General features: G+C 40.5%; 2 protein-coding genes across 5 annotated transcripts; both read left to right on the top strand.

The window, feature by feature from the left end:
• The first annotated feature begins 8,060 nt into the window (after positions 1-8,060).
• Positions 8,061-15,110, top strand: Lgalsl (galectin like). Its single transcript, XM_090336817.1, has 5 exons — positions 8,061-8,169; positions 8,961-9,032; positions 9,169-9,257; positions 9,890-10,067; positions 12,040-15,110. The coding sequence occupies exons 1-5, from the start codon at positions 8,134-8,136 to the stop codon at positions 12,181-12,183; spliced, it is 519 nt and encodes a 172-aa protein (XP_090192943.1). The 5' UTR covers positions 8,061-8,133; the 3' UTR covers positions 12,184-15,110.
• A 47,196-nt stretch (positions 15,111-62,306) lies between these two features.
• On the top strand, positions 62,307-124,367 carry Aftph (aftiphilin). 4 transcript variants are annotated; one of them, XM_090336812.1, is made up of 10 exons: positions 62,307-62,518; positions 85,861-87,785; positions 98,396-98,547; positions 100,579-100,705; positions 101,388-101,444; positions 103,448-103,570; positions 109,677-109,737; positions 111,257-111,340; positions 115,650-115,773; positions 123,260-124,367. In XM_090336812.1, exons 2-10 carry the CDS (start codon positions 85,893-85,895, stop codon positions 123,402-123,404), a joined length of 2,766 nt encoding a protein of 921 aa, XP_090192938.1. In that variant the 5' UTR covers positions 62,307-62,518; positions 85,861-85,892; the 3' UTR covers positions 123,405-124,367. The 4 variants fall into 4 exon arrangements, with proteins under 4 accessions (XP_090192938.1, XP_090192939.1, XP_090192940.1 ...); XM_090336813.1 differs by lacking the exon at positions 111,257-111,340; XM_090336814.1 differs by lacking the exons at positions 109,677-109,737; positions 111,257-111,340; positions 115,650-115,773 and having other exon boundaries at positions 123,260-123,384.
• The last annotated feature ends 19,812 nt before the right edge of the window (positions 124,368-144,179 follow it).

The raw sequence follows: 144,179 nt of genomic DNA, 5'->3' as shown, positions 1-144,179 counted from the left end.
CAGGAAAGCCAAAGTTGGCTGGAGAGTGGTGGGCAGGGGAGAGCAAGGCATCGAGGTGAAGTTGGAGAGGCAAGACTAGATTCTGGTTTTAGGAAGAGTTGATATTACACAACTTATGATATTGTTGTTGTTGTTTTACTGACTAAACACAGGTTCAACACTGATAAAGAGAACTGAATTACAATAAACTAAAAGATGTGGGCACTTCCCATATCCCAGATTCCTGAATGATGCTCTAATTTAGCATTGCATCATAATTACAATAGGCTTTTGGGTGAGCATGTGGCTGTTTTATGGGCTTCTATTAGAAAATGAAAAACATCACAGATTGAAATCAGTACTAGATCTGAAAAAAAAAAAGAAGACACATCCTGTCCACACTCAGAAAGTAAGTCATCTTATCTCATACAGCTCATTCTTCATTTCTATTTATAATGTATCATCTGGCATTAGATAATCCATATAAGCCATCCAACATTGAGCCTTAAGTTCTCACTTCTCTAAAATAATTATTAGCTCTATGACCTTGGCTTACAGTGGTACACACACATTTTCCTACTTTGCCATCTAGAACATCATGGCCAACAGAAAAAAGGGGATCTACGGTGGCATCTGAACTGAGAAAGACCATATGCAAATGTATGAGGCCTATGTGATTGCAATTTTCTCTTCCAGGCAAGGTAAGAATCTGCCCACTAAATCTAACCTACTAAACACAAGCTGTGGAGCAAGAACCTGATCAGGAGCAAAGAAGAAACCCAGAGAAGCAGGGAGGAGTTCAGGAATGAAGGCTAGGAATGAAGTAGGCCAATCTGTCCATTAGAGAAGCTGAGATTCTGGGGAAACTAGCCGTTTTGTATTGTTGTTTTGAAGCATAGGGTGGGTAGACCTGGGTGAGAAGAACTACCATAGGAAGGTTATAGATTAGTGTCAAGGAGGATACATGTCAGCAGAGAAAGCGCTGAAGCGTAGAAATTGACTACTTACACCTGTACCTCAGGAACTAAAAAGAAAAATGATGGTTGGCTTTTACAAAACACCTACGATTCCACTCTGGCCTGATTGCATCCCATCTTTAGACAATCACATACCAGGCAATCTTGAAAGGCCAGGCCCAGCGCAGGTTTAAGAGTAACACTGAGCAACTCAAAGCCAACAGTGTGATGTGTGACTATGATAAGTTTAATCAAGGTAGACCTCCAATTTAAAATTCTATCTCAATTTAAATAATATGTGGGTCTAGGTGTGGTGGTGCACACCTGTAATCCCAGAAACCTGGGGATTGAAGAGAAGGGCTTCAAGTTTTCAGCTTGCCTGGTCTACATACTAAAATCCTGTCCCAATAACATCAATAAATAAAGTATTTTTAGACTTGGAGTAAGACTCAGAGTATATGTGTAGGCGCAAATATCCGGGATTTTATCCCAGTGCCACACAATGCATACATACAGACACACACACATATAACATTGCATATACATAATGTAGTGTTTTATCTACAGCATTTCTTTCAACTCTTCACTTAGTTTTTCTCTATGAAATAATCATTTGCACAATTCGGGCTTGAGAGCATCATGTACCAGATAAACTGGCCTTAGAGAGGAAACATATTATCCAATTGAAAAAGAGTTGGAAGCAGTCCCCGAATTCATTTTCATTTTTCTAGGCTATGTTGCCACATTGGCAAGGAAGTATTGAGATTCGTTTTGAATATTGCCACATGGAAGAAACTGTGCAGAGGAGGAATGCATGAGTGCAGGGGAGGGAAAAGTCTTCTCTCTACCCTCCTAGCTTCTTTGTCTGAGCTAAAATTGACCTCAGTCAAAGTAACAGGAGAAAAAAAATCCTATTTAATTATACACATACCTATGACAACTCCACAAAACGATGTCACAGACTCAAAGAAGCTTATATAGCATTCTGAGCTAGGAAAAGAGCAGGGGCTGGTGGCTTGTGTGGAGTGGGGTGTTGGCACAAGTTAAGGCAGGCGAGGTGATGAGTAAAAATGGTCTAGTTAGGCAGACACGTCCCTCAGGTGATAAAATCTGTCCATAGCATCGCTCTTCCTGATAAGGATATTTCACTCGTACAGGTTTCCATTATAGATGTAAACTTCATTTTAAAAAGGACAGTGTTTTTGGAGCTACTCCTGTCTGCAATGTCTCCAAATAACAAAATATGTTAGACATGTTCAAATTAGGTTCGAAAGAGATAGCGAGGATGGCATATTTTGTTTATCTTCAGACATCTTTTTTAGGAGGGTGTGTCCTCAGTCCCAATAATAGGATCCTAATGATACTCTTAGGGATGTATCTGGTTTTGTTGTTGTTGCTGTTTGTTTGTTTGTTTGTTTTCTTTTTGGCAGTCCTGGGCTTGAGCTCAGGGACTGGGCACTGTCCTCGGACTTTCTTAAGGCTAGAGCTCTACCACTTGAGCCTCAGCACCACTTCCAGCTTTTTTTTTCTACATATGTGGTACTGAGGAATCGAACCCCAGTCTTTGTGCATGCTAGGCAAGCACTCTACCACTAGGCCAAACTCCTGGCCTGGATATATCTGTTTTAAGTGAAAGTGTTATGTGATTTATTTTTTTTTGGGGGGGGGGGAGGATCATGGGGCTAGAACTAGTCCTGAGCATTGTCCCTGAACTCTTCAGCTCAAGGCACCACCCTAGGCTTGAGCCAAGTTCCACTTCCCCTTTTCTAGAGGTTAAATGGAGATAAGAATCTCAGGTCCTTTTGTACCCCAGCTGGTTTTGAAACTTGATCCTCAGATCTCAGCCTCCCTTGTAGCTAGGATTACAGGTGTGAGCCACCACACCCAGCTTATGTGATTTTTTTTAAAAGAAAATTGTCATGTTTAACAAACAAGTGTTCAAGAAGGGAATCTCTCTATATAATCACTGACACATAATTAAAATTAAGCTGAAACATAAAATTAAAACATAATTAAAATTAAGCTGAGGGTTTGTATGTCATGGATACAAATTAATATACATTAAACGTAACATTTAAAAATCAGTGCTAATAAATTCTTTAATAAAAAAAGAAAATTGAAAATCAAGACAAAAATCAGACCACAGCCTAGCTCAATGAATCTTTGTTGAATAAATACACAAAACATATCTTTTCTAAACCACTTGGAGTAGTCAAATTAGATGCAGAGTTTGAATTCCCAAGTCCCTTCTGGATTGTAGTTTGGGTTTTTTGTTGTTGTTTTGTTTTGTTTTGCAGGGGGGTGGGGCTGCTCTGTGCAGTTCACCCTTAAAAAGGTCATAATGTTGTGTCCCCATTGTTTCCTCTAAAACTCCTGACAGACCAACTGGTACATATAACCCCTAGTTCTTCATGTGCTCAGAGCTTCCATAGCCCCGGGACCCCAGCATCCTGGTCTCCTTCTAACCTATCACATCAAATAAGTTTCTATGCAATGACAAAACCAAAAAGCTCTCTATGTCACTTGACAAGAAAATAAAATCCCACAGGCAATGAAAGGGAGGACTATGTGCCAGCAAAAGAAAACAGAAGCAGTCAGCAATAATAAGAACAGAGTAATTGGAACAGGGCCATAGCCTAGCAGGCCTGTCGTATTCCTTGTGTGTAGAACACTGGCAGCTCTGCCTCTTGGAATTGCAGGACGGTGATGCTGGAGAGAAGAGCCAGGAGTGCCCCGGTGACTCAGTACACGCCTTTGCTAGAAAGTCTTCAAACAGCTTTCATTCATGCTGCCAGTCCTGAGTGCAGGAAGCAGGTTCGCTCTGTTTCCTTCAGCATATGCATCTCCTTTCCCCTTCAGCCAGGCATTAGGTAGGATCACAGTGAAAGGATACCATTTGGGAAGGACGAATGCACCCGGGAGGGCTCTTCAGACTTCCTCCATACCTGCCCTAGGCATGGAGCTGCCTCACTTTTTAAAGCCTAGAGCTTTAAAAACTTTGACCTAGGCTCATAATTATCTTCTTAAGCTGGAGGTTTTCTGAAATCAGCCTTTCCCGTGCTAATTAATACACATACACGAAGCTGTTTCGACTTCCCTCATAAATAAATTGAAAATAATGGAATGTTGGGAATTGGCATTGACTGCCAAGTTTTATAGCTGTCCCCTAATTACTTTGGTACACTACAAATCTGTGAATGTGTGCCTAAAATAATTATTTGTGAACCAGGAATATCATCCCTAATCTAATTAAGAATTGTAATCATGATTTGAAGTACAGAAGAATAACTTGATGTTTGTCTCCTACCTAAGCAGCTAAACAAAGGAATGCTGACTTGTATATTTTGTTGCCCACATCAACACTGATCGTAAGAGCAGAGACTGGCCTGACAAAAACAGTGATGGAAAAACTAAAAGCTTTAGTGGACCTGTAACAAGGTGTAGGGTCTTATTCTCAAAACCCAACTGCAATCACCCTTCCAGGCTGGGATCATGGAAGAATTTAGAATCCGGAAATCACATCTAGTAAACATTTGGGATGCTCCTGTTTCACAGAGGTTCAGGTATGAGGTATATGTCTGTGATATCAAAATTAACATGGCAATATTGTAGAACAGAATGCAGAAGGCATAGAAATTCCTCGCAGTTGGAAGGACATTCTGAGTTGGCAGCAGTGTTCCAGGCGTGCTAACAGTCACCCTTTCTAGCAGATGTTCTTAATGGAACCATTTGCAAACATGTCCTCCTGTCCATAGTACCACTGTGCAAATTGATGCCTAATTCTCCTGCAGTGTTTGGACTTCTACATGCATGCATGCTTTAGCTAAGGCTAAATAGAAGGAAAAAAGAAAATAATCTATGTTTGTTTGTTTGTTTTTTTAAATCTGGAAGGCCTCTCTTCAAAGCCCTGTTCACATTTTATAATGATAATCACGTTTGACTGCCCTCATCCCTTCCTTAGCCTTTTTAGGAGTTTCCAACAGTAGAAATGCAGTTTATCTTGAATTTCAGTTGCATTTCATAAATGGGTCACAGTTTTTTTAAGGAACAAATGCATCACACTGTAATCATAGCTACTCAGGAGGCTGAGACCTGAGGATCATGGTTCAAAGCCAGCCTGGGCACTAAAGTCTGTGAGACTTTTATCTCCAATTAACCACCAGAAAACTGCTGTGGCTCAAGCCCAGAGTTCAAGTCCCATGACAAAAAACAAAACAAAACAAAACAACCCCCCCCACACAAATGCCTATAATCAAAGCATATGGAAAGTTTGCCTATCCATCATTCTACAGACTCTAAAATCTAAAACTCTATAGTTCATTGATTTGTTAATAGCTTCCTGTATAAGACCCAGTTCAATCCTATGTGGCTTTTTGTCACCATAAAAATTTTTTTTAGGTTCTTTCTTTGTTTACCAGATGCAAAATTAACCATTTCGATTGATTGAGAAGGAATCAAACTTTTTTTTTTTAAGAACAAAAGGGAGTCTTCTGTGTTAAAGTATTCCAAGCCCCAATACCCCAAACTCCACTCACAAAACAAATCAGAGGTTATTCTTCCTCCTACAAAAACATTTACCACATATTCAACCCAAAATAATTTTCATTCAGCAACTTACACTTTCAAACCCACTAAAATTTTGTCAGTACATACATAAGCTTTTCAGGAACTAGAAGAACTTTCTAAGAGCTCAGGGGGAAATAAGAGTTCAAGTTCTTACATTTGCAGTTGAAGAAACTGGGACTGAAAGAGGACATGACCCATCAAAGCTTCATAATGGGAAGGAGTGAGTCTGAAAAGGTATGTTATACAGGGACAGGTCAAAAGGAAACTTCCTTGTACAGCTAATGCTAATGAAAAATATGAGGAAAGAAATGCTTTGTAATAGTGCTAACAAGAACTTATCAAAGGACACTAATACTTCTACCACATCTAAATGGCCACTGCCTCTTGCTTGGACTGATGTAGAAGCCTCCTCAGTCCTGTTTTTTTTTGTTTGTTTTGTTTTGTGTTTCATCTCTCCAAAGGCCATTCCAGAGGGTGCACCTACAACAAAAGACAACTGTCACTCCTTGACTTGCCAACTCCCTAAATCTTCCCATTGCTCTAGGGAAAAAGCCAGTCCTCCTCACCTCCAGCTCCAAGGCCTATGTGTGTGTATCAAGCAACTCACCTCTACTCTTGGCCTTTACTCTTGCAGTTACTCTGCCAGCATCTGCTTCCTCCAGAGATCCCATTGGCCCCTTCTCTTCCTCTCTGCCAGAGGTTTTCTCAAATGTCCCTTTACCAGAGGTGGCTTTTCTGACCACTCCACCTAAACAGCATCATCTTCCTTCCTGTCTTTTCTCCTTGTTTTCTCTAACATATTACCTATTTGCTAACTGCAAAAATATCCCAGTTAGATCCCCATTGTTCAGTTATGGCAAACACTTTTGTGGAATAAGTGCTAACTCTGGACTAGGAACTTTCTAAGGAAAGTACAAGAACCAATGTACTTAGTATCATAGTAGCCCAAGATAGGCATCATCATTATTGTCATCATCATCCCCATCATCATTTCTGGGAAAGAAACAAAGGCATAGGGAAGTAACTTCTTCAAGATCCCCAAGCTAAGACAATAGTAGGGACAGGATTTGAACTCAAGACATCAGCTCTTTAATCACCATGATATACTGTGTCGCTTTTAGCTTAGCTAGTAACAAAGAACTATTTTGTCTTTTTTTTTTCCTATGCTACACTCTAAGAAATGACATACATCAAAGAATGTTTTCAAAATGTGAGCAGTTTGTTAGGTGTCTTTATTTTTTATTTTTTTAAAAATCAGAATAAAACTGTAAGCCACAACTGTGTGGCAGCCTCTAATTAGGAGAACCACTTCCACAAAGAATATGACTGGATTTCAGGCACGTGCAGGTAAAGTGCCTTCGCTCTGGAAAAATGAAGAGACACGAACGCTGTGCAGATGTTCCATCAGTAACCGCGGCTGGCAGGGGCCTCAGGGACCCCTGAGATCGCAGGTCACACATCTTCCTGGCTTATGGGTGCAGAACACCCCGATGATTCACACAATGGAATGTGTAAGTCAAGGTTGTCACCAAATAGAGGGTATATCTACGGCGTTACATAATCATCCTAAGGTGGAAATGCCATAAAGGAATTTGTACTTTAGAACAAAGGGGGTGTAGTCCCTGGGAAAGACTACATTTACTATCCCGGACCGGGACTTGAATAAAAACAAAGGCCTGTCTACTCTGATAAAGAAGCGGGGTGTCTACTCAACAGGGCCTCCAGTGCCCCCACCCCACCCCTTTTTTTTTCCTTTTTACTTGTTTGCGTTTCCACCGAGAGAGGAAGGCTGGTTGGTATTTAGCCTCCTGGGCTAGCAAAGTCCCTACCTGAGACCTTTCCGCCTGCGCCTCTTTCTGTCAAGTGACATGTGTACTTCAGTTCGCCCTGAGACCTTCGATCCTCTTTCTACGCCAGAATCCTTCCCTGGGCTAGCCTGGAATTCCCGGAGAGAAATCGGGCCGAGCCTCCCCAGACCTCTCGGGAGACAGGTCCGCCTGCCCCGAGGCCGGGCGGGAGGGAAGGAGGGCAGTGCGGGTAGGGACCCCGGGGCCGCGCGCGCGGGGCGGGCTGGTCACCAGCACCTGTCCCGCCCCACCCACACCTTCCAGCAGACAGGACCCCGCCCTCCTCCCGCACGCCGGACCCTCCCCAGCTAGCGTCCAATGGCCGGAAGGCAGGGCACGCAGAACAAGCCGCGGCTGCCCGGCCGGGTCCCCGCCCTGTTCCCGGCTCCCGGTTCCCCAGCCGGGCCCGGCAGCCTTTAAATGCCGCCCTGGGCCAGCGTGGCGCGGCCCTCGCCACCTTTCTTTCTAGGACACGGGCAGCAGCCTCGGCGGCCGAGCGCTCCGGATTCCCGCGGCTGCGGCCACCTAGGGCCTCCGCTCCCCTCCCCGCTCCGCTGCGCTCTCCTCCCTTTCCCCTCCTCCTCTCCCGAGCCCGGCCTGCCCGGTCCGCGCCGGCCCCGGGCGTGCGCGCGCGCGCGTTTCCGCGCCAGTGTGCACGCGCGCCTCGGACCCGCGCCCCCGCTCCGCGCAGGACCGCCCCGGGTTCCCCGCGCGCGCGCGCGCCGCGTCCAGCGTCCCCCGCCGCCGGGCCGCCAACCGTGCGCCCCGGTGCACCGCGCAGGAACATGGCGGGATCCGTGGCCGACAGTGATGCCGTGGTGGTGAGTATGGCGAGGCGCACGCCCGGCGCCCCCTTCCCGCCGCCGGCTTCTGCGGGAGGGCTAGGGCGGGGAGGAGCCGCAGGCCCGGCCCGGAGCCCCTGCTCCGGGAGACGCCGGGTACCTGTTAGCGGGAGCCTGCGGTGCACACGGCCCGCCCGGGGGCCGGGCGCTCTTCGGACCCGGGGACGCTGGGCCGGGGAAGGGTATTTGCGGGCGACCGCGGCACCCCGGTGCTCCACCGCCCCCTCCGCGCCCGTGCAAGCGCCGGCCAGGTGTGCGCATGTTGCACGTGTGAGCGCGCGTGGGGGAGCGCGGGGCCCCGCCACCGCCCCCGACGTCCCGGGGATCCCCCCCCACCCCCGCCAGAAGAAATGGGTCCCTGCCCGGGGCTCCCGGGAGAAGTTGAGCTCCGCTGCTCCACTTCAGCCGCGTCCCCCGAGGACAGGCCTGGGCCACCGCGGTTCCCAGGCTGTGGGGGTTGGCGAGGGCCTGCAGTCCTGCCGGGGCTCTGGCTCCGCGGTGCGCAGCGACCTTGACTTGAATCTGGGTTGCAGGGTGTGGGGATCTTGGGAAGTATACCTACCGGATGGAAAGGATGGGTTTTGTTCTGGGGGGTTGTGCGGTTATTTAATAGACTATGAAAAGCCATCCTCTGCAGACACTGCCTGTGTGTTTGTGCAGGGCTGCTGGATTCTGCCAGACTAGGGTGGGTTGCCTCCCCTCCTTTTCTCCCTCCACCCCTTAAGAAAAAAGGGTCTGAGGAAAGCCAATCTGTGTGCTTCTATTTTTAGAAACTAGATGATGGGCACTTAAACAACTCTTTGGGCTCTCCAGTTCAAGCCGATGTGTACTTCCCACGACTGGTAAATGGTTTTGTCTGTGTTCTGTGTCTCTGCCTGTACCCTTTCTTTTCTAAGCTAATTTTTCCCCCTTGCATTTTCTAATAGAACTGGCTTTTCTCTTAACAGTTGGTGAACTCTCTCCTCTCTTCCATTGCAGATCGTTCCATTTTGTGGGCACATTAAAGGTGGCATGAGACCAGGCAAGAAAGTGTTAGTGATGGGCATCGTAGACCTCAACCCAGAGAGGTAAGTAAGGCAGGGCTTCTATCACTGTTTAGATACCAGGCAGCCGCCAGGCCCTACCCACTTCTGTTGTGGCTGAGACTTCTCTTCCTCCCCTTGTGGACAGCGTTGTCTTTGACAGTGCCAAGAAAGTACCATGTTCCCATGAAAAGAATGTGTGTGAATCCCAGCCATCATTTCTCCAGACAGCTATTTATATCAGCGATGATAAATATAGACCCATATTTTCTCTTTGACCCTTAGGAAGGCCACAGGGATTTTTTCTTTTTACATAGTTTTGAACCATACTGTTTGGAGCAAGAACTATCAGTGTCAATTAAGAACCACACTTTACAAGGTATCATTTCTTCTGATCAATTCCTAGGTCAGTTTTGGGAATTCTGAAGTGGATTAAGGTAACCATGTCTGGGTTTGGGTAGTTAAGATCTGAAATTTCAGTCACTTTTTTCAGTCTCACGAAAGCTTTCACCAAATCGGTTTCACCAAATCAATCAGTTGGTTGGAGTATAGTGTTACTTCTCTGTAGTCTTGTGAAGAGTAGGGTTCTGATCAAAGCAGACAGACTCACAGGAGGACTTGAGTCATGCTGATATGTTATTTCCAACTGTGAATAAATGCAACTATTTTCTTTTCAGCTTTGCCATCAGCTTGACCTGCGGAGACTCGGAAGACCCTCCTGCCGATGTGGCCATTGAACTCAAAGCTGTGTTCACAGACAGGCAGTTGCTCCGAAACTCTTGTATATCTGGAGAAAGGGGTGAAGAGCAATCAGCAATCCCTTACTTCCCATTCATCCCAGACCAGCCATTCAGGGTAAGCACCTCGAGTGCCCGCGCCCCAACTGTTGGCAGGACCGTGATGTTCTTCTTATCTAGTATGTGCCAAGAGCACTTTCTGAAGCCAGAATTCCTGCATGTCCAGGGAAATTTTCACCCAATAATAGAAAAAAAGAAAGCAGAAAAGCAATCAAAAGAGCTTGTTCACTGATGGAAATTATTACCCATCATGGTAGCTCTTGGCTCTTTTCAGCTCATATATTTAGTAACTATAGGTGTCTTTACATATTCAGAATGGTAAGAATTAGTACTTAACTGTACTTAGCTTCTATGACAAATATTATTATGTGTAATCCCCAGCATGGTATTAGGCCTGTAGTAAATACCTGCTCCCAAATATTTCATTTATTAATAAAGACTAATATCCAGAATTCTCTTCATTTTTCCCTCTGCCTTTAAGTGGCTTAAAATCTTATTAATTATTGCCTTTTAAGCAGTTTTGTGATTTTCAATTTATTTTCTCTCTTTCTCTTTGCTAATGAGTCCACATGTGTATCCTTCCTTATTCCCCCTGAGGATTAATTAAGCCAGCTTCTATTTCATGGTCACAGGCTGAGTGACTGACAGATTTCTTCCCATAGGCCTAGGTAAATGGTGACTTGCTTCTCACTATCTAGCTGGCAGGAAACACAACCCAAAATTTGCCATCTAGTCAAGTAGCATTAGCAAGGCCTTCCTCTATGCCAAATAGTGCCAAGTAGAAGATGCAAGTGAATAATGTATTTTAAAAGACTTGCTGAAATGTCAGACTGGTGATAAAGCTGTATCTGTCACATCCCATTACTATGCATCACAGTAATGGCAACCGGATTAAAAGTTCTATGTTACATAGAAGCCTGACCAAGCAGGCTCTACCCAATTACTCATTTATTCTGCATCTAGAAATTTTCAAAGGCCTGTGATTGTTTCTCTTCCTTTATAGTCTGGGGAGTCTGGAAAGAAGAATCCATGACTTTTATTATATCAGTGGTAGAGTTGAGATTGTTGCCTTTCTTAACACAGACTGGGGAAGATACCCCTGACCCATGATCGTACCCCATTCCATAACCATCTGTTACTATGTTGTGCATAGTAATGTTTCTTTAGGATGTTCTTGGCTGGAGCATCCTCTTAGTAATAATTGGAACAGAACAGCCAGAGCTACTGACTGCCAGGAGGATATAATGCTTCCCAGCAACAAAATCACCCTGCCTGGTGATATAATTTTAGCAATAATATGAATTAGATGTGACTAATATCACATATGGAGTCTCTCCTTGCATGGCAGATATCAGTGCTTTTAATAAATACATCATAGCACAGAAGTAGTAATTAAATTCTATGGTGAATTACTTAAGGAAAAGGAGAAGAAAAAGGTTTTACTATGTGAAATCAGTATTTGAGTTTGGCTTAACAAAGCCTTGTTAATAACACATTCTTAGTCCAGTGGTAATTACTGTGCAACCTTCTCTCTGTCTTAGTGTTGACCATGTTTCAGTGTCTAGACTATCATTACAAGCTGCCTAATGGGTACCAATTCTGCCTCTCAAGGGGCTCCCCTGGAGGGGCTCTCTTGGGGGTGGGATGGAATCATTTAGGAGATGGCAGTAAGGGCTGGAGTGCCACACACTTCCCAGAGTGCAGGGAAAGGTGTTAAAGCCTAAGCCGGTTTACAAAGGATATTGGATAATACTGAGCAGTGGTTCTCAAAGTGTGTTCCTTGTTCTGGCAACATCAGCATTGCCTTTAAATTTGGTGGGAACATACCATGTAGATTTTACCCTGCTACTGCACTGGGACACTGGAGAGTGAAGCCCCAGTATTCTAACCATGCTCTGTCCTCCCATTGTGTTCTCATCTTTGAGAGTCATTGATGGTACTGCCTTTTGCTAAAATGAAGTTTTGTCTTTTTTTCCTCCAGCTGGCTTTGTCTAAATTGTGAATTGAGATTATGATTTTGTTTCTTCCAGGTGGAAATTCTTTGTGAGCACCCACGTTTCAGGGTGTTTGTGGATGGACACCAACTCTTTGATTTTTATCATCGCATTCAAACATTATCTGCCATTGACACCATAAAGATAAATGGGGACCTCCAGATCACCAAACTTGGCTGATGCTGTTTGAAGCACTTTGGTTTCAAGTAGGATCAGGTGTCAAAACTACATGACTGTCGGTCTGGAAGATGTGTCCTAGAAAAATCTGGAGACTTATACAAACAAATGGCAAGCTTCACTGTCTCTTCTTTCTGTGCAGTTCAAGTCTAAAATGACAGCTTCCACTGGGGTATGCCCATAGGAAGAAAGCTGTTGGACAAAGACAACGAGCCATTACTCCAAAAACAAAGTAATACCTTGATGCTGGATTTCATTCAGACCACACTAAAATGGATTTGTGATTATTTGTGATTTGATAGCAAATTTTTCATCATTTCAAAGCAAGGTTACTTAGAAACAAAAGTGCTAAAGACATTAAAAACTATCACGGTACATGAAAACCAACGTATTTCTGCACTAACATGGAATTGTGTAGCACAAGCACTATTTTAGTCAGGGTATTTGCATAGAATGTAGTTTGTTCAACATTTGGGCTTTATTTTGTTTTGTTTCTGGAGGGTTTTTGGTTCTGTTTTGTTTTGCACAGCATAATGTTAACTTAGATTTTTTGAAGCTTTCTTGTAGTTATTTATTTACATTCAGTATATGTACTTGAGAATGAGCAATGTCTCAAGAACAGCAAAGTTATGAGCTTTGGAATGTACAAATATCTTAGGTCCAAAGGGGAAAATTACATATAATCATAGTACAGGTGAATTCATATCTGTTGGGTGATTATTCTCTATGTCCCTGGACCTCTCTTAACATAAATTGCTCTAAGTGCTTTTGGGAAAAATTTGCAACATTTTGGCAAAACTGCTTTTCAAGTTACTGTCAATTATATGAAATTATATTTACATTGCTTTTTCTCTTTACTGTGAATTAGCACAGTATTGACTTAAGATTAACTGTTCCCTAGATTTACATAATAGCTCATTTAGTTGTTATTAAATTAGTTGAAAACATGTACAAGGTGATTGCATAGACAATTTTTGAAATGAGTATTATATAAACTTTTAAAAGTATAATATGAAAGATTGTGGAATACAGTGTAAAGCAGAAGCAAATGGTCCCGAATAACTTACTTAGAAATAATTTATACCAACTTAAGCTGTTAGCTCATTGTATAACTTTTCTTATGTGACCCTCGCCAATATCCCTAAGCAATGCCTTTGGAGTTTCAGGTGAGAAGATGCTTCTGACCATATTGGCTTGGAAGATAGTAGGATGAGATGGGATCCAGGTTAGAAAAGGATCCCTCTAGTTTATCACAAAGGCTAATTTCATGTTAGAGCCCAGCCAATAGTGTGAATTCTTCCAGTGAACTCATGCAAGTTTCTCTGCACTTGAGGAACTAATCTGATGGTAGTCTCTGGTACTAGGCCCCAGAAGGAGGTTGATGTCCCGGGTATTGAATTTCACAAGCTGCACTGGCCCTGGAGAGAAGGACCTTGGGCATTGCTTTGTCAGGTAGAAACAAGGAAGAAGGGGTGCTGGGGTGAGGGTGTATTTATATATAATTTAGGTTTTGTTTGTACAGCTTACTGCGTCCTGTTATGACAAGTCCTTGTCCTGCTTTGCTTTTGAGTTTTTGTCTTTTTTTTTTTTTTTTACACAACATGCAGAGAGGCACAACCATGACTAGATCATGTTTATGTGTCTAGAATGTAGACAGTGTTTCAGTACCAAAGTCAAATATAAGAGAACACACTAAAATTGTGAATTTTTTGTAGGTGATATATTTGGATTTATCTCAACTTTGAAACTATTCTGCACAGGTCCATGATGTTTATATACAAAGATATTTTGTCCAATGAAACTGGCTGCACATGGCAAAGCTTTATGTACCAGCTGACTTAATCAGCTATAGTCAGCATGGGGGTTGTTCTATGGCTCCAGGTATTTTCAAGCTGATGATTAACTTCTCATGACTTGTGAAGCCACTTTTAAAGAGTATTTTTACAGACACCCTGAAATGTATTTGTAGGGGTTTTGATTCAATTCATTGTGGAAACCCCCTTGGGAGGGTTCTTTGGTGGCTAGCCATCCCTACCCACTGTGAGACCAAGCAGAACCCAGACGAGCAGAGAGTCAAATGTGGTCAGGAGTGACGGTTCTCTCCTATCTGCAAACTCATTAGCAGCCCTTAGAAAGCTTACTGTGAAAATACTGTGTCAACCCTTCAGTTGCCCTACTGCCCTATAAGTGGGTCGTGGGAATCTCTTGGATAAGCCTATTGGGATTAATCTAAATGATGTGATGGTTTGACTTAGGTGGAGCTAAATGAGTAGTGGGGGTAATCCCACTGTCCTTAGGTTGGCTGGAAACTGGAACATGTTCACACCTTTCCCCAGCTTGTGAGGTCTAAGGTGTGAATTTTAGGTTGGAAAGTGCAATTGAAACCTTCACAAGACAAGTATGTGCATATGTGAGGAGTTATTTCTAACCAGAGCCCTAGCTTTGCAATAACCAAAAACCGAGGAATAACAATCAGGCTCTGGGGAAATAAAAGGCAGGCTTTAGACAATCTGTTTCTGCAGCAAAATTGGGGGAAATGTGTATATCTACTTCAACGCTATTAAAAGTGACTTCTACTTTCTGGGATATGCCAGAATTGTCTTAAAATTATTTTTTTAAATTTTGAAATCCCATTTCAAATCTTGCTAACCTCAGTTTAAAACCTCCTAAGAGATCATTATGATGATTTGTTAAATGGCAATTCCTTCCACTTGTTTTAAAAGATATTCAAAAAGAGGGAGAAAGCCCTATTGCCTTGAGAAAAAGAAACCTTGGAATTTTCCAGCATTCACGTAGAAATAATGTTCCTATGATGACATATTTTCAAAGAAACACTTTCTTATTTACTGTATGGTGTAAAATGTTACTAAATGTGTTGTTACATTATGTCACTGCTGAAAGTTATTTGCACTATAATAAAGGAATTTTCTACAAAATGTCTCCTACTTTATTATATGCAATAGTTGGCCCCTGGCCTAATGTACTTTGCATAGACAGTGTTTGTGTATGGAGGGGGGGAGTGGCATGAGCCCCTCTCACTGTAATAAGTTGACAACATTGACAAAGAGAAGAAAAAAATGTTAGGAATTTCCAGAGACACTATGAACTTTATGTATATATTTAATTTGGGGGAGTTGGCTTCTTTTGATTTGTATGATGGCTTTGAACTTCTGTTTTTCTTTATATTCGTGAGTAATATTCCATTGTATGGGTGTACTACAGTTTATGCACCCACCCTATTGAAGGATACAGTGTGTATGTGTCCCCATGTCTTTCCCTTTTCTGAAGCAGGGTCTGTGTAGCCAGGCTACATACAGGACTTGAACTCACAATCCTCCTTTCAAATGCTAGGACAGAGGTTCTTACTAAATAGTTAAGCATGATTTTAGAATAGTGAATACATAACAGCAAGACTATATTGCCCTTGTCTTCTCTTTCCTGTGCTTTGAGTACTTAGGAAGGAAAGTTGATTCTTTGATCATTCAAAGGATAAATTAAATAGTTTATCAACGTTTACCCAGCTTTAGTTTACCCAGGGATAGCCAAGATTTCCCCACATGTTGGATCTAGGATCCCAGTCATACCTTAACTAGTCTTATTAATCCCTCTTTTTTAAGGGGGCAGAAATGGAGCTAAATTACAGGTTGCCTGGTCACAGATTTGGCAGTTCAGTCCAGGCAGGCAGGGGCCTGTTGAGGTGGGCATGATGGAGACTGTAGGCAGAGAACTTCCCCTGCCCCCACAGCCAAGCTTGGAAGGTACCTTGGGGGGTTGACATTGTACCTGTTTTATGGCAGCCTGTTAATGGGCTGGGCTAGCCTAGATGGGTAATTAGGATCTCTGAGGCCACATCCCCTTGGAGCCTTCATTCATTTTGCAGGTGTTTACTGAGTTGTGTCTATTGCTGTCCTAGGCACTTGGACCCATCCATGAATACAAAAGATAAAGGTCTCAAAGGGGGGAAAACAAGATGATTGGGAGGGTGTGAGGGAGGGAAATGGGGACAAAAACATGAGAAGGGGTATCAATGTGTGAGAAGTAATGCACCTACTACCTGGAGAATATAACTGTAACCCCTCTATGCATTGCAATAAAAAAGAATATTTTTTTAAAGACAAAAGTGGTTTCAACTTAAGCGTACTTAAAAAATCACCCAGGATCTACCTACTTAAGAAGCTCAGCTTCACCCTGGGATATTCAGGTTTGACAGATCTAGAGTAGGGCTTAGGAGTTTGTGTTTTTAAAAGAAAAGTCCTGGAAAGAAGTGGTTCTGCAGCCAAAATTAAGCAATTGTTTCTTTAGGAACTCCTAAACAGTCACTGATCCAACTGTTAGGTGTACAAGCCTTGGATCTCAGCTCTGGGGATACCGTTCTGAGAAAACGGCTTTCAACACAGAAAAGTACTGATCTGCCAAGATCCTGTCACTGTCATTAGAGTGTGTGCCATTGTCCTGGACAACATTCTCCCCCTACTCCCAACTCCTGCCTCTACTTCAAAAATACCCTGTAGTAAAAGGAAGTTCTTATTTCAAATGACTCTTGTTCAAGCCCTTTTGGGATTGGGCAAGGACTTAAGTAGCACTGTGACATCCATTTCAAACAGGGAGCACTCCTAGAAAGATCTTCTGGGGGAGGCTCATTTCCTTCTTGGTGAGCACTGTAATTATTCACCGGACAATTGCCAGGGCATGTCCAACTGGCGAATGAGGCAGATGGTGACTGACAGCCTGTAAAGAAGCTAAGGGCCAATGGCCAAAGTAAGCTTTCTTGCGACTTTGAAAAAAAGATTTTTTTTAATGCTCTTGAATGTATATGTGCTACATGCTTACCTCCAGCCACTTACTTTCTAATTATTATATTAATTTCATAATGATTTTAAAAAGTCTCCTGCACAAGGCAGAGAACTACCTTGTGAAATATGTACATCCTAATTAATTAAGATGGGTGTATCTAAGGTGCTGAAACACTACCTAAACTAGAGAGTAGGAGAAGAAATAGCTACGGACGCTTGCTCTCACTTTGATACACCCTTCCATCTCCTAGGAGAAAAAAGGGGTGACTAGGTGAGCAGACAGGGTAAGGAGGCACCATTGTTTCATAGGGCGACATAGACAATCCCTAAATAATAGGCCCTGGGAAGCAGCCAGCCATAGGAGGATGATGTGAGAGTTTAGGGCCTTCCAAGCTTTCGTGAGTCAGAATGATAACAAATAGTTGCTAATAACACAGCACCTCCCTTTTTATGACTATTCCACCATTGACTCTCTTTTCTAGTTGTTGGTTTTTGGGGTTTTTTTTGACTGGATCTTGCCATATTCCCCAAGCTGGTCTTAAACTCCTGGACTCTTTTTCATGGGTAACTGGTAATACAGGTGTATACAACCATGTTTATTTGTTACTCATTCGAAGGAACACGTACAGATCATCATAGATTACATAAAACAGTTATTCTGGGAAATAGAGGAGGTGATGGGTCAATTGGTGGTAAGGATGGAAAGATGGAAACAGGGTGCCTGTGCTCCAGGGAGCTACACAGTACACTTAGGTAAATTCTTCAGCCATTCATCCTTCTCTCCTTCCTGTGGGAATAACGATTGCAGTGGCTCTTGTGACAGCATGTTTGGGAAACAAGAGATGGCAACAGGTGGTCCATGAAAGATTTCTTAAAGCCAATAAAGCCAAAGCTTGAAATAACCATGACACCAGTTTCCATGACAATCCTTCACAGTTCTAGAAAGAAACAGTATAAAAAGTGCTTATTTCACGCCTGTATTTCCAGCAACTCAGCAAGCTGAGATCTGAAGATCATGGCTCAAAGACAGCCCTGGTAGAAAGTCCATGAGATTCTTATCTCCAATTAACTACCAAAAAGCTTGAAGGAGTGCATTCATAAACTGCTTTGTTAAATAGTATCTTCTTTGTATAACTACTTAAAGATACTTTTGTAAGTTTGTTTCTGTTTTTGTTTTTGTTTTGTGGGTCATGGGGCTTGAACTCAGCCTGGGCACTGTCCCTGAGCACTTCAGCTCAAGGCTACCACCCTATCCTTGAGTTAAGCCCCACTTCCCATTTTCTAGAGGTACCCAGGTGGCTGGCTTTGAACCTCGATCCTTAGATCTCAGCCTCCTGAGTAGCTAGGATTACATGCGTGAGACACTGTGCCCAGCTTAAAAAAGAAAAAAGAAAAAAAAAAAAAAACCTTTTTAAAGCTATAAGCAAAGATGTGGCTCCACTGGCCTTGAGTAGAAAAGCCAAGAGACAGTGCCCAGGTCCCAAGTTCAAGTACTGGCATGAAAAAAGTACTCATCATCTCTAAGACTTTTTAAATTCATTATAATATGCTTTTCATATAATTTCCTTGGGATCTTATTTGCAATCTTATCAAAATTAACTTTATCAGGCAATATTTAGAATAGTGTTTGTAAACTATACTTGGTGCTTTTTTAACTCTGAATTAATACAGCTATTCCAATATTAAAAAGTAAGGATTACTCCTAGCACAATAAAAATGACCTTTAGCTCTGCATAAAAAGGCATTTAATGCTGTAATAAAAAGTTAATGAGGAAGATGTGTGCAAAATAACAAGGAACCGTAGAAAGCATTTTTTTTTTTTTTTTTTTGCCAGTCCTGGGCTTGAGCTCAGGGCCTGAGCACTGTCCTTGGACTTTCTCAAGGCTAGAGCTCTACCACTTGCGCCTCAGCACCACTTCCGGCTTTTTTCTATGTATGTGGTACCGAGGAATCGAACCCGGGTCTTCATGCATGCTAGGCAAGCACTTTAACCACTAGGCCAAACTCCCGGCCCCAGCATTTTTTTTTTTAAATGAGAATCTTCATGGAGTAGTGTGGTTTGTTACATCAACCAATTCTTTTTACCACACATTCTTTTTTTAATCCTCAAAGTTAGAAAGGAATCATACATGTCAAGGAACATAGGGCACAGCCTTTCACTGGAGAACATTAGAAATAGACTTGTTCTCCTGAACTCTAATAAATGTCAGAAATTGCGGTCAATTCACAGCTTTGTTAAATATACTGTAACATTCACCTTGCCTTTCTAAATGATGTAATTATCTACCTGAGGAGTCCTCTTGTAATCATCAAAATTAAGTCAGTAATTGATCATTTTTGACCTCCTAAACTAAAAGAGCGAATATTCTCCATTTATATAGGTTGTGTTTTTCAAAGTATGTCTGTGTAGCTAATTCATGTCCACGGTTCCTCTTCCTAGAAGAATCACTTATAACTGGAATCACTTATCCTGGAACTAAGATATGAATAGAGAACTTCTAGAACACAGCAACATACAAAACACTGAATTACCAAAAGAGACAAAAAGATATATTCCATCTGCCCTTGAAGAAATTGTAATTGAACTAGAATGACCAGATATGTGCATATATGTGTAGATGAAGGTCCATAAATACTCTACACTGAGTGAGCAAATAGTTCATGCTATGGTAGTTTGAAGAAGACAATGCTTCCAGTGGGCTGGGATAATCCAGGAGTGGGCCTGGGCCTAAAGGGTCCCAGCTGGGCTTGCAAGGGCCTGACAGCCTGTCCTCAGCAGCATTTACTAACTTCCTGTCTGATCTCTTTTATCTATGCTGACTTTGCTATATATTTGCCTTAGGTATGCTGACTTTTGTACCTAATCCATGGATGACAGACGTTACCCTGAGGGTAGACTTTTGTTGTTACACAGAATACTTAAACTTTGTAAGCTATAGTTCTAGGCGCAGCCTTGCCCAATATAACTTTTCAGAGTGATAGAAATGTCCTGTAACCTGCATGGCAGAGTAGGGCAGCCACCAGCCTTCACATGAGGCCATGGGACACTAGTCTATAAGGCTAGTATGACTGAAGGACTGAATGAATTTATTAGCAGTAGTATTACTAGTATAATTAGGTAGTTGCACAGGGGGTTACAATTCCATAGATCAGGTTATGAGTACAGCGCTTCTTGGTCAACGTCACGCCTTCTTTCATCCCCCCTGCCCCCCACCATTTCCCCCTCCTATCCCTACACACAAGTTACATCATTTGAATGTATATTAAATATAATGACTACATTTGCTCACTCTTCCTTCCTCCTTTCCATTTTCATTTTAATCACTTTAAACTTTACATGGCCACCTGTGGTTAGTGGCTATGATACTAAACACTACAGGTATAGAACATTTGGTATACTGGGGTTCTGTCTGGCCTGGACCTTCCCTCACAATATGGCAGCTGAAATTGACTCAGGGGTGAGCAAGGCAGAAGCCACAAAGACCTAGATGCCACATTCACACAACATCCCATTACCAATCCAGGTCAGCCATATCCAGTGTGACGGAAGCTGCACAAAAGCGTGAATACCCAGGAGACAGAGAATCACTGGACACCATCTCAGAGGCTGGCCACACCGATGGCTAATCCTGATGCATGCAAATTTTCATGATTATTTATTTATTTGTTTATATTTATTTTTTTTGCCAGTCCTGGGCTTAAGCTCAGGGCCGGAACACTGTCCTCGGATTTTTCTCAAGGCTAGAGCTTACCACTTGAGCCTCAGCACCACTTCCGGCTTTTTCTAAGAACCCGGGTCTTCATGCATGCTAGGCAAGCACTCTACCACTAGGCCAAACTCCTGGCAAATTTTCATGATTATTTGAGCATTACCTGAGAATTTGTTTTTGAGATAATTATTATCCAGAATTCCTTGACACAGAATTTCTATTATGATTATTATATTCCTTTAGTCAACCTCCATATTGCTGTTGCCTGAGAAATTTGTGTTCTCCACAATATGGAAACAAGAGGTTTATCTTTGTGATTGTTGTTCTTAATGTACTATGTGAAGCTATTTCTTTTTTTCTTCTTTTCCCTTTAAGGTTTATCTCATGTTATTACTGTATCTGACTTTGGTACTTGACATATTGTATAAACGTTTATTTGTGTATTTGAAAATGAGAAGGTAAGGGAAAAATAAGAGGAGTGGGAGGGGAAGGAGGAGGAGAACTGGGAAGAAAGCATGTTCAAGAAGTAATGTACCCACTACCTGATGAATGTAACTGTAACCCCTCTGTACATCACCCCAACAACAAAATAAATTTTTTTTAAAAAAGATGTGGTACTAGCAAACAAGAAAGAAAGAAATGTATATTCTTTACCAATGTCTTCCCTCTGTGTCTCCTACATCCAGATCCTCTGAGTAAATTCTAATAGAGAACATAAAGAACTTAGAGAGAGCCTGGGGCTATAGTTCAGCAGTAGAATATCTGTTAATTATGCACAAAGCCATGCATTTGATCCCCAGAATTTTAATATTTGTGTACTTGTATCTTATCTTCTGGATATGTAGCATGTCCTTGTAATCCCAAAACTCAGGAGCTGAGAAAAGAAGATTAGAAGTAGAAGACCAGCCTAGGATAACAGAAAAACCCTATCTCAAAACAAAACAAGATAACAGCAACACATACTCAAATCCCTAATGGACCTAATAGGACAAATTTCTGTGTTATGAGAAACTATAACCTAACTTTGTTAGAGTAGAAAATGACTTCTAACCGGGAACACTCATATAAACATAACTACATAAAAAAGCATTCAGTTTAACTTTTCAAGTTAGAACTACAAATACTACTGAGAAAATATTAAGTCCTTTTTTAAATCCCTCTTCATGCTTGATGTTTTGTTATTTTGATGGTAGTAGCTGAAAAGACTGAGGTAGCAAAGGTCTATTGGTAGGACAGATTAAAGGTCACAAACTCAAATGACACTGAGGGTAGAGGGTAGGGTAGCAGGCAACTTGAATAAGTAAAATGGGTAGATGAGCAGCTGCCCTTATTGCTGAAAAAGAATTTTAGGTTGTTCTTTGCCAGAGCTTTTGAATTTTCTTTAAAATCATAGCCAACAATTGTGCTGCAAGTAAGTCAAAATAATTTTAACTGTGTAGATCAGTATGGGCCCATAGATCAAAGAGAAAATGAGGGTAATCAAAAGTCTGACTGGATACTGGCTGCTGAGGTGAAAGAGTAGGCCTTATAAAAAGAACCACTCTGCCTTGAGCTTCTTCCAATGTACTGAGAAAGTCTTTAATTTTCTTTCCACAGACATTCTCCGCATATACTTGGGGTCAGAGAAGACAATCAGAATAAGAGGGAATAAGAGAAGCCAGTAACCCAGTGGACATAGAAGCTGAAGGAAACAACATACTAAAACATCCTCTTGCCACCATTGGACATCCTGGTAGGCAAAGCCTGCTTTCCAAAAAGAATTCCTTCTATAGATCATAGCAGTTCTTATATAACTGGGATTAAAAACAGCCTTTGGCTTCCCTTGGTCTTCAGTAGTAAAGTTACCTCAGATTCCTCTTCATCTGATTGGCTCAGCATGTGAAGTTCTTTTTTTGTGTATATAGCAATTTTTAAAGGGGGAAGTGTCTGTAAATACAAAAGACAGGCGCATGACATCAGATAAATTGAGCCTCGACCCATGTCACTTAGAAGCTATCTGACCTTCCTTGCGTTTTGGCCAGTCTGGCCTTACTTACTCATCTGTAATACTGGGTTACAAGCCTCTTTACAAGATTACTACAAGGATGAGGCAAGAGATGGTTCATACAACACTTAGCACAATGCCTGGCACAGAAACAGAACCACATAAGGAGTCACTGTTAAAACTACATTGTGGTGGTCATGGCTCCACCTACTCATTCTGTTCTGGATTTGTAGTTCTTAGTCTACAAAACAGGAGCATTCACCAGGTTTTCACATTGCAAACGAGGAAAACAAGTCCGGGAGCTTTAGGTGACATGTCTGGGTGGTATGTCTGCCTCCGGCTGAGGAGACTGCAGTGGGAACCAACTCCCAAAAGGTAACTAGTGGCCTGAGACAGTGGTTTCCTGTCTGAGCTCCCCAAGAGCATTGAAAGATGAGGTGGGACCTCTCTGGCTACTGACTTGGATGATTCTTTAAGAAAGGCTTTAGTGCCTGACCCCCTCCCAGCCGTAATCAGCAGGGATTAATTAGTGGTTGGATAAACAGCACTGGCAGGCCATCCTTATTCCAACAAACCACCCAGATGCATCTAACAGCTCCAACCAGATGGAAAACAACCACTTAGGTCTTAACAAGCTTGTTCAGATGTAATTCTGGGGAGCCCAAAGAGCCTGACTAATTACCCCCCCTTTTTTCTTTGTTTTTCATTTGTTTTAGTTTTCTTCACCAAACAAGATCCTCCTCATTATTTGGTCTCAGCTATGCATGCTGTCTCATTCTGCTTTCTGAGCAGTTCTGAAGTCATTTTGCAAGCATCAGGTTCTGAGACTCTATTTTGATCTATTTGCCTAGATTTCATCCTCCTACGAACAGCTTTCATCATTACCAGAAAAGCACACTTCTAGAATTTATTACAACCTATGAAGGACTCTAGAAAGGGGCCAGATTTTCTCTTTTCCACAAAAAGTAATTCCCCAGCAAAGCAATGAACAAACTCAGGGCCTTTTCTAGGGGAGGAAGATGGGGTGCAGTGTCCTGGAACACTTTTATGAACCACCTGCTGCCTGGGAAAGGAAGATGGGAAGCTGATGCTTGAAATGTGGGCAAATTAGAGTCCCGATGCAATCAAGTACCAAAGAGACAAGCTCTGGGTGGCTGGTTGTTTCTAGTTTGTGTACCTGATGCAGCCTGGTCTTCCCCCCAAAACACTCACACTGGAGGAAGACTCTGCCTCTGGGAGATTCCTGTAAAGAATGCTCAGTGCCAAATGCCAGTGCAATCTTAGTACTCTGGAAGCTGAGATCAGTAGGATCATTGTTTTCAGCCAGCTTGAGCAGAAACAGTGCTTGAGATTCCACCTCCAAACAAACCATCAAACACTAGACTAGACCCATGGTTCAAAGGGTAGACCACCAGTCAAACAAGCAGGCAAGAAAAGTGAGAGGCTATGAATTCAAATCCCAGTACTATGAGAGGTGGGAGGAGAAGAGGGATGGTGAGAAAATGTACCGAAACATCCAGAAAGGTAACATTTGTGCCCTGAGAGACATGGAGCTAAGTCTAAAGGGATTCGGACTGGCAGGAGGCAGGGAGCTCATTCCTGAGGCCTCTAACATTGTTATCTAACTGTAGAAGAAAACTGAGCCCCAGAAAGATGATGCCAATTGCTTAAAATTACACTTTTCCAAGGCAGATATTGAGATGGAATCCAGAGCTTCTGCTTCTCTCCTGTTTAGAGAGTAGTGAAGATAATCACCAAAGAAAATGAATTCCACAGTAAGGATAAAGAAAAGAGATATATAAAGAGAAAAGGGGCCAATTCCAGTCAGATGCAGTACCAAAGAGAAGAGCTGAGAAGCAGCACTGCAGGTAAACTGGTGCCATGTGCAAATGCAGTTGGTCTGCTGAGGCACTGCAGAAGCTCTCATCCATAGTGATGCTTCCAGCACAGAGTCTGATGAAAGACAACAGGAATAGAGCTATCATCAGCTGTATATAAGACTGGCAGAATCATCCTAAGACAATGGCTAAGGGCCAACTTTGCCTGGTATATCCACTGTCCCTGCAGCAGATACAAGGATAAAGAGAGGCTTTCTCCATGGACTCAGATCCATCTCATTCCCAAGTAGGAAGAAGTGAGGCGATGGCCTCTGTGGACCTGGGTACTCACTCTGCACCTCACCATATAGTTCCCGCAGTATAATATCCTGCTCCCCCCAACCCCAAAGGTACCCAGTTCCAGGGAAAACAGTGTAAAAAGTTGCTCCACTTGTCAAATACTTGGAGAGCTGCAGAAGATGCAGGCACTGAGATTCCAAATGGCGACTCTAGATACAAACCCTCATGACAGTCTTCTCAGGCACCTGTCTGTGTGCCGCCTCCTGAAGCAGCCTGTGTGCTGCCTGGGAAAGGATGATGTCTCTCAGAAGTCTCACTGGGACTAGAAGAACTGACAGTCTTCTTTAAAAAACATCTGAGGCCAGGTGCTGGTGGCTCACACCTGTAATCCTACCTACTCAGAGAGGGGTGGGGCTGAAATCTAAGGTTTGAGTTTTGAGGTCATCTCAGTCAAGAAAATCCTTGAGAATCATATTCAATTAACCATCAAAAAGCCAGAAGTGGAACTGTGGCTCAAGTGGTAGAACAGTGGCCCTGATGACAGAAAGAAAAAAAAAAGCTCAGAAATAGCACCACCCAGACCCTGATTTCAAGCCCCAGGAGTGGCAATAAAGAAATAGATAAATAAAGCATTTAATATAGTAAAATAAGACATTTTTAAAATCACATATTTGAAAACAGAAACTCTCCAGCAGTGCTTGTAGTAGTGTGTCTTAGTGTAGTCTTCCTGGCAAGCCATTTGGCAAAAGGCATCAAAAGCATTAAAGATGTATATGCCATTTGAGCCAAGCATCCCATTTCTAGGAACTAACCCTGTGGAAATAGTCTAAGATCTGCTCCAGGACTGAAGTGCCGAGGAATTCATTGAATCCTGTGTAGAACAGGGAAACACTGGAAAGCCAGCTAAGAGATGAGCTTCAAAGACTACATGTGACCATGAGGTAGAATTCTTGGCTCCCACTACAAACAACATCCCCACAACATTGGAAGAGGAAAGAAATTAGGGAAGGGGGGGGATGAAGGAAAAGAAAATATAATAAAATCATTAGTTGAATGCTGTTTTTCATTCTAGAGTCTAGAGGGATGTATTATATCAAATAGTTCCTACCCACAAACCACCTTAGTTGTCCTAGAATCCCATGATCTCCGGACTGTTTCTCATATCCCAGTCCTGCTCACTATGGCAAATCTAGCTTAATTATTGGAAGGGGAATGGAGGAAATCAGACATGCTTTCAGAGATGGTTGAACTTTTGTTAGCTATCAAGGGCAATTAAGGATTCAGCTGGAAACAAGGATACCCATTGTGAATGGATAGAGTAGCTGGGTGGAGTGTCAAGCTGTGGTACAGCCCTGCTGATGAGTGCATGTGGCTACCCCCCCCCCCACATCCCTGACACACACACTAAGCTCACTGGACTACACTTTCCCTACACAGAATAAGGAGAACCATAACATCTGCCTGCCTGCATGGGTAGTCACCCAGCTCACATTATTCCTCCTGAGATCCTCTTACCTCAGGATGAAGAGAGGTAGATCTCAGAGTACAAAGTGGCAGCTATGTAGCACAAATAAATCTGGAGATCTAATCTAATCTGGAGAGCATGAAGACTCTGATCAGTAACACTGCATCATATAATGAATATATGCTAAGATAGTATTTTAGGCACTGTTTTACACACAATGGGAGGTGATGGCCCCATTAATTTGTTAGTAGTGATCATTTCACAATAAATATGTTTATCAAAACATCGTGTTTTACACAAAACATAGTATTGGCATCAAAACAGACACATACCAATGGAATGGAACAGAGGACCCAAAAATAAATCCACACAGCTACAGCCATCTCATCTTTCACAAAGATACCAAAACATTGGAGAAGACAGCTTCTTTAACAAATCATGCTGTGAAAACTGGCTATCTGCAAGCAGCAGGCTGAAACTAGATTCTCATCTCTTTCCCTGTACAAAAATTAACTCAAAATGGATCAAAGATCTTAATGTAAGATTCGAAACTTATGAAGTATTACAGGAGAATAACAGAGGAAACATTTCTTGGTGTCTTGAAGAAATGATGCCTTGAGCAAAGCTTCCATAGCACATGGAAAAATAGCAAGAATTGACAAATGGAAAGTCATATCAAATTTAAAAGCTTCTGTATGACAAAAGAAAAAAATTAATAAAAAGATAACTTACAGAATGAGGGAAATTTTTGTCAAATATCCCTTTGGACAGATTATTGATACCAAGAGATATGTGTATGTACATAAGTATGTAATTTTATATGTGTACACACACACACACATTTCTGCTGTGGGGCTTGAACTCAGGATCTGGGCACTATAACTGAGTTTTTTTTTTTGTTTGTTTGTTTGTTTTGCTCAAGCCTGGTGCTCTACCACTTTCAGCCATAGTGCCACTTCCAGTTTTCTGGTGGTTAACTGTAGAGTCTCATAGACTTTACTACCTGGGCTGGCTTTGAGCTGTGAGCCTCTGATCTTAGCCTCCTGAGTAACTAGGATTACAAGCATGAGGCACCAGTACCTGGCTGAGAATATATGTATACGCATGTGTGTGTATGTGTGTGTACATGGATATATATGTACATATATATTTTTTGGCAGTCCTGGGGCTTGAACTCAGGATCTGGATGCTGTCCTCGAGCTAGTGCTCTACCACTTGAACTATAGCTCCACTTCCAGCTTTTCTTAGCTGTTAATTATAGATAAGAGTTTCCTGATAGGTAGAGATTTCTGACTGAGCTGGTTTCAGACCACAACACTCAGCCTCTGAGTTGTAGCTAGGATTATAGGTGTGAGCCACCCATGCCTGGAAAATTATTCTTTTTTGGAGATGATTTCCTTGACTCTTACAAGGTGACACCCTTGGGGGCATCTTCCCTGAGGAATCCCATCTCCTTGGTTTCCTTGATGAGAATTTTGAGACGATAAATTAGGTTGTCCACCAAGGTCTCTACTTGCCTCCATTACAGAGTACATACCAAGCAAAGCAAACATGACACAGTGACAAAGTACAAAAGACAAAGTGTTGCTTTGAGGAGAGAGAAAGCTATTATATGGGAAGTGGCATGGAACAAATTGAAGTTGAGAAGAACCCAATTTTAAGAAGTACATTCAGACAAAAAGGACCATAAGTTCAGGGGTCCTAAGATCACACCGTTAATGCCAGAACTCTGTACCCCAAGTCCATATTTAATCCCAGGAATCATTATTGCAAGTTGCACTGGTGCCCAAGGAAAGTGCAGGCATCAGAGGGATGGATCTGGAAACCAGAGCCATGCATCTTTGGATCCCTAAACAAGAGCAACTCAGGAAGAAGGGGTCGGTCCTGGATGAGAAAATGATCCCATGTTTTATTGTATTTTTCTCCTTTCCAGACCATTTTCTCAATTTCATGATTAGTAATTATCTCTGTCTAAGGTTTCTATTAGAAAGACTCCCTCCAGGGAAAAAGCAATTGACCTTTAAAAAAAAGTGCTGTCTTTAAAGATTTGGAACTCTTCCTGCCTCCTCTGTGAACCATGCAATTCAACAAGGAATCTTGTGGCCCAGGATAGCATTTCTCCTTCTTTGAAATTAAGTCCTCTACCCTGTCGGGTCTCTGCATGGTCCATCTTCCACAGATGAGAATTTTGCCTGCTCTTTTGCTCAGACTCATCCTGGTGAAGGAATCAGAATTACAACACAAAGAGTCTTTCCATTCAGTGGTCTTTATTGAAGAGTCCAAGTCATGGCTCCGGGAGAGGAGGGTCTTGATTCTTGGTGTAAAGGCCCCAGTTACTCTCTGTTGGTCCTGAAGTTCTGGACCACCTCCTCTGCTGGGATGGTCAGCCTTCCTCAACAAACAAGGCTGTCACAGAGTCCTGTGTAAACTGGTGGCACTGTGCCCTCCTTGGCTTGCTCAGCCTTTGGTTATCACACAAACAATGTGACTTGAAGAGTAAAGAAGGAACTCCATCTCCAGGGACTTGTTCAGCTGACAGCTAGTCTGGTTAGAAATGTACCTGTTAGCACAGAAAGAAAAGAACAGAGTGAATCTGGTGAATGCTGTACAATCAAACAGGTCAAACCTCTCTAAGTAAAGGCCCTGATGTCACAGCTAGCCTTCCGCTCCACCAACAGAGCCTATTATGGGATAAAGGCAATTACCTGCCTGCCAGGAGACAGAGGGCTGCAGTGGAATGAATGTGCTTTGCTTGTGTCCTAGCTCTGCCATCTCCCAGGCAGATAATCCCAAGCAAGCCACTTCTGCTCTCTAGGCTTCAATTTCCCTGTGTGTAACATAGGCTTAGTAAAAACCAGCCTTGCTACATTTGGGGAAATGGTTAAATAAGATCAAATATGGAATACAGTTTGCAAAAAGCTGATTACCTAGTAGACCCTTATTATTACATTAACCTCTTCTCTGTAGCTTCCCCCTTTACTATTGGCTCTTATAAAAGTATGAGAATGGGAGGAAATTAAAGATAGGAAGAGAAAAGAATTGTCTAGGTTGGGAGGAACACAGGACTGGAAGGAAAAGTCTGAGGGGTGCTTAGGATAGTCAGGAATTGGAGCAATGATAGTATTTTGTGTTCTTGTAGGTTTTATCTGTTCAATATCTTTCTCCTTGTACTAGTTTTCTATTGCTGTATAACAAATTGCCTCCAGACTAGCAACTTAGCACAATTTGCTCCCTCATAGTTCCTATAAGTCAAGAATTTGGCCACAAAGGTTGTTTCATACAACTGCCATCCATATGTCAGTGCTGCCTTTGCTTCCATACTGGGTTGGGGACAGAATCTCTTTCAAGCTCTCTTAGTTGATAACTGGCAGGATTCAGTTATTTGTGAAATATTAGATTGAAGGCTTCAGCTTCTCCCTGGTTATTGGCTATGTTTCACCCTCACTTCTTTTCCAGGGGGAATTTACAATGTGGGAACTGGCTTCTTCCAAATGAGATTGCAGGCTTTTGTAAGATAATCTTAGAAGTGACATGCCATTATGTTTCTTTTATACTATTCATTAAAAGTGAGTCACTAGGTCTAGTCCATACTCGAGGGGAGGAGAGATATTAAGGGGAAGCCTGGATATCAGGAGGTGGTGATCATTGAGGACAGTCTTAAAAGGTTGACCACCCCACTGAGCATCCTTCTGTTAAGGGTAATCATGCTTCTTCCTCTTTAAAGACACATTTGATTCTAGTGGGACTGTCCTCAATAATACCTGCCACTATTCGAGTATCCTCATCTCCACACTGAGACCCAGTGAATCATCATAGCATATCCTGTTGGCACAGTGATTGGCTCAAGAAGTAACCTTGTGACTCATGTTTGACCAATCAGAGCCTTTCCCTGGGAGTTATATATCCTGAAATAAGAGACAAGTTCTCTCAAGTGAAATCACTAACATGAAACAATGCAAGTCTGGGCTTTCCTACAGCCATATCTTCTTCCATCCATGTAAAGGAATTTCAATTATACCAGGCATAATTGAGGTGATCATAATCTGAAGCAGTGACAAAAGATTCAAGATAAAAAAGAAGATAGGGTCGGAAGCATGGCCTAGTGGTAGAATGCTTGCCTAGCATGCATGAAGACAATTCGATTCCTTGGTACCACATACATAGAAAAAGCTGTGGCTAAAGTGGTAGAGTGCTAGCCTTGAGAAAGCTCAAAGACAGTGCCTAGGCCCTGAGTTCAAGCCCCAGGACTGGCAAAAAAAAAAAGAGAGAGAGAGGTACACATAGCCACAAGCAACTATTTTTTTTAAATCCTGGAGGCAAGTTCTATCACAGAAGGTAATATACCTTTTTTCCTCTTAACTTGAAATAGTTTAAGTGTGCTCTTCCACTTGTCTTGATTACTTTGGTGACAGTTTTTGCATCTGTAAAATCAAGGAACCAAACTAAATGATCCCCATATTTTGTTCAGATTTCAAGTTACAAGATTCTGGTTTCAAATATCTAATTTTTTTTTTTTGGCAGTCCTGTGCTTGAGCTCAGGGCCTGAGCACTGTCCTTGGACTTTCTCAAGGCTAGAGCTCTACCACTTGAGCCTCAGCACCACTTCTGGCTTTTTTCTATGTATGTGGTACCGAGGAATCAAACCCAGGTCTTCATGCATGCTAGGTAAGCACTTTAACCACTAGGCCAAACTCCCGGCCCCTGATTTTTTTTTTTTCTGAGAAGATTTCATAAAAGTGAGGGAGGAACAGGAGGAGAAACCTGAAGTCAAAGCCCTGCAAAAAAGCTAACAGGGTCATTCATGGATTCAACAGGAACCAAAGACCGGCTCTACCTCCTTCATAATTAAATACAAATACTCAAAACTGTAAGAATGCCACAAATATGAATTGCCTCTGGTGGCCCCAAGTAAGGCCCCCACACATGCTTCTTTTACAGCTGTGGGAGACATAACCACATCCAGTCAAGAACAAGGATTTTAGAGATGGCATTCCTGAGTTCTGTGATTATCACTGTAATAATATCCAATGGTCTTTGAGCTAAGAATTTGGCATATCTCAGGATCCTACTTACTCACTCACCAGCTGTGTGATCTTGGTGAGGTGACTTCATAAGTCTTTTGTTTCCTCACCTGTAAAATGAAGGTAATCATCTTTTCCTTCTCACAAGGCTGTTGTAAGGATTGACTTAATGAATGATGGTAAAGCACCAGGCATGCATATTACTGCACTCATACCATTCTTAAAAATGTTCTTCCTTACTTTTACACCCAGCGCAATTATCTACTATTCCACAAACTCACCCTAACTGCCTTCCACTTTTTCTATCCTGCACACAACTTCATTCTTGCCTCTAAGCTTTCCAGCCCAGTGCTTCAGTATTCCATTGATCTGTTCACATAATCATCACTCCTGACTCATCATAGCTTAGCTTTTTGAAGCCTGTTAATGCCAAACATTCAGTCGAAACTCAGCAAATCCAACCTGGAGCAAACAGTCTCTCAGGAAAATCAGACTGTTCAATGTACACCACGCCTTTTGGTTTCACCATCTTCTTGAACACTAGGGATTTTTGTCAGGTGAAACTCAAATGTGTGATTGTAAAATTGCTCCTCAGATGAAACCATCAGTTGCTCAAGCAAAAAGTAACAATTCCTCCCAACTGGAAGACTAACCCATCAGCAACCAGTCACAGAACCTATGTTAACGGGTGCGGTGTTTGCTGGTTTGGAAGCTGACCAGAGACAGTAAACATGACGGTTGCCTGGGTGCATAAACACCAAACCAGCTCTTCCTCACCTCATCCTAGAGACAGTGTGGTCACAGCATCAAGAGCATCATAAGCAGCTACTTGCCAGGTCTTGTCAAGTACAATGGCAACAACTCCCAAATGCAGATATTAGGACTAAAAATCACAGTAACCAACGTTTTTATAAGAAGCTAAACAGGTTGCTCAGAATCTGCCTAAGGGATACAGTGCTTAACCAGAATGGGTGAGGCCTTGAGTTCAATCCCTGACACTGTAAAAAGCAAAACAAGAAAACAAACAAAAACCCAAAAGCATTTTTTAAAAAAGATGTCTTATAAGGTATGTGTAGGACAAGAGCTTGTGTTAAAATAGGAATCATTTCCCCACTTCTGAAACTACATCCTTTTCATCAGCCAGAGACTGGGTAGGGCTTGAAAATGAGCTCTATTGGATATTCTCACCCAGATGACTACTGCCAGGACCTCTGGGACAGTTTGTTAACCATGTGGGTCTGACTATGTGGCATCTCATTTCTTATTAGTGTCTATGTGGCATGTCACTTCTTATAGTGTAACTCTTAGTCAAGGAAGCAGTGCTAAATGCTTTTGGAATTCACATGTGGAGTGGAGAAGAAATAAGGTGCACACCTGGCTGAGATGATGTGAAGGTTCTGCTCAGAGCATAGTAAGATGAGCACAATGGTGGTCTCGTAAATGACTGGAATGAATTTTTAAAAAACTAACGTAACATTTTCCCTTAACTTCTCTTATTCATCTACTGTTTGTTTTGAGACTGGGACTTGCTATGTAGCCCAGGATAGCTTAAAACTTACAATTTTTCTGTTTCAGTTCCCTGAATGTGGGGATTATAGGTATGTGCCACCATGCCTAGCAATCACAGGCTTTTAAGCAGCATGAGTCCAGTGATGAGATACCATGTTTTAGGCCATCTGAAATCAGTGTTGAGGATGGAATTAGGTCAGATAGAGGCTGGTAGCCATCCAGAGTCCTGATTAGACTCCTTGGAAGAAAAGGGATAGAGATTATTTAAGAAATAGAATGAAGACTGGAAGCATAGCCTAAGATGGCAGAGTACCTTCTAGCAAGCATCATGAGTTCAAACCTCAGTGCCACCTGGAGATAGAGATAGATAGAGATACACAGACAGGCAGGCAGGCAGACAGACAGACAGATGATTATGGGATTTCTTAGCTGAATATGTGTAGTACTGATAGAGTACAAAATAACTAGAAGTCTTATGTTCAGTCTCATTTATCATGTGAATGATGACACCACTAAAGCCGATTGATAAAACAAGAGAGAACTAGTTTGGGAGAAGTGATAATTTAAAAAAAAAAGCTCAGTCAGAACTGGTGGCTCATGTCTATCTATAATCCTAGCTACTCAAGAGGCTGAGATCTGAGGATTGCCGTTCGAAACCAGCCTGGACAGGAATGGAGATGAGTCTATGAGACTCATCTCCAATTAACCTCTAGAAAACCAGATATGGTGCTGTGACTCAAAGTGATAGAGCAGTAGCCTTGAGCAAAAGAATTCAGGGGCAGTGCCCAGGCCCCAAATTCAATTTCCATGATGGACCAAAACAAACAAGCAAATAAGATTGAGGACCTGCTTTCATGAAGCATGCAGTATTACAAGGCTCAGACTCAGATTGCAAGTTGTCCACTTACCAGGTTATGTTGGTAATGCAGGTCGATTGTTGCAATGGTGTGCTGTGGACTGGTCTCCAGCTGTATCACTTGAAGCTGCCTGTCCCTTAGCTAAACTTGTCCCAAATGCTCGTCATACCTCATGATCACTAAAGAGATGTTGGGAGAGTTTTAAAATGAAGCAGTACAATCCCAGGCCTATTGTTAGAGAGACCCAACTGGAAGTTACTGCCCCAGCCCTGTATCTCCCTATTGGTAGTAGGCCTGCCTCACTGTGTACTTTCACATCTTCTAAATGAAGGCTGTACTGGAATCTCTTGGTAGTGGAAAATGGAATCTGTGCAGCTAGATAAGCTAACTGCTCGGATGAATCTTGGGTAATCTGTCTAAATCTGACTTTGTGGCTTGATGGATAGAGTAGAGAGGAATTCTAGTCTTCCCTGTTTCCTGCCAGTGAATATTCTCTTATTTAGAGCTTATACATTTCCTTCCATGGCCCTGGGCTGTTTTTTCACATATTGCCCAAGTCTGGAGCTTCCAAAATGAAGGAGTTGTCATCTGCTGGAACTTTCACTCTGAACTTGGTGTATTGTCTAGTTGCTTTACAAAAAGAAAAGGCTATTTTTTAATCCTGAGACATTTTGTATTTTGTTTGTTCTCATCTTGTTTGTTTGTTTGTTTAAACTTTGAGGTATTTTTCCCTGTATAACAATAGAAAAAAAAAGGAGAGACCAGGATGTTTTCCTATAGAGACTAAGGTGCAAAGGTGGAGGCTCCCCCTGCTGGCTGGCCCTTGCTCCTGCAAGCTCTTCCTACCTACACAAGTTTCCTTCTGGCGTCCATCCTTAGATGCAGGTTCAGAAGATGCTCCTGCTTTCAAAACCAATAGTTGCCTGTTAGATTGACAATGCCTAAAAGTGACCTACTTAATTCCTCACTTTATGCCTTTCTCCTTCACTAGATCTTGCACAGATACTTCCTTTCCAGAACATTATTGGATCACTGAGTCAAGAACTAGTCCTGAAGCAACAGAAGTGAATAAGAAACTCTAAATTTGCCCATTGGGCAAATTTCAGGTAGTAAAGCTTTCACCATCCCAGGCTGGGATATTCAAACAAGAGGACCACCCAGCGATGGGCCCTAGACTCTGGTCCCATCAGTAGATGAGGGTATTTCAACAGAAGTGAACTCCGAAGTTACTATTGCAGGCTCAATCACCCCAAAGTGGCAGAAATAGGCATCCTGAAGGCTGCCATCTTGGTTAGCTCTGCCATAACTCAAAGGACATCCTGCCACCAGTCCAGGAAGGGGATGGGGAGACTTGACCTGAGCTTCTCAGCATGTGAACTCATACTAGAAACAGTGGTAGCAGCAGGGAGTTCAACAGAAGAAAACTCTCTGAGCTGAAAGGCAACTCTGAGTTGGACCCTGCTGACTGTTCTGTTGTTTTGTTTTGTTTTGTTTTGCCAGTCCTGGGGCTTGAACTCAGGGACCTAGCACCTTTCTCAAGGCTAGAGCTCTACCACCTGAGCCACAGCCCCATTTCTTGCTTTTTCTATACATGTGGTACCAGGGAATCAAACCCTCATCTTCATGCATGCTAGGCAAGCATTCTTACCACTAGGCCAAACTCCTGGCCCATGCTGCTGACCGTTCTTTAGCAAGCCTTTCATGAGAGTCTAAAATACCCTTAAGGTTGGACAGAGTGGAATGGCCACTCTGGGAAGCACTACTCTATGACAAGGCTTTGTTCTTTGCCCCTCCTGCCTCATTCCTCTGCAAACTACAGGCTTTTTTTAGGAGTACAATTGGAACCCCCTTTCCTTGACAAAGGAGAACATTGAAGTTTTCCCAAGGCAATTTACTCAGGGAACTCCCCCCCACACACACACACACCACCCAATCCTCCCAATTTACATCAGAGGAAACAAGAATCTTTTCCTTTCCACAGTCCCCAGGTTTCCAGGTTCCTACACAGTCTGTGCCTCTCCCAGGCCTGCAGATGGCTCAAAGCAGAGTTCTGGGCCCACAATTCAGTTTCTATAGGACCTTATCTAATTTTGAACCATGATTCTAGGAGTATAGGCATGAGCTACTGGCTCCCAGCTGAATAATAATTAATATTAATAGTTGTGATTAATCTTTGTGATCATCAGCAGAGAACTGGAGACAAAAGAGGAGCTTGTACTTTGAAAACACAGTTTGCTCTCAAAAGCAGAAAAAAACAAGGTGCTCACATTATGCGAGAACTGTTTACAGAGTTGTATTCTGGGACACAGAAGGTCTTTGCATCTCTCTACTTATTATTTGTGCAACAGGTTCAATGCTCCTTTGTTTCAAAATATTCTCCCCACACAGTTCCCTGCTTTTCAGGGTTGGGTAGGAGAACACGAAGAGAAAAGGGGAAACTAGACCTCACACACTCAATAGGAGTGTGGAGGAGTCCTTTTTCCCAGGGGAGGTTTGATGTAAGACTGCAGCTGCATGGATGGAGGACGCAGAAGGTGAATGTCCCATAATAGAAGGGCGGCCCTTTTCATTTTGACCTTTGAGCAGTGGGTTTGGGCAGCAGGCCTACTCAGAAGTGTTTCAGCATATATTGGAAGCATAGCTGGATTTGCAGAATTGAGATGAAAAGAAGGCAAGGATTTTGTATCTGATGTGGGAAGGGGAGCTTAGTATGCAAGAGTGATCACACACACACACACACACACACACACACACACACACATCAGAGCTACTTCTGTTCCATGAGAGTGGATCCCCCTTCCATATCTTGGCCTCAGGAGGAGTGGAAAGCCAGTGTTTCTAGAAGCTAAGCTCTGGATAGGGAAAGGATAAGAGTTGAGCTGAAGGGAGAAGATAATTCACAACATCACTGAGAATGGAGTCGACAGTCTGAACTCTCCCAGTGCCCATGAGGGGTTGGCAGAACCCCTGGGAGTAGTGGCAGAGGACTTTGCCTAAGGAAGTCAGATTTAAGTATGTATGTACATACAAATATGGTATAATATGATTCTGTCAAAGGGGGAAGAAGATGTTGAAGTGATGACAAGATCAAGATGCATTGAATACATAAACTGCTTTGCTAAATAGCAAGATAGTCAATGTATTACCTAAAAATTAAGCCAAGTGAGGGAAGAAGGGGGATGGGAAGGGTGGGTGAGAATACTGAGAGGAGTGGTATTGATCAAGATATGCTGTATTCATAAAGTGCTTTGGTGAATGGAAACTCCTTTAAATCACTACCTAAAGATAATAAAAATATGAAAAATAAAATCTAGAACACTGATGAACACACACACACACACACACACACACACACACACAGGTAGTATAGTGTGAAAAGACATCAGATGGTTTGTGTCTGAATCCAAACTCTGCATTTGCTGACTTGGGATAGTTACTTTTCATGATTGCCTCAGTTTCCTTGTCTGTAAAATAAGTAATATTGACTCACCCTATAAATATTTTTTAAATTAATTTTTTATTGTAATTAGTAAAAGGGTTACATGATATTTGCCAGATAGAAGGTGCATTAATTCACATACATTGATACCCTTTCACATGTCTTGGTACCCATTTCCCTCCCCCCCCACCCTATAAATATTTATTGACCTATATGTGGCCAAGAACTGTTTTAGAGGTTGAGAGACAGAACTAAACCTGCAATAGAGCTTTCCATCTATTGAGGACTGGAAGACAGGAATCAGGAATCCTGCTGCTATGGAAAACACTGAGCCATAAATGCCTATCCATAGGTAAACCACATGGTATTGTGTGTTGGGAAATGAAAAGTACTATGGGAACAAAAGTGGAACAAAGAAAGGAGTCATTGGGAATAAGCTCCAGACATAGTAGGTCTTGTTGAGAAAGTAGTTTCTAGGCAGATCTGAAGGACATGAGAAGGAATTGTTACTTGGGAAAAGAATGTTCTAGATCAAAGAATATTTGCTGCTTACAAAAGTGTTTGTGTAAAGCAACATCAAGTCCTTGGCATTTTAGCAACATTCCATGAATGTGAACTGTTGTTATTGTCATGCCCAAGTATGGCCCAACAGCTGCCACGTGAGCTAAGAAAATGAGTGTATCCTCAGTAACCAGAACACTCTGAACTGGAGGGTCCCTCCCAAATGTCTGGCTCCGGATAAGATCCTTGGGATTTTTGCTTGACGCTGAGGTGAAGGCAGAAACCCTGGTGGTAACTGCACTCTGCCAACTGGAAACAAGTGTCAGCTTCTACAGTGATTTTAAAAATAATAATGTCACTCACCTGAGTTGTAAATCGAAAGGAGGCAGAGAAAGGAGGACAAGGCAGAGTCTTGGGAGAAGAAGACGTAAGACAGTCTTTATGCTGCTGATGACAAGACTTCAGTGAGACAAAACAATAAGAGGAGACAAATGGGAGATAAAAGGTCACTGGAATCAGAGAGAAATAAGTTCCAACAAAGATTAAGTTGGAAAATATATGTGGAGTCACTAGAAGAGAACGTAGTGGCTCTTCCAGCAAAAGTAAGTCCTAAACATAAGAATAATTAAGCCCCAAAGAGGTGGGAGCTGGTGGTGAGAGTTCACATGGGACAGAGAGTGCCAGGTGGTTCCGTAGAACAAAAGATGAGGAGCCTTAAATGTGTCAGAATTCCAAAAGCTAAAATCATGAAGATTTTTAAGCTTTGGCCCTTAAGTTTTGTTTATGTTTTTGTTTTTACCAGTCCTGGGGCTTGAACTTGGGATCTGAGCACTGTCCCTGAGCTTCTTTTGCTCAAGGGTAGTACTCTACCACTTGAGCCACAGTGCTACTTATGATTTTTTCTGTGTATGTGGAACTGAGGAATCAAACTCAGGGCTTCATGTATGCTAAGCAAGCACTCTACCAATATGCCACATTCCTAGCCTGACCCTTAGTTTTCTAAGTTGGGAAACCAAGACTAAAAGAATTAAAATAGCTCCCTCAGAATCATAACCAACTAGCAAGGTTCCTCATTCACAGTGACAGAAACTCATTGCAACTAAATTAATAACCAACAGGGAACTGGGAAAAGCCAGAACTAGGACAGAAATTGCAGTGTCAAGAAACCTATGATTTATAGCAGGAGTAATAAAGAGTAGACTGCTGTCACTGTATTCTATAAGGACCTATGCAGGCATGTGGCACTCTGGAATGAACAATGCTTTTCTTAAAGCTCAATGTGATCCATCTCCCAGAACAAAATAAATCAAATACTGACTTGATTGGAGACAGGAAGCGGCTTGCAACTTCAGATGGCACTTATTTTCTCCCAAGGACTGCTCAATAAGTGTCGGAAACAGAAGTTGTGAACTGATGATGTTTGAGTAGAATCAAATCTCCAGATGTGTTTTGTCTGACCCCCACAGTGGATGTTCCATTTTAAAATTCATCCATCCACACTTACTATGTGCCAGGTGCTACTCTAGACTCTTGCCACAAACAGGGCAATATCCAGCTAGGTGCAGGTGGATCATGCCTGTGAGCCTAGAACTCAGGAGGCTGAGATCTGAGGATCATGGTTCAAACCAGCCCAGGTAGGGAAGTCTGTGAAACTTTCATCTCCAATAAACTACTCAAAAAAGTTAGAAGTGGCACTGGGACTCAAGTGGTAGAGACATCACCTTGAACACAACGAGCCTCAGGGATAGCACCTAGGCTCATAGTTCAAGCCCAGGACCAGCAAAGTAAATAAACAAAAAACAAAAGACAGGGGACCATCCTGGCCCTTACATACTTTCATTATAGTGGGCAGATCACTCAATAAAAATTTAAAGTCTATACTTTTTAATTAACTATTTATTTTAGATAGGTCTTGTTATGTAGCCCAGATTGGCCTTTAACTCATCCTCCTCCAGCCTCAGCCTCCTGACAACTGGAATTTGAGGTGTGCACCTGTACACCTGGATATTATGTTGGAAAAGGATTAAAAAGTACAGAGAAAAATAAAAAGGAAGAGGGAGAAAATTCAGGTAAGAAGGAGGAGTGAGTGCAGTTTCAAAGAGGCTGGTTAGGATATGTTGCTGAAAAGGTGATAGTTGGCAGAAGGAGGAGTAGAGTTTGCTAGAGTCTCAGCAGAAGGCACTTTAAGAGGATGCAAGACACCTATGATGTTTGAAAAACAGTATGGATGCCCGTTTTTCATTTTCATTTTGTTCTTCCCATCTGTATTAGCTTGCCAACAATTAAGAATTGGGATTTCCAACTTTTCTTGGGGAAAAAATCAGCTAAGATCTGGAATGCTGGCCCCAAATTCTTTCATTCAATAATAAACCCGATCTGATTTCATCTTGGCTCATCTCCCATGATGGCGCATGTGTCTCCAGCCCAATACAGTCCCTTCCAGCCTCTAGTCTCCTCCTTAGACTCACTGCCAGCTACTTCCTTCATTTAGTTTACCAAGCTTCCCCTTATGCTTATACAAGTTTGGCTAGGACATGATCATGTCTAAATGCCCTCAGCTCAGTGCCTTTGACAGATTTTTCTCTGATTCCTATAATATAGGCATCTTTCCTTCGTGGATGCCTGTAGAGTGAAAGCTATTCCATCTTGTGGCTCTAACCACTTCAACCTGTAGACATTATTAAAGGGACTTGGAGGGTCACACAGGCCCCTACAAGCTTGCCTGTAGAGGAGATCCATATCACTTCTGTTTACCTTTTATTGGCAAGAACTAATCACATGTCATTGTCCATCTGCAAGAAGGCTAGGAAGTGTCATCTTTTCATGCATTCAGGGAAGGACACTAAAACGGAAATATTATTCTTTCCTACCCTTATTTAAAACTATATTTAGAAACTGTGCATTTGTCTCAGCTAGAGCCCTACTGGGTATGACCATATGATGTGACATCACTGAGAAATTTTCCAGAGTTGAGCTTCCCCGACAGGTGGCTCATTTAGCTAAGCAATCTTCAGTAATTACATGTGACACCAAGGTTAAGTGGTTGAGCTCTAGAATCAGCCTCAGTGTCAATTTTGGCTCCACCAGTGCTAACAGCATGACTTTAGACGAGGTTTTCTACCTCCCTAAATATTGTTTCCTCATCTTTAATCTGAAGATAAAGCATACCTATCACATGGGCTTAAAATAAAGATTAAACAATGCTATATGAATGATTGGCTTTGAAAAATCCCTTAGTAACACATTGCTAAGTATTCTTCACCTTCAGTAAGTAATAGTGCTGTTATTATTATGGAATGTTTTAAAACATTATATTATCAAATAAATTTAGGCTAACAAGTTGCAAATGAATAATTCCCATATACTCTTTCTAAATTCTCCAAACTTTGCTACTTTAACACACATGTTTTTGTTTATCTTCCTTCCTTCCTTCCTTTCTTTTCTTTTCTTTTTGGCAGAAGGGGGTTTGGATTTGAACCCTTATTCTTTTTGCCAGTCCTGGGCTTGAGCTCAAGGCCAGAACTTTCTCAAGGCTAGAACTCTACCATTTGAGAGCTCTAGCCTTGAGAAACTCCAAGGACAGTGCTCAGGCCCTGAGCTCAAGCCCAGGACTGGCAAAAAAAAAAAAAAGAACTCTACCACTTGAGCCTCAGCGCCACTTCCGGCTTTTTTCTATGTATGTGGTACTGAGGAATCAAATCCGGCTCTTCATGCATGCTAGGCAAGCACTTTAACCATTAGGCCAAATTCCTGGCCCCTGAACCCTTATTCTTGCTAAGCAGGCACTCTGTCACTTAAGCTATGCCCCAGCCAAGCACTTTTAAAAAAATGTCTTTCTCTATGTATACACAGGTTTTTCTGAAATATTTTTTTAATTGCAGACATAATGAGTTTTTAATCTGTAAATATTTTGGTGTGCATCTTCTGAAAATAAAATCAGTCTTTTATACACACACAATACAATTGTAAAAAATCAAGAAACTGACATTTAAACAATGCTTTTATCTAATCAACAGACCTTCTTCAACATTTTCTAGTTGCTAAGGTTTTTGCTTTTGTTTGATGGTGCAGAATCAACTCAGAAACCTGACACATTTAGTTGTCCAGTCTTTATTTCCCTTTAATTTGAAACAGCTCCTTCTTTACTTTTCTTGACTTTGACTTTCTTTTCTGAGAATAGCATGTTGTTTTAAGAATATTTCTGATGTTTCCTGGTGATTAGTTTCAATTTATTTTTTTGCCAAGAATATTCCAGAAATAAATTGAACTTCTGGTTCAAATGGTGAAGCACTTGGAAGTGTGAGTTCCTAAGTTCAAAAGAAAGAAAGAAAAAAGAAAAAAGGAAAGAAAATTCCAGAAGAAAAGACAATTCCAGTGTGGCCTTCTCTCAGGCTCAGGATGCCTGCTAGTATTGTTAATGCTGATAGTTCCTTTGACCACAGATTTTTTCACTGTAAAATTACCATTCTTATCTTTTCAGTAAACTATCTTATTGGGAGACCCACTGACATTATATAAATACCCCTTTAGTTTTTATCCATGAGCCTTGCCTGAAGCAATTATGACTATAGTGGTAGCCAAATGATAATCTTCCAGTGCATCATTCTTTTCACATATCCTCATTAGTCATCATTGCATATTAACGTGCATTGAGCCTCCCAAAGGAATAAGCCTTCTGGTCTGGGAACAGAAGACTTGCCCTTGAATTTAAGGTCAAGAAGGCAGGCTGAACAGTTAAAGAATGCAAGAACCTCAAGAGACACATAGAATGAACATCACTGTTCCCATAGATGCAGTGTCTAACATAAACAAGTGTAGGACTGCCACCATGTCCTGCCTTCCCGATGGGCGAAATTAGGATGGGGCAGTCTGATACAGGCTTGCACACATTTCAGAATCACTCAAAATAAACCATGCCAGCTAGGATCTAGTATTCTTGTAGTTACACACACACACACACACACACACACACACACACACACACACACACACACACACAGGCAAGCCGCTTCAGAAAGCATAGAAATAAGTATAAAATTAAGGGTAGATGTACTAAGAGAAAAGGAATCAGCCTGAAGGTACATTGCAGTATTTTGACTTTGGTAGCACATGCAACAAAAGATCCAGTGAGCCAGAAAGGTCAGAAAGAGATCACATGGTGCCATAAACACCATGGTAGAAGCGGGGCATTGATAGCTCATAATTATAACTCTAGCTACTCAGGAGGCTGAGATCTGGGGAATCCCAGTTCAAAATCAGCCCAGGCATGAAGTTTATGACACTCTTATCTCCAATTAATCACCAGAAAATTTCAAGTGGAGTTGTGACTCCAAGTGGTATAATGTTAGTCCTGAGTCAAAGAGCTCATGGACAGTGTTCAGGCCCAGAGTTCAAGCCCCATGATCACCACCACCACCAAAAAAAAAAAAAAAGAAAAAGTTGGTAAAATTTGAAGTGTATCCAATGTTAGCTTTCAGTCCTAGATATAATCTTGGATCTGGAATAACTTGGACTCTGATGTTAGAAAAACTTGATTTAAGTATTATCTATATGCCCAAGTCAATAAATAGCATGGGGAAACTTCTCTATAGACTCTGGGACTGTCTAATACCCTTCTTGCTAAACAAAAATCCACATAGTTGTTGATCTGCACAGGCAATGGTACAACCCATTAGATCCAGTGATATGGTTCTGACCCACAGATAATAACCACCAGAAGATGCCAGAAAGGAGAGAAAGAGGCAGAAGAAGGTAGAAAATTATTGGTAAAGTCAGGAGTCTCAAATAATGCTAAGCTTTGTAAACAAAGATAGGATGTGATTTATCTTTCCCTAGAAATAGGGAGAAAGAACAAAAGGAAAAGCAAAGGATGGATAATTCATTCAAGCCCAAATGGAGACAGTGAATAGGTGACCTGTATTAAGTGTGGAGGTAGTTATGTGTGAGTCAGAACACCTTTGAAAAGATTGAGAGAGTTTACAATAGTCACTCTGAAGACTGTAACAGAAGGTCAACAGAAATAAGAAGGCTGCTCTGACAGCAAATTCACTTATGAATCTGAAACACAAAGATAGCTAGAAAATACACTGACTCCAGATTGGTGTCTCCAGAAATCTTTACAGGTCTCTACTGATCACATTGCTTGTTGGAATGTTCATATGAATTTGTAAGTCTGATAAAAAAAAAGTCTTTGGAGGACTAAGTAATGCTTAGCATAACCACTAGCATAAACTTTTCAGTACTTAGAAAAATGAAGCCTTCCACTCATAAGAAGTTCTTACTTTGGAGCCTGGGCCTCTCAGTTCCAGAAACTAGCTTCTTTGCAATAGAAAGAGCAAACGCATGCGTGCACGTGAGCACACACGAACACACACACACACACACACACACACACCCCAATACTGATTCATACACACCACAAATGAAATAAACGGATCTCCTTTTTTCCATCCATCATGATATCCTGAGTCACTCCTTGACTCACTGACTTGCCAGTAATCTCGCCACTGATCATTCCAAACAAAGTCAGCTTTCTACGCAGTCAGTGATAGCAGCAGCGGGGCTTTGTTGGGAACACATTTATGTCAACTCTATAGAACAAGTGCTTGTACTCCCACAGCCTTCCATACCATGCTGTGGCCAATTATGAACATAATGCCAGCTTCTTCCTCTCGGGCTTTAGTGGAAAGAATAAGAAACTCATTTGCTGGAGAAATACTGGAGGCTGGAAGCCTTGGCAAATGACAACACAATTTTTCCAGAAAGGGATTGAAAGAGATTGGCAGGGAGAGAGATGTAAACAGCTGGTTCTAGAAGCCAGGTAGGGAGCTGGTGATTCTGTTTTCCATCTTTGAACTGGGCCACTCTGTGGCTTCAAGTCTTTGTCAAAGGGCAGCCTCTGGGCTGGTAGCAGTGAGGGCTCACTTAGGTCTGAGAGCAAAAATTAAGTAATGCAGCCTGGGAAGACACAGGTCAAACAGAAGCCCCATGGTAGGTTGTTAAAAGGAGAAGTCAAGAATGGAGTGAAGGATGCAGGAAATTTGAACAGGACAGAAGCTTGGATGATAAATGAGCAGCAGCAAAGGAATAGAAATGTAAGCCTTCTTCCTCATTGATCCTTGGATAAAAAAAATCAAACTCACCAAATTAAGAGAGTCAAATATATGCTCAAAAAGACTAGAACATGTAGCATTTCATTATTTGGAGTTGGAGTTAAACTGCCATTAAAAGCCAGGTGCTGGTGGCTTATATCTGTTATCCTAGCTGTTTAGAGGCTGAACCTGGAGGATTGTGGTTCAAACCCAGCCTGAACAGAAAAGTCCAAGCAACTTCAACTAGCAAAAAAGCAGGACTGCAGGCATAGTTTAAATAGTAGAGCACCAGCCAAAAGAGACAGAGATTCTTAATTTAAGCCCTATTGCTGCCAAAAGAAAAGATTAGTTTAATATATATTAATATCTATGCGCACGTGATACTATATTACCTCTTGCTATAATTACTGAAGCTACTATGTATCTAGTAATAAACAACCATCTCCACCTTAAGTGAGGACTGAAGAAGTATGTAAAGAAGAAGAAAAATAACCATAAGGTTAAAGAAGTGATTTAGAGAAAGCCAGGCTTGGGAACACGCTGTGCTCATCTTTAGAACTTCTTCTAGATTTGCTCATTGTCTCCTATGAATATGCTGATGGCAAATTGGATGGAAAGAGACTGTCCCAGCTTTGAGGACTGGGGATTCTATGGAGATATATCTTGGACAGTTAAAGAGTAAAAACAGTATGGAGTTCAATAGGGTACTCCTGGGAAATAAAGCTAAGCAATTACACTGCAGTATGACAAGACAGGTTAGCTTTTCTAATTTAATTGTGCTTTTTATCTTCTAAGAACTCTTAAATGGTTAAGAAGAAACCAACTTTTGGGTTCAGAACTGAAATCTGAGCTCAAGCGATCCTCCGGGCTCAGCCTTCCCAGTAGCTGGGCTTACAGATGAGCGCCACCGCGCCCGCTCCCCCACCACTTTTTAACCCATTCTCCAGACAAATTATACCAAGAAGCAATAAAGTCATAATTTATCAGAACAAAATATTCTCAAGACATTTTACTGCTATTCAACACAGAAATTGGTTTTGAAAAGCTATAGTCAACCACATTAAAGAGTATAATGTTACCATAAAAATAATTATCATCATCATCATCATCATCATCATCATCATCATCATCATCATCATCAGGGAATGCTGGTGATTGTGGTACATGCCTGTGATCCTGCCTACTTAAGAAGCAGAGGTAGGAGGATTGAGGTCCAGATAAGCCTAGGCCAAAGTTCAAAGACCTTATCTGAAAAACAAACTAAAAGTAAAAGGATTAGGAATGTGGCTGGAGAAGTAGAACAATGCAAGAGGCCCTGAATTCAATTACTCTTTTAAAGGAGAAATGAATAGGGGAAATGTTTATAACAAGGTATGTTTAGCTTAAAAAAGTTATTTCCCGGGCCGGGAGTTTGGCCTAGTGGTTAAAGTGCTTGCCTAGCATGCATGAAGACCCGGGTTCGATTCCTCGGTACCACATACATAGAAAAAAAGCCAGAAGTGGTGCTGAGGCTCAAGTGGTAGAGCTCTAACCTTAAGAAAATCCAAGGACAGTGCTCAGGCCCTGAGCTCAAGCCCAGGACTGGCAAAAAAAAAAAAAAAAAAGTTATTTTCCCCCCAAACTATGACTGGACTAAAATGATTTCACTCCTTGTAAAATGAATAGAACCCAACACGACATAGATGTTTTCAGACACTCCCATGGGTTTGCTTGGGGAACAACAGATAGCCTGCCTTGGCTGAGGCCCAATCCCCTGGCCTTACTGTTTCAGCTTGAGGGTAAACACTGAGCATAGGCATAGAAGTGAAGCAGGAAGGAGCTAGAGGCAGAGGCAGCAGACTGGGAAGAGGCAGGGTGACTGAAAGGCAGGGAGAGTAGATGGCACAGGGAGAAACCAGTCTGAGGACATGATATCAGCTGCCCCGACAATTTTTGTGGGTTGGTTGTAATCTCTGCTTTTTAGAGGCAATTTCTCAGCTCAGAATATCTTGGGGTTTGTTTGTTTGTTTGTTTTAGTATATTGTGGAAGCAATAAAACTCCTCACTGAACTTTAGGTCTATAAACTATCAGAAGAGCTTTCATTTATTCCTTTTTAACTACTATAAAAAGATAACAGAGCTGGTATTTGCTGACTTGGACATCAGGGGACACACTGTATAGTTTTGGTTTGGCTTTTGCTTTTTGTTTGGGGAAGAGAGGTTGTATTACTTGGAGGTACTCAGGACTGAGCCAAGGGCCTCCTTGACTCATGCTAGGCAAGTGCTCTACTGCTTGAGGCAAGCCCTTAGCCCTTGTATGGTCTTAAAGGGAGAGAGAGCAGGAGGTGGGGGGAGGAGATAAAGGGGGAGAGAGATGAGAAAGGAAAGAGATGTTTTGAATTTACACACATATCTATATCTTTATGAGATCAATGATAGGAAATGTGTAGGTCATCACTACTTGCTACATTTGTTGCCTTTGGTGTCTATAAGCCTTTGCCAGGAACCTTTCTGTCCATATAGATGTTACAGGTTTACATTGCATGAGCTAGGGCTCCAAGAGCAATTTAGCAACAACAGTTTCCTTAGCCCTTTATAATTAATGACAACAGGGAAATCTGTTAATTTCCCCAAACTATTCCTAGAGTAAGATGATTTCATTTTTCTTTTGGGACAACAAATACTCGATGGATATCAGCATGTAGGCAGACTTGTTCTAACTTGAGATTTCTCTATCATCCCAGTAGTCAGTTAACAAAGACTTCTTGTTCAGTTCGTTAGGTTCCTCCCTTCGGCTTCTTATCAGCAAAGAGCAGGGCACTTACAACATAACACAGAGTCAACAAATGCTATAGATACCAATGGTTGGCTTCATGGAATCCATTTAATAAAGAACAATCCTCTTCTTAAGGGAAGATAAATACTTCTGAGCATTTTTTGTTGCTGTCCTTTCACATTTAAATATAGACCTTTCTTTATTCTCTAAACCTTTTACAATAGATACATGCTCTATTTTATGACCATAAAAATATTTTATGATACAATAAGACCAAAAGCAAAATAAAAATCATGCCCTTGATATAGTAGAAACTATTGCTTATCAGTGTGTACCTCAACCAGGCCCATTAGCATCAGGTGGATAATTACTAGAAATGCATAGTCTTCAGTGTCATACACACCTATTGAGCAGGTTCTGCATTTAGACAATATACCCAAGTGATATTAAAGATTATGCTGTCTTGGTAGAGATGAATTGCTTCCTGAACTCCACTAACATAGTGCTTAATTTTGATCTGGTTAAGGTAAATATCTCATCTTCCCTAATCCTATCTTCATTATCTCTCCAGAACTATAACTATTATGGTGCTACATGATATAAGTGTTATCTAGTAGATGGATATTCTCAGAGCAGCAAATCAGAAAACTCTTTCCAAAGGGGTGATGTTTGAGCAAGTCTCTTGGGACCTGTAGTCATTCACATTCTAGGTAGAGGGAAAATGCATGCATGCTTAAAAAAATTGTCTAGAGAGATCTGAGCAAGTGAGTGCATATGAGGAGATAATGTAACAAGAAGCTGATAACAAATTATGAATGATTTTGTTTACTAAGCACAAGAGTTCTGTTTTTAAACATGCAAGCATATTGGAAAAAATTGGCAAATTATTTTTGGTAATAAATGACACAATTAGATTTGTAATATAGATAATTGCTGTAGAAGCAATTTCAAAGTTGAATGTGGAAGAGGCTGGACTGAGGAAAAAAATAACAGATGGAAGGGTGGCCAGGTTCAGAAATAATACACAGACCAGTGATCCATAGATACCCTCTTAACAAAAGGAATTTTGCAAAACACTGCAACAGAGTCATTGTCCTACTTGGCTGAAAGATTTGGAAGATGCATGACTGTAGACTCAAACTGCCTATCTGTGATGGAACTGGCAGTAATAGTAACAGTTTTCTGGTCACAAAAGTACTTCGTATCATCTCAGTAGGTACTCTTGTAAGTCAGTGCTTGAATGCTTTTAGGCTAGACACATATATGTGGATAGTAGCACAGGTAACATTGTTGTGCTTTTGAGACATATGTGCTCATTCATTAAACAAACATTTAAGCATCATCAATGCCTAAGACAAATGTAAAGATAAAGGCACCATGGTAAGCTCAGAAAAGTTTCTGGAGCCTTAGAACTACTAGCCTCATTTTCCTAGTGCATGGATTTTATAGGTTCTTTTTACATTTTTAAATTTTTTTCTGGTCATGGGGCTTGAACTCAGGACCTGCCCATTAGCTCTTTTGCTTAAGGCTAGCACTCTACCATTTGAGCTACAGTACATCTTCCAGGGTTTTTGTTTTTTGTTTTTTTTTTTTTCTGGTGGTTAATTGGAGGTAAGAGTCTCATGACGTTTCCTGTCCAGGCTGCCTATGAACCCTGTCCTCAGACATCAGCCTCTTGAGTATCTAGGATTACAAGGAGTGAGCCATTTGTACACAGTTTACAGGTCTTCTTTACACTTGCACATAACCCTAAATTCAGTCCTGTCTTGCTCCATTCCAAGAACTGCTTTGTGAACCAGAGGAAGGGCTTTGCAAACCTGGAACACTGACCCACCTGATGCCTGAGAGTCTTAAGGTCCATAAATGTCATGGGTATATCATCATCTCTTGGCATGCATTGTTTGTCTCAAACTCCATACAGCTTTCACCCAGGGGCTAAGAATATAGCACAATAGAATAATAGTGAGGACAGCAGCAATAACTACCATTTGTTACTATGTCTAACCCACTGTGTTCAGGGCTTCATTTACAGCATCTCACCTAGACTTCATATTGATCCATAAAGTAGAGTCAAGAATTTTTAAAGAATTGTTTTATTGAAGTGGAGGACGTTTAGAAAAATGTACAAACCTGTACAAAACTTGGCATGTACCTGATAGTAGGCTGCAAACTCATAGAAGATAGAGAATAGTTTGTTCATCTTTATTCCTGAAAACACTTGAGATCAAGGCTTGACATATGGATTAGTTATTTTTTTCATCATGGTGACCAAATACCTGACAGAAACAACTTAAAGGAGAAAAAGATTTATCTTAGATCATATGTTCAGAAGGTTCAGTCCAAGATTGCTTGGCTCCATGTACTTGAGAAGAACATCATGGGACAGAAGCAGATATGGAGGCACTGCATCATCTCATGCTGGACAGGAAGCATAGTGAGCTTCCATGTTTATACTAGAAACAGAGCAAAAACTGGGAAGCATGAAGGCATGATGTGCTTTTTAAAGGCGGGCCCCAATGACATATTTTCTTTTTTTGTTGTTGGGGTAATGTATAGAAGGGTTACAGTTACATTCTTCAGGTAGTGGGTACGTTACTTCTTGCAATTGATACCCCTTCTCATGTTTTTGTCCCCATTTCCCTTCCCCTCCTCCCAATCATCTTGCCAAATGATGTATTTTCTTCAGCTAGGCCCTACCTCCTTCAGTTTCTGGACTTTTCCCCACAGAGATCAGCTGGGGACAAAACCACCAACAGATGGTCCTGTGGGGGAACTTTTATATTTAAAACTGTAACATATTATGTACTGTTCGATTGGTGGTCGGGAGTTTGGCCTAGTGGTAGAGTGCTTGCCTAGCATGCACGAAGACCCGGGTTCGATTCCTTGGTACCACATACGTAGCAAAAAGCCAGAAGTGGTGCTGTGGCTCAAGTGGTAGAGCCCTAGCCTTGAGGAAATCCAGGGACAGTGCTCAGGCCCTGAGCCCAATCCCAGGATTGGCAAAAAAAAAAAAAAAAAAGACAATAAATAGTTCTTTGTCTTAATACAAATCACCTTCACTCAGGAACATCAAATGACATAGATGCCAAGGCCTCATACCTGATATAGTGGCTAAATTTCTGATGATCCAAATATTTTTACTCATCTTTAACACCACACTTTTCTCAAATGAGATGATGTTTGCAATGACTTTACTAAATCATAGGCCTGAAAACACCATAATATATATCTATCTCTGCTTCTTACAATTCTTCTTCCCTAATAGTTTAAAATACGTTAGGGAACATCATCTAAGTGGGTTTTTAATCCATTCTTTCAATATTTTGATATCAAGAAGAAAAAAAAGCAGGAAGTGGCAGTGTGGCCCAAAGTGGTAGAGTGCTAGCCTTGAGTTGCAGTGCTCAGGGACAGCACTCAGGCCCAGAGTTCAAGCCCCACAAAGAAATAACTGGAATATTTTTTGGCAGTGCATCAATGAAGGACAGTCACTAAGGAGAAGGGATTTATTAATAATGTAGAGAGCAAGGGCTTGGAGTTTGGCCTAGTGGTAGAGTGTTTGCCTAGCATGCATGAGGACCCAGATTCGATTCCTCAGTACCACATACATAGAAAAGGCCGGAAATGGTGCTATGGCTTGAGTGGTAGAGTTCTAGTCTTTAGAAAGCCCAAGGACAGTGCTCAGGCCATGAGTTCAAGCCCCAGGACTAGCAAAAAAAAATAATAATAATAACATAAAGAGCAGTAATTTAAAAGAATTTATAGTGGCATTTTATAAAAGTAGTGTACTAAAATTTGCCTCCTTTTTATTACCAATAGGTTTCTACTAATGTTCTATTATGACAAGAATATAAATGATATTTAAAACCTTTGAAATGATGCCTATTTGTATCACTATTATAAAGCATACTAAAATTCATAGCATCAATTTGATTCATATAATTACTTACTTGTCCAGAGAGTGCCAGATAAGCTCTGTACTTGACATTAGAGATACAGAGATTAAAAATAGTCCTTTCCTTTTAAGCTATCAGTTTAATGGAGCAGACAGTTCAGGAAATTAGAAGTTACAGTGCATGTAAGGCCAATAGTATAGTTATGTTCCAGTTACATAAGAAGTCCATCAGATTTGGGGATGGGGAGTAAATGAAGGCTTCCAAAAGAAGTAATTCTTGAGCTTTGACATTTATGTTAAGGAAAAAAATAAAAGAAAACTAGTTTAAGAGGATTATCTGTCAGAGCTCTTAATCCCACACAACAGAAGTCAACATGTGTGATTAAGCAGATAGAAATTTATGAATATGCTATTAGGTAGATTTTGGAATTTCTTAGATTTTAAAAAAAAAAGAGCTGGGCGCAATGGTTCACACCTGTAATTCTAGCTACTCAGGAGGCTGAGATCTGAGGATCAAGGTTCAAAGTCAGCCCAGGCACAAAAGGATCTGAGACTCTTATCTCCGATTAACCTCTGGAATAGGGGAAGTGGGGCTTGGCGCAAGTGTAGGGTGGTAGCCTTGAGCTGAAGAGCTCAAGGACAGTGCCAGGCCCAGGGGTAGGGTGGTAGCCTTGAGCTGAAGAGCTCAGGGACAGTGTCCAGGCCGAGTTCAAGCCCCATGAACAAAAAAGACAAAACAAACAACAACAACAACAACAAAACAGCCTCTGATATACACAGCCAGAAACACTTTTAAAAAATCATGCTAGAGATCTGCTCTGGTGAGATCTGGTGAGATGTTGCTGAAGCTGGCCTGGCAAGTACCACTGGTTCTAGGCACTGACAGCAACCAGCCCCTGCCACCTCATACATTCGTTTTCACAGTAACTGGTCACATCATCATTGGAAGAAAGTTCTAGATCCTGGGGTCAGGAGTTTGGCCTCGTGGTAGAGCACTTGCCTAATATATGCACAAAGGCTCAGGTTTAATTCCTCAGTACCACATACATAGAAAAAAGCCAGAAGTGGTGCTGTGGCTCAAGTGGTAGAGTTCTAGCCTTGAGAAATCCCCAGGACAGTGCTCAGGCCCTGAACTCAAGGCCTACGACTGGCAAAAAGAAAAAAAAATTCTAGGTCCTAAATCAATCAAAGTTTGCTGTAGAGAGATGTGATTGACTCAGAAGAGGTTACTTGTCTGCAAAGAAAGCTTAGAAAAGTAGATATCTGCAAGTTTTCATTATCTACTGCTCTATAACACAACATCTTAATAGCTTAAAGCATCAACAAGCATTGCTATATCTCAATAAATTCAACTAGAAATTTCTACCCCAACTGATATCTGTGGCATTCAACTCATTTAAAGCCTTCTGCCTGGGATGTCTAAAATGGATCTCTTATAGAGCTGTTGTCTGAGAGCTAAGAGCAGGGAGGCAGGATACATCCATTCTTTTCCATGGGGCCTCTGTATATAAACCGGACTTTCATAAAAACAATTCTCAGAGGGGAATCCTATGCATTTTCATAGTATTTCCCTTCCATGACGGAGCTTAATAAGCAATAAAGTTGAAAGCTTCCTATCAATGTGAAATTATGTAGCACTATTTCTACCCATTCTATTGGTCAAAACCAAGCCACAGGCTAGCACATGCTTATGAGGAGAGATGAGCTCTATTGTGAATGCAATGAGTTAACAGAAAAAGTTTTAAACCATTTGAGTTTCTCACACAGGCATTTGCAGCTCTTATATTGAGAGGAAGCCTTTGTTTCCCATTTACATGGAAAAGTTTTTTCCAAACATAGAAAAGCATTCCAATACTAAGAAGCAGGAAGAAGGGTGTTCCAACCAGAGAGAATAGAACTGGAAAGACTTCAGCTGTACTGCCACTTAAGCGGTGCACTTCTCATGATAATGTAAGGCCTGCTGTTCTCTTTCTAACACTGAATTAGAACTACTTGTTGTTGGACACTATTGTAATTCCACTGTATTTGTGCACATTAGAGGGCTTAAACTGATTACGATTGAGTCCAAAGTTGCAGTCTTTGTTTGTTTTCTCCTTTCTACATCTTTAAAGCCTTTTTCAAGATCTCTATTTACAAGATCTGCTCAGGCTGGGAAATGTGTATTTGCCTAGGGAATACAATCAGCAAAATACATAAATGCAGACCTCATCTGAATACTCAGGTATTTCAACAAGTCTTTCCTTTGTTTCTCTTTTCTTTTACTTACAATGATATCTGAAGTAGCAAAAAAGTAGAACTTGATAATTGCCACCAACCTCTATCTTTCTACCACCTAGATTCAACAGTTTCTAAGCATATTGTCATATTTATGTTATCTCTGTGTATATGGGATTTTTTTTGTCTGATCTACCACCAGGTGCTGGTGGCTCAGGCCTGTAATCCTAACAATTTAGGAGGCTGAGATCTGAGGATCACAGTTCAAAGACAGGAAAGTCCATGACATTCTTATCTCCAATTAACCACCAAAAAGCCAGAAGTGGAGCTGTGGTTCAAGTAGTAGAGCACTAACCTTGAGAGAGCGGGAGAGAGAGAGAGAGAGAGAGAGAGAGAGAGAGAGAGAGAGAGAGAGAGAGAGAGAGAGAGAGAGAGAGAGAGAGAGAGAATGCACTCAGGGTAATCACCCAGGCCCAGAATTCCAGCCCCCAGGCTAGGGCAAAAACAATTAATTAATAGATGGAGCATTTCCAGCATTTCCAAAAACTTACGACATTCTTGTATATATCCATAGTTTTATTATTATCTAGGGCACTAGCAATACATCTTTAAACTATTTAGTGTCAGTTCATATTCAGGTTTCTTCAATTATTTCCCAATTATCTTTAGTAACCAACTTATTAAAATGAGGATCTTATCAATAGTCATGTACAACATTTGATTCTTGTTTCTCTTAAGCCTCCTTTAATCAAGAATATCCATGTACTGGATTTGTATGATTGTTTCCAGTGATGTTATTTAACTTGTTCCACCAGTATTTCCTGTAAAGTGGGAGCTAGATTTAAAACCTTACGTGGATTCTGCATGCTTTTGTGACCTGTATATTTTATCTGTGATCTGTGCACCTTACTTGCATCATACTGGAGATTCATTGTGTCAGATTGTCTTTGTTTTTTAGTTTGGTAATGGCACTGGGGCAAAGTAATGTATACTTATCAGGGTGGATGGAGCAAAATAATAAAGGTAGAATCATAAAGTACGAAAGATGTGGTGAGACATGACAGCCAGCCTGTATGGCTGCTATCAGCTGCTAGCCCACAGCTTTGGACTGAATTCCTCACCTTAGAGGAGAGACTTGATAGTGATCGTGAAAAGTTAAAAAGTGCCTTTCATGGGGGCTCTGGTGGCTCGTGCCTGTAATCCTAACTAGTTAGGAGGCTGAGATCTGACAATCATGGTTCAAAACCAGCCCGTGCATGATAGCCTCTGAGACTCCAATTAACTCTGACCTTCTACAAAAAATAAAAATAAAGCCAGAAGTGAAGCTGTGGCTCAAATGGTAGAGTGCTAGCCTTGAGCAAAAAAGCTCAGGTCCTGAGTTCAAGTCCTAGGACCAGCATACACACAAAAAAGTACCTTTCACTGATTTGATACCAGCTAGGTTCTAAGGACAAGATCTGTATTCCGGAGAGGAGGAAGCTCCTTTGTACAGATCTCTTATGCCTAAGCCTTTGCAAGGTCTACCCTGAGTTTATCTTTGTTTTATTTTCTGAGACAGGGTCTCACTATGTACCCTAGGCTTGTTTCAAATTTGATATCTCCCTGAATCAATCTCCTTAGTGCTGAGATTACAACTATGCATTGCCAGCCTCGACTTGGGTTAGAAAAGAAGGTCAACAATATTTATTTAATGTACCCAGAGAGCTATAAGAGTTTAGGATCTGGTACATAATATATGCCTGAGGTAAGCACACTGCAAATACAATCTGTCAGCTCCAACACTCTAGTTGAGGCACAAATGACTGAAGAGAGTTACACACTGACAAGGTCTGGAAAGCCAGTGTAATCATGTGGCTCCCACAGTGATCTTAGCAGACACTTGATGAGCCCAGTATTTGCAGTCTCAGTGGACAGAATTAACAGAGGCAACATCAGGAGCTTGTGAATGGAACATCTAGAGCAAGGCTTCTCAAGCTTGACATTACTGGTACTTTGGACAAGATAAAGTTGTTAGAGCCATCTTCTGCACTGTAGGATAGTACCTATAGGTACTAGTTCACCTCCACCTCAGTTGTAACAACACTTAGACAGCACTAAGTATCACTATGTCAAGAGTGAGGGATGGGGTTAAAATCACCCCAGTTGAGAGCCACTGTTTTGAAAGATGAGCCAATTTGTGTAGTTTTCCACTAAGAGACCAATACGAGGCTATACACTGTAATGTTTGACATACTTTAATTCATCTCATTTGTATGGCAGCTCTGTGAAGTAGGGACATTATCTTGATTTAAGTTGAGGAAAGTTCTTCGCAAGGTTCTATGCTATTGCTAATTATTTATATGCCTAGCTTCATCTATTTCTTGGACTAGGGAGCAGCTGCCAGAATGCCTGTATCCCAGGCCTAGAATGAGTCAAGAAGGGTGTGAGTGACAGTCTTGAAGGAGTATCAGCTATGCCAGTGAAGAGCTTTTGAGTCAGTGATAGTAACCTGGTTAGAGAGGGTGTGGAAGGGAGGACAGGGAAGTTCCACACGTAGTTATAATGGAGCCACTGCTCTTAAAACTTAAAGAACAGATAGCCATTGGAGTAGTAGTCTGGGAGCTGAAGGAACATGAAAAATGTTAGAGATGTTGAAGCAAAAGTGGTGGGCCCCTAAGAAATAACAATGAGAGAACTCTCAAGTTCTCTATACAAGGTACCAGATCCAGGGCTCCAAAGAAGCCAGAGAAAATTCAGGAATTAAAACATTAAGAACAATGCTTAATACTGGGGATTGGTGGCTCACACCTGTAATCCTAGCTACCCAGGATTAGAGTACTAGCTACTGGGATTTGTGAATCAAAGTTTGGAGCAAGCCTGAGACAGATGAAAGGCTAGAGGTAGAAACATAGAACAAGTGTTTAAAAAATATAAGAACCTTGGGGCTCGGAGTTTGACCTGGTGGTAGAGTGCTTGCCTAGCATGCACGAAGACCTGGGTTCAATTCCTCGGTACCACATACATAGAAAAAAAGCTGGAAGTGGTGCTGAGGCTCAAGCGGTAGAGCTCTAGCCTTGAAAAAGCCCAAGGACAGTCCTCAGGCTCTGAGTTCAAGGTATATATATATATATATACCATGCTTGGTTGTCCAAGCATGGACTAAACAGTATAAAGTTAAAGCTTAATTTCTTCCTGTAAGGAAGGGCTGATATTCTGAATGGGCATTTGGAGTAGCATCACTCAACAGAACCATTTAGATACACTTGGGACAACACATAGCCAACATGGAATATTTCCCAGTGATTAACAGATCTTCTCTTCTCTGAATTCCAATTATTCAGTCAGTCCTAGGCAGCTCACTGTTGAATTATTGTCTATTTGATGAAATCACTAGTTTCAAGGAGATAATCATTTCAGGACTATTGGTTTTGTTTTCTTAACTAGTCTGTATACTCTTGAGTTTTATGCACAAGACTCAAGACCTGTTCCTTTATATCAATCTCTCAGCCTACTGCTGAATATATAAAAGTATTCAGTTAATTGCTGAATTTCAAACACAAATTACAAAAATAATCAAAGATAGGATGATAATTGATATCATACCTTGATAAGTGTAAATCGCCAAGACATGATAAATAACAAGGCTCAAATAAGTAAATAAGCCAAGCATGGTGGCTCATGCTTGCAATCCTAGCTACTCAGAAGGCTGACATCTGAGGATCGGTGCTCATGCACTAAGGTCCACTAAAGTCTGTGATATTCTTCTCTCCAATTAACCATCAGAAAACTGGAAGTGGTGTTGTGGCTCAAGGGGTAGGGTGGTAGCCATGAGTGGAAGAGCTCAGGGACAGTGCCTGGGTCCAGAGTTCAAACCCTGCGACCAACCCCCCCCCCCCCGCAAAAGAAAATATTAACAATGATATTTAAATTGTTCTAAAACTATTCATTCCACTGATTTAAAAGAATGTAATTTATTGAACAAATGTTTATTCCATCAACTATGCGGTAGGCCATCTTCTTGAAGTTGAGAACAGAGAACAGAGAAGTAAACAAGATAAAATTTTGGCCTTCATACAATTAATTACATAGTATTGTGGTTATTGGAATACTGCTATATTTCTAGTGAACCTAGTATCTATTAAAGTTAAAATTAAAGATAGAGATAGTTACCAAAAGAAAAAAAAAGGAAGATACATATAGATTTTTTTTCTGGTCCTGGGCTTGAACTTAAGGCCTGAGTACTGCATGTGAGCCTTTCTGTGCTCAAGGACAGTGCTCTACCACTTGAGCATAAGTACCACTTCCCATTTTTTGAGTAGTTTATTGGAGATAAGCAAGTCTCCTTAATAATTTAAAGACATTTACAGTATGTTAAAGTAATACTTCTAATGTATTGTTAATAATATAAATTATCTTATTAATAATTTAAAGATGTCTCATGCCAAACTTTAAATATATTTCTTTTCTTTTCTTTTTTTTTTGTTGATCATGGGACTTGGAAGTCTGAGCCTGAGCGTTGTCCCTGAGCTCTTCAGCTCAAGGCTACCACCATACCCCTTGAGCCACAGCACCACTTCTGCTTTTCTGATGGTTAAGAGTCTCATGGACTATAGTGCCTGGGCTGGCTTTGAAAGCGATCCTCAGACCTCAGCCTCCTGAATTACTAGGATTACAGGCATGATCACCAAGCCCAGCTAGATATATTTCATTAAATAAAATACACTATAAAAACCAATTTCACCTATTCCTTTTTCCTTAAGTTAAAAATGTTGCTACCAGGGACTGGGAGTTTGGCCTTATGGTACAGTGCTTGCCTAGCATGCATGAAGACCTGGGTCTAATTTCTCGGTACCACATATATAGAAAAAAAAAAGCTGGAAGTGGTGCAGCGGCTCAAGTGGTAGAGTTCTAACCTTGAGAAAACCCAAGAACAGTGCTCAGGACCTGAGCTCAAGCCCAGAACTGGCAAAAGAAAAATTGCTACCAGAAAACTATAAATCACATATGTGGCTCACATTATAGTTTCTGTTCTTCAAGTCTGTTTTTGTTTTAATGTAAAATATCATGCATTACAGACGAAATTCTCTTCAGTACTTCTTGATCCATAATAGACTTAAAAATAATGTGCATCCTTCTGATCTATATTTTTATATTTTACTAAAAATGTATATCTATAAGGCAGAATATACTGACATACAAAATACCTTGTAAATGCATACCCTATTTTTCTCATTCTGAAACTTTATTTACTTTTTTCCCTTTATTGGGGAAGGGAAGTACTGGTGTTTATACTCAGGGTCTCACATGTAAGCTCTTTACCACTTAAGTCCTGCCCTCTTGGCCCCTTTTGCTTCGGTTTTGATTCTCAGCTAGGGTTTTGTGTGTTTTGCAGACTAGTCTCAAATAGTTGGGATTACAGGCATGTAATACCACACCACATCCTGCACCAGCAGGTTTCTTAAGCTTGGGCTCACTGATCCTGTTCCATGACTGACCTTTAAGAGTCTAGAGATTTGAATGTTGGTGGGAATAAGTGTTTTCTACAGAAAGGGCTTGTTTTGTCCATACTCTTAAGGAAATGTGTGCTAAATAGTTCTTGCCCTGTGAAGGTTGAGAAGCTATGGTTTAGCTCCACCTTCTCATTGATTTATAAAGAAACTGAAGTCAATCAAGCTTAAGTAATTTATACAAAAGCATGATGAAAATAGAGCCCATTCATAGATCTAGGTCGGTGCCTTTCTAGAATATTACCTATCTGGAACACACGTTCCCTTGTTTGATTTCTTATCTAACACAGTGCGAATTAAGTTCTTTTGCATTTTACTTCAGTGGTTTTTGTTTTCATCATTATTCATTGCTGAAAAAGAAATGGTAAAATTAATATAGTCTGATGGTATTGCATATTGGTACAATTTTTAGGAAAATAATATGACATGATATCTTTAAAATACTAAGCATCAGTAAATGACTAGGGTTTTTTGTGGGGGCAGTACAAGGGTTTGAACTCAGGGCAGCAGGCATTCTGCCAGGTGGATCACACCTATAGCCCTTTTCATTCTATTTCTGAGATAGGGTCTTACATTTTCCTCTCAGCCTGGACCACAGTCCTCCTATTTATAGTTCTTTCAGTAGCTTGGATTTGAGATGGACTCTCAAACATTTTAGCCCAGGTGGGCTGGAACTGGTTTCTTCTGATTTCCACCTCCCCAATAGTTCAGCTATCTGGTATGAACCACTGACAGTCAAGCTCAGTAATTTTATAGTGAGAAAAATTGGGTAAAGTCACATATAAAAATGTGTCATTAAAGTATTATTAGTGAAAATGGTAAATATTCATTAATGGGATAATAGATAAACCATACCTATTCCATTTACTATGATGCAGACAACTAAAATTAAGCCTATATGAGATGTTACATGATCGGAGGAAATACAATAAATGGAAATCAGGGATATAGGATCTATAATTACAAAAATCTATGCAGGAAAAAGAAATAGAAACAAAAATATCCGGTCTTTTTATTATTTTTCTTGATGCCAAATATCGCTTAATACAGTTATAGCCATAATGTTTAAAAGGTAAAGAACCACTATTGACTTCAAATGCGATGGACTTTTAATGCGAATGTAGCCACATATTTATCATGCTAAATGCATTCACAATCTTTTTTTCCCCCATTGTGGGACTTGAACTCTGGGCGCTATCCCTGAGCTCTTCAATTCAAGGATACCATCCTACCGTGATCGTCAGATCTCAGCCTCCTGAGTAGCTAGGATTACAGGCGTGAGCCACAGAACCTGGCCCCACAGACTGTTTTGTAACACAATTTTGTAGGCTTTAGAATGTTGTTTTCAGAATTACATGAAAGAGTATTAAATTACTGGTTGATTGTATTCAGTAGTTAAAAGTCAGTCAAACAGTTACTCAACTTTCAGATTTTTAAATTATTCTTAAGTGTAATTGACAAATAATTTACAAGAATAAACATTTTGTAATTATACATGATCTATGAAATCAGGAAAACTTTTCTCCAGACGCAAGGTTTCCTTGGTAATGTTACGGTATTTCAGTTCACTATCTTCAAGTCATTAAAATGTTTAAAGTTCATTTATTTAAACATTTTCTTAATGTCGTCTGCCTTATAGTACCTTGTCATTATGTTCTTAATTCAATATTTCTCTCTAGAAGAGTTGTTAAACGAAAACAGGCATCTGTTTATCCAAAATCAATTCATTTCCAGTTTCTGCACTCATCTAAATGTCTTTTCTTTTCTTCTCGGTCAATAAACATTTCTACTGACACACATATATCTTTTTTTCCCCCAAGTTTGCACAAGAGCAAGCCGGCAGGGGGCGAAATACAATAGGAATAAATTTGACAGGCCCTTATAGATTTTTTTTTCTCACTTTCGTGACTGAGCAATAACAAAACAACACGCGCGCACGCGCGCACACACACACACACACACACACACATCCAGCGTCACCCCAAAGCAAGTGGTACCCACCCCCGCCCCCGATTTAAAGTGACATAGCCTCCGTACATCTAGCAGAGACTGAGTTGTAAAAGGACCAACGCGTGTCTGTGAATTTGCCGAGGAGATCGCGATGAACTGCCATTGTCCTCCTCTTCCTCCACTCCAAGGGATGGAGAGTTGTCTGGGAGGAGGAGTCGTTTTCTGTCCTTTATTATTATTAATTATTATTATTATTATTATTATTTGCGTGGCTCAGTTTGACTGTTTGGGAACTATTTTAAATAACTGAAATGGTTGATGCTGAGGCTTGGCAGACGTGTGCGGAATGCGGAGCCGCCGGGCTCCGGGTTTGCCAGGTCGAGCGCTCGTCGTCGCCTCCAGCAGAACAACCCAGTATATTCTCCGTGTGTGGGGTGGGGGGAGAGGGGGGAATCCAACAGATATTCACGACAGGGCGGGAGGTGGGGAGACACTACACAGATCCACGGCTCGGGCCGCTGCCGGACCTCCGCGGGGGCCACGCCGGGGGACGGACGTGTGCGGGTGGATCCGAAGCCCCGGGGCGGAAAGACCAAGGACGTCGCCTTCGTTAGCAAAATTCGGACTCTACTCCTGTCAAAGACTCGCCGCTTCCTCTTCCTGAATTTGGTCTCGCAATCACTTCTTGGTTATTCGTTGGCGATTAGATTCCTCTTCTGATGGTTCCCGTTTAAAAAAAGACAAGAAAAGAAAAAGAAAAGGACTCTTGAACGAACAAAGTCTCTTTTTCCGGGGCCAAAGGGGAAACTGATGAGTGCCGCCGCGCAGGGATGTTTGTGGTGTGTGCTGCTTTGGTGGAGGTCTACTTCTGTATCCCAGACCTCTGACGTTCCATGCGGGGACACTTCACTCGGCCCCGGGCTGAGCCGTAACGGCTAACCGGACCGGAGAGCGTCGGTCCCGGGCTGCCAGCGGGGACTCAGCGGGCGGCGGAGGGCGGGCGGGCGGAGGGCGGGCGGGCGGACGTCAATCACGCACACTTCAGTGACTCACAAGGAAAGGGCAGTTTGCCCACTCCCAACATGGCGGCCGCCATTCGGCGCTACAGCGCCTGCGCAGGAGTAAGCGCGTTCTGTGACACCCATTCCCGCCCCCCTCCCCCCGCCGGTGGTCCTCCTTCCCTCCCCAACTTTCCGCACCCACCAGCGCCCGGCCCCGACCTAGCCACCTGCGCCCGGAAGTGACGTATCAGCGGCAGCGGTTCCCCCGCTGCATGATGGGAGTGTGTGTGGAGTGGGCGGGGGGTCTCCGCGGAGGAGGAGGCGGAGGAGGCGGCGGCGGAAGAGGGCGGAGGGTAGTGGGATGGGGGTCCCGCGGCAGCGCTGAAACTCCGGGTGGGCGTCCATGGCGCTGCTGCGCTGACAGGGCTGGAGACAGCCTTCCTTCCTTCCTTTCTCGCCAGCTGTACGTCCGAGTAGCCGGTCCTTCTCCGGGGAGCCAGTTCCTCCCCGGCCCCCTGAGCCATGCCCATCGCGGCCGCCCCGGACGAGCCAGGTAAGCGCGGCCGCTCCGCTCCCCCAGCCGCGCGGGGTGAGAGGGTGCGGGGAACCGGCCCGGCCCACCAGCCGGCCCCTCGCCCGGGCCTGAAGCACCTGCCCGCCTCCGAGCCGGGGGTGCGGGACCGCGCCGGCTCTGCGGGCCTGCGGGCTTCGGGCTCTGCTCTCTTAGGCGGCGGGTGAGGGGACGCCGCTGGCGGCGCCTGAAAGCGCAGGGCACGGTCCGGGCTCGTCAGCCCGGGCTCCGGCCGGGGGAGTTGGAACCAATCCCTGACCTGCCTCCGGGAACTCGCCCTGGCCTTCCCCCGCCACCTGCCCGCAGCTTCGCGGGAGCGGTGGAGAAGTTTGGGGCTCTGCACGGGCTTCCTCCTCCTCCCTCCCCCTCCCTCGTGACAGGTGTAAACACTGCCCGCGGCGCCGAGGCCCCGGGCCGGGGCGGGGGGCCGAGCCTCGCAGGTTTGGAGCCCACCGGCCGGCAGCGGGGACGGCCCCCAGAATGGCCTTTTGCGGGGGGAGGGGGCGGCTCTTTCCGATCTCTCCTTGCACCCCTCCAGATAGCATCTGCGTCCTAAAGTTGAGCCATTATTCTTTAAGCGTCCGGCTTGGCAGGTGCTGCGCCTGTCCTCGCTCAGGGCAGGGTCAGAGAGGGTGAGTGTCGAGGCGGATTCTTTCTCCGTTTGGAGAGTAATGACAGGAGTTGTTGTTTCCTTGTTGGTATATTGTAGTCATTGCTGGGTTTCCCGTCTTCTTTAGGGATTGAAGGGAGGACTCTTAACTTGTAAATATGTTACTGAAGGGAGGGGGAAGGGAGAGAAGCAATAGTTCCGTTTCGAAGTTCTCACTTTAAGGAGAAGTACGTTTTTTACACAAAACTTTTCCACGGGCTACTTCTCATAATCCCGGGTTGTTTTTTTTTTTTGTGTGGTTGGGGTTTTTCTTTTCTTTTAAACCCCTCCTGGGGAGAGGGTCGCGGTTTGATGTTACATGTAATTGTCCCTTTCAGTTTTTGAATACTTTCAAAACTCTAGGTGAAACAAATATTTTGACTCCACAGCTTTGATGTAATTAGCACAATTTAATTGCATCTTATCTGTTTCACCAAACTTAAATGTTGTCCTTTGTAATAGTCATTTTTAACACTTTGCAGAGGTATACGTGTTTAAGCCAGATATCTTTGGTGATCTTCTAAGTTTTTGTCCATGGAGATCTTTCAAAAGCAGTCAAAGATCCCGTATAGAAAAATTCTAGACCAGTAAATGATACCTACTAGATATTCATTAGACTTAGCTATTTTTCTTTGTATCAAATTGGATCAATTGGTCTTCAAGCGCATATACATTAAAAAAAAACTCCGGAAAGAAATTCACTGGAGTCCAGATAATATGTGGGACACTTAAGTTTTGATGTTTTCTGATCTCTTGACCTAGACACTATAATGATAGTAATTCTACGTCAAAAGAAAGATAATGTGTTCATAATTGCATTGACAAATTCTGCTGAATCCAGGTTTTATGAAAATCATGTAATCTAAGTGAATTGTTTTTATAAAACATTTTAAATTATTTGTTCTGCTTAGTTAAAAGGCAGACAAGAAACGTAGTGAAATATGAGTACAGAATGATGTTTTATTTTGTGTGAAGTCTAAAATGCCTTTCTAACAGGAAGAGTCCTTTCAGTAGCATCTCACTAAGGAAATTGCCCTTGTCTCCCAGCCACCCTCTCAAATTACATAAAAGAAGGGTTCAAAGTATTTAGACATATTTAAATCATCATGAATTATTTAGGCCAAAAGTTTGTATTTGATTTTAATGTTACCTAGCTTGTAAATTAAACAAAAAAAGCTTTTTTCTATCTAGTACCTTTGATTCCTCTGTATACAGGCTAGAGAGCCTTTTCAGCCTAAACTTAATAATTTGGTTTTAAAGAAATTTTGAAAAATCGGGTATTATATGGATTTCACACATACCATTTTTGTATTTAAATTTCTCTTAGTATATGTTTATAGATAGACGTATGTTTGTTGCTAAAACGATATGCACCATGTCTCATGAACAAGAAACTTTTCCTGTTTTTGTTTGTGCTGGAGAGGAAATCCAGGGCCTCCTCACATGTTAGGCAATTGCTCTATCACTGAGATACAATCTCAGCTCAGAAAGTTGCTTTTTTTAAAATGCAGTATATTAGTCCATTTAACCCTCATAGACTATATAAGCTAATAGATAGTGCTGTCACCATTTCTTTCCAGAGGAAATGGAGGCACATAGATAGTAAGTAACTCGCCTAAGGAAAACAACTAGTGACAAAGCAAGGATATAATAGATCATTTATATGGCTTTCGAATAAGTAAAATTCAGAATGAATCTTTAGAATAAGTCAAGCATATCTGATAAACAAATTAACACTGTTTTGTGGTAGACATTTCACTACTCATTCTCCCACCACCATCATGCTTTGCTATATGCTTGAAATCCTTCATGATAATATTTAAAGTTAGGTGTTTTTGTTTTTGTTTTTTTTGCCAGTCCTGGGAACTGAACTCAGGGCCTGAGCACTGTCCTTGAGCTTTCTCAAGGCTAGAGCCCTTCCACTTGAGCCACATCACCTGTTCCAGTTTTTTTTTTTCCTATATATGTGGTACCTAGGAATCGAACCCAGGTCTTTGTGCTCAACCACTAGGCCAAACTCCCAGCCCCTAAAGTTAAGTGTTTAACCACAAAGCATGTTAAAGTACAACTCTGTCAGCATTATTTCAGAAGAGAACAGGAAAGAAGTCAGTGTTGTTTTGTGTTTGAGAATATGAGAAGCTTCTACCTTAAAGATGTTTGGATGAAAAATTATTAGCAGCCAGGCATGGGGGCATATACTTATAATCTTAACATTCAAAAGACTGAGCCTAGGCTACAAGAAATAGGAAAAAGTGTGGTGGAGGATTCAAGCAGCTCAAGTGGAGAGTGCTTGGCTAACACGTGCAAGGCTCTAAAGTAATACAGAAAAAAAAAAGTTTCTCCAGGTTCCTCTGCATTAACTTCTCTTGCTTTGACTCCCCTTTAATTGCTGCTACCATCTCAACAGGCTGTATAACTACTGAGTTTCTATTTCTGGTCATACTTTATTGGTCTCTGGATTAGGTCAATTCTGTGGGAAAGAGAAAAGGTCAGTGGAGAGGAAGAGGGGCAGTGGGGACTCATTGCTCAGGCCCTGAATTTAAGCCCCAGGAACAGCAAAAGACAAAAACAATAACAAAGCAGCAACTGCTTCTGTTAGAAAGTGACTTAAGTACAAGAAATACAGATTTATCTTCTATACTAGTCTAATATGGTGTCCACTAACCACATGTGGTATTTGAAATGAAGTTAGTCCATATAAAAGTGTAAAGTGCATAGCAGATTAAAAAAAAATCTAATGTGAACTATATAAGTAATGTTTTGTATTGATTGCATGTTAAAATAGTATTTTTAAAGCAGATGTGGTAGTATCTGCCTGTAATCTCAGCTATTCAGAATGATCATTAGTTTGATATCATTGCAGGCTACCTGGTGAAACCCTATCTCTAAAGGGGAAAAAATTAGATACTTTCAGTTAAGTTAAAATATATATATATATGCATTACATATATAAATGTATGGTAGATATAGATACAGATGATCATATAAAACAACTATATTACTTTCTTTTTTCATGTGCTACTAGAAAATTTAAATTTGTATGTATAGTTTTTATGTTTCAGTTGGACTATGATGTGGGGCTTAAACTCTGGGAATGGATATTGTTTCTGAGCTCTTCAGCTCAAGGCTACCAACCCTACCCCTTGAGCCACAGTACCACTTCCAGTTTTCTGGTTGTTAATTGGAGATAAGAGTCTCATGGACTTTAGTGCCTGGATTGGATTTGAACCATGATCCTCAGATCTCAGCCTGTTGAGTAGCTAGGATTATAGGCATGAGCCAACGCGCCCGGCTAACATCTACTTTCTTTTTTTCCATATTTTTAAAATTGTAATTAATAGAAGGTTACATTATACTCACCAGCTAAAAGGTTCATTAATTCACATACATTGATACCGTTTCTCATGTCATGGTCCCCATTTCCCTCCCCCCTCACCCCTCATCTTGTTTTCCCCCTTCCCTATCCTATTTCAAATAACCAAATAAATATATACAATATATCAGATAACCAGGTAAAATACTGTAACCATATGAGATAACCAAGGGACAGCAAAAGAGATGAGGGATAACATAGTACATTAAGAACAACAATCTCTCATTATATGGCTTTTGTTTCTATATCCTTTCATTTAGCATCATACTATATGGCCTTATGTGTCTAGGTTTTGTTCTATTGTAAATCTCTACTAAGAGAGCCCAAGGTTTCTACTGATTATAACATCTATTTTCTTTATGGAGCAGAAATGTAAGATACATTTTACTGCTCTAGGGGCCGGGAGTTTGGCCTAGTGGTTAAAGTGCTTGCCTAGCATGCATGAAGACCCGGGTTCGATTCCTCGGTACCACATACATAGAAAAAAGCCGGAAGTGGTGCTGAGGCTCAAGTGGTAGAGCTCTAGCCTTGAGAAAGTCCAAGGACAGTGCTCAGGCCCTGAGCTCAAGCCCAGGACTGGCAAAAAAAAAAAGATACATTTTACTGCTCTAGAATACTAAGTAGATTAGTTTTGTTGGGGGGGCACTGTTTGTTTATTATAAAGGGGTCTTGGAGATTTGTCTAGGCTGGTGTGGAACTCCCTATCTCTTGTCACCACACCTAGTTTTAACAATGAATTTTTTTAAAATCACAGAATACTTAAGCTTCTTGATGTATTTTTCATAGTATGTACAGTTTGAACAGAAATTTACTGAATTATTTCATTATAAATGATTGCAATTTTTATGTGCTGAAAGAAACATGTATAGGACGACTTAGAGAAGATGTTAGAAAACTTGATCTCTCACCTAAAAATTAAAGAATGTACACTCATCAATATAATATAAATCATTTCAACAATATTTAGAGTACCTAATACAGGGTAGATGTAAATAATTCATAAACTGTTTTGTTTAGGGAATGATGACAGTAAAATTTTTAATACTTTTCAGTATAGGCACATTTTCCCCCATTTTTATTTTTTTTATTTTTTTATTTTTTTTGCCAGTCCTGGGCTTGAGCTCAGGGCCTGAGCACTGTCCTTGGACTTTCTCAAGGCTAGAACTCTACCATTTGAGCCTCAGCACCACTTCCGGCTTTTTCTATATATGTGGTATCAAGGAATCGAACCCGGGTCTTCGTGCATGCTAGGCAAGCACTTTAACCACTAGGCCACACTCCAGGCCCTTTCCCCCATTTTTAATACTCAACTGTTTGATTTTGCATATGAAGAACTTATGGTCATGGAGGGCAGACTGTGCTGCTAACTTGAACATTTAATACAAGAAATTTATAGTTTGTTTTCAAGTGTCTGTGTGAAAAAGTTAAGAAGATCAAATAAGTATCGACTACTTGACAAATATGTAATCAAGTAATCTTATACAGTGCTTATTTGATTCTTGGAAACGTTTACCTTTGTCTTTTTACAGCAGAAAATAAACTAGGCTTCTTAACTACCAGGCTGAAAACAGTTACGAATAGGTACTGGTGTTTTTGCAACATTAATACATCTGACAAAAAATTATGTAATTATCCCCATAAATACTAAAATGACGTTTTAAAAAATAGTACCTGATATTTTCCTTAAAGTCAATAATTACTGGATAATCCTCTAATATAATAAAACCTTACATTAGAAGTCATTATCTTCATTAAAGGGGAGTATTAGATAGATGCTTTCCATTACTTGTACTGTGAAAGTTGGTATGGCATAGCCAGTAAAGTTAACTAGGGAAAGCAGTAATCAGTTTACCCTAGTTTGCTTATGTGATGGTATACTATATCACTGCTAAGATACTTTATATAAAACAGTATCTGCCAGATAGAAAAATGTGATGAAGACTACATTTACTATGATCAAAATAAAGATAAAATGTCTAGTAATTACCAATAAATAGAAAAAAACCCTATATTAAAAACAGGTTTTGAGTGAATTTGAGAATTAAATTTGTTACTTAAGAAAGTAATTTGTCAGTAGCCCACTCCTGTAATCTTATTTGGGAAAGGAGATGAGGAAGACCAACATTTAAGGCTAGCTTGAGCAAAAAGTTCAAGAAACTGACTCTTAACAGATAGCATGCCTAATGCATGCCTGTTATCCTGGCTGTGCTGGAGATTGAGGTCAGGAAGATCATAGTTCCAGACTAGTCTGGGAAAAGGTCAAAGATCTCATGTTTTCTCTTATAGATGGATGGCAAATCTAAAAGATAAATGTATACATAAATCACAGGTGATCATAGATCCATAAACACACATATATAGAGAGATACACAAAGCGGAAAGATGGAAATATAATTGTGTGCATACTCAATTGTTTGATTTTGCATATAAAGAATGTATGGTTATGGAGGGCAGCCTCTGTTACTAACTTGAACATTTAGTACAAGAAATTTGCAGTTTGTTTTCAAGTGTCTGTAAAAGTGAAAGTAAGATCAAATAAGTGCCTAGTACTTGACAAATACATAATCAAGTAATCTTAAACAGTGCTTATTTGATTCTTATATAATTGTGTGACTGGGAACACTAGAAAGGTAAACAATATGAAAGTATGGTACCCCTGTGAAGGAAGACAGCAAAACTCACTGAAAGCTGTAATAACAGGGACAATGGGGTTAGGGAAAGTGAGAAGGTAAAGAGAGGATGAAGGAGGATGAATACTTAGTGTGCATATGTGAAACCAGAACAATGGAGCTTACCAAGTTTGACATGGGGAGAGTGGAAAGAAGGAGATTGATGGAGAGGAAAAGACTAACCAAGGTACATTGTAGAAAGTAAGAATTTAAGTATATAATACCTCATCTCAACAAAACAGGCATAGTAGGTCAAGGCTATCATCTCAGCTAAAACAAGATGGGTAAATAGGACGAAGGTTCAGGATGGCATAAATAATCAGAGCAATAAGGTCTAGAGGCAGGATTAAGTGGTTTAGTGCCTGCCTGGCTAGTACAAAGCCCTGTGTTCAAAAACCACAGAGAGAGAGAGACAGACAGACAGACAGACACACACACACACACACACACACACACACACACAGACAGAGAGACAAAGTGACAAAGATTTTCAACTCATTTTGGGAGGTACTAGGGCTGGAACTTAGGGCCTTATACTTCCTAGGTTGGTATGATATCACTGTGCCATGCCTTCAGTCCTAGATTTCACTGGCTGTTCTTGTTTCTGAACCAAGCACCATGCTGAGACATCCGCCTCTACTTTTAAGCTTCCTATCTTAACTGAAATCAGTGGCATGAACTTTGGTTTCCAGCTGTGATCTGTGGAGTCCCAAAGGTTTTTCTGCAGGGGCTGGCCTGGCACCCAAATCTTCTCAGTGTCAGTCTCACATAGAGCTTGAGATGGCAAGTTCATGCCATGATACCTATCTATGGGTTGAGAAAGGGTTGTGTAAACTTTTCTGGCAAGGCTAGCCTCAAATATGATCTTCCCATTCCTAACCTTTCAAGCAGCTAAGATTCTAGGTGTTAGCTACAGTGCTTGGCTTATTTTGTGTGTATGTGTATATGTATGTGTGCACACCAATCCTGGGCCTTGCTGCTCAAGATTACCACTCTACTACTTGAGTTAGCTTCACTTTTGACTTTTTAGTGGTCAATTGGAGGTAAGTCTCTGGAACTTTCCTACCTGGGCTGGCTTCAACCCATGATCTTTAGATCTCAGTCTCCTGACTGGCTAGGATTACAGATCAGAGTCACTAGTACCTGAGGATGAGAATCTTCCTCCTCCTCCTCATTTTAATTGTTATTTTTGTTCCTTAAAAAAAAATTAGCTGTGGGGGCAGGAGTTTGGCCTAGTGGTAGAGTGATTACCTAGCACGCATGAAGACCTGGGATTGATTCCTCAGTACTCATGAAGACCTGGGATTGATTCCTCAGTACCAGAAGTGATACTCTGGCTCAACTGGTAGAACACTAGCCTTTAAGAAAGCCCAAGAACAGTGCTCAGGCCCTGAGTTCAGTCCCCAGGACTGGCAAAATAAAATTAAATTAAAAATTAGCGGGGTTCCAGTGGCTCATATCTGTAACCCTAGCTTCTCAGGAGGCTGAGATCTAAGGATGGCAGTTCAAGGCCAGTGCAGTCAATGAGACTCTTTTCTCGAATTAATCACCAGAAAACCAGAAGTGGCGCTGTGGCTCAGAGCCTTGAGTATAAGCTTTGGGACAGCATCCAGGCCCTGAGTTCAAGCTTTGAAGACTGACCAAATAAAAAGAGAAAAGAAAAGAAAAAAAAATTATCAGGCAGGATGGACATTGGCTTACATCTTTCATCTAAGCTACTTAGGAAGCTAAGATCTGAGACTCACAGTTGGAAGGTAGCTTGTGTAAAAAAGTCTCTTTTTTTCTTCAATTAACCACCAGAAAGCCAGAATTGGAGCTGTGGCTCAAGTGATAGAGTTAAAAATGAACAAATCAAACCTCAGCGATAGTACTGAACCATTGGTTTTAGAGCATAAAAGGGGAGAAAATTTGAAAGCAAAGATGGTATGATTTGCTTTGTCAATAAATAAAAGAGGTCAAAGTAAAGAAGGAAGATAAACTTGACAGCAAGCATGACCTAGTGAAAAGAACACAGCTCAAATGTTAAGAGCCCTACTTTCCACGCGTAAGGATCTTGTATGATGTTTATCCCACAGTAACTCAATAGTTGTAAGTGATCTTCATTTCTCTAGTCGTCATAGAAAACTTCATTCCTGAGTAGAGTTTTAAAAGCTTAGTAAATAGGTTCTTTGCACAAAGACAAGAAATTAGAAGAGAAGACACATGTAGCAACTTAGAGATAACATGGTACCAGAGGAAGACACCAAAAGTACTTTTGTCTGTCTAGAGCAAGGAAGAACTCTTAGATATGTTGACTTAAAGTAGTTTCATAGAATAGAATAGTTCTGGCTAAAAATAATGAGGTCCTGATAAGATATAGGGTGTGGAATATAAAAACAAATATGATGGGCTGTTGAATGTAGCCTAACAGTAGAGTGCTCACTTCACATGCACAAAGCCCTGGGTTCAATTCCTCGGTATCACAAACACAGAAAAAGCTAAAAGTGGTACTGTGGCTCAAGTGGCAGAGATCACTAGCCTTGAGCAAAAAGTGCCCAAGGATACTCAGGCCCTGAGTTCAAGCCCTAGGACTGGCCAAAAACAAATATGATGAGAGATATTAAAGAGGCAGAATCTTGTGGTTGATTTACTTTGTGGGAGGTGGCAAAGGAGGGGAGCAGTGAGGGATAGTAGATTTTTGGACTTAGAATTCAGAATATTATATAGGAACAAATGTTTTCTGTTTTTGACTTTACCTTTGAGAGTGGAGAGTAAGAGGTGTTTCCAGGAAATTTGGGTAAGCAGATCTAGATGTCAAGCTGCCCAGAGATAGAGGGTCAGCCATTTTAAACATAAAAGCAAGGGCTGGGAGTTTGGTCTAGTGGTAGAATGCTTGCCTAGCATGCACAAAGCCCTGGGTTCCATTCCTCAGTACCATTCCTCAGTACCGCATACATAGAAAAAGCCATGTGGTGCTATGGCTCAAAGGGTAGAACCCAAGGACAGTGCACAGGCTCTGAGGTCAAGCCCCAGGACTGGAAAAACTAACTAACTAAATAATGCAAACGGTAGAGGAGATTTCTAAGGGATAAGCACATAGGAAAGAGAGGCTTGGAGAACACTTAACAAGTATGAAACAAGCAGAAGCAGATCATTAAAAGAGAAGACAACATATATAACTAGGAAACAAATGTCACTCAGGAATGCTTTTTCTCAAAAAAAAATTCTTAAAAAAATAATTTAGACCTTTCCTCCTGTTAGTTTTAGCGTTTAAAATTTTTGGAACCCTGCCCCCTTCCCTGTCTTTCTTTGGCACTGCCAGGGTTTTAACTACCTTGCATGCTTCCTCATGACTGGTACTTTTACCACTTGAGTCATATCTTCAGGTTAAGCTTTTGTTGGGTATTCTGGAGATGGAATCTTTTGGACTTTATTGCCCGGCTGGCTTTGAACTGGTATCCTCTGATCTCAGCCTTTTGAGTAGACAAGAGTCACTGGTCTTAGCAAAAGTGGTTTTATTTATTCACTTCCTTTTTGGTAGCTATATAAGTTTTTAGTTGATTATTTTACTAAAAATACTAGAATGAATATTTTTGGAAATATTTTTGCATGCTTGGATGAATACATATCCAAATATATCTGTGTAGATGAAATTCTTAGTTAAGAGAATATACAGCCAGGCATCAGTGGCTCATGCCTATAATCCTGACTACTCAGGTGTCTTGAGATCTGAGAATCATGGTTTGAAGTCATCCCAGGGAGGAAAGTTCTGAGACTCCTATCTCTAACCACCAAAGAAAAGGAAGTAGAACTGTGGCTCAAGTGGTACAGCACTAGCCTTGAGGTAGGGGGAAAAAAAAAGCTCAGGGACAATGCCCAGCTCCTGAGTTCAACCCCCAGGACTGGCTTCCCCCTAACCCCAAAAGAATGTTACAATATTTTGATACATTGTTAAATTGTCATAGGGTATATGAACCAGTATATACTCCTACCAGAAGTAAGTTTTAGAGAACTTTTTTTTTTTTTTTTTTTTTTTTTTTTTTTTGCCAGTCCTGGGCTTGAGCTCAGGGCCTGAGCACTGTCCTTGGACTTTCTCAAGGCCAGAGCTCTACTACTTGAGTGTCAGCACCACTTCCAGCTTTTTTTCTACATATGTGGTACCAAGGAATCGAACCCGGGTCTTTGTGCATGCTAGGCAAGCACTCTACCATTAGGCCAAACTCCCAGCCCCAGTTGTAGAGAACTTTTACATTGAAGATACTTCCAAAGAATTTTGTGTGTGTGTATGGTGCTGAGGTTTGGAGCTAGTTCTTTAACATATAGTAGGTAAGCACTCTACCAATCAGCTACATCTAAAACTGAATGTCAGCAAGCCTTAAAATGTTGACAAATGACTCCTGAAAGTGGAAATAATTAAAATTTTCCGAACTATTTGTTTTGTATAATGTGTGTTGGGTTTAAAATTTTTACTTGCTTCCTAGATTGAAAATAGCATGAATTGGATGAAAAAAATAAACATTTTATAACTTATCCAAAATCATATAAAGAGGGAAAACATATAACCAACTAATTGTAAACTTCAGATCAGGAAACCCTGTTCACACCACTTGTTATGCTGGAAGCAATTTAGAGGAATTGGAAAGAGGAAGTAAAGGTGATTCTTTTTTATATTTCCGAGTAGGACTTATTTCTAGTTTTAACATCAGTTTAGGGAGTCATGACCAACTTTTACATAAAAACGAAATCCATCTGTGAACAACCTGAGTGCACACAGTGAACACTGATTTTTGAAACTTAAAAAATACCTATTCTGGGTCCTACATAAGATGAGTTCTTTGGATTATGTGGGGGGAAATTGGAAAATTCTTCTTTATATGACAAGCTAATTCTCAAGTTATGTTTAACCAAAAGTATTTGGTAGGTTGCAAATAGTGTTTTGTACTTTTTGCTTTTAGCCTTTACTCTTTCTACCTCCTGGGGAAAAGTAAAACTTTAAGCTAACAAGGCATTAAAACGGTCGCCTGGCTAGAAATCTGTTTGCCATGGAATTCTTTCCATAGTTTGCAAGGAGTTATCAGTACAGAGTCTACCTGGATATTGACAAAGCCTTGTTTTATAATTCCTTCAAGAGTGTCTTTGTGGTTTCTTATCCATGACTGACGTTTAATTTTTTTTTTAAGGCTGGTTTATTTTCTAGTTTCTTTCTGCCATTTCTTGTATGCCTACATCATCTTTACTGAGTGATCAGATGAAAATTTAAAATTAAAATAAAATGAATATTACTTGGGAAAACTTAATTGGGGGTGAATCTGCTATTGTCTAGACAGGCAATGTTTTAAGGCCATATTTATGAGTTTTAGATTATCTAGAACATTGCCACTTCCTTATCTGTCAGCTCAGGTAATTGAATTCTAACTGCATTTGGTTGCACTTTTATAACTTTAGTAGATAATTCTTTTTCTAAAAGATGAGTTGCTCTTATGGTAGGTATTTATATATAATTGTATGTAGAACAGTACCGCCAAACAAAGAACAGGTGCCAGTGTGTGCATTTTTTAGTTAAACATTGCAATATTTAGTTGAAAGTCCACAAAGTTGTTTGTGATGATTTTAAAAAGAATTTTTCTTGCTGTATCCTAGTCTCTTAAGGTTTATTTGATCAGTCTAGAAACATACAGCAAGAAATATTAATTTTAAATTAATTTAAAATTCAAGAAAAAAAATTAAAGCATGTCAGCTATTCATATCAGCTAATTGCAGAAATGCTTGTAGGATTTTTCATAAAGTACTAGAGAAAATTTCTGGGGGAGCAGAGAAAGAGAACAAGGGGAATTAGCTGGGCTAACCAGAGTAAGTAGCATCGCTATCTCTAAAGTGATGCCTCCATGTATGCTGAAAAATTGCTTCAAAGCAATTAGGTCTGTTAAAAACACACTAACAGGGGCCTGGAGTTTGGCCTAGTGGTTAAAGTGCTTGCCTAGCATGCATGAAGACCCGGGTTCGATTCCTCGGTACCATATGTAGAAAAAAGCCGGAAGTGGTGCTGAGGCTCAAGTGGTCGAGCTCTAGCCTTGAGAAAGTCCAAGGACAGTGCTCAAGCCCAGGACTGGAAAAGAAAAAAGAAAAAAAAACACACACACTAACAAATTTTTGTCTTTTTGAGTCCTCCCCTCCCCCAGCATCTTTAATATATATACCACCCCTCTCAATATATTTTTTTCCTCTAGATAGGTTATAGTACAAAGAGTTGCATTCATTTTCTTCCACATTCATCACATTTCAGCCCAGTTTCCCACAGATCATACTTCTTTAGCTTGACTGGATTTGTGTATTTCCTAACCTTATTTGGTAGGAACACCGAGACCAGAGTTACTGAACACATTCAAGAGCAGTCAGAATAAATGCAAGAACAATAATGTATTCAGCCCCTACCTACTGTGCACTTGGCCCTGAAGATTCAGTGGCAGCCACAGAGGCCTATGTCTTGACACATAACATTCAGTCTTGATCTCAAGTGACTTACAGGAGCAGTTCAATGGAGTGGTAGGATGGAAGCCAGAGGTATGCCAGAGTTGAGGACTTAGTGGGGAGATTAGAAGTAGAGATAGTGTTTGTACAGTTCCCTGTCAAGAAGTGCTCTGTGGTGAGGTTAACCAGAGGAGCACAGAGGGAGATCTTTTGTTTTGTTTGATTTGTTTTGAGGGTTGAGTCGTGACCACCTTTTAGCTGAAGAGAAAGCATTACTGGCCATGAAGAAACTCAGAGTCCCGGAACAAAGAGAAAGGTCCGGGGATCCTCTATATATGAGATTGTAGATGTAAGCAATGCCTTTTGTTGTTGTTGTTGTTGTTTTTAGTGAAAATACATAAATTGGAAGTCATTCTTCTGCTTCTTTAGATGGTTTTTTTTTTTTGTCGGTCATGAGACTTGAACTCTGGGCCTGGGCACTGCTCTTCAGCTCAAGGCTAGTGCTCAACCACTTGAGCCACAGTGTGACTTCCTGGTTTGTGTTTTGTTTTTCTTTTTAGCCTATAATAATTTTTATATTCCATCTTTGGATGAAAATAGAGCTAAAGTAAATATCTGTGACTGTTTCCTGTGCATACTGGGGTGAGAAAAAAATGTGACTTTTAGAGAATATGCCAATTTTTTTAACAATGTTTTCTCCCCTCCCCCATATCAGTCATGTATATCTTTGAGGAATATATAGTTTCTACATATTAATGATACTTTTCATTCCATCCAGCTTTTTTGCAGTACTGGTGTTTGAACTCAGGGTCTTGTGCTTGCCAGGCATGCATTCTTCCACTTCACCCAGATTCTACCATTTGACTCACACAGCTCCACTTCCAGTTTTTTGGTTGTTACTTGGAGATAAGAGTCTCACAGATTTTCCTGACTAGGCTAGCTTGGAACTATAGTCTTCTTATATGGCCTTCGTGACTGACTTATAGGTGTGAGCCACCAGCTTCCAGTTTGGTATAAGTTACTGTGAAACAGTTTTCCAGATACACCTTCATTAATAAAGTATGAGAATTACAGTTGTTCCTTGCCAAAGTGATTGTGATAAGAATAATTTAGTTTTCATTTAGCCATTTATTTTTTGTTTTTTTCATATATTTTTAAATTGTAATTAATAGAAGGGTTACATTATATTCACCAGATAGAAGGTGCATTACTTCATAAACCCTTTCTCATGACATGGTCCCCATTTCCCTCCCCCCCCACTCATCTTGACTTCCCCCCTTCCCTATCCAATTTCAATTAACCAATTAAGCATATAAAAATATATCAGATAACAAGGTGAAATATTGTAACAATATGAGATAACCAAGGGACAGCAAAAGAAATGAGAGATAACATGGTATATTAAGGACAACAGTCCTAGCCATTTATTTTATTGTGCTTTTTTGTTTTCTTGTTTTCTTTTGTTTGAGATCGAGTATTACTGTTGTAGCTCAGGCCAACCTGGAGCTGACAGCCCTCCTGCCTCAGCCTCCCAAAGGGCTAGGATAAGCCACCCAAGTGAGGAATGAGCCATGATTCCTGGTTCTTAATGTAGTTTTATTGGTGGTGGTGGTTTTTGTGTGTGTGTTTTGTCTTTTGATGGTCCTGAGGCTTGATGAACTCTGGGTCTGGTCGCTGTCCCTGAGCTCTTCAGCTCAAGACTAACACTCCACCACTTTGAGCCACAGTGCCATTTCAGGTTTTCTGGTGGTTAGTTGGAAATAAGTGTCTCCTGGACTTTTGTGTCTGGCTGGCTTTGAACTGTGATCTCAGCCTCCTGAGTAGCTAGGGTTACAGGTGTGAGCCACTGGTGCTCAGCTGAGAACCTATTTTTAAATGGCAAAAATCTCAGGCAATTTTGCCTGTTGACTAGAGCTTCCAGCCTGCTGACATTTCGTCTCTTCTTTTCCATGGCCATTTCAGAAGTCCTTTTTCAAGTGCAGCTTCTCTTCTGGTAAATGATTAATGTTGTATCACCTTCACACATACTGTGCTTTGTTACCCAGGCTGCTAATTTGGCATAGGGCTCAAGTTTATTACTGATCACTATGGGACTTCTAGATAGTTTCTCTGGCTTACATTACCTTTTGTCATCTGTTTGTTTTATGTTTCTTGGGGTTTTTTTTTGCTTCTTGTTTTTTTTTTGTGGGGGGTGGGGGAGCAGTGTTAGTCATAGGGCTTGAACTCTGGGCTTAGACGCTGCCCCTTAGCTCTTCAGCTCAAGGCTACTGCCCTACCCCTTGAGCCACAGCACCACTTCCAGTTTTCTCCCAGGCTGGCTTTGAACTGTGATCTTCAGATCTCAGCCTCCTGAGTACCTAGGATTACAGGCATGAGCTACCACACCTGGAGTCCTTTGTCATCTTATAAGTCTGTGATTTTCCATAAACAAATCTTCAAAGTACCCTGCTCTGACTTTTAGCATACTCTATTTATTACCCAAAATGAGAACCCTGTGCCGAATATTTGCATTTATTGTGGCTGGAATGTTCCCTAGCTACCAAGGTCTATTACATGTTTACTCCCTTTTAGCAGATCTTGGACTAAGCTGACACAGAAACAGCAAGTTAAACACAGCCCTGGCACTCCCTCTGGCTCTCCATCTTCCTCTCCCTGCCCACCCCACCTCTTGTTCAGGATGGGCATACTTTGTAGTGTTGGATAAGTACTTCATTCCAAACAATGAGGAACAGTTTTGGAGTTTGTTGTATGCCAAGTACACTATTAAAGTAGCTTATCTATTCCCCACAACTCTCTCTTTAAAAATTTCTCTTAAGTAGAGGTAGTTATTTAAACTCCACATTTTCTGTGTTTAAAAGAAAGTGAATTATCTAAGTCAAACTTAATTTGTAATTCATTATACAAGTAATAACTTCCATTAATAAAGCTACTTTTAAGTAAAGTTGGCCTGTACATGAGAATGTTCTGGAAAGGCCTGAGATATTCTTTGTTGGTAGAAACTTTGCAGTGGCATATTTTCTCCCTCCCTCCCTCCCTCCCTCCCTCCCTCCCTCCCTCCCTCCCTCCCTCCCTCCCTCCCTCCCTCCCTCCCTCCCTCCCTCCCTCCTCTCTCTCTCTCTCTCTCTCTCTCTCTCTCTCTCTCTCTCTCTCTCTCTTCTTTTGCCAGTCCAGGGGCTTGAGCTCAGGGCCTGAACACTGTTCTTGGGCTTTCTCAAGGCTAGTGCTCTACCACTTGAGCCACAGCATTACTTCCAGCTTTTTTCTATGTATGTGGTACCAAGAAATCGAATCTGAGTCTTCATGCATGTTAGGCAAGCACTCTACCACTAGGCCAAACTCCCAGCCCGGCATATATTTTCTGATGGTTTCTGAAGGGTTAAGTTGAACCAGAATCAACCACTGCTTCAACATCTGCTAGAGAACATAACGCAGCCAATGTTCTTCCTATTCATAGGACTCAAGATTGAGAAGTACAGGAATGTCTGTAACATGAAGGGGGAAATAGACTCATCTCCAGTTAATCACCAGAAAACCGGAAGAGGTGCTGTGGCTCAAAGGTTAGGGTGGTAGCCTTGAGCTGAAGAGAAGTTCAAGTCCCACAACAAACAAACAAAAAAAAAAAGTTTTAAAACTAAGGTATATTGTATACCCCTGTTATTGGAATCATTATTCTGAATAGCTAAAAAATGGAAGCAACCCAAGTGTCCACTAACAAGTAAAAAGTGGTACTGTATGCATATGATATTATTCTGCCTTAAGACATTACAGTACAGTGAATGCTAAACACTTTATTTTTTTTCCTTAGTGGTAGGACTTGAACTCTGGGCCTGGCCTCTGTCCCTGAGCTTGTCAGTTCAAGGCTACCCCCCTACTCCCTTAGCCACAGCGCCACTTCTGGTTTTCTGGTGGTTAATTGGACTTTAGTGCCCAGTCTGGCTTTGAATCGCAATCCTCAGATCTCAGCCTCCTGAGGAGCTAGGATTACAGGCATGAGCCACCATGTCTAGCTAAATACTTTATGCTAAGTGAAAGAAGACTAAGGAGTCATTATTTAAGGGGTACAGAGATATTCGCTATTTTGGAAAATGTAAAGGTTCTGGGTAAGTTTGGACGACAGTGGTTATACAACAGTGTGAATGTGCTTATTGTCAGAGAGCTATGCAAAGACATGGCCAAGGCCCTGTAATCCTACTATTGGAGAGGCTGAAGCAGGAGGATCTCAGATTCAAGAACTATAGTAATGATACCATGTCTAAAATAATAAAATATATATGTGTGTGGTGTGTGTGTGTATATACATATATATGTATGTATATATATATATATATATATATATATATATATATATATTTGCTGGCCAGGTAACAGTGGTTTTAACCCTGTAATCCTATCTACTTTGGAAACTGAAACCTGGAAGAAGGCAGTTCAAAGCCAGCAGCCCAGGCAGACAAATCTGTGAGACTCCCATCTCCAAAATGATGAACAAAAGTAAGGTTGGAAGGTAGTAGAATGCCAGTGGAGCAATCTAGCCAAGCAAGCAGGTGGCACTGAGTTCAAACCCCAGTACTAGCAAGATTAAAAACAACGAAAGAAAGAAATGCTGGGCACTGGGGGCTCATACCTGTAATCCTAGCTAGTCAGGAGTCAGAGATCAGAAGGATTGTAGTTCAAGGCAAGGCCAGTCTAGGCAAAGAAGTAATTTACAAGATCCCAACTCAACAGAAAAAAAGCTTGTCATGTTGGTACACATCTGTTATTCAAGCTTCTGTGGAAAGCATAAATAAGAGTCCCAGTCCAGACTAGACAGGGCAAAAAGCAAGATCCTGTTAAAAAATAAACATGAAGGGCTGGGAGTTTGGCCTAGTGGTAGAGTGCTTGCGTAGCATTCACAAAGACCTGGGTTTGATTCCTTGGTAATACATACATAGGAAAAATGGTGCTTGTGGGGCTCAAGTGGTAGAATTCTAGCCTTGAGAATGCCCAAGGATATCACTCCAGCCCTGAGTTCAAGCCACAGGACTGGCAAATAAGTAAATAAATAAATAACTGAGCAGAACTGGGGTCATGACTCACATAGTAGCCCACCTGCTTGGTAAGTGCCGGGACCCTGAGTTCAAACTCTAGTACCATCCTTGGCCCCTAAATAAGAAACTCCTCTAATGCTATTACTTTACAAAAAAAAAATCATTTTGAAACAGTCACAAATTCAAATACAAATAAACATTTTTCTGGAACAACTTGAAACTGTGTTGTCAACCGCCCTGTGGCCCTGAATTCAAGCCCCAGGACTGGAAAGAAACAAATATATGTTTCTCCTATGTTTTCTTCAAGTACTAGGATCATATATTGAGATTTTTGGTGCATTTCAAGTATTTTTTTGTACAGTGTAAAGGATAGGAGCCTATCTTTTGTCCAATGTATAATTTTGACACGTTTGTTTAGAACCTGCAGATAGATGCATGGATTATTTCTTCATTCTCCATCTCATCTGGCCCTCTAGTACATTTTGAAATCTGCTATAATGGTTCCAGCATTACCTCCCCTCCCCATCAATATTGATTTGGCAATTAGAGATCTTTTGTGAGTTTTGGGAGGCTTTCTCCCTAGTTCTGTGAAAATTGAGGATTGTGTTAAATATATAAGTTTTTTGGGGTATGTGGCCACTTAATTAAAATGATTTCTTCCTATTTATAAATGTGAAGATCTTATCTTTGAATAGCATCTTTAATATCTTACTTCAGTGTTTTATAATTTTCATTGTAGAGGTCTTTCACCTCCTTGGTTAGATGTTTTTCCTAGTCTTTGTTTTGTGTGTTTGGTGGTTTTTCATATATATTATTTTTAACTTTTCTTTTCTGGTACTGGGGATCAAACCCAGGAGTTTGTGCTTGCTAGGTGATCATTTTGCCCCTGAGCTAGGTTTTGTTTTGGCTTTTTTGTTTTTTGGGGATGTGAATGGGATTGTTCTGTGGATTTCTTTGTTAGTTCATTATTGATATACAGGAAAAACTGGTTTTGTTATTTTGTGTTGATTTGTATCCTGTGAACTGCTGATTTTGTTCATTAGTTCTAAGAGACTTTTGATAGTGAGTTTTCAGGCTTTTTTATGAATCGTATCTGCACTAAAGGAATTTTACTTCCTCCTTTTGTGTTTGTCTTTTTTCTTATGCCACATTGTGCTAAAATTTCAAGTTGCATATTGAATAAGAGTAGGAAGAGCAGACATCTTAATCAGTTTTCTTCTTTAGAAATAATGCTTTCAGTTTTCCCAATCATGATGGTATTGGCTATGAATTTGTAATAAGTAACTTTGTGTGTGTGTGCGCCAGTCTTGGGCTTGAGCTCAGGGCCTGAGCACTATCCGTGGGCTTTCTCAAGGCTAGTGCTCTACCACTTGAGCCACAGCACCACTTCCAGCTTTTTCTGTGTATGTAGTACCAAAGAATTGAACCTGGGTCTTCATACATGCTAGGCAAGCATTCTCCCACTAAGCCAAACTCCTGGCCCCTGCGATATTAATATTCAGATATTGTCCTTTTGTGCTTGGTTTGTTGAAGATTTTCATCATGAAGAAGAGATGGTGGATTTTGTTAAATGCTTTTTCTAATAAAAAAAGAAAATTAGAAATTCATTTGTCTTTTTTTTGTCATTGATATTTGTATTTGGTATTTCATTGATTTGTTTTTGGCCAGTCCTGGGGTTTGAGCTGAGGGCCTGGGACACTTTTTGCTCAAGGCTAACGCTCTTCTACTTGAACCACAGTACCACTTACTAGTCATCTTTTCTTTGTTGAGAGACTCAATCTCATTGCTTGTTATCAGTCTTTTTAAATATTTTTTATTCTCGTTTCTCTTTTGGTAGGTTGCATTTGTTTAGAAATATGTCTACTTCTAGGCTTTCTAATTTATTGGCATATTATTTTTCAAAACATCCCTATAATTTCACTGCTGTCTCTTGTACTATATGCTTTTTTGTCTGGGGTTTTATTTATTTAGCTTTAATTTTTCTTGCAGATTGTTTTAGCAAACCTTAGGGTTTTTAAGGTATAGAATCATATCTGCAATAAGGATAATTTTACTTCCCCTTTCATATAAGTATCCATTTTTTGATGGTCAATTTTATCTTTTCAAAGAACCATGTTTTTGTTTCATTGAATCTTTGTATTGTTCTTTGGGTGTTATTTTAATGCAGGTTTTTTTTTTCTGTTGGTCTTGGGTTTGTCTAGTTCTTTTTTCCAAAACCTTGAGATGCACATCATTTGGCTATTTATTTAAGAAATCTTTTCTAACTGACTGCTCTTAGTACTACCTCTTCTGGATACCCTTAATTCTAGTAGGTTTTTTTCATTTAGCTAGTTTTTAATCACTCCTCATCACTTCATTGACCAGATTTTTGTTTAAAGGTGTATTATTGGGCTAGGTTGTGGCTCAGTTGGTAGAGCAACTGCCTAACAAGCATAGTTTCCGAAGTTCAAGCTCCAGTATTACCAAAACAGTATATTGTTCAGTCTCTCTATGTATTTATGTAATTTCCATACTTCTTTTTGCTGTTAATTTCCTTCCTTCTCCTCTTCCTTTTATTCTTCCTTTTTTCCCTTTCATGCATTATTTGTGTGTGTATATACACACACACATATTATACACACACATATGTCAGTACTGGAACATGAACTCAGGTCCTGGCTACACAAGCTACACCTCTACTTAGGATTTTTGTTGTTTTGTTTTTTATTTTGTTGGTTTTGTTGTTGGTTAACTGAAGATAACAATCTCATGGACTTTTTCTGACTTGGCTAGCTTTGAACCATGATCCTCAGGTCTTAGCCTCCTAAATAGCTAGGATTACAGCCATGAGCAACAAACATCTGGTTGATTCTAGTTTCATTCTATTTGATAAAATAGAAAAAATCATTTTAGGATTTTTATACTTGTTAAGGATTTGTTTTATGGCCCACATACGAAAACAGTCACTTGTTAAAAGAAATTTCTATTTGTACAGTTGATCTATGACAAAACTATGATTTTTATGGGGGGGTTCCCCATAATCTGTTAGAAAAAATGCGGTGACGTCACCCAGTATTATTATTTTGGCCTATCTTTTGTTTGTGGAAATGTGATTTTCTTACAGTTGTGACATGTGTATTTATAGGTACTTGGTAAATGTTTCCTTTATCAAAATGTTGTAATCTTTTCTAACTGGTTTTGTCTGCTAATCAGATATTAAAGTTGCTCCTGATGTATAAGAAACTGTCTGTCTATCAAAGTATGTTGTTTAAAAGTTCTTGGGTTGCCAGGAGAGGTGTCTCATGCCTGTAATCCTAGCTACTCAGGAGGCTCACATCTGAGGATCTCAGTTCAAAGCCACCTCTCATCTCCAATTAACCACTAGAAAATGGAAAATGGGGCTGTGGCTCAAGGGGTATGGCAGTAGCCTTTCGTTGAAGAGCTCAGGGACAATGCCCAGGCCCAGAGTTCAAGCCCTATGACCTACCCCCCCCTCCAAAAAAAAAAAAAAAGATAAGAAAGTTCTTGGGTTGGCTTGAAAGTGAAAGAGGAGCTACTCTGGGATAAGGAAGGATTTTTGAAATAAAAGGTTTTGTCTTAACTGGCTTTTCCAGGCAGAATTAAGATATACCTCAGAAGACAAACTTATTAAGTTGTTCAAGAAATAACCCCAGGATATTTGAAGTTGCTTGTGTACTGTTAATCTTATCTCAAAGTCTTTTAATGTTAATGCCTTATGTAAATACTTATTACCCTATTCAAACTAGCTGATAGTAAACCTGAATTCAGGTTTTGAAAGATTACTTAGATAGATGTAATAATTTAGATTGGCAGTTGAAATAACGTCATCCCATGCCCTCATTAACTTCAGATTTTCTGCTGAGAAATCTGTTATAAAGATTGATTTGCCTTGGTCTTGAAATCATAGCACATATATCTTTTTCTTTTTCTTTTTTTTTTTTGCTAGAAGTTGTAGGGCTTGAACTCAGGGCCTGAGCACTGTCCTTGGACTTTTCTCAAGGCTAGAGCTCCACCACTTCAGCCATAGCATCACTTCCAGCTTTATTCTATGTATGTGGTACTGAGGAATCAAACCCAGGTCTTCCTGCATGCTAGGCAAGCATTCTACTACTAGGCCAAACTCCCGGCCCTCTAAGGCTTGCTCTTTTTGAGGAAATTTCTCTCTATTGAATTGCTATATCATATCCTGCATTATATTCATTAATATATTCATTTTTTTTTTGCCAGTCCTGAGCTTGAGCTCAGGGCCTGAGCACTGTCCTTGGACTTTCTAAAGGCTAGAGCTCTACCACTTGAGCCTCAGCACCACTTCTGGCTTTTTTCTATGTATGTGGTACTGAGGAATCGAACCCGTGTCTTCATGAATGCTAGGCAAGCACTTTTACCACTATGCCAAATTCCCGGCCCAATATATTCATTTTTTTAAGTTTACAAAAGTGTAGAAGCAGTATGCATTCAGTGTAAACCATACTTGCTTGGAATTTAGAATTTTGATCTTACCTTGCTTTAGTGATATGCATTAGGATACTCTTATGAACAACATCAAGTGATAGTTCCCCAATGGCATGTGATCATGAGGGTAAATCAGTACATAGTTTTTACATATTTGCCTTACAGTATTCTGTTACTGAGCTGTGGAATTCATTCGATTAAATATTTCAAATACATTTTCAGTTTATGATTATTTTGACTTCTGTGTTTATCGAGATATATGTCATCCTAAGTCAACTATAGAGAAAAATGTGGAAAAGCAAAGTGAAGAAGATATTTGAAAAAGTTGTTAGAAAGTTTTGTGACATATATTAACAATTTATACAAATCCATAAGGCTAGCACTGAGTCCCCAGTGAATTTGAAAGAAAATTTCACAGAATATGCATGTACTGAAGAGAAAGTTTTATAGTTGTGCTTTTGTAAGTGTATGTTTAAGATTTTCTGTAATATCCAGTTCATTCATGTAATATGAATCTCTTTGATAGTGTTAGATATACTGTAACAGATAAAACTTTTTTGCCAGAAGGTTATATCTGTGTAACGTTATCTGATTGAAAAAATAGTTTAAATATAGTACAAAGCAGTGTAAGTCTGCATTGTTTTAAAATAGGATTGAAAGACTTCTGAAAGATTATGTCATGTGTAATCTACCTTTTTCTTTTTTTAAAGGTGTTAATTAATTACTTGAAAGCAAATAAATAATGGAGCCAGACATCATTCGAATGTATTCTTCATCCCCCCCACCACTAGACAATGGAGCAGAGGATGATGATGATGATGAATTTGGGGAATTTGGTGGATTTTCAGAAGTCAGCCCTTCTGGTGTAGGGTTTGTTGATTTTGATGCACCAGATTATACTCGTCCCAAGGAAGAGTTTGTACCTTCAAACCATTTTATGCCAATTCATGATTTCTCAGAAAATGTAGATAGCCTTACAAGCTTTAAGTCCATTAAAAATGGTAATGATAAAGATATCACTGCTGAACTTCCCAATCCTATGAAAGGACAGTCTGATGTTTTACTTTCTACCACCAGCAAAGAAATAATTTCTTCTAAAACTTCAGATACTTCAGATTTAAATAAAGTAGAACAGAGACAAAATGTTGAAACATCTGCAAGTTTCTCGCCAGGAGATTTTAGAACTGATGTGAACATTGTTCATCAAAACAAACAGTTAGAGAGCTGCAATGGTGAAAAGCCTCCTTGTCTGGAGATTCTAACAAATGGATTTGCAGGGTTGGAAACTGTAAATCCTCAGGGAACAGATGATCTGGACAATGTAGTTAATTCAAAGGGAAGGAAGCCTCTTAGTACTGAGTGCAGTGTAGACTCTACACATAGTCCTGCTGAGGAATTTGCAGATTTTGCCACATTTTCCAAAAAGGAAAGGATACAACTAGAAGAAATGGGATGTGCAATTTTAAATGATCGAGATACGTATGCAACCATTCAGGAAAACAATGAAATTAACAGAGTCAGTGAACTGAATTCTATAAGAGAAATACCTTTAGTTAGAAGGTTTGATGATAAAGGAGACATTGAAGAAGAGCACCAGGTTTGTGCTTCAGAAATCAGCGAAATGACTGACAGAAGTTTCAATGTTGAGGAAAAAGGCCTTCTAACTATGCAAAAGGATGATTTTTTAAATTCAAGTATTCAGCCAGAGACTCAGAACTTGGGAGACTCTGCTGATAATTCAGACACCATTAGGAGGGAACAATGTAAAACTGAAGAAAACTTTGATTTGTTTACTTCTAAATGTACTGAGCTATGCATAGATTCTATTAAAACTTCTGATGCTGATGAAGTTAGTTCTTCCAAAGAAGAAAATAGAAAGTTTACTACTTACCAAAGCCCTCACATTGATCTCACTGAAGAAAATGTGTTGGATGAATCTGTAAGTATAAAAAATGGCGATAGTAGTAACGACTTTGTGACTTGCAGTGATACAAATGAAGATGAATTTGGCGACTTCGGCACAGCCAGTGGCACCACTCCACCTCTTGTTGCTGGTACTCAAGATTCAATGAGTGATGTCACTTTTGAAGAGTCCTCAGAGCACTTTCCACATTTTAGTGAACCAGGTGACGACTTTGGAGAATTTGGGGATACAAATGCTGTTTCTTGCCAAGAGGAAATATTTACTGAGTCAGACTCAAAACAGACTTCTGATGGCTTATCAGAGGAATGTCAGTTGGCAAGAAAATCTAGTGGAACAGGCACTGAACCTGTTTCAAAACTGAAAAATGAGCAAGATAGTGAATTTGGAGATTTTGATTGTGTGCCAAATATTCGAGATGACAGCAGTGCTTTTCAAGACTCTGATGATTTTGCAGACTTCAGTTCAGCTGGTCCTAGTCAAGCTGTAGATTGGAATGCTTTTGAGGATGAACAGAAAGATGGTTGTTCTTGGGCTGCTTTTGGAGACCAGCAAGCTACTGAATCTTACCATCGAAAGGAAGTTTGGCAGTCACATAGGACAGATGAAAATACGGATATTCTGGGAACCCCCAGGATGCACAGAGTCCCTTCAGGAACTTCTAAAGGCACCGTTGCTAGTGGTCATTTACAGGAGTCAACCATTTCTGTTCAGGTATTTACTAATTTTTTTTCTGTTAATGACATCTTAATTGTTATATAGACTTTTTTTTTTATTCTTTTCATTTCTTTTTTTTGCCAGTCCTGGGGCTTGAACTTAGGGCCTAAGCACTGTCCTTGAATACTTTTTGCTCAAGGATAGCACTCTGCTAGTTGAGCCACAGCGCCACTTCCAGATTTTCTGTGTATGAGGTTCTGGAGAATTGAGCCCAAGGTTTCATGCATGCTAGGCAGGCACACTACCACTAGGCCATGCTCCCAGCTCTTGTTATATACACTTATAATTCAGCTTAAGAAAATTGCAGCTGTGTATCTTTCTGTGTGTTCGTGCACACACACGTGTGTGTACTTCAAATTGAATGTAGAAACTGAGTCCATTAATTTTTTCATTGAGTGCAAGTGGTCTACCATTTGTGGCCTTTTCATGATCAATTTGAAATAGAAGCCTCACAGTCTTTTCTGTTTGGGCTGCCTTCGGACTGCAATCCCTAGATCTCAGTTTACTGAGTAGCTAGGATTGAAGGTATGAGTTACCAGCACCTGCCATACTTGGTGATACTTTTATCCTTAGCAGTTACAGGAATTCACTGACTTGAAGTGTTAGTGAATTTAAATATCATTTATTTAATTTTTTTGTTAGCTAGTTATTCCACTAAATCCTTCTGATTTTACCTTTACATTGATTTTAGAAGGTAGGCTGAGATTTACCAGATTTATTTTAAGCATCAGGGAAAAAGAATGTTAAGTTTGTCTCTCAAAGATCAAGGAAATTGAAGTACAGTTTTGATTGCAGGATTGAAACAGGTAGAATCTAAAACTTCATACTGGGCTGCAATGAAATGAACAGCAGAGAGATAGCAAATTTGGACCTCCTAACATAACACCTACAAAAACATTTGCAATGCAAGTGTGAGATGATGAATTAGTCCTAGAATAAAAAATGGGATGGGCTGACTTATTATTTATTGATTTTCTTCTAATGTGTTATAAGTGTACACATATTTTTTCTCCTCTTGGAGAATAGATGTGTCAGGGAGAACATTTTTACCTCTCAGCACCTATATCTTATTCTCTTATTCTTTGATTCCTTGTGTCAGAGGAACTCAGATCTACAAAAAGTCTGGGATAGCTAAAATGGTTATATATCCATACTCTGATACCCTAATGGAAGTGGTTGTACATCATTGCTTTGGTATTTTCGACACATTATGAGCTTAGAGAAATTACCAGATTGCTAGTTGGTGTACATAGCTGATCACTTTTCAGTTGACTTTGGGTATCTAGGCAGGTTTATTTGCTAATTTAGTTATTACATGGTTTAGCTAAGGCATCTTATTCCTATTGAGTAATTTGTTATTGAGGTGTGGTACCTTGTAATAAGAAAATAAGCTAATTAGCTAGGCACAGTGGCTCACACATATAATCCTAGCTTCTTAGGAGGCTGAGATCTTAGGATTACGGTTCAAAGCCAACCCGGGCACTAAAGACCAAGAGACTCTTATCTCCAATTAACCACTAAAAAACGAGAAGTGGTGCCATGGCTCAATGGGTAGGGCAGTAGCCTTGAGCTGAAGAGCTCAGGGACAGTGCCCAGGCCCAGAGTTCAAGCCCCACAACTGCGAAAAAGAAAGGAAGGGAGGGAGGGAGGGAAGGTGAGAGGGAGGCTAAGAAAGAGCTAATTATAATGCAAAATGAAGACTGTTGGCTTTGACCTAGACACAATCCTGTTTAGTTTCATCTCACTAGTATAGTGTGGCACTAGTATTGAATGATCTTTAATTTGAAATGTTGAACTTTTAATATCATATAATTAATGTTTAAAAGTATAACTACTTCAGATATATGATACTTTGCTTCATACAAATGTATTGAAGTTACTTATGTATAATTTGAAACTGAATGTAGTATATATGGACTTCATGGAATCTGACAGACCTGACTTTGCATCTTGACTTGGTACCTTAAAAGTTTAATGAATGACAAAAGTCTACAGAAATATTAAAAATTCGGAGTATGATTCTATTTGTAAAAATAAAATAAAAACTGTAGCAGGACGCAGTGGCTCACGCCTGTAATCCTAGCTACTCAGGAGGCTGAGATCTGAGGATCAAGGTTCAAAGCCAGCCCGGGCACAAAAGGACCTGAGACTCTTATCTCCAGTTAACCTCCAGAAAAAAACGGGGAAGTGGGGCTTGGCTCAAGGAAGGGTGATAGCTTTGCTGAAGAGCTCAGGAACAGCGTCAAGGCCAAGTGCAAACCCCATGGCCCACAAAACAAAAAAATTAAAACTGTATAAAAGAGGCGATACTTAAGAATTTCTGAGATTTGCTTGGCTCAAGCCTCAAGGCTTCTATTGCTGCAGCATAGACACTTTTTTTTTTTTTTTTGGCCAGTCCTGGAGCTTGAACTCAGGGCCTGAGCACTGTTCTTAGGTTTTCTCAAGGCTAGAGCTCTACCACTTGAGCCATAGCACCACTTCTGGCTTTTTTTTCTATGTATGTGGTACTGAGGAATTGAACCCGGGTCTTCGTGCATGCTAGGCAAGCATTCTACCACTAGGCCAAACTCCTGGCCCCAGACTTTTTTTAAGTATGGGGGCACATATGCACAAATACACAGAGTTACTCTATTCACAATTCTTTTTTGAAACATTAAAAGTTATAAAAGATGTAGGGCCGGGAGTTTGGCCTAGTGGTAGAGTGCCTGCCTAGCATGCATAAAGACCCAGGTTCGATTCCTGGGTACCATATACATAGAAAAAGGCTGGAAGTGGTGCTGTGGCTCAAGTGGCAGAGTGCTAGCCTTGAGAAAAGTCCAAAAACAGTGCTCAGGCCCTGAGCTCAAACCCAGGACTGTCAAAAAAAATAAAATAAAATAACAGACGTAATTAATATGTTATTTCCTTTTTTTCTAACAAAAAAATTTAAAAAGAGAACTTCTTTGGAAGTATGAAAGAAGGTAGCAAAGAAAGAGTAGGGGAGAGGAAGGAGAAACTACAAGCCATTTACAAAATATTAGCCATCAAATTGATAATACTACTAGGGAAATGTTCGCAGCTGAATCTTAACATTGAACTTTGAACATTATCACAAAAATGGTAAACAAGAGACTAGGAATTTGGCCTAGTGGTAGAGTATTTGCATAGCATGCACGAAGACCCAAGTTTGATTCCTCCATATCACATACATAGAAAAAAGCCAGAAGTGGTGCTGTGGCACAAGTGGTAGAACTCTAGCCTTGAGAAAACCCAAGGAGAGTGCTCAGGCCCTGACCCCAAGCCTAGGACCCGGGGAGGGGGGGGTAGGGAAGTAAACAAAATCACTAATAATTTTCTTTGTGCTATCTTGATTAAGTTACTGTTTTTTCTTCAGAAAAATCAGCATTCTTACATAGATTGTAGTCTGTCCTGCATTTCATCTTCATGTATTTAACTACATATATTTGTGCATTTTCTCTTCTGTTTGTGAACACTGACTGAAAATAGATGTAAACAAACTAAAGCAAGTAAGATTTATTGTTTTGGCCTTACAAATCTTTGGTTACTTTAAATATTTGGATAGCATATCTTTTGCTGGTTTCCCTTTGGAAATTTTGACACTTTATTTCCAAAATAGAATTACTTTAGTAGATTTAGGCAGAAATTGTGCCAATAGAGCAAATTATCTTTTTTAGAGTACAGTAAACATAATTGGGTTATTTTTAATATAGCTCCAAATTAAGATTGGTAAGTATACAGGATTGTACTTGATATCTTACTTAATATTTAATGGTGGTAAGGTATAATCTTACATAGAAGATTAAATTACTCAGTAGATTTCGTGTTTCTTCTAAACTTCCACTTAAGTGCAAAACCTAATACTATCAATATTAAAACTCTTGACACTTATTACCTTCTGTTCCATAAAAGCCAGAAAGGTAACTGAATAGAAAATATATTGAAGGAATTTTAAGTTACTTAAACATAAGATAATTTAAAGAAGATATGCATGTGAGTTAAACATAAGATAATTTAAAGAAGATATGCATGTGAGTGGCATAAGAAGCAGAAGGTACTGGTCTTGCATACTCTTCTGGAAAGCTAAATTAGACTTGCAATACCTTTAGTTTTTTTATAGTTTTACTTTTTATAGGTCTGTTAGGAAAACATAACCAATAGTATGTCATCTTTATTCAAAGATGACAAAACTGACAGGCTACTCACTGGAAATTGAAAAGTCTCAAAATATAGGCAGCAGGTTGGAGAGCCCTGAGAGCTAGTGTCAGTCTAATCCTGAAGGCCCAGCAACCAGGAGAGACAGTACTATAAGTTCTAAAAGCCAGAAGCCTTAAGATCCAAGAAGAGCCAGTATTCCAATTTCAGTTTAATTCAAAGGCAAGTGCCAGCCCTGGTTGATGCCTATAATCCTAGCCACTGATGAGACTGAGATCTGAGGATCTTGTCTCAGAGCCAGCCCAGGCTGACAAAAATTTCAGCAAAAAGCCAGAAGTGGAAGTATGGCTGAAGTGGTAAAGTGCCAGCCAGCCATGAGTGAAAAAGCTGGGCCAAGTGTGAGAGTATTAAGTCCTGAGTTCAAACTCTAGTACTGCTATAGAATGAGTGAATGAATGAATGAATGAATGAGTCAAGAAAAGACCTGCTTTTAGTAAGTGTTTTAGTAAATGTTTAACTGTTACTAAAACACCTCAAAAATAAATTCACTAGAAAATTTCTTTAAAAACAAATTATGACCCTACCCCTGGAGCTACAGCCCCATTTCCCATTTTTCTAGTGATTAATTGGAGATAAGAGTCTCCTGTTCCTTAATGCCTGGGCTGGCTTTGAACCGCGATCCTCAGATCTCAGCCTCCTGAGTAGCTAGGATTACAGGCGTGGGCCACGTGCCCGGCTAAACTTCATAAATATTTTAACAATAAATATACTTCATTATAAAAAAAAAACGAATTATGGTATTAGAGGCAATGACTCCATTGGTAGATCTATGTCCAGTAAGCAAAAGTATCATATGCCAAGTTCATGTCCAGTCTCAGACCTTAAAAAAAAAAATAGTATTGCTAACTGTATTGCTTGACTAATAGTAGAAAGGAATAGGGAAGCAAATCCATACAAATTTGTATAGAAGTACTCTAGTTAACAATAAACTCAGATTTCAAGCTATTTTTAAAGCAAAAGCTCTTGTGCTGGGGCCTAATTCCTATTCTCATAATATGCTTTGATTCCTAAGAACATTTTTTAGTACAAGTACACATTTATGCAAGTAGCACACCTATTTATTGGCATCCCCATAATGGGTGCTAATAGAGAAAATTAAATGTGAATCTGACACTTGTCTTGAAGCTCTTTTGAGTTTCAGCTTTGTATTTATCAGAGTCCTGGCTCTTTAAATGCTAATGGTCAAATATGCTACTGTTTGACAGACTTAGAATTTGATATGAATGGAGCAGCATGACAAAAATAAATTGGTAGTCCCTAAACCAGTTATCAATTTCCTTATTACATTGAAGGGAGAACTGATAACTGTTTTTCCTGTTATGTTTGGAGTTAAACAGTACTTACAATGGTAATTGTATATGCACTTATTTGTTACTCTCACATTTTCAGAGTGTAGTACTAACTCAGAAAAAATTATAGCTAAGTTTGAAATCTATGAATTGTAATGTTAGTTATTTATTTACTTTTAAAGTCTAGTCATCACCTTAGCAATGCTTTAGCTAGAAATATTTGAATGACTAAAAATAAATATGACTTGATGAAAAGAATATACGCTTTAGGTCATACTTTTGGCTGTGCATGATACTTGGTTAATGATCTTAATTTCTCTGACCCTTTGTTGTTTGTAAGATGGAGATAATTATCTGGTGTTTTGTAGGACATTCACCAAGTAATATATGTAGAACATCAAGCATAATATATAGAGTAGTTATTGTTATCAACGGATTATAATTATATAAATAGGTCCAGCATACATGCAAGAATGATTTAGATGGTTCACTGTAATATATTTTTTCATAAGTAGAACAATTATGCCCCCTACAGTCTTGAGTGAAAATATTTTTTAAAAAGTCGAGTACACATTTAGCTTTCCCAAGCCACATAATTTAACTACTCTGTGCACCATTTTTCTTCTATTATTTTTGTCATCTTTAAATAGTATGCAAAGGGGATTCGGTTCAACTTGTCAGTTCATATATATACAGGCATCTTGATCAGTGTCACCCCTTTTACCACTCTTCCTCTCTCTTCAACTTACATTTGTTCTATTTTCACATCTGTACATTGAGTATTATGCTGTATTTTCCCCATTTCTTCCCATCTGTCATGCTCTCCTAAAACCCTACTCACCCCTGCAAACAAGTTATGTTTCAGCTTCCTTTCAGCCATCAGTTGTCCAAAGACATGGAAACCCACCCCTGTTTATATCATACTTAGGCAGTTTGATCATATATACATGTGCCCTGTGTTTTCATGTATGAGTATATTTTAGATCTCACTTCCACATATGAATGAAAACGTGCTCTTTGTCTCTCTGAGCCTGACTTGCTTCTCTGTGTGCCAGTTTTCTTCTCCAGAAAATAAAATAATATTTTTACTTCTAGTGTATGTTTTCTTAAGATATTTAAATGAGGTAATATTTATAAAGCATTTAGAGTAATACCTGGTATGTGGTAAGTATTATGTAGACATTAAAACTTTCATGTATTATATCGGCCTTTTTAGCAAGCATCTTTGATCTTTGCTGAATTCTCTTTACTAAACTGTGTTAGACTGATGGTGTTTACTTTTTACATATACTGCCTTTTCTACATAAGAAAAGTATGCTTCAGTTAGAAAATTTCTGTGTTTTAGCCCAGTCTAATTTATATAACAAGGCCCTGCCATTCTTTTTAAAGCAGTTGTTGTTCAGTTACAGGTTTTTAAAATTAGCTCTTATCTCTACTGAAACAAAAGTAGGAATAAATTTCTCTGGAAATTTACAGGACCAGTATCCCCCCCCCCAAAAAAAAAACAGTCTCTTAAAATCTTTTCCTATAAGAACTTTATTTGATCACAAGAGAATCTGTTCATTAAGGATGGTTATTTTCTTCTGAGCATTATATGACTTCTTTATAGAAGTATCCTCTATTAAGTTACTTGTACTACATTCCACCTTTTTTTTTCCCACTTTTATCTGTATCTGTTTGGGAAAGCAAGCTGCTCTTCAACATACCTGCCTTTTTGTTTCTATTAACAACCAAGACAACTAAAAAATGAATAAGCCAACTGCCAATATCCAAAGTTTATCTCGGAATAACAATAATATTCTAGTACTGTTAGAAGGAATAGGTCCTTGAACTGAGTGCCTGTTGCTTTCCCTTTAAGCTGCTTGGGAGACTGAGAACAGAAAGATTGATAATCAGTGAAAAACAGGACTGGAGACATGCCTAAAATGGTGGAGAGCTGGCCTATCAAGCAAAGGGTCCTGGGTTTGAACTCCTGTGTTACTAAAAAGAAAAAATATAGATTCTTGAAAATTAATTACATGCACACATTCAATGGAAGAATATTGGAGAAGATAGATGCAAAACACTTCAGTTTAACTTCTTGCTTCATTCTACTATGATAGGAATTATGGTTTCCCTCATTTGTCATAATCAGTAGAAGCCTTGGGCTCTCCTAGCAGAGATTTGCAATAGAGCAAAACCTTGATACAAAAGGCCATATAGTAGGACCCTAAATGAAAGGATCTCTAGGATATAGAAACATAAGCCATATAATGAATGATTGTTGTTCTTAAGGTAGTATGTTATCTCTTATCTCTTTTGCTGACCCTTGGTTATCTCATATTGTTTCAGTATCTCACTTTGTTACCTGATATATCAGATATATTTGTATTTGGTTATTTGAAATTGGATAGGGAATGGGGGAAAACAAGATGAGGGGTGGGGGTAGGGGGGGAGGGAAATGGGGACCAAGACATGTGAAAGGGTATCAATGTATGGGAATTAATGCATCATCTATCTGGCAAATATCATGTAACCCTTCTATTAATTACAATAAAAAATATATGAAAAAAAAAAGAAAGTCCAAGGACAGTGTTCAGGCTCTGAGCCCAAGCCCAGGACTGGCAAAAAAAAAAAAAAAAGTTGTAGCCTCTGACACACACTGGGGAGTAAATCCACTCTGTGAGATAGACCCTGAGTTCTCAGATTATAAATACAGAACCAGAGTCTTACCTCTTGGGTTCACAACCTTCTATTAAGGGCATATGCTTATTAGAATTAACTTATAGTAAATGCAAATTTTCATTATTGCCATGAACAAGATAGTGAAAAATTTTACAAGATAATGCTACTATCAGATCAGTTTCAGGAATAGTTAGAAATTGATAAGAACCGATTTAATCAAAATGTTTATTAGCCATTTTCTTGCAGAACTGAATTCTTTCTTGTGATGGGTAATACTGTTAGTAGATTCTGGTTACTTAATGTTTATTCATTGCTCTACCTTGGGGGTTGGCAAAGTATGGCCAGGGGATAAATCTGTCCCAGTGCCTATTTTTGTAAATAGTTTTTACTGGAACATACCCTTACTTGTTTATCGATGGGCTGCAAAGTTTAAAATAAAATATTTAAATCATAAAATATTTACTGTCTAGATCTGTGTTGAATTGATAACTGATTCCTGCTTTACTTCATTTGGCAAAAAAATTTGAAGCAACCAAATTGTTGTTGTTGTCATTTTTGAGTTTTATAGTCAGGTCTTGCTATGTAGCCCAGGTCTTGTTAAAATCCTTCTACCTTCACCTACCAACAGGGTACTGGGATTAGAAGGGTCTGCCACATTTCCTGGATGGAATTAATCAAATTTTGTTTCTAATCCTAACAATATATAACATCTTCACAATGTTTCTATGTAATTTGTATCCTTTATGGGGAAAAGTTGAGGAAGAAGTAAAATTTTCAGGTGATTAGGCTAATGGAATGTTTCTTTTCCCCAAGAACATTTCATTCATTTGAAAGCCTTAATAGCTATGTGTAATATTGCCCAGATGATTTAATGTGTTTTAGGGTCATTGCTTTCCTCCAGTGAAAAACATTTTATTTTGTCTCATTAGAAGGATAACAAAGAGGATGCAATAAAGACTTAATTTACAAAGAAATAAGATTTGGTCATAGGTGAGTTTTTATTTATTTTCTTTGTCTAGGAGTGAAATGCTCATCAGGTTTCCAATTAGGTAGTTATCTGATGCCTCTCAGAGTCATGTCTGTCCATTCCCCCTGTTGAAATGAGTAAGTGCTGAGTCCCATGATGCACTCAAGTTTCACAAGCCTTGGGATCTTGAGTCTACTCTTTACTTAAGGGTTCATAATTGAGAATGTTTCCCATTTCACTCATAAATATAATGAAGGTGGTATCAAAGTAACTTTTGAAGACTCAGCAGAAGAGTAGTATCCTGAGACTAATTATGCATTGTTAAATTTTTTTGCTCTACCATAGCTTCCAAAAGGGAGATTAGCTTGGAAAATATGTTTGTAAAAATGTTCCCTTTCCTTTTTTCTTGTTACTGACTATACTTCTTAACAGAAATCAAATGTTTTTGTTACTTGACAGGAAATACATTAATACTATTATGATATTGAATTTTTCTTCTACACTGGGTATCAAGTTCAATTGTACATTTAATCTTCCAACAGACTTTAACTTACTAACAATGTATATTCCTATTAGTTACTTAAATCATCTATTGGACTGTGTTTGAAAATACTGTATATGTATCTGAAATACAGTTAGGAAAAGGGGGAAAATGTTTCTGTGGTTGTACATGAACAGTAAACTTGGTAGTACAAAAAATTATTAAACAAGCTTAAAGTAATAAAGCACTTCAAATGCTCATAAGTTTATCTGTTTTTCTATGAAAATACTCTAGGGAATGAACATGAAGGCTTTTCTTAGAGGAAAGGTAGTTTCTATTTAGGAATATACTTACCATGTAACAAAGAAAAGTGTAGAAGTACTGCAGATTGTCAAAATGATAAATTACCTACTGCATTTCTTATCAGTAAAAAAATGAGATATTCTTTCATACTCTGATTTATACTATTAACAACTGAGATATTTCAAAAAGGATCTATAAATCAAGTGTTTATATTCAAGGAAAAATTCTAATTAGCTATGAAAGCATCCAATCTCACTATTTCTCTATGTCTACATTTATTCAATATTTGAATGAGAGAAAGAATATGTATACTGTCTGGATGTTTTGTTTGGTTTTGGCTTAGTATTGGGAAAATTATTCAAACCTTAATTTACTTTCTGACTATATAATGCCATAGTAATTTCATCTTTGGAAAATATAATAAGATAATGTGTATAAAGTATCAAATATATTTTCTTGGCATGTAGCTACATCTGTTTGTCACCTATTGTATTGACACCATGATTATTTAAGATAATCATTTAGAAAACTATTCAGTGATGCGTTATTTAGTTTTTTCTGTTCCAGACGGGAGCTTTCCCTCACTCTTACTGTAATGGATAGTATATGTGTATGTGTGTTATTGTTAAATTTATCACATGAGTAACACTGGAGAAATGAAAATAAACTTTTGTGTGGTGTTTTGATTCAGTCAGCCTTGTTAAACCGTCTGGAGCGAATTTTCGAAGCATGTTTTCCTTCCATATCTGTCCCTGATGCTGAAGAGGAAGTTTTTTCCCTGAAGCACTTGTTGGAAACAAGCACATTGCCGGTAAAAACAAGAGAGGCCTTAGCTGAAAGTGGGTGAGTAGACAGTTTTTGGATAGTGTGTGGTTTTGTTAATTTCACATGTTCTAATTTAGAAGGTTACCTTACAGCATTAAAGTTCTAGAATAAATCATTATTATGTTTAAGTTTAATCATGCTACTACATGTAAGACAATGAAAAATTCCTTCTTTGCTTTTGTAATTGCTTTATTTATTGCAATACAGGATTTTGTGTTCTGAGCCCAAACCCTACCACTTAAACCATGCCTCTCCGCCCTTGAACTGTTTCTTTTAATGTTACTAAATCAGTGTTCTACTCAGTGTTACATATTTTCTCTTCCACATATAACAAATGAAGTGGGGGAGGTTGTTTTGCATTTGAGACAATGTCTCGCTCTGTATCCAGAACTGGCCTCTAACTTGCAATCCCAACTTAGCTACTCAGACACAAAGATTACAGGTATATATCACTATTACTGACTTAAATGAGAATTAGAGTTTACCTCTACTATTTCTCTTTTATTTTTCCAATATATTTGCATCCTAGTTTTTTGTTAATTTTTCTTATTTGGTGTTTTCCTTATTATAATCATACAGATACTATGCATATTGTTTATTAACTCCTTGTTGCTTTATAAAACTTTTCCTGGACTTCACACAGGATTATTGATTATTCTTGAACTAAAATCTGAAATAATATAATTACGCAATAATGCATACCATAAAATACAAAAGGGACAGTATTACCTTACTAATAATAGGAGCCAAACAATAGAAATAAACTACAAGAACTACTGGGATTATAGCTAAAATAATCCTGGTATATCAACCAGATACCACACAGGTATTGAAATGGTATGGTAGGTTGAATACTGTTGAAATAGATTATTTGTAACTATGAAAATAGAACAGTGAAACCTTTTTAAAGTATTTTGGGAAGCATAGTAGGGAAAATGGTAGAAGGAGGGGAGTGAGACTGATTGGAATACATTACAATAAACGTGTGGAAATGTAACAGTGAAAATTTTCCCTGTATAAGAAATGCAAACTAAAAGTAATAGTAGTGGTAGTGGGTAGTGGTGGTTGTGGTAATGGTAATGTACTAGGGTACTACTACTAGTAGTAGCAGCAGCACCAACAGCAGCAGCAGAAGAAGCAGATATGTTCCAAGATCTTTGTAAATGCCTATGTTTGAATAGCATTAAGCCTGCTGCCTTTCTTTGTTTTTTTTTAAACTATCAAGCCTGTGATAAAATTTAGTTTATAAATTAAGCATGGTAAGAGATTTTATTTTAACTAATAGCTAGTAAGAACCATTTGCAATCAGTGTTGTAGGTTGTATGATTGTTCTTCAAGTACTGAATGGTTCTCACCTTCTGTGGTGATGTTAGATGATACAGTGCCTATGTGATGGAATAGCACGAGGTAAATGGCTAGAACAAGCATCCAGTTACAATTTAGGAATTATTGCTAGAATTTCCCTTTAGTAGTTTCACACCAAAGTTGGCCAGAGGCAAAGAAAACTAAATAGAAAGTCAGTCTACAGATTAGAATTGGAAGAGACTATATTATATATGTAGACTGGGAAACACTTAACGCTTGGAAACTAAAAAAAAAAAAAGCTTAGAACCTAAAAAAGGAGTATAAAATTAGATACGTATTTTAATATATATTTTATGTGTGTATAATATATGTGTATATATATGCTTATATATTCATAATTATTCAGAAAGCTAAGATCTGAGGATTGAGGTTTAGAGCTAGCCTGGGAAACTATTATCTCCATTTAACCAGAAAAAGGTGGAAATAGAGGTATTACTCAAGTGGTAGAGCTCCAGCCTTGAATGAAAAAGCTATGCTCTAGCAATATGAGTCCATATGTTAAAGCTCCACCATCAGCACAGAAAACAAATCCGAACACAACAAATGAGCTTAGCCTTTCTAATGACTTGTTTCTTATAATAATAATCCACTTACATTAGACAAAATTGGCATGTATAGTATCATATATTGCAATTAGAATTTATAGTGAAAACTCTTGAGTAACCTTCATCATGATGCTTTCAGAGAACTGCTGGATGTGTGGACAGAGCTACAGGATATCCATGATGCACATGGCTTGAAATACCAGTGGGGCGGCTCCCACAGCAACAAGAAGCTTTTGTGTTCCTTGGGAATAGATACTCGAAACATTGTGAGTTTGTTAGTACAACATTGTGAGTTTGTTAGTACCTTGGAAGTCATTTAATCAACCTATGAGTGTTTAAATTTTGTTAATTTCTCTTCATTCTATTGTTCTTCAGAAAATGTCAAATTAATTAAAATGTTCATTTAGTTTAAATCCACTTAAATGTTTCTTTTTTTTGCTTTTTAAAAGTAGTCATAAGTCAGCTACCAGTGGTTATGCCTATAATGCTAGCTACTCAGGAGGCTGAGGTTTAAGGACAGTGTTCCAAAGCCAGCATAGGCAGGAAAGTGCATGAGATTATTTCCAATTAACCATCAAAAATCTGGACATTGAGGGCCTGGAGTTTAGCTTAGTGGTAGAGTGCTTGCATGCATGAATACCCCGGTTCAATTCCTTGGCACCACCTACATAGAAAATCCAGAGTGCTGTTGGCTCAGGTGATAGAGTGCTAGCCTGGAAGAAAGTCCAAAGACAGTGCTCAGGCCCTAAGTTCAAGCCCCAGGACTGGCAAAAAAAAAAAAAAGGTGGTTATAGTTTTAGCCTTTATTTATAAGGGGAAAAATGTAAAAGCATATAACTCCATATCAACTTTTAATTATTAGTCACAGTGTATAAAGCTATATAAAATATATTACATGACAGATATTCTATAAATAAATATGTTTTTTTCTCTCTAATACTTGTGTAGCTTTTCACGGGCAATAAGAAGCAGCCAGTTATAGTGCCCATGTATGCAGCAGGATTGGTGAGTATAGAAGTGTCTACATATATTTATCATTTACCCTGTAAAGTCATCTTGGATGACATGACATGAAGTATATTTTAAAAGAGTAGTTAGTGTTGTAATTTGAAGGATATATATTATGTATAATGTGCTTTTTGATCTCATCAATCTAAATATTAATCTCAGGACTTTTTATATTCTATTAAGTATAGTTTCTATATTTTATATTCAAAATTATTTTTGTCTTGATAACATTGGAACTTACAACTCCTCCTAAAAACACATCTTTGAAGGACTCATTCTTTTCTAAACTTTTAAAAAGTATCGAAGGCTGGGCATGTTCATGCCTAGCTACTGAGGAAGCTGAGATCTGAGGGTGACAGTTCAAAGCCAGCCTAGGCAGGAGAGTTCATGAGATCCTTGTCTCCATTTAGTTACAGAAAAAGCCAGAAGTGGTGCTGTGGCTCAAGTAATAGAGCACTAGCCTTGACCAAAAAGAAACTCAGAGACAAAGCCCAAGCCCACAGTTTGATCCCCCCCAAAAAAGAAAAGAAAAAGAATCTCAAGTATCTGGATCTCTAAAAATACTTGTTTCAGTACACTTCTTTTTTGCCTGTCCTGGGGCTTGAACTCAGGGCCTGGGTATTATCCTTGGGCTTTCTCAAGGCTAGTACTCTACCACTTGAGCCACAGCACCATTTCAATCTTTTTCTGTGTATGTGGTGCCAAGGAATCCAACCCAGGGCTTTGTGCATGCTAGGCAAGCACTGTACCACTAGGCCATGCTCCAGATCTCAGTACATTTATTAAATAGTATAATATTGAAGCTGCAGATATATAAAAGCTTGGAAGTGCAAAATTATAGTAAATGAAAATGAGCCAGGATCCATAATTGGTGCTTTATTTTTCATTAATAATTTAAATGTGTTAAATTTGGCTTTTTTTGTATATGCCAGTCTTGGAAAGCTGAGGCATTTTCATTCTGTTCTTCATCAAGACTTGGTTATAATTTAAAGTTTGGTGTTTATGCATCTCAGTATTTCATTGTTTATTGGAAAGCAAAAAATTTAATTATATCTAAATTTTTCTCTTGGTACATCTTATTCATGAAATGTTCAATAATCTTTTCATTTCTTCTAGAGAAATAATAGTATTCAAAATGATCATTTAATTGTTGGTTCTTAGACCTCCCCCCCCACCCCCCAGTTTGTGCAGTACTGCAGTTTGAACTCAGGAAGTCTGTAATTACTAGACTGACTAGGCTCTACCATTCAAGCCTTGCCTTCAGCAAATTGCTGGACACCACCCCTAGACTATATTTAGTATGGCTGGGGCAGAGCTTGAGAGTTTACAAATTCTTGGGTACTGCAGAGATTGCTGATAAGGGACCACAATTTGAGAACTGTGGGTATAAATGGTCGTTCAATTAGGAATCTTTTGGTCAGTTACCTGTGGCTCATGCCTGTTATCCTAAAACTCAGGAAGCTGAGACCTGGAAGATGATATTTGATTTAGAATGAGCTTGAGCAGAAAGGTCTGCAAGATTCCAACTTCAATTAACTAGGAAAATGCTGAACTGGAGACCTGACTCAGTGGGGAAGTGCTAGCCATGAGCTAGAAGCTGGGTTGAAGCCCTAGTACTGTCAAATACATATTGTAAAAATTTTAAAGAATTGAAATTTTAGCTAACATTAGTTATTGCCAATGTTACTGTCTCCTGCCCACCAAGCAAAAAGCTGACTTTACACCTTAATACCACAATAAATAATTAATAAGGCAATTAATTAATGAAACACTTTGGATTCTAAAAACACTGTGCAACAGATGTTTTTCTTACGCCAGTACAGCATTTGAGCTCAGGGTGTCACACTCTTTGTGAAATAGATTCTCTGTAAATAACATAAGAATAGTTTCTTTTTGTCTTTAGCACTTTGCAAATGAATTTTTTTCTTCTAGATTATCTTTTTATGAAGTTTATGGATTGACTCTCCTCCTGCAAGTAATGACTAATATACCTTTTTCAGGGTATGTTAGAGCCCACCAAGGAACCGTTGAAACCACTGTCAGCTGCAGAAAAAATTGCTTCCATTGGTCAGACATCCACCATGGCACCAGAGATGAACACATGTGCATCTGACCAGTTTCAGGTAAAAATACTCATTCCCATGGATATTCTGGTGTGTTTATGAACACATCTGTACGTTAACTGTACATTAATATTTAGCCTTTAGTTTTGTATTTTTAAAAATTTGATTTTATAATAAACATGATTTTAATAGTTCATCAGTGTTTCTTAGAATAGAGTGGACAAATTATTCTTAATTTTCAAAAACAAAGGTAGAATTCAAATTTCAAAAATAAAGGCAAACAAGATGATGGTGATTAAATCTTTAAATCAATCTAGGCCTTCAATCTTCAAGAGCTTCAAGTATATATTGCTAAAGTTTGAAAATTATGTGCTCTTAATTAGAAAAATCTAGTAAGTAAACACTGCATTTATACCTGCCCTTCATGTCTCTTGTGATTTTTCCTGAAATTTTGTGAAGTTTTACAAATCAACAAAAGCCTTCTTCCCTTTATTTATCCCTTACCGCATTGGCACACTATGCCCAAATTTTATCTTAATCCATTATGTTTGCTATTCAGTTTTCACTTGTTCTTGTGATTGCACCAGGATATGAACTTGTGGTTTTAAGCTCTCATTCACCATTTTTTGTTGTTGTTGTTTGCTTACCTAGTGCTCTATTACTTGAGCCACACCAGTAGTCTGGCTGGCTTTTTGCTGGTTAATTGAAGATGGAGTCTCCCAGACAAAAGTCTGGGCAGAAAACTGTCCTGGTTACTTCTAAACTTAATCTTCGGGATAGCTAGGATGATAGGCATGAGCCATCAGCACCTGCTTCTTTCATTTTTTATCTGAGGAAAAATGGGCTAGTGTGGTAAATATTTTGAAGTAAATATTACCATTTCCAAAATATGTTCTTGTAATGTATGTCATTTATTAACCTTAAATATCTTCAATTATACCTAACATGTTTTATAAAAAATACTTATTTGGACAGATTTTCTCTTAAAATATTTTCTGTTGAACATTAATCCCCGGTAATCACTATAATAAGTTCCTAGGGTTTAATCTGGGAAATACTTCATGTCATATCTTCATAATCACACTTGGAAAAGTAAATCACATACATTTCTCAAATGTACTTGGTCACAAGACCCTTTTAGCAGGAGAATGCAGAATCCTAACCTCTGTAAAACTAATGTTTTGAAGAACATACTTTAGAAAAATAATATATCAAATATTGGTCTAACCCTGTAGTTTATTCTTAAAGTCAGATTATTACTGGTACAAAATTAGTGGATAAGAGAACCTGCTGAGTACAATGCCTGGATTTATTGATAATTGGGCAGCAAAAAAGATGGCTTGGACAAAACATCTTGGTAGATGGAACTTGATCCTTCCCTCTGCTATAAAACTACTCTCACAGGCCTGCCCTATCCAGGCAGATTCCCACATTATCTTTCCGACAGCACATTTCTATTTCTACCTTGACTGACATTCTTACTACTCCAATGTTATTTATGAGGAAAATAAGTACTTAGTATATTTCCTGAAAATGGAGCTTTCCTAATATACTTAGTGCTTGTTTTACTTGCTTCCTTCCCCTCTTCCTCCTCCATTCAACTACTTCTTTATGTCCAACCCCATAAACTATTGCTTATTTTATAGGAGTTGACACTTGCCTGTCATTTTTGCTCAATTGAATGATTCTCTTGTTATTCATCCTTTTTTGGAGGGAGGGGGTCCATTGTGGGACTTGAACTCTAGGTGTAGGCATTGTCCCTGATCTCTTCAGCTCAAGACTACCATCCTACCCCTTGAGCTACACCATTACTTTCAGTTTTCTGGTGGTTAATTGGAGATAAGAGTCTCATGGACTTTAGTGCCCAGGCTGATTTTGAACCATGATCCTTAGATCTCAGCCTCCTGAGTAGCTAAGATTACATGTGTGAGTCACCGTGCCAGGCTTATATTTCACTCTTAATCATACCTTAGAGCTTGTCATCTTCCTTATATAACTTAATTTAGAATTGACTAATATATTCTAGATGACCTAATGAAAAACATGTTCATTAGAATTTTGTGTTGAGGTATCTGACCTCCATAACTGAATGATATGATACTTGGTTCCCTATCTCTTACTATTCATATTCAGGTCAAAATTAAAACATCTGAAGTATATTGTAAAGACTGTCTTCATATAAAGTGAAATTTCTTACCTCTAGTTTTTGGCATGTATAATTTTCATTTTCATTTTCAGCCATGCAGTAATAATGTTAAATACTGTGAAATCTTCCCAGTAGTTACTTTTCAGATGAAATAGCCATGACCTGTGTAGTTAGAAGCTGAACAAATTATGTCAGGAAAGACTTGTGTAGTACTTCATTTTTTCCACCCAATAAAATGTGTATTCTTAATATTACAGTGGCTTTCAAACTGATTTCCATGATGACTGCATACTTTTGAATCTGACTGTTCTATCCTAAGTTTGTCTACCCAATGAATTGGTTTGGGGGTTTTTTGTTTGTTTTTTTTTATCACCAATTTGAGTTGGATTTTTCAATCTTGTAATTGTTGCATCTCTTATTAATTAAAAGGTTTATTAGCCAGGCATGGCGATTGATACAAGCTTATATTTTCAGTGCTTAGAAGTCTGAAGATAGACCATGAATTCAAGGTCAGTCAGTATAGGTTACTTAGAGAGTTCTAAGCTACATTAGGTTGTACTGCAAAATCCTGTCTAGGTAAACAAATAATTAAAAGCTTATTAATAACTTAAGAGACTGGACATGGTGACACAGTCCTAGAACTCAGGAGGCTGAGGCAAAAGGCTTGGAGACTAAGACAGTTGTGCCTGTAATCCTAGCTACTCAGGAGGCCGAGATCTGAGGATCAAGGTTCAAAGCCAGCCCGGGAACAAAAGAACCTGAGGCTGATCTCTAATTAACCTCTAGGAAACAGGAAGTGGGGCTTGGCTCAAGAGTAGGGTGGTAGCCTTGAGCTGAAGAGCTCAGGGTCAGAGCCCAGGCCCAGAGTTCAAGCCCCATGACCCACCAAAAAAAAAAAAAAAGGCTTCGAGGAGGCTAGCCTGGACTAAATTTATAGCAAGACCCTATTTCCAAAACAATTGATGGATATTTTTTTTCCCTAAGCTACTGTTATCTAGAAAGACAGCTCAATGGTAATAGTAACTCAAGTAGTAAATATCAGTGCTTATTTTACCTACTGAATTTCAGAGGCATACTGTTAATCATGGTGCCATTATTGATTCCCGTCTATAGTCTATACAATTAGTAGTAAAGCACCCTATTCACTGCAGTGAGTCAGTTTTGACTAGGGTTATCTACCTAATCACCAGGAGCAGCTTTCTTCCTTGAGCTGCCTGATGGGACTGTTCTAGTTGTGAATCGGGATTCTAAAGCTAGAAAGAAATAGGATTATCTGATACCATTCTTTTTTTAATAAGCAAACATTTGAAAAGGTGGTTATATAATTACTCAAAATCATGAATCAGTGGTATCCAGGCCTAGAAACTAAATCTCTCTTGTCCAGTTTCCCTGTGTTTCTTTATGTTATGACTTTGTTTCCTTGATGCTTTTGGTCCCTGTAGTAATCATAGTACATTGCTTAAAGCTATTGCCTTACTTCTTGTGAAATGTTACTAGTTTACTTTGTTTTGCTTAAGTTCTCTGTTTTCCATCTTCCTAACTTACCCAAAAGTGAAATAAATTGAATTTAGTTAATCTTCTGGTAGGTTATTAACTATGATTTCCCCATTATTATTTTTAACTTACTTGAAATAATTATATATTTATAGGCTGTGCAGAGATAACACAGAGACATCCTGTATGCCTTTCACAAATGTCTCCCATGATTATCTTAAATAATTATAATACCAGGAATATAATATTGGTATAATATGTGTATACATTTCTATATCACCTTATCACATGGGTAGATTCACCTAGCCAGCTGAGCAGTCAGTGTATGGAACACTTGCATCTCTATCATGAAGAACTGTAAAATCGATATTCCCCTCTCCCCTACTAGCTTTAGCTTCTGTACCCTTTATGTTAATGTTATACTTAGTATATACATTCCTCAACCTCCAGGCATTTCTTCTGAATGTCAATTTGATGTATACAAAATGTCTATCTTTGGTAACCCAGGTATCACAATGGTATCTTCTAGTACAAGGTGCTCTTGTATTATTGAAAATAGTTTCTTTACCAAAAAGAAGATGAAGTATAAAGTTTTAATAATGCCTACCTTATTTAAAAAAAAAAAAAAACATAAGCCAGGTGCTGGTGGCTCATGCCCGTAATTCAGCTACTCAAGAGACTGAGATTTGAGGATCGCAATTCAAAGCCAGCTTGGGCACAGAAGTCTATGTAACTCTTATTTCCAATTAATCACCAGAAAATCAGAAGTGTCGCTGTGGCTCATGTGAGTGGTAGAGCCCTTGCCTTGTGCTAAAGAGCTCAGAGACAGTGCATAGGCCCAGAGTTAAAGCCCCACAACCAACAACAACAACAAAAAAGCATAGTGATAATATCAGTCAATAAAAAGGCAACTATAGATTCTAATAATATACAAATTAACCTCAAAGAGATATAAAATTACCAACTTTTCTCATTCTGTTCTTAAGATATGGCCACTAATTTTTAAAATGTTTTTCAGCTGTCTTCCATTAACATTGTTTATCTTGCTGTGTTTAGTTCTGAGAATTCTTTTTCATTATTTTAAAATTTATGGCTTGGGGCTGGAGCATGGCCTCTAGTGGTAGAGTGCTTGCCTAACATGCACAAGACCAGGATTCAGTTCCTCAGTTCCACAAACATAGAAAAAGCCAGAAGTGGTGCTGTGGCTCAAGTAGTAGAGCCTTGAGAAACCCAAGGACAGTGCTCAGGCCCCGAGCCCAGAGCTGGCAAAATAATTAATTAGTTAATTAAAATAAAAAATCCTGGGCCAGGAGTTTGGCCTAGTGGTAGAGTGCCTGCCTAGCATGCACGAAGACCTGAGTTCAATTCCTTGGTACCATATACATAGAAAAAGCTGGAAATGGTGCTGAGGCTCAAGTGGTAGAGCTCTAGCCTTGAGAAGACCAAGGACAGTGTTCAGGCCCTGAGTTCAAGCCCAGGACCGGAAAAAAAAAATTCCTGGCCTTGGGTAATAGTACACACCTGTAATCTCAGTACTTGCGTACTTGGGAAGCAAATGACTTGTGAGTTCAAGTCCAGCTTGGACTATATGGCAAGAACATGTCTCAAAAGGAAAAAAATTCTGATGCCTAATAAACTAATTTATAAGTCAGAGAATTTAACTAAAATAAACATCAGGCAAAGTAACGTACACTTGCCATCTAAGCACTTAGTAGGCTGAGGCAAGAAGACAACAAGTTTGAGACTACCCTACAGCATAGTGAGATTGTCTCCAGGTACCAGTGGCTTATGTGTTGTATAATCCTAGTGACTCAGGAGGCTGAGATGAAAGGGTTCAAAGGCAGCCCAAGAAACTCTAACTCCAGTTAACCAGCAGAAAGTTAGACTCGAGTGTGGCTCAAGTGGTAGATTGCCAGTGGAGCAAGAGCACTCTGAGTTAAAGCCATAGTGCTGGGGGTTAGGGAAGGGAGGAGACAGGGAGAGAGAGAAATTGGGAACGTATAAAGAGAAACCTTGGATTTTGATCTTTGTTATTTTATATGTAAGAGAGGACTAAATTAATTATATAAGATGATACAGTTAATTACTTAGTAGTTACCCTAACAGCTCATTTCTAGTATGACACTTTATGGCATTATATCATTATATTTTATGTTAAGAAACTTTAAATGACTAGTCCTTTAAAATCAATCACTAATGAATTTTTAAAAATATTTTTTCTTATAATCAACCTAAGAGTTTAAATTTTGATATGTGAAAACATTGAAATTGTGACATAGAATAAGTCTATAAATTTTTTTGGAATCATTATATAGTTCCACTTCTTAGATGAACTGTTCATACAATTGTTTGCAATTTGTTTGTGTTAATATTTGCAAGTAACCTGAAGTTGTAAGCTATCCCAGTTTTATCTGCCGGTACTTCCTGCCTAATATTAGGTCTTGCTATAATAGTTTTTTGTTTTTTAAGGATTCTTATTGTTACATCTGTACTGATTAATTTTGATTTTTTGGTTTTCAACTCTAGGAGTCTCTACCCCCCGTCCAGTTTGACTGGAGTAGCAGCGGCCTTACTAACCCTTTAGATGGTACGTCTCTCCCTAGAGCCTCTAGCACCAGAGCTAGAGCTAAGAAAGCTACAAAGTTCAGACAAACTTCTCTCTGCTGATTTCCTTTTTTGTTTGAACATAACTTCTTATTCTTATCTTTGGAAATTCAGGCTTTCTTTCTGAATAGTAACTGGCTGTTATCAACAGTATCCATGTCCAAATATAGGTAGTATTAGCAAAGTAAAGTTTTAATTTCTTTATCTTAAGGCAGGAATAAGCCTATTTTCTCCCTAATATCTAGATAGCTTAAATGATACTTCAGGACAAATTTGTGTCAATTTTTTTCTGTAGTTTTACTTTGTGGTATTAGGGAGGAGGGTTGTTTTGGGTTTTTTGTTTTGTTTTGTTTCAGTTTGTTTTGGATGCAAAGTCTTATGGCTTCAGGCTGCTTCAAAGCACAATTAATTAACCAAAAATAGTGTGCAGATAAATCCATCTATATTTGACTCAAAGTACTTTTCAAACTTAATGATATTTTGTAGGACACATATGCCAGTGGAAACAGAATGATTTTCTTGATCCCTTTTTAAAACTTATTTTCAGATTCTAGTAAAGTGGTTTCAGAGATCACTGGTGATGCTTGTGACTTTAATAGAAAATTATGAAAAAAAAGAGTAACTACAGGGTCTTTAACACACAATGTTAGTTACTACTGGTTACACCATGAGTTTCCAGAGGACCCTGAGATAGTTACTCCTACTCCCGTGCTACTTAATTTAGTCATTGTCTAAAATACCTGTCATATCTGTGGCAGTTATTATTGCCATTGTCTAAAACACTGAGTTTTGCCTTGTAGCTGGGGTCCTAGGATATCTGGAAAGCATCCAATTGAATCACATAGCGCTGAAGGAAAGCCTGGATGCACCTTTTGATGTTGTCTGCTGTCTTCAGTCAAATCATAGTGCTTTTTATTAACTAACTTCTTTAAAACTGTATACTATTTCTGATTACTGTTGCAGAGTTAAAGGGGAACAGTACAGCTTGTGCATCAGGGTAGGGCAGTTACGGCACTCCTTATTATGGTATAAAAATAAACTGAGTTGATGTATTGATGCGTGTTCTAAAACTGACAGCTTTGTTGTTGTTTTTAATCATTAGGAACCAACATTACTAATATGAAAGACTGATTTGGGCATGTCTAATGTTGGGTTGAGATTTTAAGTATTGTTTCCCTTTAATGGGTACGCTTTCCCCTTGGTCTTTCTGGTACCAGTTTTGAGAGAACTGAACTAACCAAAGCTTTACTGAGTGTTACATTCTTTACACTGTACATGAGAAAACGTACATTGAATTAAATTGTTACTTTAGAATGTCCTTAGTGATGAAAAACTAATACTGTACACGTTGTTTTAATGTTGATTTTTTTTAAGATGTGTAATGATCACTAATTATAACCTGCATGTTCAAGTGTGTGTCTTACCCCTTTTTACACATAACCCCTCCTCCCTTGGCTTACCTTCTGTGTGGCTGCCTACCAACACGGTCACTGAATTTCAAGCTAGTGGAGGTTCCACTCTTCTGAACCTTGATTTCTTTGGGCCCGTGGATGACAGTAGCTCTAGCAGCAGCACCACAATCCCAGGTCAGCCGAGTGTTAAAACCACAATTCTACTTGTTACTAAAAGCATGACCACAACACGACTTTCCTATAAACAAGGAAACAAGTAGATTGTATTCTCTGTCTTTTTAATACTTTCATTTACCTGCTATTTTCTAGTATCTGACTACAAAAAATAGCTGAAAAATATTTTAAGAAAAACCTCAGTGAAATACTCAAAGCTGACAGTAGTTTTTAGGATAATGAAGACTCAGTGTCCTTAAGACATTTGGGGCAAGTTTTTTTTCACCCCATCAGAGTAGAAAATGTATTTTATATGCTTGTTTTTGAAAGCATATGCTATAAAACCATTAGGAGAAATACACATTTAGAAATATGTTAGTAGTCATGCATGGTGTCTCATGCTGTAACCCTAGCTACTCAGGAAGCTGGAATCTGAAAGCTGAGGATCACAGTTCAAAAGCCAGACTAGTCAGGAAAGTCCATGAGACTGATCTCCAGTTGACTACCAAAAAAAAAGCTGAAAGTGGATCTGTGGTTCAAGTAGTAAAGTGCTAGCAAAGAAACTCAAGGACAGTACCCAGGACCTGAGTTGAAGCCCCAGGACTAGAACAACAACAAAAGTATATTTTGGTATATAAAAAACACTTTACATATTACCTGTAAGAACGTAAGCTTTACAAATTCTAGCATTTTATTAGTGCTGTTAAATAATTAGGTTCCAGAATGTTGGAGTCTACCACATAATTTATATAGTCCTACACAGAAGTACTATTTTTATGGAGCTCTTTAACAGAAAATATACTGCTTGTTTTTCATAGAGGAAAATAAAAGTTGACAGAATAGTAGAAAATAATTGCTATAAGTTACTAAAAGATAGAAATTAAAACTTAATGGAGTGCTGTTAATGTTCAGCCGTTTATTGACCTAAGGACTAGTGTACTTTGTCATTTTCTAATTAAATAAAAGATTAAAATTATAATGGCATTTTTATGTTACATTGTATCTGATTTTAAAGAGTCCTTGTTATCCCAAGTGATGATCTGATCATCATAACCATCAATCATCAGCCAGCCACTGGGTGCTGTATGAATGTTGGTTCCTGGGTGCCTTTTGTGTCCCACCAGTGGCCAGTTTCACAGCCAGCCTAGTTACTGGGAATTTGTTGTTTTGTTCTGTTCCACGGGATAAACCAACCACCCACTTCTAACAGTATTAGAATCATACTGGAATTTGAGGAGAAGGTTACAAAGTCAGGGGAGGGCAAACTGGGACCCAGGATGCCCCTCTCAGATCTGGTTAGGAAAATGTCCTCAGAATCCCCTGGGCCCTCTGCATTTTTCTCATATCTAAGCCCATTGCTCCATTTTTCTTTGTTTTCAAGATTTTACAAGTTTATTTTTAAAAGACAAATCTGTATCTGCTTCTGATTTCAAGGTGATGTTTCACTGTTTACTTAAATTACTTATTATTTTGATGTTTGGAATGACATAGAGTATATGACATTTTATAATACTTAATGGAATAAAAGATAGCAGCCAGAAAATTGCCACAATAAGGGGGAGATTTTCTTATTGATATATTCCCAAGAATTCTCAACTCCCATTTAAAATTTGCTGCTATTATGACCTGTAGTACACGTTAAATGAGGTCACTTTTTTCTTTTGGATATCTAAAACTTGATTTAGCTTTAATTTTTACTCACATAAAAACTCATTTGAAAGCCATCCATAGGATCACAGATAACCTGGCAACACAAAGACATTACAGAACTGAGCTGACAGGCTCAGTGTACACAGCTGCACAAAGAGCAAGCAGTTTGAAAAGTGTACAGCTATAATGAGAGTGGAATTAGCATGGTCAAAATTCAGGCCTCTTTTACTTGAAGCCTTTTAAATATTTCTTTTCAGTATTTCCATTAATATGCTCTAGCTGCTATATAAATTTGATTATAATAGATTTGCTTTGGCTTCTTTTTATTGCTTTTGGGTTTTGTTAAAACTTACCATCAAGCTACAGGTCAACACCTGCCTTAGTGACATTTTACCACCTGCTTGCACTTTTTCTGACTTGTTTCTGGGAAAGTCATTTTGTCTTAGCTTGCAGTTATTTTGTGTGTGATTCTTAAGAGGTTGGCATAGAACTTGGTTGGCTAGCTTTAATTATATAATTAAACTATGCCTCATTAAGATTCTGTGAGAGGAAAAAAAAAAGAAAAAAACTTCTATTAAAAGAAGCACTCTCCAGCTAGGAGCATAGCCTAGTAGTAGAGAGCTCACCTAGCATGCACAAAGCCCTGGGTTTGATTCCTCAGTACCACATACACAGAAAAAGCTGAAGTGGTGCTGTGGCTCAAGTGGCAAGTGCTAGCCTTGAGCAAAAAGTGTACAAGGATAGTGCCCAGGCCCTGAGTTAAAGCCACAGGAGTGGCAAAAAAAAAAAAAGTACTCTCCAATTATTATGATGTAGTAGGTAATTGCTTTGTTTCAGAAGACTAGAAGACTAATCATATTTGTTATGGTGTATTTTAAGATTCCTTTGGTCATATTTATTTATTTAGCAAAGGAAAGATGAAGGAATGATATTTTGGGGTTTTGTTATTGTTGTTCTTGCCACCATATTTTTAGTGTGCCACCACTTGACAGCCAAGTGGCTAGTATCTAATAAGTCCAAATGAGATTTTCCTCGTGCTTTTCTGATGGCAGTCAGAATGCAGTTGCTCGTTCTGCATTATATGATTATACATCAACTTAAACTTTAGTTGCTTGGAACTAACCTTTAATAGTAAAGAAGAGAAAGTGCCTGGGGTTGGTTGAATACATACAGACATAATTTTGTACATTTGTGCATTTAAATGCAGTCCATATACTTACTGTAGAAACAGAGAAGCCATTAATAACTATACTTTGAAACTATATCTTAATGAAATATTAACTTGTGAAAGTCAACATACATTTTCTATAGCCTTCCTCCCTTCTTGGACTTGTTAACTATGGAAGCCGCTTTTGCTTGTCCAATTTCTGTAAACATCTGAGATCTATGTTTATATGTCAGAGAAAGAAGCCAATTTTGATGGTTCTTTTGACCTTGAAGTGTCCTAAAGAGAAGGAATTCAAACATATATGTTATATATAATAAGTTTCATTATAATCCAATCTTTCAGGCTTTTTTTAAAAAAGAAATGAAACTAGCCAGACACAACCATGCATATACCTCCAGTCCTAACTACTTGGGAGACTGATAGGGAAGGATCATTTGAGCTAAGGGGTTCAATGCCAGCATAGCCAATTTAAAAGCCTGTATCTCTCCCCACAAAAAAATGAAAATTGAAGATATATACATATATAGATATATATATACATGCAATGCTGAGTGAAACATTTTTACCGTCTACTTTTCTATTATAGTATAGAAAAAGTTTCTACTCTAATTTGGTAGAGACAAGGAGAATATAGGATTAAAAACATTTTTATCTGAGTATATTTATTACCCAAAGTTTAGAGTAATTTAAAATATTTAACTTTTCTAGTGTTTCTGTAATTATTTAATATAAATATATTACAAATACAAAATTATAAATTATTTTTGTGAAGATGGGGAGGATTTTTTAATTATAGACTTGCATTTCAAATTAGCTTCCTTTTGAATCATTATAACTAGATATTTGAAATATATACTGTTAAATTTAGATATGAGACTATAGAAAAATAAGCTGGAAGCAAGAATTTTTGTACAGTGCTTTGATGTCACTTTTTTCTGAGAATATTTTTTCTTCCCATCTTTTAGTTGAAGAAAGAAGAACATGATCATTTGACACTTTGAATAATAGTTCATGTCCTTAATACGTTTATAATGTACTGAGTAAATACAGTCATATTTAGAACAACCAAATCATTTACTATGTTTGAGGTTTTGTATTAGTTTCCAAGTCTCTTGTTGTGGAAGAAAATAAATGGCTGGGGAAGTAGGAGAGGAAGGCTCAAAAAAGTGAGCATGATATACCAGTTAAAAATTGAGACTTTAAAAATAGAGTTGCTATTTATGAAACACTAACAACAATCCAAAGCTGAGTTTTCTGTAGACAGTAGAAATTTAAAAAAAAATACTTGGGAAGCAGGTACTACATAAATTTAAAGAGAAATGAGGTCCAAATTAGAGTTTTACAGTAGAGTTTGTAAGTTTAAAAATAAACACAGTATCACAGTTTTCTAAAAATGGGTTGAACTTGTAAGAGACTCAGATGTTTACAGAACATTGCTGCTGCACCATAGATTGTGATTAATTGAGTAACCCAGGCAGCTTGCCGTCACTGACTGTCATTTCATACTGCAAGGTGTGGATCCAGAGTTGTATGAATTAACAACTTCTAAGCTGGAACTTTCCACCTCAAGCCTCAAAGTGACTGATGCGTTTGCAAGACTCATGTCCACAGTAGAGAAGACAAGCACATCTACCAGGTAAATAAACAGGTAGTGTTAATTATACTCTAATGGTGAAATCTGAGGTAATATAGCCAAAAGGCAACAAAAAAAGGATGTTCATTAGCCATGTTTCAGGATATTACATTAAACTACTTTAGGTTTTTAGCCTAAGAAAGTATTATCAAATTATGTCTAATGATGAACTTTGTTAATGCAGAATTATTCCATAAGAGTGGGAAGGACTAACAGGCATTGTTTTACTTTTCCTCTTCTCATCTCAATTCTCTCAGCTTTGCAGAAAAACCCCATTGATGAGAAGAGAAAATAATTCTGATTAAGTATAAAGATCTTGAAGTCATTGTAGAAACATTTCTCTTTCCCTTCATGTTTACTGAAGATCGTAGTTGGGAACCAAGTTTCATACTCATAGCACCTTTCTTACTTCCAAGCTAACACATTTTCAGATTTTCATGGATTGAGATGTGAAACCTTCCTAGCCAGGCACACTTCCTTGAGCTAAATCCCCAAGCTTCCTGGAAGCCTCTTAGGGATAGCCTTTAGAGAAGCATTTAACTCCCAGTACTGGAACCAGAGACAGGGCTTCATGTGTAGGATTTATGAAATCTTTAGTTAGATGTAAGTAAGCAATGGAATCCTCCATTGCTCTGAAAAGTTAAGAAGAATAAGCCAGTTCCTAATAGAAAGGTAGTCATAATGAGCGAGGGCATCACCTTGTGTAAGAGCAAATACTGGTTGGTTGACATTCCAGCTCTGCATCACAAGTCCATAATTCATCAGCATTTTAAAAAGGAATATTGGGCCAGGCACCAGTGATTCATACTTCTAATACTACTCAGCAGTCTCAAATCTGAGGATCAAGGTTCAAAGCCATCCTACTCAGGAAAGTCTATGAGACTCCAGTTCACTACCAGAAATGGAGCTGTGGCTCAGGTGATACAGTACTAGCCTTGAGCAAAAGAAGCTCAGACCAGCACCCAGACCCTGAGTTCAAGCCCAGAATCCACATAATGAAGGGGAATATTTACGTGTTAGTAACCTGTTTGGGGAGATATAGTAGAGCTTTCTCTTACATAAACACATACCAGCCACAGTTAAATTCATATTTACCAGTTTTATTGAGAAATCTGTACCCCCTACTTCTTTTTTCTGTCTTTAAAACTATTAACTATATTGTATGCTGTATCACATTAAACCAAGAGCCATTACTTTTCCCTAGATTAGATCTGTGGCCTGAAGGCAGGTCCTTTCTGTCCACAGACTCCCCAAGGGAACCTGCAGCTATCATGGACTTGGTGCAGGCATTAAAGTTTCTCAGGTTGAACACTCTCATCCTAATTTGTCATCCACTTCTATATATGTTAACTGAAAGCAAATAAACGCACATATGTGACTTTTAACACAACCTGATGTCTTCACTATGAAGCTGTTCTGGGACAGCCCCACTGTTTCCTTACCATTTTCTCCTGTGGAGTCTCACTAACTGAACTACAGTTGTTTTAAAGTTCCAGTGATGAGAATTACTCCTTGTGCCATTAGGAGGAGCTCCAAACCACTTTAGCTTGCTCTCCTAATTTTTAAAACTCACCCTTGAAACATACTGTGTGTCTATTTGAGTGCTCTCTCAACCCCTATCACTAAGTCTTTCTCATTTTTCTCTTATTCTCAACTAAAACAGTGAACTAAAGCTATCACATATATCCTAGAGGCAATGGTATGGTTGCAGTAAATTATCTCTCGCTATTTTCCAACTTTTTATTAAGGTGCTGTGGATCAAAACCCAGTTCGCCTTGCAAATAGTAGGAAGTGACCTACATTTAAAACAAAGTACACTAGGTATGGTTGTTCTTGCTTATAATCCCAACTACTCTAATCCCAGCCACTCAGAAGACAGCAATCAGGAGGATTGCAGTACCCTGAACAAAAAAACATTTTTGTTTTGTTTGTGTGACCCCCAGGTCAATCAACAAGCCAGGCACTTCAGCATACATCATTCTAGCTAGTTAAGAGTCCTTGATAGGAATATCAAAGTCCAAGGCTGGCCCCAGGCAAAAGTGCAAAGCCCAGCCAGGTGATGGTGGCTCATGCTCATAATCCTTAGCTACTGAGGTTAAGGAGGCTGAGATCTGAGTATTGTGGTTTAAAGTTAGCCCCAGCAGGAAAGTCTATAAGACTCCTATCTTCAATTAACTACAACAACAACAACAGAAGTGGAACTGTGGCTCAAATGGTAGAGCACTAGCCTTAAGCAAAAACAGTCAGGCCCTGAGTTCAAGCCCAGAACTCTCTGTCTCTGTCTTTCTCTCAGTCTCTGTCTCTCTCTCTGTCTCCCCCCCCTCTCCCCCCCCCTCTCTCTCTCTCATTCTCTCTCCCTCTCTCTCGTGTTCTCTCTCTCTCTCTCTCTCTCTCTCTCTCTCTCTCTCTCTCTCTCTCTCTCTCTCTCTCTCTCTCTCCCTCCCCCCCCCCCTCTCTCTCTCTCACACACACACACACACACACACACACGACATACATGAAAAATAACTGAACTAAAAACAGAGCTGAGGATATGGCAGGTAGAGCACCTGTCAAGCAAAAGCTATGCTCTGAGTTCAAACTCCAGTACTGTACACACACGAGAAAAAAGAAACTGAAAATATTGTGTGCCAACTTTGTATTTTGTTTTGAGGAAAAGATGGTGTTTGAAAGTAGTTGGAAGTTCAAATATCCTTAAGTCTTAGTATTTAAAGCCCACCAATAGCAAAGGATGAACAAATCTAGCAGTGATACAATACAATGAAAGATAGACGTGGATAGGAGGAGGGGGAAACTGGGAGAGAGCAAAGGAAGGGATGACATCCCTGATTTATGAAATGGTTACCCCTCTGCATATCACCTTTGCAATAACAATTTCTTTAAGGGAAGAAAAAAAAAATCCCACCAATAATAATCAGCTTTCAACTTCACATTCTCCCTGACAGTTGTTACTTTCTTTTTGTGATAGCCATCCTGGTGGATTTGAAATGGTGTTTCATTGTCATTTAACTTGCATTTTCCTGATGGCCAACAATATTGAGCATCTTTTCAGGTGGCATTGACCATTTGTGTATCTTCTTTGGAGAAACATCACTCAGACCCCTTTGTCTATTTTTAAATTAGTATAACTTGGAAGAGCTTCTTATCAATAACAAATGCTAGACTTATCAGTTATATAACCTGCATATATTTTCCCATTCTGCAGGTTATCTTTAAATTGCATCCATTAAAACAAAAGTTTTCATTTTAATGGAGCCCAGTTTTTATGTACTTTTTTCTCTTTTATTGCTTTACTTTAGGTCTAAGAAACCATTGCCTAATTCAGGAAGATACCTAGATGTTCTTAAAGGAGTCCAACTCAAATTTAAATCTGATCCATTCTTTATTAATGTTTTGACATAGAGGGCCTCACATTCATTCTCTCTCTTCACATGTGCATATACAGTTGTCCCAGCATCATGGAAAGATCTTGGCATACCTGTTATGTATGGGAAAATGGATATAGAAACATAGTTATATTCTATATTCTATTGACAAAATGAAGTCTTTTTAACCATATCAATAATTTTTATTGATAATATTGTATCTATATAAATATCATTTCCAAATAGAACTTTGCAGAGTTCTCTAAGAACTATTTTCATTCTACCAAACTACTCAACCTTGCATTAATAGAAACAATTTTTTTTTCTTTTTTTTTTTGCCGGTCCTGGGCTTGAGCTCAGGGCCTGAGCACTGTCCTTGGACTTTCTCAAGGCCAGAGCTCTACCACTTGAGCCTCAGCACCACTTCTGGCTTTTTTCTGTGTATGTGGTACTGAGGAATTGAACCTGGGTCTTCGTGCATGCTAGGCAAGCACTCTACCACTAGGCCAAACTCCCGGCCCCAGAAACAATTTTTTTTAAGGCTTTAAGTGGCTTTTATTTTGAACAGTAATTGGTCACTGGGGTCAAAGCCCTGTTAAAACCACTCCTTATTTGAAAAAATTAAGACTGTAATATCCATGTTAGAATGTTTGTGCTACTCTCAGTACCAGGAGAGGGAGAGGTGAAGTTGGCTCAACCAGATCATTTAAAGCCAAGTTTTAAAGAAAAGAAACCTACATACAGTCCTTTGTAACCCCAAAGACAATGGTCTGCTGTGTCAAAGATTTTTCCAGAAACAACTTATTTCTAATAATATTTTATTGTAAAGGTGATATACAAAGGTGTTATAGTTATATAAGATGATGAATACAGTTCTTGTGGAACAGTGTTACCTCTCCTGTATTTTCTTCCACTTTCCCTTCTCCCAGACCCTCTTCCTACCCAAGTTGGAAAGTTCATTTCTAACATAGTGCCTTGTGACTATCACTGTTGCATTGATTCCCCCTTTGTCCTTTTAACCAGTGAGAATAAAACTAGGTTCTTACCTGTGAAGACTGGCCTATGTTATCTTTGCTTTTTTTCTTTGCCAGTCTTAGGGCTTGAACTCAGGGCCCGAGCACTGTCCTTGGGCTTTCTTAAGGCTAGAGATCTACCACTTGAGCCACAGCACCACTTCCGGCTTTTTCTATGTATATAAACCTGGGTCTTCATGCATGCTAGGCAAGCACTCTACCACTAGGCCAAACTCATGGCCCTTGGCATATGTTATAACTACAAATGCACAAATGTAAATTATATGAAGTTTGAAAGTATAACTTCACATTGCCTTCAGGTAGTGTCTCTAAAATGTAACACTGGTTTGTGGTTTTGGGGGGATTGCTTTTGGTAGGTCATGGGGCTTGAACTCTGGGCCTGGGCACTGTCCCTGAGCTCTTCAGCTTAAGGCTGGTGTTCTACCACTTGAGCCACTTGAGCCACAGCATGACTTCCTGGTTTGTGGGTTTTTTTTTTAAACCTATAATAATTTTTACATACTGTTTCTTTTACATACTGTTCCATTCCAGCTGTACTCCACAAAAGGGGAAATTCATCCAGTCTCATTTGTTATTGTGTTAAATAGCCATTTTTTAACACAAAAGCAATAAAATCATGTTGTAGGAAGGTAGAAAATTGAGGTTTTATACCTTCTTAACGTTTAAATTACTATGCCTCCTTGGTGCATATTTTTTCAAGTCTCTTTTCATGTAAATTCATATCTGCATTTGTTAACCAAAAATAGATATAATCTGTACTGAATTAAACCTGTTGTACTGGGTGATGTGCATCTGTCAATTTCATTTGAGTTTTCATTTCATAAAAGATTCAGGCTGAGCTGGGAGCAGTGGCTCACACCTGTAATCCTAGCTTTTCAGAAGGCTGAGATCCGAGGATCTCACTTCAAAAGCCAACCTGGGCAATACAAAGCTGAGAGATTCTTATCTCCATTTAATCACTAGAAAACAGGAATTGGGGCTGTTGCTCAAGGGTATGGTGGTAGCCTTGAGAAGAGCTCCGGCACTGTACCCAGGCCCAGGGTAGGGCGGTAGCCTTGAGCTGAAGAGCTCAGGGACAGTGCCCAACCAGAGTTCAAGCCCCATGACCCCCCCAAAAAAGAAAGACTCAAGCTGTACTCATATTTCTGATTTGTATTACCCAATATTCAGTGCCGATATTTTTCTCAGCTGCTGTGGTTCCTAAATTCTAAGCTAGGCTATCCCCTCCCTCTATTTTGTTGTTTTTTGTTTGTTTTGTCAGTTGTGAGGCTTGAACTCAAGGCCTGAGTGCTATCCCTGAGCTCTTTTTGCTCAAGGCTAGTACTCTTCCACTTTCAACCACAGCTCCACTTCCAGTTTTCTGGTGTTTAATTAGAAATAAAGAATCTCAGATTTTCCTGCCTGGCCTGGCTTTGAACTACCATCCTCAGATCTCAACCTCCTGAGTAGCTAGTATTACAGGTGTGACTCAGGAGCACCCAGCTTGTTGTTTCTGTTTATGAACACTGTTAAAAGGACCAGCCAGGCAGGGCACAGTAGCTCACTCCTATAATCCTAGGCCTGGGGGTACGGCACTAGCCTTGAGCTGAAGAGCTCAGGGACAACACCCAGGCCCAGAGTTCAAGCCCCATGACCCACAAAAATAAATAAATAAAATAAAAGGACCAGCCAGGTTGTCCCCTGAAATCTCCTGAGATCTGAATTTGTCTCTTTACATTCTGGAAGTTATATTTACTATAGTACCTATTCCCCTAATTTCCTCTGTAAGTTGGACATTGTGTCTCAAGTCTTAAGGACTCATGGGCTGGACTCATCAGAGGCCACCTGAGAAAAGACAGCTGCCCTTGTCGGACTTTGTTGTGACTGGTGTTACTATGACCATTTGTGAGAAGCTAACCTCGTCTGTTAGACAACTCATTTTTCTCTTTGAGCAGTGTAGTGGTTTGACTTAGGAATGATGTGAATCTTTAGCTCCATTGAGTGGCTTTTGCCATTGTAACATGGTTTTCAGAGTGTGGTTTTGTTTGTGTGACACTGCTATTTGAACTCAATGCTTTGCACTTGTTTTCACCACTAGTCATACCACTAGCCCTTATTAGCGTTCATTATGTCTTTAGGTAAGATCTTCAATTTTTGCTTAGGACGGTCTCAAACATCCCCTTCCTTACCTATGACCTCAAGTATAGGCAAGGACTGACAGGCATGTGCCACCACATCTAGCTTATTGATTGGGTTGGGATGCGGGGAGGGCAGAGGAAGCAGGAGAGCACAATTCTCACAGACTTCTTGCTTGGACTGACTTTCTGTATTCAGCTTAATATTATCTTTGGCCTAAAATTATTCTGTATGACTTAAAGAAAACCTATGTTTTTAACATATTCTAAAAAAAATGCAATTTGGGTTGCATTCATGATCAATTTGAGTCTCATTTTGAGTCACATTTGAGTGACATTTTCTACATACCTCATTTGAGTCACATTTGACTGGCATTTCCTATTGCTTGGCTACTGGACATCCTGGCTCAGCAGGCTTTTTCACATTTGTGTTAGGCCTGAAGTGCTCTGAGGGTCAGTATAGTAAAATAGATAGCATCCCAAAGCCCATAGGAGGGAAAGATCCTGCCTGCTTCCCAGCTGGGCTGAAGGATCCCTCTCTTGGAATGTCCCATGAGAATGAGACAGCCTGAGATTAAGATCACTTCCAATACCTTGTGCCACACATTTTGTGTTGAGGTAATTTGGGTAAGTTTGAAAGGGGTGGGGAAAATCCAATTAAATGAAGTATTAGGGCTTTAACACCGTTTTACTGCTGTATCCTATGCCTGGGCAGCTATTTCTAGCCTTAAGCAAAGCTGAGCTGTGCATGTGACTCTCCATGTGTATGTGCTGGCCTTAACAAAAATACAAAAGCAGCGCATTTGTTGTTCTTAAGAGACTCAGCACAGGGTACAAACATACACACCAGAGGAAGTAACTGTCTTTGCTTGAGTAACAAAGATTCCTAATTCCCCACCTTGAGAATGGGCTTTCTCCTATACGACCTACAGCAAAGTCCCATTAACACAGTTACCTTTTTTCTGTTGGTTAATAGGAAACCAAAAAGAGAAGAGCATTTGAGTGAAGAAGCTGTCAAGGTGATTGCCAGCCTTCCTGACCTGACATTCATGCATGCCAAGGTGTTGATGTTCCCTGCCACCCTAACACCTTCCACAAGCTCCCAAGAACAGGCCGACTGATCGCGGGCTGAACTGGACAGTTTCAAATCCTTTTCCTCTTTCCCTTCCGTACCATCAAAAGCATACCTGCTCTAATTAAACAAAAAAATCAACTTCAACTGATCTGTTGGTAAGCCGCACTAGAAAGAAGGTATACATAGTAATGTATATTTATTTACATACTGAAGTCCTAAATTTATATTAGAAAAAATGTAAATAATCGGGGATGAACATTTTTGAAGATTTATTCTTTTTTGTGTTGCTGGGGTGTATACATTTATGTCTTTGTGAAAAACACTGGTGGTGTCCTTCTTAACAAAACTTTTGAAATAAAAAAAATTAAAAACTCAGATCTCTACTGTCTGAAATCCCCTTCAATCTTTTCCAGTTGCATTGAATGTCTCTTAATTTTTCATATCATATGTTGAATTGCTTTTGCTCTCATAAATAAGGTCCAAAGTCCCTGTTATTTTTTTTTAATTTTGTGTGTGATGGGTTTGTTTCAGATCAACTTTGGTTAACATTTTGGAGCTCTTTTTTAAATCTTTTAATCTGGCATATTGCTGTTTGACCTTTTGCTAGCTACTTCATCAATGGTCTTTTTGCTATAGGGTATGGATCATTGTCAGAACTTGATTGGAGGGGTCTGAAGCTATTGTGTCTGTTTTAAATCTGTTTGATTTAAAGAAGGACCAAGTTTTATGAATGTCTTACAATGAAATTTTCTTGTACTGATTTTTGTTCTATTGTACCACTATTTTTTGAGGATTTTGCACAGTGTAAAATGACATAATCATAGATTGCTATGGTTTAGGCTGTATATACAGTAAAAACTATGGGTTTTAAATGTTTGGGGAAATTCCTATGGAAAAAAGAGAGACATGAAGAAGAACCTCTAACAGGGTTAATGTGCATGCGCAAGGTCTTTTGAGATTTCAGTGTGTAAATTTCCTTTTAGCTTACACAAAAAATAAAATAATTTAAAAGAAATGTAGCCTGTTGTCTTTGTATTTTGGTATCTGAGGGAAAATGTAATTAATGTATTTTAATTTTAATGTAATTAATGTGCTTACAAAAGGAAATCATTTGATAGGACTTTTACTTTTTTGAAATCAGAAAAATTTAGAACTGGCCTATAAGAATTAGATCAGCAAGGGGCTGGGAGTTTGGCCTAGTGGTAGAGTGCTTGCCTAGCATGCACAAAGACCTAGGTTCGATTCCTTGGTACCACATACATAGAAAAAAGCCGGAAGTGGTGCTGAGGCTCAAGTGGTCAAGTTGTAGAGCTCTAGCCTTGAGAAAGTCCAAGGACAGGGCTCATGCCCTGAGCTCAAGCTCAAGACTGGCCAAAAAAAAGAATTAGATCAGCACTTTCAGTAGTTGGGCTGTTTTTTATATGTATAACAAGAAATCATAAAACATTCACATTGGTGGCTCATGCTTGTAATCCTAGCTACTCAGGAGGATCATGGTTCAAAGCCAGTCCAGGCACAAAAGTCTGTGAGATTCTTATCTCAAATTAACCGCTAGAAAAAAACAAAAACTAAAACCAAAAAGTGTTAGCTGAAGAGCTCAGGGACAGCACCCAGGCCCAGAATTCAAGCCTCATGACTAACAAAATAATGATAGTAATGATAATAAAAAGATTTCTCATGATTCATTATAACATCTTGGGAATGTTAAGTAGGGATTTGTGAGAATTGTTTTTTTCCCCCTTCCTAGGAAATGTATACATGAAATTAAGGTGAGCAGATACTTTCTAAAAAGTAATTTTAGAATTTTTTTTCAGACAAAAAGCCATCTACCAATAGCAGCTCTCCTCATCCCATACAAGAACGCCCCAGTGGCTCCTGGTCGCCAGGGGATACAGCGACAGTGACACTCCTGTGAATGTAATATAAGCATGGCCTAGCATGACACGATGCCTGTCCAGACAGCTCCCATTTCCTAGACTTTTCTCATCCAGGGAAGACATTCTGATTATCTTCCAAATGTGGAAGAAGATAGCTTTAGAACTGAGCAGAACCTTAACAGATCTGCTTATTACTGTGTTAGGTAAAAGCTTGTCAGTCTCCAACCTTGAATTATATTCACCCTGAAAAATAAGAACAATACTATCTTCTCCATAGAGTTGACATATTAAATAAAAGATGTACACACCCATGAACCTGACATTTGGGAAGCAGAGGCAGGAGGATCCCAAGTTCAAGGCTTGTCTAGGCTACACAGCCAGACCCAGTCTATGAATAAATAAAAATAATAGATGAGAGGAGATACAAGATACTTAACAATAGAAGCAGTCAGAAGTGGTGGATACATCATAGCTGCCACATCACCAAAGTCTATGTTCAGTCCCAAAGGACTAGAGAAAGAAGAATGTCAAATAACCATGCAGGAACTTGTTACTAGAAAACAATCAGGTGGCCCTATTTTAATGACTCACAAAATATTTCCTCTTAAAACCACTTCTAAGTATGCCAGTCTTGCCTGTTGTATGTCAATGGTCTTTGCTTTTTTATCACAATAGGCCTTATAATTGGATTGTCCTAGATTAAACAAGTCAATGTTTCAGTAGTGATGACCAAAAGTACTTTTGATTTGTAGTCACCTAGGCTCAAACTGTACTACAAACACTCACAATGGACTTCCTGGTAGAGCCTTGAGCACCATCCTGGGATCCCAGCTGAAGGAGTTTCTGGTCATCAGCTGCTCTGGCAGTAGCTATCCAGGCCTTCTCACCTTCTCTCTTCCTTCTTGCAGGAAAGGAAAAGTATGTAGAGTTGGAGAGGGGAAGAAGGTAAGGAGCAGGAGTACCAATCGACTAACCCTCACACTGGTGTAGCAGTCGGCTTTGTCCTTCCCACGCTAAAATCAGTGTACACACCAAAGGCACATCCCACACTGTGGCCAAATCCAAATAGCCAGCCATTAATGCTCCAGCCCCATCTATACGAGAGTGAAGCAGATGGGAAAACTTGCTGAAATTCATGTTACTACTATATGGGGTATTTCTGACAGAAACTCTTTGTCCTCTACATGATTTGTTTTTTTTTTAATTTAGAACGTGTCATCTTTTCATCCTTTCATATTTTTTTAATAAGATTAGGCTTAGCTCTAAGAAATAAAAATCTAAAGTTACCCTTTTGTCACATTTTAACTTTTCTGGAATTGAGATGTATCATACCATTGGAAGGGCAGTCTAACTGGCAGTGGATTATTTTTATTGTGATGCATTAAATAATACTCTTACAACCAATGACAGAGAAGATGAAATGGTGGCTGAAGCAAGATTCCCCTCGCTCACCCTGCCCCTGGCCATCATAAATGAAAGAGTGACAAAGTTCTCTTTTGCACTCAGGACTTTCCTTGAGGCATACACACTTCCACTCACAGTCTATTAGCCAGAACTTAGTTGCAGTATCATACCCGGCTGAAAAACGTGGGAAATGACTTTATTCTAGGAGTCCAGAATCTAGGGTGGATTCTGGTACTAAGGAGATATAGAACAGATCATGGAGGGAACCAGAAGTCTGGAGCTCACATTTCCCACTTCTGCCCACACAAACTGCCACTGAAAAAATGAACACCCAGAGAAATGGATGCATCTCAACAGCCAACAGTAGACCTATTGCTTCCTGATGCTTTTCCAAAGAGGAAAAGAACCTGTTTGGGTAGACAGGAGATGAAGTAGAAGGAGCATCAAGAGTTGTGCATTAGCTACAGCTCTGCCACAAGTTAGCCAAAATACCTTGCCTGACTATTGCCTAAAACATGTTAGAGTAATATAATGAGGAATTGGAATCTATAGAATCAAAAATGTAAGATGGGAGTTGGGGGTATGGCTTGTAGTAGAGTGAATATTTAGCTTGTTCAATCTCCAATGACCTAAACCAAAAACTACTAAAGAAGAAACCTTAAAGAATCTAGACTTCCATGGTTCGAAGATAAGTTGACCCATTGCTTTCCAAACCACTGCAAGGAGCCCCTCCCCCAAAACAGGGGGTGTCCCAGCAGCACCACAGTTGGCACTTGGGCTGTAGAACTGCAACTCAGGAGATTGTTTCATCAAGGGATTCTATGGCTATAAAAAGGTAAGAGCTGGGGCCAGGAATCTGGCCTAGTGGTAGAGTGCTTGCCTAGCATGCACGAAGACCCGGGTTCGATTCCTTGATACCACATACAAAAAAGCCTGAAGTGGTGTTGAGGCTCAAGTGGTAGAGCTCTAGCCTTGAGAAGACCAAGGACAGTGTTCAGACCCTGAGTTCAAGCCCAGGACTGGCCAAAAAAAAAAAAAAAGTAAAACAAAGATCGTTCAATTCTCATAGCTGAAGAAACTGAAGCTTAAACAAACTGACTTGCACATTACACATTTCTAACCTGTGGCCAGTTAAGTGTGCTTTCTGGGACAAGCACTCTACCACTGAGCTACCACTATGGATTTTCTTCTGCAGCCAGGATTAAGGGTATAAAATGGTGGCCACCTTGTAATGCCAAAGGCAGTGTGAGCCTTTGCTCCTTCTACCCTCTCAGGCTTGTTTCAGGGTCCTCTCCCATTTCCCACTTTACTGTGTGTCAAGGTCAGTGACTTGGGTCACCAAAACTCAAAAGACTCCATGTCTCTGTCCCACATCCATCTCAGAAAAGACGTCTTCATCCCTGACACATCTATCTTTAAACGACCTGCCTGCCTCCTCTCCCTGAGCTATATCACTCTTCTGCTGGCCTAGCTGCCCAGCCCCATCAACAAGGCACCATGAGGCACATGTGTCACAACCTTCTTTCCTGCCCCTGCTCCACCCTGGCCCTCCATAGGTCTTCTTTCCACTGGCCACACCCATATTTACTCACAGCCAATGCCCCATCTTCTCTTCCCATCCTATAGACCTGGAGTGCTGCTCCTGATCCCTCTAAATCCCACTCCTTGTTGTAGGCCTTCCACCTCTCCTCTGTTGTCATAGCCTCCATAGGACCTTCCTCCACTTTTATCCTCCCCATCTAACCTTCCACAGTGCCAACAGAATGCTCTCCTATTGGGAAAAGTCCTTTGCTACCACCCAGCAAAGTCTTAAGCCCCTGGAATATTGCCTGGCGCTGTGTTTTGCCTGCTGTCCCACCCTGTGGACTCCTTGATGGCTTCCTGTGGCTCCTTGATGGACTTCTGAGAGTGGGTCCAGTCTAGTTTGTTTCCCAGGAAAAATGCTTGCTTGCTCTCTAGCTGGTATCATTTCTTTGGAGAGACTTTCTGATTCAACCACCATGAGACAGAATGGGCCTTCCACTCTCCCAAGATGCTTTGCAAACCTTGCTGACCACATAACACTCATAGTGAAACTAGCTACACAGCTAAGAGCCATGCATTCACATGGCTAAGTGCCAGGCACTAGGCCTACGCCCCGGCTCCCAATCCTTATAATAATCCCAACAGGTACCTGCAAGCTACTACTCACTGTTTACTGGTGAGGAAACCCCAAATGTTCCAGAACTTTCCCAAGTCACAGAACCAGGAAGCAGGAGAGTCTTGCCCCAGATCTAGATGACACTCAACCAGAGTACCAGCCTGGAGGAGGGGTGAGGCTGTAGTGTCTTCTGCCACCTTGAGGCTTCTCCCTCAGTGTAGAGCTTGTCTGCCTCATGTCTGTCTCCCCAGACCCAGTACAGTGCCCGGGACATGGATTTCCACTGGAGACATAAACTACTGAAGGAAATGGACAAGGATCTTTCTAGAATCTCTGCCTTGCCCGTGGATTCTGTAAACTCCACCTCTAAGTTTGATCTGAAACTCCTCCCAAACCTTCCAACAAAAATACATTTTCTGGACCAGCGCGTGCCAGTCCTGGGAAGCCTCTCGGCTTCCACAGTGTTTGGACCGAGCAGGCCCGGAACTCCTCTTTCCCACCTTCCATCTCCTCTCCACTCACCACCTCTGCGCCTTCTCTTCCCCTGCTTCCTGGACCAGCCGATGCCTCTCAGCGCGAGGTCGCCCACCACCCCTTGAAGACGCCCAAGCAGCGAGGCGGCCGCGCTGCACCAGGATGTGCAGACCCCTTCTCAAGGTGAGTGGGGCAAAACCGTGGAAGCCTTGGAAGCCGAAGAGCCTGAACCGAGCCGTTTTGGACCTTCATGCCTTGGGTTCTGCCGGCACAGACCCCCATCTCTGTGACTTCCTGGAGAGCCGCTTCCTGCATGGAGAGGTGAAGCTTATCCAGAAAATGACAACCACAGCCAGCCTCCCCAGGCCGCGGCCCCCAGCCCGGCTGGGCGAGAACCTCTTCCAACGTCTCACCCTCCAGCACCACTAGCAGATGCTTTGAGGCCCCCTCTGCATCGCCTCACATCAGGGTTTTCACCTGGGCCTCTCCCTCTAGCCACCGGGCAACTTCCTAACTAACCACCCTGGAGCCCTTTCCAAGCCATGGATCTAGTGAAATGAAGCTTACGGAAAAGCAGACTTTTTCAATCACCCACCTGAGACAATGCCCCGAAACCCAACTCCAAACCCCCAAGACTTCCATTTTGCCAAATTCTGATTTTATTTAGTTTGCCTTAGTCCCTTGTACAAATGTGTACAAACAGCAGGTAAACACCAGGTTGAGTGTGTTACACCAGGTAAAACCAAGTACAGCACTTGGGAGGCAGGAGCTCAAAGAAACCTTGCCTCAATAACACAAAGCCTAGTAAAGGACAGCTACGCAGCTCTGCAGGAGGGACTGCCAAACCTGGAAGCCATCCTGACCAGGACACAGAGAGGGCCCTGAGTGCAGGGCCTCAGACAGAGAGGGCACTGCTCAGTGTCTGAGCAGGCCTGAGCATGGCTCATAGGAGCTCAAGGACCAGAGACCACATTCACCTTGAGACCCCCAAAAGAGGATGTCACTAGACATCATACCAGAGCCATTACATTCAAACTGATGTGCCAAGGGTACTCAAGGGCTGGGCACAGTCATCAGCTTCCAGCATCCTCTTTCTTCCCTGTCTGAATTTGCAGTGATACCGGCATTGTTGAGTGTGACTGGAGAGCGGGAAAAGAGAACTTACCCTGCTGCTGTGGTTCTGAACCCTAAAGCCAGCAGGATTTCTACCAAAGCCATGGGAGGGCTCACCTTTCCCTATGCAAGCCACACATGGAAACCAGTGGAGTGTTTGTGCAGTGTTTCTACTCAGTAAGAGAGAGAGGTCACCAAGAACAGTTCCCTCCTTGTATTATGCTTAAAGGAAATATCACATGGGGTGCTTAAGCATGCCTGCAATGGGCTTGAACTCAGTATTGGGGCTAGTGTACTTTACCACTTGATCCATATCACCATTTCCAGGGGTTTGTTTGGGGTGGGGGTTGTTTTTTTGCTGTTGTTATTTGTTGTCTTGGGTTTTCTTTGTTTTTATAGCTAACGAGATAAGTATCATGGTATTTCCTGCCCCAACTGGCTTCAAACCAGATTTCTGAACTCTCAGTCTCCTGAGTCGCTGGGATGACAGGCGCACGCACCACCCACACTCAGTTCGTTGCTTTCTTTCCCAAGGCTGAGTTGTCTTGAGAGCTTGGACTTTGATCTGGGTGGAAATCATTAATCTACTGGCTAAAGGAATGGCTGGGCCAACATTCCACTTCTTGCTAGAGTAAAATGTTGGCTCAATGAAGAGGACTGAACCCATCAACCTAACACTGGTCTTGGCATGCAAGCCCTCTCCATCTCCCTCCCCTACCCCTCCATCCAATTTCCTCACCTTTCTGGGCCACAGATGTCCTGTGTCCTGCAGGAAAGATGGAGGCCTCCTAATTTACAATCTGTTTACTGCTTCAGATGTTTGGAAAGAAAACACCTTAGTCAGCGACCCTGGAAAGCTCCCTTTTCAGTGAAATCTGGACACTTCCCCCGCCACCCCAGGTTTTTCTGGTTTTGTGGCTATAGCCTAACATCTGTGGGGCAGACAAGGCCCCGTGGTCCTGTGTCACCAGACACCTGTTAAAAGGATGTATTTGGGAGTGGAAATCTGGACAGAACTCACCAGTGACAGCTGGTACTTATCTAATGTCAGCCTCCACCACAAGGAACAGCATCCGGGCACCAGTACCAGACAGGGACAAGGACCAGTGGCATGGGCGGCAGATGTTGGTGGGAGCCTGAGGGAAGGTCTCTTTCCCTAATGACTGACACAAAAACCAAGTTGCTCCCCTCCCCAGGCTGAGTGGGAGTGGCTGCCTCCCTGGAACATACCTCGCAGGGTAACCTCTGGAGAAAGGGCCCTCCCATAAAAGGCAACACTTGCCAATCTGGTCTTTTCTGAGGAGCTTCTGCAGGGTTTGTGGAAGAAAGGACACGAGCTATTGTTTTAGATAATCATTTCCACATGGGCCTGGCTGGAAAAGTCTAAGGCACTGGGTTTGCCAGCTGAATTGCCCCAAGCTCTGGCATCTTAAGGCTTCCTTAGTCACATTCACATCCCACACCAGCCCCAGGACACAATACTGAGGCTACTGGGGCCACCAGCATGGCCCAGAGTTCACTTCACCGGAAGTGAAGCAGGTATGGGACAGCCAGACTCTGAATCCTGGCTCAGCCATTTTGTGACTGGGAGACCACAGTGTGAACAACAGAGATAGGAAATAGAGTAAAAAATACTAAATTAGGCTTCCTCTGGAGAGATGAGAGAGATACTTCACTGGCTCAGTCCATTTGGAGTGCTATGACACAATACTTCAAATTGGCAATTTATAAACAACAGTTGTGAAGATCAGAAAGCTGGAGAGGAGGAGCCAGCAGCTTTGATGTGTGTGGACACCACTTCTACTTCCTGGATGCTGCCTTTCCCCTTGTCTTCTTGCTGAGTACAGGAAGGGAACCTGGCCTTGGAACTCTTTTAAGAGTGTTAATCCATTCCCAGGGTCCTGTCCTTACCACTACCCAGCTGCCCTGACTTCTCATACCAACACCTGCCATCTATTTTGGTGGACTGGTTTGTTTTGAAAGTGTCTACTGCTTTAGCTCTTCCTTCCTTCCTTTCTCCCTTCCTCCCTCTCTCCCTTTCCTTAGTTTGGACAACTTTTGAGTTACTGGGCTCAGATAATATTTAGCCCAGCTTAGCAAATAACTCTGTGAATTATGGCCTTTAATTCAGAGGCTAATACCTACATCTGATTGTATTTAAAAGTTGAATATCTTTTTCTCCATCACCACCCGAATCTTTTGCTGTTTTCTTTCTCCCTTTCCTTTCCTTTCCTTGCCTTGCCTTCCCCTTCCTTTCTTCTTCCTTCCTTCCTTTCTTTCTTTCTTTCTTTCTTTCTTTCTTTCTTTCTTTCTTTCTTTCTTTCTTTTTTTCTTTCTTTCTTCTTCAAATGCTGAACAGGTGATGCATTCATCACCTCACCAAGGCTGTGGCTTGGGGTGGGCACCAAGCCAGGGGGCGGGCATGGGGCAGGGGAAGTTGACACCGCCTCCCCCACCCCCCCACCCCCCCCACCCCCCCCCGGTCAGGAGAGGAGGAGGAGGAGAAGAGCCAGCTTTTGTTCCAGCAAGGTAAGTAAGACCTGTCACACACACTATCCAAAGCTGGCCTTTTTGCCCTGGCTCTCAGGATGGCCTGAAACTGGTGCATTGTGAATGTGTGTGTCTCAGTACCTTTGGGGAGCGCCTACAAGCTTTCATCTCTCCCAAGGGCTTTTGTGCCACATTCCCCCAACTCCTGAAAGCAACCGAGGTGGGGGGTGGGACAGAGAGCAGCAGCAGCAGCTGCTGCAGATACAGGAATGGACACACTTGTGTTAAACTCTTGTTCTGCTCCCACTCCGTTCAGGAGCTCAGGCTCCTGGAGAACACCAGGCTGGTGGGAGAAGGCAGGTCAGGTTGGTTAGTTTGGTTTGGTTTGATAGTTGTGGTGGTTCTCTGAATAAACTGTACAATATCTATCCCTAAATCTTCTCCAGTACTAGTAAGTGCCCGGTAGGGCTCAAGAGGCTTCCGATAAGGAGCTCATTCAAATCAACTGTGAGGCAGGTGACATTATTCTTTAATCACTTTACAGATGGTCTTTAAAAAAAAATGGCACAAACCCACATGGACATAATGGTTATACCTGTAATCCCAGCACTGGGGAGCACACTGAGCCAGGCAGGAGGGTTCTGAGTTCAACGACATAGATCCTATTTTACCAACTAAACAACCAATCCTGAGGTACAGGATGCTTAAATAACTTCCCCGGAGTCCACAGAAGATAGAGGCCCTGACTCAGCGCCATGAATCTGTACCACTTCTCAGTGCTACCTCAGTTGATCTGCAGAACTTCCTTGAACTGTCTCCTGTTTTTACCCCCATAGAACACCAACACTGGGCAACTTACTCAAGTTGATCTCATGCTGTACCACTTGCTGCCATGTGGGCTGAAAGTCAGAGAACACAGGAGTACAGGGGTGTGTGTGTGTATGTGTGTGTGTGTGTGTGTGTGTGTGTGTGTGTGAATGCATGCTGAGGCATAGCTCACATGAATGCATGCTGAGGCTAAGAACACACAGCTTTACAGCTTTCCTTCCAGAGACCCCAGCCTAGGGGAGGTGGCATATGGTCCACAAGTAAAGAAGGCCAGGGCTCATTCACAGTTCTCTGCAAGTCTCAGGATTCCCCATGGTTTCTCCACAGAGTGCTTCCTATGGGCATAGGACACACTTTGGCAGCTTCCTGTCAATACCCAGTGCTCCTCCCTGGGCATGTTGCTCAACCATCACAGACCAAAGACTTGAATCAAACTCAGATTGTGAGTAGCAGGTAATTACAAGAGAAGTTACCTGAACAGGTAGCTCAAGAAGCTGTCTGTAACGTTTTAAAGATTGCCACACCACTGTGTCCTGAAATGAAACAACAAATGACAACCCCCTGACCCGCCCCCCGCCATGGCTACGTACACTGTGCACTACTCAATTAGAGGGGGCACCTCAGAGCCAGCAACACAAATGGCCCCTGGCCCCTGGGGCAGTGCAGAACCAGAACCTGACGCCTGCCCTTCCCCACCCTCCTCACTGCCAACCTTCAAAGGCTTCTGCTTGGCCAGCCCATTCCTGTCCCTCTGAACCAAGGTCACGTCCTGTACGCCTGGCTGATGGGGCAGGGTCTGTAACTGCGATGGCTCTATCAGCTCTGGAGGGTAAAGAGCTTTGCATTTTGGAGTCATTTCCAGAAAGCAGGACCTCAGAAAGACTTGAATCAAATTTTCTGTATGGACCAGCACTAGTGGCTCATGCCTGTAATCCTAACTATTCAGCAGGCTGAGATCTGAGAACTGAAGTTGGGAACCTGCCTGGGCAGACAAATGCACAAGATGCTTACCTCCAATAAACCAAAAAAAAAAACCAAAAAAACAAAAAAACTAGAAGTAGAGCTATGGCTCAAATGGTGGAGCACCAGCTTTAAGTGAAAAAGCCAAGCAAGCAGCCGGGAGTTTGGCCTAGTGGTAGAGTGCTTGCCTAGCATGCATGAAGACCCAGGTTCAATTCCTCGGTACCACATACATAGAAAAAAAAAAAGCCAGAAGTGGTACTGAGGCTCAAGTGGTAGAGCTCTGGCCTTGAGAAAGTCCAAGGACAGTGCTTGAGCCCTGAGTTCAAGCCCAGGACTGGCAAAAAAAAAAAAAAAAGCCAACCAAGAGACAGGCCCTAAGCCCAAGTCTCAGTACTGACACTAAATAAACAAATAATATTCCTGAACAAATCCATTTCTTGAAGAAAATCCATAGGGAAGTGAAATTAAATAGAAAATCATCTCATTTGCACAGTCTTCGGAACACACTTTTTGTAGACCTAAAGCTAAAAGCCACCAGAGTTTCTGTCCAGAAACATGAAGCATGTGGCAGTTAATTCTGCCAGCCTGGCTTCCTTATAGCAGCAGTCAAACATGGCACAGGTGGAGCAAGCCCAGCTGGATTTTCCAGTCCTGCCTGCACGTTCCTTCCTTCGTCCTCTGGCACACATATTTCTGCAAACCCACGCACCTAGGAAGGTAGTGTGGGGATTCCCGTGGGGGCCTGCTGTGGTATAGGCCCTTGGATTCCACCAGCGAGCTCTCTGCTCTTATAGGCCAGGGATGAGGGAGGAGCTAGAGAGGTAGCCTGATCCTCCCTCGCCTGCCTCCCAGCCTGCTGCCAACCTTGGCTCTCCTCTTTGGCCCAAACTAGCTCCACCAGTCACTACTTCAACTGAGGTGTTACAGGTAGACAATCTCAACACATTGTTTAACTCCTACAGAGTTAGAAAAGCCTCAGAAACCCCATTTCCATCTAACTCAGGTGTTTCACAGAAGGAGAAACAGAGGTGAGTGAGTGAAGGAAGGTGTTTTAGGAAACTTCTAGGACTAGAACCCATCCTGAGTGACCAATATTCTGAGGGCATGGAGGACAGGGTGTGTGTATCAGAGCCTTTAATTTCCCATGGACGAAGAGAGTCCTGTACTCCTATGACTGGAAGTTAAGGAGGAGGACAGGTCTGAGAGGCAGATGACAGGCTTCAGCTGTCTTTTGCCCTATTCAGGGAGCTCCCAGGGCCTCTGCATCCTTCCTTCCCCAGCCCTCTATGTCTCTCCATCTCCTTTCCTTTCCTTTCTCCTCCCTTTCCCTCCCTCTCTCCTGCCTTCTCTGCCTCCTGGGATCAGTCACAGTTGATCCCTGGAGAGCAGTTTAGAAAAGAAGTACAGTTTCAGGCCATCCCACACCTCCTGCGTGGCCCAGGCTCTCCAGAACTCCCCACGAGAGCTGAAGATGGAGACCCTCTTTCTGCACACCTTAAATGGAGTTCCCTGAGGCTAGGGATCCTCTTTCTTTCTGTTCCCTAGGGTAACACAGCCCTGCTGAATAACCCAATAAAATCGGGGAAATTGTTCTTACAGGCAGTTGTGGGCTTCTTTAATAGAAATGGTCCTCCCCAGAAGATCTTCACCAACCATACAACGGACAAAGGCCTCATATCTAAAATATATCAACAGCTCAAAAAATGGAATTACTCCAAAACTAATCTCCAAAGTAACAACCATCCCATTAAAAGATGGGCCAAAGGGGCTGGGAGTTTAGCCTAGTGGTAGAGTGCTTGCCTAGCATGCATGAAGACCCAGGTTCAATTCCTCGGTACCACGTACATAGAAAAAAGCCAGAAGTGGTGCTGAGGCTCAAGTGGTAGAGCTCTAGCCTTGAGAAAAGTCCAAGGACAGTGCTCAGGCCCTGAGCTTAAGCCCAGGACTGGCAAAAAAAAAAAAAAAAAGATGGGCCAAAGACTTAAAAGAGAGTCTTCTCTGAAAAAGAAACAAAAATGGCCTATAGACACATGAAGAAATGCTTAATATCTCTGGTCATAAAAGAAATGCAAATCTAAACAACTCTAAGATTCCACCTCACTCCAGTTAGAATGGCCAAGATCAAGAAACCTAATAAAAACAGATGCTGGAGGGGATGTGGCCAGGAGGGATCACTACTACACTGTTGGTGGGAGTGCAAACTCATTCAACCACTATGGAAAGCAGTATGGCAGTTCCTCAAAAGACTAAACATAGAGCTCCCCTATGACCCAGCAATTCCACTACTAGGCATTTACCCAATTATCCAGAAACAAGGACATACTAAAGCCACTAGCACAACGATGTTCACTGCAGCACTATTTACCATAGCAAAGATGTAGAACCAACCCAGATGTCCCTCAGTTGATGAGTGGATCAACAAGATGTGGTATTTGTACACAATGGAATTCTATGCTGCTGTCAGAAAGAATGACATCGCCCCATTTGTTAGGAAATGGAAAGACTTAGAAAAAATCATATTAAGTGAAGTAAGCCAGACTCAAAGGAACTTAGGCTCAATGGTTTCCCTCATTTGTCATAATCAGTAGAAACCTTGGGCTTTCCTAGCAGAGATTTGCAATAGAGCAAAACCTAGATACATAAGGCCATACAGTATGATGCTAAATGAAAGGACCTCTAGGATATAGAAACAAAAGCCATATAATGAGTGATTGTTGTCCTTAATGGACTATGTTATCTCTCATCTCTTGGTTATCTCATATTGTGACAGTATCTCACTTTGTTATCTGATATATTGGATATATTTGTATTTGGTTATTTGAAATTGGATAGGGAAGGGAGGAAAACAAGATGAGGGGTGGGGGTGGGAGGGAGGTAAATGGGGACCAAGACATGAGAAAGGGTATCAATGTATGTGAAGTAATGCACCTTCTATCTGGCGAATATAATGTAACCCTTCTATTAATTACAATATATATATATATATATATATAAGCTCCCCAGACCATAAACAAGTGATGTGAAAATTGATGCAAAGTTCCTCCAAGGATTTATCCACTAAGCATCTGTTTAGATGCAATCCCCACTGTTTATAGCTGGGTGGTGGAAGGCTCTGGCTCTGCGGGGTCTAGGGCACCTGGATCCCATACCACCAGCCTTCCGTGGGATAGCACAGGGGCAATTTCGACTTAGAATCACGGTTCAAAGGCTGAAGATTAATCTATCCAAGGCTAGGGATAAAATTGAATACAGTGTTATTCTCTGTTTCACAGGCAGAAATGACTTCCTTACATGAGAAATTTTGGGTGGTGAAGTCCAGATCCAAGATAGAAGGAGATTTGGGACAGAGTGTTCAGGTACCTCAAGCCTGAACAATAGGGTATTGTGGTCAAGCGACCCTTGACTCTGAGCAATCTCCACTGAGTTGGTCTGGCTTCCCCTTCCTGAAACACAGAATAATTAAAAAGGGTTCTTTGAACAGTTATTTATTTATTTTGTTGGCTGTGGGACTTAAACTCAGGGCCTAGACACTATCTTTAAGCTTTTGTGCGCAAGGCTAGTACTTTCCCAGTTTGAGCCACAGCTCCACTTCTGGTTTTTAAGTGGTTAATCAGAGAACAGTCTCTCAGACTTGCTTGCCTAGGCGAGCTTCAAACCCAATTCCCAGATCCCAGCTTCCTGAGTAGCTAGGATTACAGGCATGATCCATCCGCACCCAGGATTCTTGAACAATTTTAGTATGTCAACAGAGACAAACTGTGGCACCTGACTCACAATACATGCTCAAAAAATTAAATGTACACAGTACATTTAAAGTTAAGTTGGGCAGGAAAGCACAAAGGCTGTGGGAGCAAGAGTGGGTTTGGGGTTGGCAGTAGGCAGATGAGATGTTTGACAAGGAGGTTGTATGCTCCTGGAAGGCTGGAGGAAGGTGGTCGTAGGGACTCAGCAAAGGAGGCTGAGAGCTTGACCATTCAGCCTAGTGTTGCCTCTGGAGTCGCTGGGAAGTAGAATATGTAGGGGATGACGAATGATGAAAAAATTTTTTTAAAAAAGATGGAAAGCCAGGTATGATTGTGAACACTATAATCTTAGCACTGCAAGTTAGGAGGCGGTCAAGTATAGAAATAACCTGTTTGACATATAGAGATCCCATTAAATAAATTGAAAGATAAGCCGGGTGAGGTGGCTCATGCCTGTAATCCTAGCTACTCAGGAGGCTGAGATCTGAGGATCTCAGTTCAAAGCCAGCCTGGGCACTAAGTCTGTGAGACTCTTATCTCCAATTAACCACTAGAAAACTGGAAGTGGCACTGTGGCTCCAGGGTTAGGGTGGTAGCCTTGAGCTGAGGATCTCAGAGACAGCACCCAGGCACAGAGTTCAAGCCCCACCACTGACAAACAAACGAATAGAAAAATAAATAATCAATAGGGTAGAGATGTAGTGCTGAACTGGAAGGGAAGGATAGAGCCTGGGCCTGCACGAAGTCTTCAGTCTACAATGAGCCACATATTGCTTTTTAGTCCCTCAGTAACCCCAATCTCTTCGCACTACTGTCAGCATTTTCCAGATGAAGAATCGGAGCTTAGGTCACACACAGGCAACAAGCAGCCAAGAGAACAGGGACTCAGGCTGCGAATGCCCTCGCTTGATGGGACCAGCATTAGCTGTGTCATCTCCAGAAGGCATAGTACTCTCCAACTTGTAATAACACAGATCCAGCTGGGTTTCTAGGACCTTCCTGACTGAGTCATCAAAAAGACCCTTTTCTGCGATGCTGTCTCCTATCCTTTCCCCTGAGGTTGGCATGAGGGTGGAGCAGAGATGGAGAGAAGGGAAGCAAGACCTTTGGGTTTGAAGTAAATTTTAACCATGTCACAAACCCCTTGAGAAGACTGGAATTGAGGGAGGCTGGGCAGTGCTCAGGGTTCCACTGGGGTACAGAGAGAGGCAGGCCTCGGGGGGGGGGGGAGGAGGTGAGTGGTTTGTGGCTTTCCCTAAAAGAGTCCCTTTTTGGGGTCCAAACCCTTCTCAGTCTGGGGTATGAGCAACTCAGACAAGCCACTAACCTGTTCCTGGAGCCCTAGAAGGTGTCTGTGCATCTGAAGGTGGGTACTATGCAAGTAAAACTTCCTAAACCTTGCTTTGTCCTCCTCTGCCAAGGCCCTGCTGTCTGCAGAGACATTGCAGACACTCTGTCCCATTGCCTGAGCAAGCTACTTTCTCTTCTTCCCACCCACCTGGCGGAAATCCTGACCAGAGCAGCAGCCTGACCGTCTTCCCTGAAAGCCTGGTCCATGCCTCTTACAGAACTTGTGAGGGGGTACTGTGTGGCTACAAAGATCTGCTACCCATTTTTCACTAAGAAAACTGGGTGTCAAAGGCTTGATCCTGCCCTGAAAGAAGATGGAACCAGACAGGGGGAGAAATTGAATTTGTAGCAGTGGTTCTCCGCCATGGCTCATGTTAGAAGCATAGAGTAAATAGCTACCCTGGGCTCAAGCTCTCCTTCTCCTTCTCCTTCGTTCCATATTCCCTTTGTCCTTCCATGGTTAGAATCCAGGTGACTCTGACATGCCAGGGATGAAAACTACTCTCCTACAATAAGTCAGTGTGTTAAAAAGAACAACCAGTAGAAAGATGGACAAAGGGTGTGAATGCCATTACAGCGCTGAAATAAAAATGGCCAATAGGCACATGAAAACCTGTTGACCCTGATTAATAATTAAAGAATACTGAATAAAACAATAATGAGATAGAATTTCATGTATCAAATTGTCAGCCTTTTTTTTCTAATGAAAGAATATTGCCAGGAATAACCAGTGTGTGTGTGTGTGTGTGTGTGTGTGTGCCTGTGTGTGTGCATGCATGTGTCTGTGTGTGTGTGTGTGTGTACATGTGCGCCTGCTGAAGGGACAATGTCTCAAACAAACATTAAGAATTAATGGCTATAATCTTTTTGGAGAGCAGACACATTTTGATCAATTTCACATTAAGATTCTAGATAAGAGCTGGACACCAGTGGCTCACACTTGTAATCCTAGCTGTTCAAGAGGCTGAGATCTGAGGGTTGTAGTTCAAAGCCAGCCCGGGCAGAAAAATCCATGAGACTCTCATCATCTCTATTTAACCACCAAGGAAAGCCAGAAGTGAAGCTGTGGCTCAGTGGTAGAACACTAACCTTGAGCAAAAAAGCTCAGAGACAGCCCAGGCCCTGAGTTCAATTCCCCCTCCCTACCTCCACTATACACACAAAGAAAAAAAAGAAAAAGGAAAAAATCTAGATAAGGATGAGATTGAACCAGAGTATGCTAATCATTGCAAAACTTAGAACTTAAAAACTTCTAAAAAAATATCAAATACTAGAAGATTAAGTCGAAGAATTATGGTATGAATGTAGAAGAGACTGTCACATATAGCTGTTGAGTATGGTACAGTGGGTGCTAATATTCTGATTTTTCCTTTTTTTTTTTTTTTTGGTCAGCCATGGGGCTTGAGCTCAGGGCCTGGGCCTGCAAAGTTCAATCACTAGGACCAGAAAAAAAATTTACTTTCCTGGGCAAAGTTGGCTAATATATTTTCTTTTCAAAGGCAATGTCTACATCTTGAACCAATTAAATCATCAGCAAATCCTCTGGCTGCCCCCCCCACACACACACATTTTCACCTTTCACCTTTGCCCAGTTAGCCTTAATAGAAGCTCAAAATGAATTTTCCCTCATCGTTTGGCCCTTTTCCCCACTGATATGCCACGGGAGGAGAGAGGTAAGAGGAACTGGAGAAGAACCTAGGGCCCGAGGGATCTTGATTTTGAAGTGCTGGCTCCAGCTCTGTTTAGCCATGTGACCTGGTAGTCGAATCCTCTGTAAAGTGGGAAAAGCCATAGTAATGACTTTTTAGCTTATGACCTGATACAGAACACTCAAGAAATGCTGCTCAGAGCTGGGTGCTGGGAGCTCATGCCTGTAATCCTAGCTACTCAAGCATCTGAGATAGGAAGATTGTCCTTCAAAGCCAGCCAGGGCAGAAAAGTTCCTGAGATGCTTATCTCCAATGAACCACTAAAATACCAGGGATGGAGCCTTGAGTGAAAAAGCTATGATATAGCACCTAGGCCCTCAGTTCAAGCCTCAGGACCACACACACACATACACAGAGAGAGACTGCTATAATTGTTTTTGATCTGGGACGCTAGACCTGTCGTGGGTACATACATGCTACCAGGGGCCTCTGAGTAGTGATGGCTCTCATGCGATCCCACAACACGTCACTTGCATCAGCCGGAAAGGAAGCTGGGGACAAAGCCAACACCAGAGCCAGACATTCTAGGAGGGCCTTTCTGGAATCTATGCCCAGATCTGTTACCCAGGAGGCTACTGGATTAGGGCTTTTGACTCTCATCTTACTCATGTGCCCTGTCACATCATCCCAGATGTCCTCTCCTTCTCCTCCTCCTCCTGCTCTTTTTCCTCCTCCTCCTCCTCCTCCTCCTCCTCCTCCTCCTCCTCCTCCTCCTCCTCTTCTTCTTCCTCCTCCTCCTCTTCTTCTTCTTCTTCTTCTTCTTCTTCTTCTTCTTCTTCTTCTCCTCCTCCTCCTCCTCCTCCTCCTCCTCCTCCTCCTCTTCTTCTTCTTCCTCTTCTTCTTCCTCTTCTTCTTCTATCAGGAGGTTTGAATTCAGGTCCTGGATACTGTCCATCTTTTGTAGTCAAGGCTTAGCAATCTTTGAGCTACATGTAGCTCAATGTGGTTTTCTGGGGTCAAATGTAGCTAAGCATTTCACAGACTTTTCCTGCCCAGGCTGGCCTTGTACTGAGATCCTCAGATCAACCAGATCCTACAGCCACAGTGCCTGGCCCATTCCCCTTTCTTGACCCTACCACCCCTAGTCACTGCACTGACCACAGCCAGCCAGTGCCTGAAAATGTATAACTATGCCTCCCTCTCACCATGCCGCCTCCTCCACTGCCCCCCAGCTCCACGTTCACCTCTATGCAGGCAGGGCCTGCTTCCTGGGGGAAGCTGCCTGGGAAGTGGCCCAGCTCTGGAGTTTGAGGCAAGGTCACCTGAAGTGCAGAGCTGTCCTAGTTGGGTTTTTGCCCAACACAGGGGACCCTTCAGCAACCACTGATACCCTTGGACAACATGAAAATCTGAGATGGCTTACGGGCATCTGAAAGCATCCATTGGGAAGCAGTCAGTGACCCGGCCTTCCCTCCATCACCCTCCATAATGAGTTGCCTGCTCAGAGTGTGGTCAGGAGGGGGTCTCCCCAGCAGCTGGCAGAATGCCCATGACCCCTAACTATCTTCTGCAAACCCTGATGGAGTTGGGTGACAGCAGGAGCTGGCCTAGCCTTCATGCCTCTTCAATGAATGAGGGATGAGTGAATTAATGAGAGACTCCCAAGTTTGACAGTTAAGGTAGAAAGAAAGAGAGAGAATAAAAAGGCCACAGATGTTCTAACACCAAGTCAAAAATAGAATAAGCCCAGATGCTTTATTGAAACAGCACACAAGTGTCAGCCAGAGACCACATTTTGCATTTCTTCCCATCAGCTAATGTCATAGTTGGCCTTAGTGTAATTGTTCAGCTAACTAGATAATGAATGAATAAATGATGTTAGCATATATCTCTGGTCACACGGGGAGGTGGAGGATGCTGTGAGTGTGGGTCTGTACACTCGCAGAGAGTTACAACCACTGTACTTCTGACTGTGACATGATAGCCCCGTGAGCTGTGGAGTCAAGGGCCCACAGATTAAAGTGAAATGCACAAAGTAGGAGTGGCAGGGGCATCATGGGATGTTTCAGTTCCCACCTCAGGCTGCTTGCAACTGCCAGCTACATGAGGACTTCTGCTAAGTCAGCGGATCCAGAAACACCTCTCTTCCTCTCACAGTGCTTCCCTTATGCCCTACACATACAAATGCACACACACACACACACACACACACACACACACACACACACACACACGCAACCCCACGACCCCATCCTGGGCTATTCTGAATGCTTGGTGCTTGAGCTAGGTAAAATTTGTATGGATAGTTTGTTCTTGGACCCTGAGATTAAGAATCTATGGGCTGGAAACATGTATGAAGCTCTGGGTTCCATTCTGGTAACACATACATGGCCTTGAGAATACACAAGTAGAGTTCCCTGGCCCTGAGCTCAAGCCCCAGAACTGCCCCCCCCCAAAAAAAAACCCCACCCCACCCCCGAACAACTCTAGACTCTACTGCTATGTCAGCACTAGGTTTCCCCACCCCAGGGTTCTGGAGTTTGAACTCAGGACCGCATACTTTCTAGGCAGGCCTTCTATCTTCGGAGTCTCATTCTCAGGCCATTTCAGATAGAGTCTCCAAGCTTTTGCTTGGAGCCATCCTCAGACTTTGATCTTCCTACCTATACTTCTCATACAGAGGAGCACAAGAGCACACACCATAACCCATTTGTTGATTGAGGTGAGATTTTGCCAACTCTGCTCAAGCTGGCTTCAAACCCCAGTTCTTCTGATCTTGTCCAGAGTATT

The sequence above is a fragment of the Megascapheus bottae genome, chromosome 7 (genome assembly GCF_031878675.1).
Source record: "Megascapheus bottae isolate mThoBot1 chromosome 7, mThoBot2.hap1, whole genome shotgun sequence".
Classification (NCBI taxonomy): Eukaryota; Metazoa; Chordata; class Mammalia; order Rodentia; family Geomyidae; genus Megascapheus; species Megascapheus bottae.
The sequence above is the reverse complement of the archived record's forward strand: the minus strand, read 5'-3'. Positions and strand labels throughout refer to the sequence as shown.

Coding starts and splice junctions, on each gene's coding strand:
- Lgalsl (XM_090336817.1), top strand. CDS start 8,134: ATGGCGGGATCCGTGGCCGACAGTGATGCCGTGGTG. Junction 8,170..8,960: donor CCGACAGTGATGCCGTGGTG/GTGAGTATGGCG, acceptor TTCTATTTTTAG/AAACTAGATGATGGGCACTT. Junction 9,258..9,889: donor GTAGACCTCAACCCAGAGAG/GTAAGTAAGGCA, acceptor TTTTCTTTTCAG/CTTTGCCATCAGCTTGACCT.
- Aftph (XM_090336812.1), top strand. CDS start 85,893: ATGGAGCCAGACATCATTCGAATGTATTCTTCATCCCCCCCACCACTA. Junction 98,548..100,578: donor GAGGCCTTAGCTGAAAGTGG/GTGAGTAGACAG, acceptor TGATGCTTTCAG/AGAACTGCTGGATGTGTGGA. Junction 109,738..111,256: donor CCTTACTAACCCTTTAGATG/GTACGTCTCTCC, acceptor CTGAATTTCAAG/CTAGTGGAGGTTCCACTCTT.